Raw genomic sequence first — 144,179 nt, 5'->3', positions numbered from 1 at the left:
CCGCCATGGACACACATAGGAGTCGGTGCTCCCGTGTGTCTGACCCCAGGGATATGCCCCCCTAGTCCAGGTCCCGCTGAGACGACACCTCAGTGTCGTGCCTAGGCTTCGGGGAAGGGGCCTATGGAGGCGTCTCGCTCGCTAGGGCATCTGAGCTCAGCGAATCCTCCGATGAGGATCATCCGGCGTGGGACCTCGCCGGGCTATACAAAATATGGCGACAGTTAAAACTACTATACCCAAACAACCCCGGACGCATATGCGTCTTTGGATTTCGTATACTTACGACTTTTCCAGGGGCTGGACCCTGGTATCCCACTCCGGGATGCTATCAGCAGCCGTGGTGGATGCCTCCGGGAGGGAACCTTTCCCCCTCTTCGGCGATTCGGCCTCTGGGGATGAGGAAGCCATCCTTTTCTTCCCACCCCCTGCGGGAGGGTTGTCTTCCTCCGCCTCCTCCTATTCGTCTTCGGAAGAAGGATGGTTGCTGGAGTCTTCGGATTTTGCGTTTGAAGCATTTCGGTGACGGAGGCCACTCCGGGTCTTTTCGACCTTTTTGGAGGCATCTTTCTTTGGCACCTCGTAAGGCGCTGGGACCAGCATCTTCGTCAGAAGAGGTCCGGCCGGTTCCTCTAGCAGAGGGGCAGGATTATTTATCCACTCCACCTTTTTATCCGTCCCTGGGGTTATGGTAAAGCATGATAAAAGTGTCCCCCTCAGGACATGCCAACTGAAGCATGGATGGACAAGAGCATAGCAGTAACTTACCAAACTTGCAGAATGGGATAATTGATACCCACGGTCCTCGGCGGAGCCCGGCCATGATTTTCTGGACTTAAATAGCACCTTCCAGATATCCTTGTGGGAGGAATCATAGAGCTCCCGAAGGGTCTGATGCTCGGTTGGGTCGTATCCCCACAAATTGCAGGCTCGAGGCTGGCAAGGGAGAACCAGGCGAACTAACATCACCTGGAGTATGTTGACGAGTTTGCCGTCCTTGTCGACCACACTCTGGACGTGTGTCTGGAGTAGTGACAGCTCATCGTACGAGGACCAGTTCAGGCCCTTCTTGGGCCAGGACGTGATCCGCAGTGGGGCTCCGGATCTGAACTCAGGAGGCGCAGACCACTCTTTGCCGCGCGGTTCGGTGATATAGAACCATTGCTGCTGCCACTCCTTGACGGAGTCATGGAAGGCGCCCATCGGCCATATAATCTTGGGCATCCTGCTCACCATGGCGCCGCCGCACTCGGCGTGCTCGCCACTCAACACCTTGGGCTTCGCATTGAAAATCTTCAGCCTTAGGCCGAAGTGAGGCGAAATTTGGAGAAAGGCCTCACACACGACGATAAACGTCGAGATATTAAGGAAAGAGTTGGGGGACAGATCATGAAAGTCAATCCCATAATAATACATGATACCGCGAACGAATTGGTGAAGGGGAAACCCGAGCCCGCGGACAAAATGAGGAAGAAACACGACCCTCTCATGGGGCTCCCGGAGTAGGGACGACCTCTCCCACTGGCGGAAGACGGTGGCCGATCTTTTTGGCAGATACCCGGCCTCTCGGAGCCTCTTGATATCCTTCTCCTGGATGTTTGAGGCCATCCATTTGCCACCTGCTCCAGATCCGGACATCTTCGGAGAACCTATCTTCGATGGAGAAGAAGAGTGCTTGGATGCTAGGTCTCGAGCAGAGGGAATGGACTAGCAGAGGGGAAAAGGCGTGGCTATAGAGTTAGAGATCTTATCTCTTTATAGGGGCAATAAAAGCTTTTGCACCTCCCCACTTGCCTGGTGGAACCCGCTCGTTCTCAAATCCCCGCAATTAGCAGTGCGTTTGGGTTACCCGTACCCGTATTGATGAGAATCCCGCAGTAAGGGGACACGATCTCTGCTTTGGCAAGACGTGCAGAGGAAATCGCCTCACGATATGCGCTAAGGCTGGTTTTGGGAAAACGGTTCGAATAATGACTCTACCATAGTATCATGTCGCTTTGTCTAAAGTTGTCAGCAGATAGTGCTCGTGAAATATTATTTTCTCTACGATGGTGTATGAGGATCATCTTGCAGATCCGGACACGGTCTAAGTGTTCGATAAATACTTTGGAGTATTCGGAGATGGAACCTGCCGACTCATCGTCATAGAAGCCTAGTTCAAGGGCTATTGATGGACTCCTGGATTAGGGGGTATCCGGACAGCCGGACTATATACTTTGTCCGGACTATTGGAGCGTGAAGATACAAGACTCAAGACTTCGTCCCGTGTCTGGATGGTACTCTCCTTTGCGTGGAAGACAAGCTTGGCAATCCGGATATTATATTTCCTTCTTTGTAACCGACTCCATGTAAACCCTAGCCCTCTCCGGTGTCTATATAAACCGGAGAGTTTGGTGGGACGATCACAATCATAATCATCATAGGCTAGCTTCTAGGGTTTAGCCTCTACGATCTCGTGGTAGATCAACTCTTGTACTACTCATATCATCAATATCAATCAAGCAGGAAGTAGGGTTTTACCTCCATCAAGAGGGCCCAAATCTGGGTAAACATTGTGTCCCTTGCCTCCCGTTACCATTAGCCTAAGACACACAGATCGGACCCCTACCTGAGATCCGCCTGTTTTGACACCGACATCCACACCCGACACGACCCTGATCTGCCTGGTGCGCCTATATTTGAGAATGCAAACAAATCGGTATGTATTTACCATGCCCGTGTTTTCCTTGCAATAATTAGTCATTCAAAATGAGATACTCCCTCCGTTCACTTTTGTAAGTCGTTTCAGACAACTTAAAATGAAATGTTTTGCACATTATTTGAAATGTCTTCAAGGTCTTATAAAAGTGAACAGAGAGAGTACTATAAATTAATTAATGAGGAGTTATTTGAAAAAAAATCAAAACAGTATACACGGTATCCACGCTAACGTGGATTAGAGTGTGTGTCACATAATTAGTTATTTGAATTAGAGTGTGTGTCACGTAGCGATCTCCACTTCTAATGTGGATTTCGCATTTCACTTTATCCATGCTACTTTTTTAATACAAATTCATATGTTTATGATGAACACCATGGTAGTGAGAAAACTTTTGGACGGATTCAAACATATGACCTAAAAAAGCACAAGAAATTGAGTCAATGTCAACTTTTCGAAACTTAGTATGGCACGAATTCAAAATAATTACACGTATGCATGGTCCTCAGTTCAAATCTTATGATGTACACCGAATTGAAACATCGATATTAAGTCTCATACTATGTACATTCAAATGTTGTTTTTAGCCCCCCCCCCCGCCGCACACACGCTATATACTTCCTGTATCGGTCAATCTTCTTCTCCTAACCACCTTAGGAAGCTATCGGTTTCGAACACACGCTCTTCTTTCTCTCCATGTTTCGATCTATAAGTTTGTTAACTACACAACCCCTGTACCTCACACACCCGCCATTGCACCCCATGCCGATCTCTCTCTCTCTCTCTCCCTCTCCCTCTCACCCTCTCGTGCCAAATACATGCATTGCCTATCTAGCCCCCCAACCTCTCGTGCGCACGCACGCACGTTGTCTATCTAGGTCACTCCTTTGAGACTATCTCACTCTTTCTTCCGCACGATGGGCCATACTCACTCAATCTCGCTCTCTTTATCTGAGTCTCGTTTAACCTCGTTTTCTTTCACACACAAATGATATATCTCCCTGTTCGGGCCTCGATCGACACAATCTATACTCTCTCACGCAGATTGTCTATCTAGGTTAGTCCATCCAAGCCGCCCCCACTCTTTCGACCTCATGGCGGGCCACACTCACTCAATCTATCTCTATCTCTCTCTCTCTCTCTCTCTCTCTCTCTCTCTCTCTTTGTATGTCTCGATTGACCTCGCTCTTTCTCGGACAAAAACGATATATCACCATGTTTGAGCCCAATTCGACCTATTCACATTGTATACTCTCTCACACACATTGTCTATCTAGGTCACTCTCTCCAACCCGTCTCACTCTTTCGATTGCACGGCAACCCTATGTGATCGATTGACCTTGCTTCCTCCCACACACAAAATATATCTACATGTCTGTGACTGGATCATCTCTCAAGCTCTTGCCAAAAGTTCAATCAGACAATATCTCTCCAGAGCATATATATTTGTTTAATGAATGTCGGACCACACTCACTTTGTCTCTCTATCTATATGTCTCTCGATTGACCTCGCTTTCTCACACCATATCTTCCACGCATTGAAGGTACCGCTCCATCCCTCACAAATCCGGAGCTATTTACATTGCAAGGGGCATTCCAACCTTGGATTAATTTGTGTAGGCATTTATTCAGTCGGTTTAGATTATATTTTCGAAGCATTCGGCCCACAACTACTCCAAACAACATTTCAACCCCCGCAACTCCCCTAGTTGATTTCCCTTTGGCTCGGTCATCGCTATCTCGCACGTCCTTTCTTGCCTTCAACGTTGCACCATGGTATTATTGCAAAAAACTCTGTTATTCTCTTTAATTATTATAAATAAGCTACAAAACAACACACCGATAGTCCACTTGGAATGGAACAAATTTCGACCCACAAATTAAAGTGCTACAAACTACACACCGAGGGGCCCACATGTCATGAAACAAATTTGGACCCATATACAAATTAAAAAATAAAGGACGAGGATCGAACATGCGACCGGGCCTTCAAGCCGCACGTCAATAGGCAACATACGTAGAACAACAATGTTTTTATATTATGACAACCTATTTAATGGATAACATGTAATATTATTTTTAGTACTATTCACCTTCACTTACTGGTCGGTTCCATGTGTGCTCTCTCTCTCTCCTCCCCTTTTGGGTTTATACGCACGGGCAAACACGATGAACTCGCGGGTGATGTTGCCGTTGACCATATCTGGACGCGTTCACAAGTTACGACACCAGTTTCACGTACTAGCAGCACTAGTCAGTGTGTACGTGCAATGCACGTTAATTCGGAAGTATATTAAGTGCATGCGGATATTAAGTAGGATATTATTTGCGTGTTATTATGTGATTCGCACTATTTTTGGTATGAAATTAACTGCAAGCTAAACGTGTTGAGCCCTCGACATTGAAGAAGTCTAGGTCGTTGGATGACAAGGAATACATGTGGCTTGATGACGTTTTATAATTAATTTGATACGGCTCTAGCAGAACATTCAATCGATCAAACCATAGATTTCGTTCAGTTTGACTCCGACTTTAAATTATACGATGATCGATATAAAATAAATGGAAATGATAAACGTTCGGATTTTAAGCATGGCAATCCGAACGTTTTTCATGGCAAATTTAGATTAGGCGGCGGTAGCGGGGGCGTCTTGCGGTGGGAAGTGGCTCCTCTGCCATGCTCTGTGTGTCGTCGGGCCATTGACCGACAGCGACGGCGGCGTCTTGCGCCATTGTTGGCGTACTCTTGGACGTTGGCCTAGCTTCAAGGAAGGCCAAAATGTTCTCGACTTCGGAGTGAGTCAACTAGCGGGAGAAGGCGACTGCTGTTGGTGCAAGGAAGTGGTCGATGGAGGCCATCCATGCCGTTGAGGGGGGCACTGGCACCCACACGGGGATAGGTGCTGTCAATGGTGCGACGGAGATATTCGTGTGCACGGGCACCGGCACGGGTGCGCACGTCAGTGCATGCACAGGCGCATGCGCTGGCAGGTGCACGGGCGCTGGCACGGGCGTGCGCGTCAGTGCACGCACAGGCGCAAGCGCTGGCAGGTGCACGGGCGCATGAAAGTCGGCGGGGACATCGTGGAACCCTGTGGGGTCACGCTCGGCGACAATGTGCGGCTCCCAACCCATCAATGCCACGGGGATGGGCGCTGGCGCAGTCGGGGCGACGGGAGCAGGGACAGGCGCGGCGTCTTCCCGCAAGGCCAGTTCAAGCTCGTCCCAATGCGCCTTATGTTCTTGAGACTCCGGCTGGGTGTCTTCCTCAGGAAACTGGAAGACTAGGGGCAGAACATCGTGATGCCGCATGGCGTACATTTAGGTCAGGCTAGTTGGAGTTAGACGACAGTTGAATCAGAGAGGAAGAGAGAAGATTGCAGCGATACCGGGTACTACGAGGTTGATTTTAAACTGCGGTGCCGGTGACATTAAATGCGGGAGCAGTTGGGACGAAGGTGGGCGGCGGAGCCTGGTCAAAGGGCTCGGCTCCCAGTGAGCCTGCACAACGGTCTGCTCGCACGCCTCCCTGTGAGTCGGCACAGCCATCTGCTCGCACGCCTCCCGTCGACTCACACGCTTGCTCGTACGGCACCTGCCGATGAGAAGCGGGGTCTCGTGGCGGCACGTAAACACCCACAGTTTCAATAGTGAAAGTGTTCGCCTTAACATCACAGGTCTTTGTTCCAAAATACCTTGGCTCTTCATTTGTGCAACTTGTCATAAGCAGCTTGTCTCAAATTGAAGAAAAAACTTACGAAGTAATATTTGTGCCATATCACGTGACCATGCTCAGTTTCAAGAATTAATGCTCACTTTTGGATTTTCTAAAATATAAGATCCAGGATTCGAAACAATATCATAACCTGCATCATGCAATAAATTTTCAGGCCGTACATCTGTCACATATTAACTCAAGTACTGGGCACTAACAAACGGGCTCAATTCTGTGCTTATCCTGGTGTAGTAGTAGTAGTACTAGGCAATGCAGTTGACAGGTGACCTTGACGAGCGGCAACCGAGGGAATTGAACCGTGCTCGGCATGGTAGGTAACGTTGTCTAGTTACTAAAGAGTCCCTCTGTTGTTCATCGGTAGTCATTATGGACCGGGGACATGAGGGGAATTTCCTAGGGCTGGAATTCTATTCGCCAGATATTTTGACTTCAAACGCTGAGGCTCGACTGGCTGCGGTTGCCTAATGTGCGTACGACGCACACCACCAAAGGACACGAGCCCGGTTTTTTTATTTTTTTATTTTTTTAGGATCAACACGAGCCAAGGTCTGGCTGGTACGCTGTTGGGTCCTACCATTCGAGAATACGAAAGGAACCTTTTAAATTGCCGAACGAATCTATGTGTATTACAATGCCTGTATTTTCCTTGAAAATACTACTCTCAATGTGGTAATTGATTTATGACGAGTTGCTGAATTAGAGTGAGTTTCTGATATAGTGATCACAACGTGGATTTCACATTTCGTGGTATCCCTAGTAAGTTTTCCAATGAAATTCAAATTTAAAAGATGAACAATATGGAGGTGAGAAAACTTTGTATGTATCAAGCATATGACCACACACAGAGAGAGAGACACACACGCACGAACACAACAACAATCCAATAAGTATAGTGCATCTATTTTTCCAAACCATGCATGTATGACACGAATTCAAAAATACTCCTTCTACTCCTAAATATTAGTCTTTTAGAGAGTTCAACAAGTGACTACATACGGACCAAAATCAGTGAATCTAAACTCTAAAATATGTCTATATACATCCGTATGTGCCAGTCCATTTGAAATCTCCCAACAGACTAATATTTAGGAATGAAGGGAGTAAAATGTAAGACATGAATGGTCCTCAGTTCAATATTTAAAATGAACATGAAACTGAAACATGAATATTAAGTCTAGTACTACAGTACATGCAAATGTTGTGTTTAGGCGGAGCTATGATTGTCGGGGGTCAACCCCTCAACCTTAGATAAAATTATGGAGCTCTATTTAGGGTTGTTTTGAATATATTTGTCCCCACCCTCCCATCCACCGAGTGATTGTGCACCCCCCACCCCTCCTCCCCGGGAGAATATCATGTGCCCCAAACCTTAGATGCTATATGCCGATACGAGTTGCTTGGAGCTTGTAGATCTGAGATATAGCTGCTCACATGATGTGTCTTAATATTTTTACAGGAAACCTTGATGAGTTTGAGAATTGCACACAATTTCTACAAAACCTACTCAGATGCCCTTGGATCCCATATCCAACGACCACGAAGCTCGTATCACCGTAGCATCTAAGATGAAGGAGGACATCATATTCTCCTGTATGTAAGAATATCATGTGCTACCACACCTTAGATGCTTTGGTGATACAAGCTCTTCAGAGCCGTTGGATTTGTGACCCAGCACCTCCTCGGTGGTTCGAATGGTTTTTTGCAGAAAAGCCCCAAAAGAGTTCAGCCACTACTTACAAGCAAAAAGACTGCTCAGATGCCATTTGATCTCAGATCAGGTGACCTCGAAGCTCGTATCACTGTAGCATCCAAGCTGCGATAGCACCTTATGTTTTCTCGCACGGGAGAATATGAGATGCTCCCGCACCATAAATTCTATGGTGATACGAGTTCACTGAGATCTAACGGCCCAGAGTAGGAGGTTTGAATGTTTTTGCAATATACGTCTGAGAGAGTTTGGGAAATGCGCAATAAGTATAGGTACTACGCATGTGCCATATGATCACTGATCATACGACCTAGATGCTCGTATCACCGTAGCGGGTAATTAAGCTATGGGGAGCACCTAATATGAGCAACGGGGAGCCGTTGGATCGAAGATGCAGTGGCACACACGAGGCCTGAATGTTTTATTTGCAAAAAAACCTTTGGAGATTTTTGAAATTGCGCATAATTGCAAAGACTACTCCCAAGCCATTGGATCTCACTTCCAACGGTGTAAAAACTCGTATCACCATAGCATCTAAGCTGCGGGGTGGATGTGATATTCTATGCCACTGTCATTTGTGTTCGTAAACTTGCAAAATACATGTAAGTCGTGCCGTTACTTGTCTAACCGCGCAAAGTGTTTGTTCAAAAAAACCATCCTACACTAAAATATCGGAACAACACACGGGGGTCCCACTTGTCATTAATCAAATTTGGACCTAAAACTAACAAATCTGAAAGACGAGATTTGAACTGGCAACCTGGACTACATAGCGTAAGTCGATAGCCTGAAACAACAACGGTTGTTGTCTTTGTCCCATAACTTGATTTTATACAGTATTATGTTGAGTAGAGTAGAGGGAGTGCCGCGTCAACATGTGCATGACCGTTGACTCACTTACTGGTCGGTCCCAGGTCCGCGATCTCAATCTCTCTTCCCTCCATCGTCTAACCTTTGCACGGGCACACACGAAGAGCGGCGCGAGCTTGCTGTGGTGTTATTACAACTTTAAAAAAAGCTTGGAAAATAGAAGAATCGCCTAGAACAAGAGACATTGTGGCTGGTCGAGACGGAGCTAAGCACATCTATGCTCCGTGCCACGTTTGCATGATGTAGCTGTGTGGCTAGTGGGGTGTTTTCGACCGACTGGCTGTGTCCCGAGGCCGAACCATAGGTACTAAGTCTCATACAGTATATTTTTACATGCACATTTTTCCTCTGTGCTGAGATGTGGCACACCCTACCACGCGGTTTCGAGGTCCTCCCAGGTGGTGCACGCATATATTCTTCCTGACGTGGGACGCCCTACCGCGTGTTTTCTGGGTCCTCCTTTGTCATAGCGCCGAAGCAAGTAAATGAGTCATCAAATCATGAAAGACCACCTTTCCCGACGAGTACATCAGTGAAGCATGGTGGCTAGCTAGTTGGGCTAGTTCGACCGATTAGCTAGGCTGCCGCCACATTTGTTTTTTCACCCCTTTTTTATCTACTTGCCGGCAGGTAAATTTAAATATCCACCACGACGTTGCTCTGGTGTTTGGGTGTGACATGATTTTTAATTTTTTTGATTGACGGGAGCAGGCGCGGCAGCAATTAATCACGATGACTCCGCCTGTAAAACCCACTGCTCCGTGATGTGAGAAGTCGTCGACTGGTGTTTACCATGGTGAAAACCAAAAGATTCCCCGCTCCTCGGCTGGCTCCCTCCGCCTTCCCGTAGATTGCATTTCCTTTCAGCCATGTCGCCCCTTTGCTTCCTCTCCCCATTGCTTCTACCTGGTGCCATGGCGGCGCGGCAGATCACGGAGTCTGAGGTGAGGCGCCTGACACAGGAGCTCCATGCCAAGGATGCAGACTCAGGGCCAAGGACGTGGAGCTCTGTGAGCTCAAGGAGGAGAGGAGTACTGTAACACCCCGGATGTAACTTTCCATCTTGTATCTCCAACTCTTGCCATTTTCGGCTATGTGATATGATATTCCCTCCATGGTTGGGTTTTGTCTTTTGTTTTGCATTTTATTCTTGTCATGCATCTCATATCATGTCATCATGTGCATCTCATTTGCATACGAGTTCGTCTCATGCATCCGAGCATTTTCCCCGTTGTCCGTTTCGCAATCCGACACTCCCACATGCACCGGCGCACCGCTCTTGTCTCTTTTCGTGTGCGGGTATTGAACGTTCTTGGAATGGACCGAGCCTTGCCAAGTCTCCCTGGTATAGCACCGGTACACCGCCTGTCATGTTTCGGGTCATTTGGAGCTCGTTTGGTACTCCAACGGTTATCCGCATAACCGCAAAGGCCTCTTTTGAGTTGCAGCCCAACACCCCTCCAAAACAGCCCAATAACCCATCTAAGTCATTTCCATGCTCTCCGTCGTCGGATCACGATCGTGTGGGCGAAAACTACACCTCATTTGGATACTCCTAGCTCCTTCTACCTATAAAAATACCTCTCCCTCCGAAATTCCGGATCAATTCACCCCTAACACAGCCCCGCTCCTCTCCCCGCCGCCCGCTTCGACCGCTCGCCCCACCGCCGAATCACGCCGCCGCTGCCTCCCGCGCGCCGCTCGGCTCCCACGGAGCCGCGCGCCTCCCGCCGCCGGCGAGTCGCCGCGTCCAGCCTCCGGCATCCGCCCCGTGCGCCGCTGCGCGCACCGGCCGCCGCCCATCGCCTCTCTGCCGCCGGCCGCCGCGCCCCCGGCCGGTTCAAGGCGCCACCCGGCCCAGCTCGCCCGGCTCTTCTCTGGCCATCCTCCTCCCCTCCGGCCACTTCTCCGGCGACGCCTCGATCCGCGCCGAGCCGGATCGGATCTGAGAAGGTTGACTTTCTTCTCCCCCAAAAATTCATCCAAGTCTTTTCTGTCAGTAAATTTTGTTGCATGTTCATCGCACCACAACTTTTCACCCGTGGCTCCGTTTTGGGCGTGTAGCATACCGAATTGTTTGCCCCGACGAGTAAATCATTTCATCTCATTGCATCATTTTCATTTGAGCTCATATTATTGCCCGAAATGCTGTTGGAAGAGTGCTTCATAATGTTAGTTTCAGATTCTTATCAGAACATGCACTTTTGTCATTTTTGCCATGATTGATGTGTGCATCCTATGTACTTGGTCCCTACATGTGTTTTGAACTATGCCATGCCATCTTTATAGAGGTGCTTACCATGTATTTTTGTGATCAATATGGTGACAAGCACAAGCATGCAAACTAGGCTTCGTGATATTGCTGATTCTAGTCCCTGTTCTGCTTATATTTTGATGCCATGTAAACATGATGCTACAGAGAGATCTATGCACAATTTGAGATACTTAAGTAAGGGTGTTTTGAACATATGGTTATGCTACATCCATCCATGCCCCTGGTTGCAATTACGGAGTAGCCTAGCATGTCATTTGCGTGCTCTACTTTTGCTTCAAAATGTTTCCTGGCAGATTGTTTACATGTTATTCAATCTTGCCAAGGTTGTTGTAGTTGATCCGTGTATGCTATGATGTTGTTATTGCCATGTATAGATTCTATGTCATGCCATCTTGATGGATGTATGCTTAGTTTATCATGACATGCTCTGTAGTGAGTGCATAGAGCTCACGAAGGTGCCTTCATAATTCTGTCGATGCCATGCTTTGTTTGCTGAATCTGTTAACGAAACTTGCTATGTTTACATGGGTGCCATCATATCTTCTGTTCCTTTTTGGCTTATGGTCAGTAAGGGACTTTTGATCTATGCTTTGAGTAGAATCATGCCATGTCTTGTTTTTCTATTATAAGTTCCTGTAGCATGTTGATAACTTGCTCTGAACATTGCTTCGTGATGTTGTTTATGCCATGTCCAACCTGATATTTTTTGCACTTTCTCCATGCTTGTTCGAACCTGTTATGTTGTGATTTAGCCATAGCTAAGTGTTCCTCTTTTGTTAAGCATCTCCTGTAGATAACTTCCATATGCTTTGTTTTTATGTTTGGGTGTTGTAGCACAGTTTCTTGTTGCATGCTAAGTAGCATCATGCTGTTAATCGCAGCTTTGTGCCATTCTTGTCTTGCTTGCCATTTGCAAACCGTGCATCCGTTTCCGGTGATCCTTATATCGATTTCAACCGAAATCATCTCATCTTTCCTGCGGCATACTTGGTTTGCCAAGTTGATGCCTTGTTCATCCTTTTTCCTCCCGAAGCACGCATATGCATTGCATATCACATCTCGCATATCATGACATGTATTGCATCATGTTGCTTGTGCATCGCACCGTGATTTATTGTGGTTCCTTTGCTTGTGTTCTTGCTTTGGGTAGAGCCGGGAGACGAGTACGTGCACGAGGAACCTGTTGAGTACGCAAACGGGGATCAAGCCTTCGACAACTCTGAGAACCTTGCAGGCAAGATGACCATACCTTCGATATCACTTCTATCTTTGCTTGCTAGTACTCGCTCTATCGCTATGCTAGCTCTACCTGCCACTGTTTATCATGCCTCACTATTGCCATGTCAAACCTCTAACCCCCCTGTCCTAGCAAACCTTTGTTTGGCTATGTCACTACTTTTGCTCAGCCCCTCTTATAGCGTTGCTAGTTGCAGGTGAAGATGAAGTTTGTTCCTGGTCGGAACATGGATATTTTGGCATATCACAATATCTCCTGCTTAATTAATGCACCTTATATACTTGGTAAAGGGTGGAAGGCTCGGCCTTATGCCTGGTGACTTGTTCCACTCTTGCCGCCCTAGTTTCCGTCATACCGGTGTTATGTTCCTTGATTTTGCGTTCCTTACACGGTTGGGTGATTTATGGGACCCCCTTGACAGTTCGCTTTGAATAAAACTCCTCCAACAAGGCCCAACCTTGGTTTTACCATTTGCCACCTAAGCCTTTTCCCTTGGGTTTTCGCGAGCCCGAGGGTCATCTTTATTTTAACCCCCCCCGGGCTAGTGCTCCTTCGAGTGCTGGTCCGAACTGAGTAGACTGCGGGGCCACCTCGGGGAAACTTGAGGGCTGGTTTTACTCATAGGATGTCTCATCCGGTGTGCCCTAAGAATGAGATATGTGCAACTCCTATCGGGATTTGTCGGTGCATCGGGCGGCTTTGCTGGTCTTGTTTTACCATTGTCGAAATGTTTTGCGAACCGGGATTCCGAGGCTGATCGGGTCTTCCTGGGAGAAGGTATATCCTTCATCGACCGTGAGAGCTTGTGATGGGCTAAGTTGGGACACCCCTGCAGTGTATATTATCTTTCGAAAGCCATGCCCGCGGTTCTGAGGCAGATGGGAATTTGTTAATGTCCGGTTGTAGATAACTTGACACTTGACTACATTAAAATGCATCAACCGTGTGCGTAACTGTGATGGTCTCTTCTCGACGGAGTCTGGGAAGTGAACACGGTTTGAGTTATGCTTGACGTAATGTAGTTTCAGGATCACTTCTTGATCGCTTCTAGCTTCTCGACCGATGCGTTGCTTCTCTTCTCGCTCTCACTTGCGTATGTTAGCCACCATATATGCTTAGTTCTTGCCGCAGCTCCACCATATTACCCCTTTTCCTTCCTATGAGCTTAAATAGTCTTGATCTCGCGGGTGTGAGATTGCTGAGTCCCCGTGGCTCATAGATTCTACCAAAACAGATGCAGGTGCTGAGGATACCAACGCAGATGGCGCAATTGAGCTGAAGTGGGAGTTTGATGAGGCCCTTGGTCGTTACTATGTATCGTTTCCAGATGATCAGTAGAGGAGCCCAGTCGGGACGATCGGGGATCTAGCATTTGGGGTTGTCTTCTTTTCATTTGGATTTGACCGTAGCCGGTCTATGAGTGTATTTGAATAATGTATGATCTTAATTATGTATTGTGTTAAGTGGCGATTGTAAGCCAACTCTCTTTATGCCATTCTTGTTCATTACATGGGATTGTGTGAAGATGACCCTTATTGCGACAAAACCACCATGCGGTTATGCCTCTAAGTCGTGCTTCAACACGTGGGAGATATAGCCGCAACGTGGGTGTTACAAGTACCATGCTCCTCCGTTATGTGCGGGAGTTCACGGAGCTTCGAAAGCGGCAGCTGTCCACCACAAATATGCTCGAGGCATCGGAGGCGTTGCTGCAGAAAGCGGGAGATACGATAGGCCATCAAGGGAGCCGGCTGGAGCACGAGCGGGCCGATCGTGACGATGTCCAGGATCGCCTCAGCCACTTGGTTAACCAAGTTGCCACACACGTGTTGCGGCTGCACGATGCCTACCGTCGTGCCAGCGCGATGATGCCGGCAGTCGGGCTAAACCCGTTCGACCACCCGGTCGACTTCAACGAGCTTGCGCCTTCCTTACCTGGTCTCCCTCTTCACCTATATCTCCAAGGAGCTGAGCCGTCTCCGCGCGATGGTGGGGGCTGAGATGGACAAGGAGGGGTTGCGGGCTGCCGTCGTCGTTGCCTTGCCGGGTGAATCCTTTCAGGACTGCGTCATCGGAATCCATTTGTGCCATTGGACGTCGTCTTTGACGAGCTGGCTCTCGTCGACCGGGAGCGGGCTCTGCGGGCGGTTGCACCCTGCATCACCGATGTCGTGCGCCTCAAGAAGTAGAGGGACTTCAGTGGTACTTAGGCACCCTCTGCATGGGCATGTCCATGTCTCGGTGCAACATGACCGTTGATTCAAACTCAGACGGTGCAGATCAGTCAATGTAGCAAAAAGTGTGTCGGTGTGTTTCATTGCATTCTCATCTCAATATAGTTGTTTTCTCTACGTGTATTTTTGTTAACCTACTAGTGTGGACTCATCCACCCTTCATGCACTCTGCCAAACACCAAAAAGTGGGACGAGAAGGGAACTTTTGCTCCCTTCCCGTGCACCCTTCATACACCCTGCCTAACACTATTTGTGCTTCATATGGTTCATGTTTCATGGAGTACTGTAGCACCGTACTTTCCGTGCGCTATAGACCTACTTCTGTTCACATTGATCTCACTGTTCATTCTCGACCGGACAGTCAAAAAATCGGTAATATGTTACATATAGTTGACATGCGCACAACATCATTTGTTATCGTCACATCTTACTACACTAGCAACAATATTATCTAGTACTGACGTATGAACAACTGCACATGCTTAGTAGTAGGAGCACTGTGTATGTTCAAATGGCTGCCGTGTTTCGCACTCTTCCGTCGTAAGAGTGGAAACGCTTGCTGTAATCATTTTTTTCTTCGGAAAAATAGTGCACACGCTCTACCGTGCGGATCCTCCTCCAGCCATGCACTAAATTACTCACTTTTGCCAACGTGTGGGACAGCCAACACCTGGGTCCACCAGCCATGCACTAAATTACTCCATAGTAGAGTGATGGTAGACTACCCCGATCGAAGCGTCACAGTAATGCCCAATGAGCCGTCAAATCACAAAACCCCCTCCTTTCCAGCTGTAAGTTGGACAGACGAAGCAACCGTCATTTCACTCTTCTCTCTCAGCTTCCTCTCTTGAAGAAAACCCCCACTCGCTTCGCTTCTCCCTCATCTCGTTCCTCCTTTCACTCTTCTCTCTCGGCTTCCTCTCTTGGATGGATGCTGGAGCACCGGCCGACGTGATGTCTATGGCTCTGGCCAAAACCGTCGAGGTTCGTGGTACGAAGAAGCGCAAGCACCCCGCCGAGACTACTACAGACAAGCTCAAAGCCATTGCCTTATCCAAGCCCCCCTCTTCGGGATCCCTCATTAAGCAAGTCCAGGTATGTCTCTTGTTGACGATCTTTTTCTCGATCTTGATCATCTTTTTTAATCTAACACGCAGTAGTAGTACTGGTAGTACAACTTTCTGGGTGATCTTTCATGTGATTTTAGTGTGCCAAATGACGGTTCTAAATTCGTCTTTTGACCAAAACATGCGAGAGGTTGACAGTGATTTCTTATATATTACTCTCAACTACTCCCCCTATCCCAATTTTCTTGTCATAGATTTGTCTAGATACGGATGTATCTGTCTTAGATTTGTCTAGATACGGATGTATCACGATGACGTGATACATCCGTATCTAGACAAATCTAAGACAAGAATTTTGGGACGGAGGGAGTACTTTATGAACATCAATGCTACCTTTGAAGTGGGTATATTTGCCTCAGTAACTTGTGTTGTGGATATTGCAAGTAATCCCTCTTCTCTCATGCCTTTGAAGACATGTTCTAGTGTCTTTGTTCACTCATTTCTGTGCACGTATGTAGTCATATATGGAGTATAATATCGAAAATCATCTTATATTTCTGAACAGAGGTAGTAATAAAATATGGTGTCTGTTTGAATTAGAACCAGATCCGCGGTGGAGAGGAAGTTCTCAAAGTCATGTCATGTGAACTGGAAGACCTGAGGATGAGTTCTACTGCTAAACTATCCAACTTCTGTGTCCTTGTCACCACGTGTCCTGAACTAGTGTTTTCCTGTAGCATTGTTGTCAGGCGTGTTCTCGAGGCTGTACTTGACCAAAACAATTTCCTGGTTGTGCCTTCGATTACGAAGGGTGTGGTTCTTGTAAAGATTCCCAACAAATCGGATGTGATATGTCTTCATCATCATGTTTATGAGTGGACAGACCGATCTGTTAGGTTCTTCAAGGTTGGCGAGATGGTGATGGTGCATGTAGATATCTCTCATGAAGTCCATGGCCTAGTCAATTATGCGGGGTTCATCTCGTAGGTCGGTGGAAAGAAATAGTCTGCAGAGTTCAATTAGTGCAACTTTGCTTGTCTGTAGTAAGTACTATTGTTCAGTACTTGATTTGTGTTTGTGAACCCTGTATTGTTTATTAGTACTGCACCTTTTGGTGTGTGGTCAGTCCTAAGAACGGTCTATGTCAATGTCTGTCCACTCAATTCAGTTTGTATATTTTGAAGTATCCGGATCATCTTTTTTGCAAGGACGCTTTATCAATTATGGTTACACTCCAATATCTGAATGCATTGCAGGGTATATCACACCCACCAGGATTTCCAGTCCCATGGATGTTCGGTCCATATGATTTGTCATGACCTTTGGACGGTCCTGCTTGTGGGAGTAGGCGGGGCCCTTACATGCCACCCGTAGTTGGATGATCAATCTTCTGTTTAGTACTTCAACATAGTGATTTCCTGGTAAGGATTCACTCGTGTCACATCAAGTAAATCTTACTGATTTATTGTCTAAATACTATTGATTTAATGTCATGTTTTCTTGCTTTTCCTGCAATTTTACGATGCAGGTTTTGCCATGTGACATTCATCACAGAATAAACCGTTTGGTTTGCTCTATGATGGCTATTTTTGCAGGTTTCACTTCTTATGTTGTGTCAGTAATGAAGGCACTGTCCATCACTTATATTACTGGAAAAAATTGGATCAGTCTATTGTCTGAGTACAAGCTGAATCCCTATGATGAACTGCAGTTTGGTTCAACAAAAATGCCACAATTAGTCCTTCTCGCGTTTAAAATAAATGAAGAAAAAAACTGGATCAAAGTCACGGATCCTAGTCATGTCAGAAAGGTGATCATAGCAGACCAGACATGATCGGCACTGTCTCGCACATCGGTACCACCTTTAGCAATGAATCGAGCACCGGCAGCTGCTCTAGCACTGAAGGCGGCAGCAGCTTAGTCTGATCCAGCTGAGGATTGGGCACCGACCGCGTCAGCGGATCAGTCTGATCTACCGGAGGATCGCTCATCGACACCGGCACCTGCGCCGACACCGGCACCATCTCTACAAGGGGCACCATCTCCGGCAGGAACAGCGGTTTTGGCACCTGCACCAACACTTGCACTTGCATCTACTCCGGCCCGTGCAGCGGCAACCGAACGAGCAGTTGCACCGGCAACAGACTGGGTTGCAGATCACAGTTCATATACCAAAGTCCTTAAAAAAACCGACATGTCCACCATATTGGTAAGCATTGGCCGCCCAAGTGCTTCATTCTTTTTTCTTTCCATGTTGTTTCACATGATTCACTGTGTTGATCTAACTATTTGGGTATGTCTTCTTGTTTGCAAACAGGGAATTCCTAGAGCAACGAGGGAGTCGTTCAACAATCTGGGCGACCGCGGCCAGTTTCTCTTACCATGCGCAACCTTGGTGGGAATGAGCCTGCTCAATATACCATAAGTACAAAGGATGGTCGCATGATGATTGATGCTAAAGGATGGTCAAGGTTCAAATCTAAATCATATCTTGCGGTAGGGGATGTTGTCAAAATCAAACTTTCTCTACAAGGAGAGCTGGTCCAAATCAACTTTGAAATTCTTCAGTAGTAGCACGCAACTGCTGAACTAATCTATCCTCCGAGAGATTTTGATGTAATAATATGGCCTGGTGAAAGAAGTGTCCTGTGTGTCTAAGTAGTACGACAGTATTATTTATCACATGGTATATCGTTAATACAATTGCAACTTTGATTGTTGGTTAGGAACTGTCGTTCGATTTCGTTTCAACAGATGTCGTGCTTTATTCAATTTTGTGTATTCACCTTGCAACATTATCTAAAACCAGTGCCATACTGATCGGTTGCAATATGAAAAGCGCTGAGGTAGAACACATGGGCCCCCAAACATGCAGGGTGGGCCTGCAGCCCAAAGTCCATAACCGTGAGCCTGTTTGACTATTATATTCTCAGCTGAACCCCCATAAAAAAATCTGAACCCCCATAATGCCCGTGTGTTGCACATAACATCAAGATGCATTTGTATGAGTATTGTATCTTGTGAGAGAAAAGGATGAATGAGGGAAGGCCTTATTTGCAAATGTGGAGAGGTGTGTGGGTACCTTTTTGCAAAATTGCCATAGTTTCCTTCCTATCCATCATCTATAAATCGGATGGCCTATATTGCAGGATGGGAGGTACACCATCATCACCAACTCGTCTATACTGTGTTGAAAACAACTCTATTTTTTATAATTACATATGTTATATATATTCCCCTTGATTTTTCTTATGTATAAAGTTGTGATATAAAAGATTTGTATACTTCTTACAAAGGGGGGTATCTCTCTATCAAAAAAATATTTATGTGTAACTAGTTACTCCTGTCTTTCTATTTCCTTTAGCTGATATGTGGGGTAACCGACAACGGGGTCCATGTGCCATATGCACAAATTAGAGTGCACAACTGCATGGTAGACACACCCAGGTCGTAGCGCCACAGTAATGCCCAATGTGCCGTCAAATCACAACCCCCCCTTCCAGCTTTAGCAGTAAGCTGGACGGACAAAGCGGCAATATTTCACTAGGCCCGAATCCCCTTCTCCCTCGTCTGCTTGTTCAGAGAAAACCCCCGCTCGGCGATTTCATAGGGTTTTCTCATGGAGAACCAGGTAAGAATTCTTCATCCATCCCCGATAAATCCAAGTCCCTTGGTCGCAGGTAATCCTAGGATGGTAGCCGCCGCCGTTGATGGATATATCTTCCTACTGAATCTAGTGTGTTTCATTTGTAGTACCCAAAGTGCGAGGACCCTACAGGTTTCTGCGCCCTCGGCGAGACGCCACACTTGTTCCTTCTCATCCTAACACAGGATTTTAAAAGACGCACAGTATGTTCCTAGAATCCTCTTTCCTATCCGGGAGGGTCGGTTTTTTTTGAACATGCTGTCGACTAATTTGGAATTTGGATTGCTATATATTTGGATAAAAGGTACTACTAGTACGATGGTCAACACTAACGTGAAGGAGGAAGTTATTTCTAGATTTGGATAGGGAATACATTGTGTTCTCATATTATTTTTCCTACAGTGCATTATTTGCTCTCCTAGAACACATGTACTGAAGATGCTCGGCCTTGCCATAACTGAATACACTACATTAATGGTCACAGTGAAGACAAGCCATGGATATAAGTTTCGAGTTGGGTTCATGAACCAAGAAGATCACTGTTTTTTTTATGGCCGAACTTGGATAAACTTTCTCAAGTGTTACAGACTGAAAGTTGGCGCACGAATGTTGATGGAAATAGCAGAACCTGGTCTCATCTTCACTGCGATCTACCACCCCGACGTTGTTCCAATTGTTCATCCATGTTAGTTTTGTATCTGGTTCTTGCTTGTTGCCTCGATTACTTCTTAATCCACCTATTCTATCTAGCAAATCATAATTTAACTTTAGAAGTAGCAACGAATCTCTCACGAAGATGCTACTTCTAACTAATATTTTCTTATAATTGGTGGCACGTATAGGTTTTTTCAGAGTTAAGCAGGCTACTCGTTTGTTATTCGGTAATAACTCGGCTGTTACTGATGGCACTGAAGTTGACTGGGATGACATCCACAAGTTCCTACACTTTATTGATCATCTTGAGGTCCTTGTGGGGCGTTTCAATGGTGGAAGGCCACGTGTGATATGTGTGCCACTGCTGCACTCATTGAACAGGTCCAACTGTGTTGAGAAACTTATGGTACGTGATGTTTTCTGTTATATATGTTGTTCATAAACTATTGCTTATAAACAGTTTTACAGTTGTGATCTTCTTGAAACAGAAACTACCCAGTTCTATTGTTCCTATACAGATGCCTGACCATGGTCGGGTCAGACTTGCGCTTGGTCACAACATGATGTTTATGTCGACCTACTCCATTCCCCTTGGAGATGAAAAGATACTTATTCATGGGTGGTCTCAATTAATGAAGGCCCGTCCATCTTGGAGAATAGGACAGAAGATTATGTTCATGCTTTTCCAAGGCTCTAAAGCGAATGTCCTGTTTATTGACCACATTGCGAGATGAAGCCGCTTTGAGAAGGTTGTGGATGCGCGGGGTGGCGCCTGGGCCTTGTCCTAGGGCTTGGCGGCCTCACCCTTGGTTAACTATAGGAAAAGTAGCACTGTTCGAGGCATGCTTTGTATGGTTGAACATGTATAAGTACTCAAACTTCTTTCAGCTTTGGTTGTTAAGTGCCCCTGCTGCTTTCAGTTAAGGTTGTTAAGTAGTCCTGCTGGTTTTACAGTCTGTCGTGTTTCTTCAGTCCTGTCTTCCTCCAGCCGCCAAACCAAACCAGCGCCGGCGGAGCCGCCTGCTTCCGCCTCCCACGGCTGGCTGCGCCTCAGCGCATGCATCGCCGCCCCACCGTCTTCTAAATCGTTAACGCCGATGTCCTCCATGTGCTTTGGTGCGCTCGCTGCGGCGCCGCCCTCTCACGTTGTCAACATAGTCAACAAACAATAGGAATTGACAGAAGTACGTGGAGAGGATGACAGTAGGGGCCCACCATGTCAGCGTATGGAAAAATGAAATGCTAGCTCCTAGTGTTTTCCTGAAATCTGCGACCCACGACATTGTGAGTGTATATAGTTAATAGACAAGAGAACATCACAAGATCGGCTGACACCTGGGACGTAGCTGCTCGAGCAGTATTTTTTTGTTACTGTTGAGACATAGCAGGGTTTGAACTGGGCTATGGCCCGTCTAGCCCAGGTTTATATTTTATGTTCACCATGTGACCAGCCCAGCTATTTTTTCTTTTTGAAAATGACCCCAGTTTATTTTTTCTGAAGAATACCCAATGCAGGCCTTCTTATTTTTCTACGCCCTGATGGGCTGCAACTCTTTCAAGAAGCCTGCAAATCTTGAAAGTAATATCAAATGGGTTGTAAATATAAAAACACATGACAAATTGGCAATTACATTATAATTTCTGAATTTTTTCACATTTTCAGATTCCTATTTCACTGGGCATTAACCTAATTTAAATATATCTTCAAAGTACTTTAAATCTGGCTCAAAATTTTGGTATTAAAAATAGTTTGGAACCCACAGAAATATGCGAAATTGGCCCTGGCCAACCAAAAAATGACTTGAATAAATTGCATAAGAAGTTGCAATGAGCTATATATAAATTATTAAAAAAAGAGGGAGTGGTATGACTTGTGGGACTGTTAAGTGAACGCGTATGCAAGATTTTTTTAGTTATTATACGTCAACAAACGATTCTAGCAGATGTAACACCTGACAGTAGGGACCCATCGGACGGGCCACCAATATTTCGCGAAAAAACGTTTCCCCTGACTGCTGGGACCCACCGGACGGGCCACCGTATTTCACAAAGAAAATGTTCCCCCACTATCAGCTCGGACCCACCGGAAGTGCCTCCTTATTACGCACAAAAAAATGAATACCCCCTGCTAGCTGGGACCCACCTTGGTGGGAGGCTGACTGTGGGCCTACTAAGTTGACTTGGACGGAGGCCTTTGTCAACATTAGTCAATATGAACGACTCTAGCTCCAGTTACAGTATGATGTCCATCTAACGACCGTAGTGCTTCTTCAACTTCTGGTCTTCTTGCTCCAACCGCCCAAAGCAGCGCCGGTCGTGCCGCATGCTCCTGCCTCCCGTGGCCGGCTGTGATGCCACGGAGGCCTCACCTCCCCTACAACTCCCACCGCTGGCCAAGCCATCCCTCTACTCACCTACACCCCCTGTTATTCTGCGGCAATGGCAGCCTCACACCGCAGCAGAACCAGTGAACCCTCATACTCCTCTACGCGTGGGCATCCACTGCCACGTCTTCCCTGGCTCCACGTCATCCACTTCCTAGGCCTCGTCGTCGTCCATCGCCCTGGTGCTCTTGGCGCGGTGTGGTCACCATGGTCAAGGAACGACTTCCATCGGATGTGGACTGTACGTGGAGAGGCTGACAGCTGGGTCCACGGCCATAGCATGGAAGTGCCTCCTTATTGGGATAATTGATTTTATGCCCCTAGTTAGGTCACAATCGGCAGGTTTACCCCTAGTTTCTGAAAACACTTGTTCCTTCCCAAACCACTTTGCTCCTCTTATGCTTTTGCCCTTTGACCGTTTGACCATCACTTTGAAAACTTCACAAAAAATTCATACTAACTCAGAAAAATTCAAAGAAGATATCAAAATGTTCAGAGAAGCGTCACCTATATGTGTATGTCATTTGCATTCATGAAAAAAGTGTTGGCCAGTCTCCATCTCAGTTTTAGCTCATATGATGTTAGCATGAACAGTAAAATCTAAAAAATTCTAAAAAAATTGGTGGCAAAGTTTGACCAATGTTTTCAGTGCTTGCCAAGTTTCATAAGGGAACGACATTCATGGAAGTCGTGGCAAAAAAACAAAAATCAATGCTCCAAAATTTCATTTTTTTGCCATGACTACCACGAAAGTCATTCCCTTATGAAACTTGGCAAGAACTCAAAACATTGGTCAAAGTTTTCCACCAAATTTTTATACAATTTTTAGAATTTTTTTTAGATTGTACTATTCATGCTAAGATCATATGAGCTAAAACTGAGATGGGGACTGGACAACACTTTTTTTATGAATGCAAATCACATGCACATATAGGTGATGCTTTTCTGAACATTTTGATATCTTATTTGAATTTTTCTGAGATAGTATTAATTTTTTATGAAGTTTTCAAAGTGATCGTCAAACGGTCAAAGGGCAAAAGCATAAGAGGTGCAAAGTGGCTTGGGTAGTAACAAGTGTTGTCGGAAACTAGGGGTAAACCTGCCGAGTGGGACACAACTAAGGGCACCAAATTAATCATCCCCTCCTTATTACGCGGAAAATAATGATTCCTCCACCTGACAGCAGGGACCCACCTAACGGGCCATCATATTTCGAGAAAAAACGATTCCCCCATGACTGCTAGGACCCACCAGCTACATCTTCGCACGCAAGGAAGTGCCTCCGGGCAAAAAAACGATTCGCCCCCCTGACTGCTAGGACCCACCAGCTACATCTTCGCACGCAAGGAAGTGCCTGACAGTCGGGACCCACATGGTCGAAGCGTACGTAGCATTGTCATTCTGGTCGCGAACGTGTACGTACATACTGGTGGATGTAGAGGGGCACACATAGCATGTACACGTACGTACAGTGGCCAGTGTGCAAGAAAGAAAATACGGCCACATATGTACATACGGGCAGGGTCTCGAACGCCTACTCGCGCATACGTATGGCCAGGGCTCATGTACATGGCTGGGTCGGAATGGAGAAACAACATTGTCGTCGTGTTCATGGGGATCCAACTGGCTGGGTCGGAACGGAATGCATCGCCGTGTTCATCGGGAGGGCTTGGATGGAACAGGCGATGGAAACGAGGCCTGGCGTACCGCAAAACGGAGGAAACGGCCTTGTGTTCGACCGGCCACGTCCGAAACGGGATCATGTTCATCGGGAGGGGTCTGGCGTACCACAAAACGGTGGAAACCGACTTGTGTTGGACCTCCTACGGTCGCAACGGGGTCCTGTTGATCGGCAGGGGTGTGGCGTACTGCAAAACAGACGAAACGGACTTGTGTTGGAACGCTACGGTCGAAATGGGGGTCCTATTCATCGGGAGGGGTGTGGTATACCGCAAAATGGGACTCCACGGGATACTGTTCATCTCCACCATCGACCTCCTCCAGCCTCCACGGGCTACTGTTCATCCACCATCGACCTCCTCCAGACTCCACGGGCTCCTGTTCATCCAGCCTCCATCGTGCACTACTCCACTGGCTACTGTTCAACCACCCCTCCATTGGGTACTATTCATCCACCCCTACACCATCTACTGTTCATCTAGCCCTCCACGGGGTCGTCCTGTTCATCCAGCCCCAACTGGCTCGATCGATCGGGGTCCTGTTCATCCCGAGGCAACGCCACGGGGTCCTTTTCATCCACCCCCACCGCTCACTGTTCATCCAAACCCCCCCGCAACGCTCACTGTTCATCCAGAGCCAACATCAATCGGCTTCAGTTAGCAGCAGTAGAGAAGGAATCGCTCGATCGGGTTCAGTTAATAGCCATTGATCGATCGCTCGGGTTCTGTAGCCTGCAGGGCAATCGCTCGGGTTCGGTTAGAGCCCAACGCCTCGCTCGGGTTCAGTTAGAGCCAACGCCTCGCACACATGCGCGTACGTGTACGAGAGAAACACGCATCGCTCGGGCCCAACCTCCCACCGTAACCAGGAACTCGCCGAAATTTTCGTCTCCCTCGCTTCTACAACGGTTTTTTCTGTCATGGACGGCCCAAAGAATGTCATGTAGCTGCGTCTCCAGCCCACCCAGGATGAAAATCCCATTTTCTGTCATGATTTTTTGTCATAGAAGTAGGAGCCCACCACATCTATCATGATACCGGTGTCGGATACCGGGTTCTGGCTAAACCCTTAAGGTTCAAACTCTGGGGTGCGCGCGAAGATCTTCCCCCTACTGATCCACGTCCCAACGCCTCGCTGTGAATCTAAGCTACACGATGAACACAAGGGACACAAGGTTTATACTAGTTCGGGCCACCGTTATGTTGTAATACTCTACTCTAGTTTGTGGTGTGGTGGATTGCCTCAGGGGCTGATGGTGAATAGTACAGAGGAAGAACAGCGTCGCGAGAGGTGTTCTTGGGCTGGTGCGATGTTCTACTTAGGTGGGTTCGATCGTCTCTGGACCAGATGAGAACTCGATCCCCCTCTAATGTGGTGGCTATCTCTACTTATATAGGCCCTGGTCCTCTTCCCAAATATTGAGCGGGAAGGGAGCCAACAACGGCCATTTTGAAGGGGAACATCTAGTACAAGTTATCCTGACTAAAGTTGGTCTTTGACTACCAAAGGCACTGGCAATGACGCTGTCTTGGGCACCAGGGTGACCTCTGTCCTGCCGCTCTGCTGGTCTTGGTCTTGTTGCACCAAAATGGTAACCTTTGCTTGATGCCTCGGTACTCCGCGCCTGTGCTTGCCCCCTTTGCACCAAAGAGGAAACGAGGACACTGCACAGGCTGGTTCCCTCCTGGCGCCCGCCTGGTCTCGATCGTTATGGCTTGCGTCATGGGCACCTCGCGAGGTACTCCTGCCTTGATCTCTCTGCCTCCTCGTGAGCCTGCCTGGTCTCGATCGTTATGGCTTGCGTCATCCGCCCCGCGAGGCTTGGCCACTCGCAAGGGTCTTGAGCTTGAGTTGATAAAGATGGGCTGTAGTGGGCCACCCCTTGAGCCACGCCGTGGGCCGCAGGCAGGCAGGTCTGGGGACCCCCGTTCCCAGAATGCCGATAGTAGCCCCCGGGCCCAAGGCACGCTCGGACTTGGCTTAGCAGCGAAGCGAAAGGGCAAATGCGGAGCGCCGCGGGCCCCAATAGCCTGCGGCCTTGGTCGCCGCGCAGCAGTTGATTGGACGTGGGTGTCTCCGCTTCCCCACACTCCTTCAATATCCGCCTGGCTAGGCGGCCATAAAACTGTACACAGTTATTCTCTCCGTACTACCCGCGTGCTCCCTGTTCCTCTTCCTTTCTTGAGCCTCTGTTTCTGCCTCCAATCCGACTTGAGCTCTGCCCCGTCCCGTTGCCAGGTGCCAACAAAAAAGGAGAAAGAGAAGAAGCCCACGCCTTCGGCCAGCTCGCCTCCGGCAGCTATGCCTGCCGTCGACCAGTCGCTCATACTCAATCCGGAAGCCTTGGACAAGGTCCGCTCCGCCCTCGCCTCCAGCTTCAACAAGTGCGGAAGGATGACGGCTTGGCCCGTGTCCCATGCCTCCTTTGACAGGATCATCATGGAGGTTCAATTCTTCGTCGACACCCTGTGGGCGGGCCTGGTTCCCCCTTTCTCCACCTTCTCCAATGCGGTGCTTTCCCACTACCAGATCCATATGATGCATCTCAGTCCGCAATCCATTGCTCTTCTTGCTATCGTCGCCTTCGTCTGCGAATCCATGGTGGGAATTGCCCCTTCCGTCGCTCTCCTGCGCCACTTCTTCTCCCTACGCCTGACCGACCCATCGCAGTGCTCGGGGTGCGGGAGCTTCCAGGCTGTGCCAGAGACGGCCGCCTCGGGGATTGATTTTGGCCTTCCCCCTTCAATGAGCGGGTTCTGGGAGCGGTGGTCGTACGAGGACGCCGGGGTGCCCATCCCCCTTCTCACGCATCCGACATTGCCTGCTATCCCCAATCCAGGTTGGGTTCACAAGAAGCTCATGAGCCCCTAGCTCGCTTTTATCTGGAGCCGATTCGAGAGGTTGAGGAGACTTGGCGTGACGGCGCCCCAGGTGGTCAAGGAATACCTCCAGTGCCGTATCGCTCCTCTCCAGTGTGGGGACCGATTCTCCGAGTATTATTTCCCAGAAAATGGCCCTTGTGCTCATCAGCCCCAGGATAACTGTTAGCTGATGAGGCACCAACCTGATACAAAAATTCCAAGCAAAACATAAAATATGCAGTACAAGACCATTCTGGTCTGTGAGTACAACAAATGGTTTCTATCGGTTGATGGCGGAAGCGGGTTATGAAACATCAGTGTCCATAGAACTCCATTTCCCATGGGAACAGCTGACCAGGTTAACTCCTATCTTCGCGAGGCTGCTATCACCGTTGCATAGGTTCTGGGCTGTCATCACGGGCGCTCCTCTCCGTGCATGAAATCTGGCCAAGACAATAGCCAGGGACAAGCCAGTGAGTACTTTGAATGTACTCGCAAACATTATGAACACAGGGATAATATTGCAATGATGTGTTGAAAATATTTTATACTCATGACGTCAGTCACAAAAATATAAATATAACTCTGATGCGTGTAAGCATGTTATATATGAATATGCAATATCATAGAAGTATTAAAAATATAGTGAAATAAATAACAAGCATGCCACAGTCGGGCGTCTGAGCGACACCACATAAAGGGCTTTAAAAGAAATGCCACAGTCGGGCGTCTGAGCGACACCACATAAAGGGCTTTAAAAGAAATGCCACAGTCGGGCGTCTGAGCGACACCACATAAAGGGCTTTAAAAGAAATGCCACAGTCGGGTGTTTGAGCGACACCACATAAAGGGCTTTAAAAGAAATGCCATAGTCGGGCGTATGAGCGACACCACATAAAGGTCTTTAAAAGAAATGCCACCGTCGGACGTCTGAGCGACATCACAGACAGGGCTTTAAAAGAAATGCCACCGTCGGGCGTCTGAGCGACACCACATACATGGCTTTAAAAGAAATACCACAGTCGGGCGTCTGAGCGACACCACATACAGGGCTTTAAAAGAAATAATCATAGAGAATATACCGGAGGTAAAACCATCCCAGGGATATTCGATACCAAAATATTACGGGTTAGTCCACAACAAAATAATAATCATCATTATCACATGTCACAAGTTGTGATACCAGTTCTGATTTAATAGTTTCACCTCCGAAGACCGACACTAAGACCGACACTTGACCCATCCCAGACTATAATCCTTAACCATGGACACGGCTATTCGAATAGGTTTAATCTCTGCAGAGGGTGTACTCTTTACCCACGAGTAACGGATTCCTTTAGTCCATCTGGACTAATTCTGTCTACGGTCTTTTTGTTGAAAACACACCTAACTTGCACACACCAGCTTAACTCCCACGTGTCTGGAATCACCCACGACACCTGTCAAGCAAACTCTAAATGGGGAGGCTACAACCTCGCGTAGCATGAGATCAAATTTATATTGCACGCTCTAAGGGGTGGCCTCCCCTCTCGGTCTCAACCGGAAACACCCATGCCCCCGGACCAGGTGGCCTGCCTACCAACTACAACCGGTATCTTCCACCCTGGCCTCTCTGTACGGTGTGTGCTAGGAAGAGGTTGACAACTTACTGAACCATACTCTACTTGTTGTATAGACAAGTGGTAGTACGAAACAAGTATGGGGATTACTGGAACAAGACTCGATCTACGGTCGACTCAGGAGGTTTAAGTATTCCCTGCATGATTAGCATAACGAATATATTTCAACCAACAGAGTCACCGCTCATATTACCTTACCATGCCATACCAGACATAACCGTACCGACGGAGACCGGCGACAAACTCATGCCTACCCAAGGCAGAGGTTTTCCCGGGTTCCTGCCGGTATGCATGCAAGGCACATGAGGATGATTATCATCACAAGTGTGATCATTTCCAACAGCATGGAAATCACAAATATGCATCCATGCACATGATCATCTCATATGAAATAACAATTTCTCCAAAAAAAAGAGGTAGTGTGATAAATGTGTCAACGAACACTCAAAAATATCATGCCAGGGTTCAGAATGCTTGCCTTCAGGTCAAGGGAAGGCAGGGTGCATTTCAAACTCTTGAAATATTTCTCCTTCCTTCAAATCCTATTTTAAACATATAAAAGAATTAACACACAAAAATAAAAACAGCACAAAAAGTTGTTTGGAATTTTTTTTAATTAAATCTTAAAATAAACTAGATCAAATTTGAGAGAGGTAATAAAAAGAATTAATTCATTTGGAGTTATATTTAAAAAGGTAAAACCAGTCAAAGATTTGGTCAAAATCTGTTTTTAATAATAAATAGAAAAGAAAACGCTTCGGGCAGAATACGCCTTCAAAACGGGGAGACGTACTCGGGGTCTTTATGCTTCCACTTAAACGCGTTGAGACGGGGCTGGGTCTCTGACAGTGGGTCCAGGGGGCCCACTGGTCAGGTTTGACCAGTCCCCACTCCCTCCTCTTCTCTGCCCGAGCAGAGGCGGGGCGTCCGGCGATCGTCGCCAGCGAACGGCGTCTTTTTGCGGGCATCTAAGAGCAGGAAAGGATCTGCCACTCCTAGGCGGTCCTTCCGGTGGTCGCAGGGTCGCCGGAGGTGGAGGGAGTCGCCGGCGGCGAGCTCCGCGGCGGAGGGGGCTTCGGGGACAAAGTGATGTTTGGGCTGCGGTGGTCTCCGGCCAAAATTGAGCGAGGGGTTGTGTTCGCGAGAGGAAGGAAGAGTTCTTGGTGGAGAGATTGGAGAGGAAGAGGCCCTGGTGGCGACGGAATCGACCGGGGCTAGGCGGCGACCGAACTGGCCGGACTAAGGGAAGAAGGCCTTCCCCTCCTCGAATGCTGGCCAGGGTAGCTCTAGGAGGATCACTGGAGGTTGATCGAGGACTTGATTGAGCTCCGGGGCCCTTATATAGGCGGTGGAGGTCGGTTCGAGGCGGCCGACGATAAGGATGATGGCGAACCGCCTCCCTGTAGCGTCAGGGCGTCGTGGCAACGACGGTAGCTAGCCGACAGGCGAGGGGATAAGCTTGCGTTGTTCACAGGGGTAGGTGGCGAGCCGGGGTGGCTTGGGCGGCGCTGGCCTGAGCAGGGCCGTCGGGCGGCCGTGGAGGCTAGTCCTTGGCTTGCCGGGGACGCGGTGAGGCTCTGCTTGGCGCGTTGCTGTGAGGGGGAGCATGTAGCGCGCAAGGGGACACGGCGTGCGGGCTGCGGTCGGTCACGGGCTGGGGTGAGTGCGGGGCGTGACGCGGTAGCTCGGGCGCCGCTCGTGCAATACGCGCGCTCTCGGCGCGTCCAGTGCACGCATGGAAGGTGTTCGACACAATGTCGTGGCATGCTACAGGTCACAGGTGAGGTTGGCAAGCAACATAACTAGGTTAGAGATAGAGGGAAACTCCAGGGACAAGGTGGTTTGGTCAGGTGGCCAAGTTCATAATGTATACTTGAGATCATGCCAAATCAGTCCATGCAGTCCAGGTGTTTGACAAAATGCCACAGGCACTTAGCTATTCTTCGAGGGGCCAAATCTTCCAGATCCGTGTCTCCTTGGATGCACAAGAGGGTGGTGAGGTTAGTTGGTGGAAAGCACAAACTTGCTAGTGCAAGTTTTTGCAGAATTTCAAATCTGGACAAGATGTGAATGGCATTATTTCATGCACCAAAAATATGCCAATGGTGTCATGCTCCTGGTCTTAGGGGTTTAGCATGGAGGACTCCAAGTAGGGAAAAGAATCTAGGGCCAAAGAGCAAGCAAGAGTATGGTTGCTGTACAAACTATCATGATGGACCAGAATGAAGATGAGGTTGGTTCACTCAAAAATTTCAAAGATCATCCCTCGATTTTTGCATATAATGGAATCATATGCTCCTGCTGACATCCCATAATTTTGGTGGAAGCTAGAAACAAATATTTTAAAGGGTTGTAGTGCAAAATTATCCATTGGACCAGAGAAGAAAAACATGTGTAATACTGAAAATATGCAATGAAATAAATATATTAATGCACAAAAGTGATTTAGAGGCATCACAGGACATCTCCAAATTTTGGTGAAATTTTTAGTTAAATTTATCAAATGGTTGTAGTTCAAAAAGGGCTCCAAAACTTATAACAAGTCATTTTAATGAATATAGCTCAGGGTGAAATAATTTAATAAATAATCCTACTGATTAGGAAATTGTTTTAATGGGATGGCATAGAAGTTCAATATGTTTGGAAGGATCCACTTGGGAAAAATAAATCCTTAATATTAAAAGAAAGGTTTTGAAATCAACAGAAATATTCTTGCAGGCAAAAATATTAACTCTTGGCAAAATTTTAATAACTAAAACCTGGTTAATTTTTTTTGGGTGTTACAATTACTACCCCCCTTAAGAAAAATCTTGTCCTCGAGATTTGCTACGAGCTGTTGTGAAAAACAAATGCTCCATATGTGTCCGAGCGGTTGTGAGTCTGCTGCCGTGGTGCTTCATGAATAGAAATAATCCACGTAGTGGGGGGATAAACGTTGCAGCAACTCAGGGAAAAGAAATCTCATTCTAGGATTTCTTCACGGTTACACAAGTTAATCACGAAGAAAACTACTCATACTAGTAGAAACTAAATACACGACTCGTCGCACAAATTCGAGGTACCATGCACAAGTTACAACATAACAATAAATGCTTGCAATAACAAACACAACAGTGACGTCTAAAATGAAAACGGTAACTGGACGGGGTCCTGATAAAATGTCTCTGGTAAAGGGGTACACTCTTCTTCTATCGGAGGAAGTGGATTGACCAGTCGATGTATGCATCTCTCCGGGTTGGGTCTCAATGGTCTGCCGATGGCAATCTGAGGGTTCAGATCAGTGAGATTATGGAGATAATTCCATCACTCGCTGGTTCAAATGCTCTTGAGCAATGATGTACTAGATAAGGTTGGCCAGTACTGGGTCTCTCTCAATCCGTCCACCGGGAAAAGTCGTTACTCCCCCGGGTGCTGCACGGCTCGGAAAGTAGTAATATCCTCGTTCGCGGGCATAGGGTACTGCGGATCGAAGACGAGCAATCGCTTCGTTCGCAGCAGCTTCTATGGCCAAGTGTGGGGTCGGCATAGATTTCCCCACGAAGGAAACTTCCGTTGGATCTTGGTTGGGGTCTATGGGAGGGATGTGTACTGCTGCCCAATATTCCGAGGTGGAAGGGGTGATTCTCGATTTGAACATCTCATACTGGGGTGGCTGGGTAGAACCCATGGTACTGCAGGTAAAGTCCCACAATATTTTGACAAAGCTACCCGGGGTTGCATCTGGGGTTCTCAGATGAATACTGGGGCTTGGCATGACAGGAAAAAGGTTGTGAGGGTGGTGCACATGGTATGGGGTGCTTGGTAAGGTCACGAGGTGGCCTTTATATAGCAATGGAGCTGGGTCATTTTTACCGTGGTGAAAGGTAATAAATTTGCCAGCTTAGCTCCAAAGGTCGGGTCAGTGTCAGAGATACACATATCCCATAAAGAGACGTGTTACTGTGGTTGTCGTCGGGCTTGGTTTTGGTAGCTGTGCCCGGAAAATATGCAACTACGCGCTGACAAAATACGCAAGGCTACTATTAAAACAGAGGCACAACGATGGGCTGCATTTACATACAAGGTCGCACGATTACAAAGCGAGGGCACACTAAAACTCGGTACTACTCGTACGGCTTAGTCTACCTCGTTTACATCTAAACGGGCGTGCCTGGTGGATGACGAGGCTTCTCCACGTGTCTCACTGCCGGGATTAGTTGGAGATGATGGAGGAACTGTAGGGTCGGGGTAGCTATGATGACCATCGCGGGGATTGTTAGCCACAATCCCATTGGAGTGTGTTCCCAAAAGGCGACGAAGCACTTCTGGGGTCATCAAAGCATCTCGGTTAACAGCTGGAGCTGACCTCAGAATCTCGATCGGTTGTCCGAACAGCACGACTGGGTTGTCGGCGTCGGGCTCGTCTTCCCTTCTTGCTGGGGCTCGACGAACCAGCTCTCCTCGAGCTGCGATCAGATCAATAGTGATTTGATCAAACAATGCCTCTAGTGCACTTACATAGCACACTAGGTGCAACAATGCGGGGTCTGTCTCGTGATCTCCGTTGGCAACTTGGGGTGGTCTACCATACCCTTCACGCCTGGGGTAGTAGTAGAACGAGCGACAGTTAACTCAGGGTGACAACTGCCGGAGTCGAACTATAGCCTCTCGTGCAGCTAGCTGGATGGCTTGTGGCTCGAAGGAAGTTGTTCTTCCGGTGAACCTGTAGGGGCGTTCTGGAGATAGACCCCTACCGTAGATGTGCAAAGTGGCCCAAAATTGACGGCTCTCACCGCTCATGGTCCCTTGGTACACCACATATTCAGGGGGTTCTTCTAACACATAGGCATGACGGGTGAGGTTTGCGAGTATGGTCACAAAACCTCCAAGGTTGGTTGTTGTGGTCTCTTTGTGCACTACGGGGCCTGGCATTATGGCTTGGCTTGGGTTAGAGGCTGTGCTGGGTTGGGGCTAGCGTGCCCTTTTTATAGAAAAAGGGGACGGAGTCTTCTTTCGCACGCTTGTGAAGGAGACATCTTGAGTGCTGGTCACTGGCGCGTGATCGACAGGCTAGGTCGATAGGTTGGGCACCGACTGCCAAAAGTGTCGGGGTCACTGTGTGGCTATCTTGCATGAGAAGCTCGGCTGGGGTTTGGTTAAGGTCTGGTGGGTTGGTTTTCCTAAGTTTTTCTGACCTGGCTAAGATAGGATTAGCAAATGGTCAGCCTGGCTCTGATACCAAGTCTGTGGGGACTGGTTCTCCGAGTATTATTTCCCAGAAAATGGCCCTTGTGCTCATCAGCCCCAGGATAACTGTTAGCTGACGAGGCACCAACCTGATACCGAAATTCCAAGCAAAACATAAAATATGCAGTACAAGACCATTCTAGTCTGTGAGTACAACAAATGGTTTCTATCGGTTGATGGCGGAAGCGGGTTATGAAACATCAGTGTCCATAGAACTCCATTTCCCACGGGAACAGCTGACCAGGTTAACTCCTATCTTCGCGAGGCTGCTATCACCGTTGCATAGGTTCTGGGCTGTCATCACGGTAGCTCCTCTCCGCGCAAGAAATCTGGCCAAGACAATAGCCAGGGACAAGCCAGTGAGTACTTTGAATGTACTCGCAAACATTATGAACACAGGGATAATATTGCAATGATGTGCTGAAAATATTTTATACTCATGACGTCAGTCACAAAAATATAAATATAACTCTGATGCGTGTAAGCATGTTATATATGAATATGCAACATCATAGAAGTATTAAAAATATAGTGAAATAAATAACAAGCATGCCACAGTCGGGCGTCTGAGCGACACCACATAAAGGGCTTTAAAAGAAATGCCACAGTCGGGTGTCTGAGCGACACCACATAAAGGGCTTTAAAAGAAATGCCACAGTCGGGCGTCTGAGCGACACCACATAAAGGGCTTTAAAAGAAATGCCACAGTCGGGCGTCTGAGCGACACCACATAAAGGGGTTTAAAAGAAATGCCACAATTGGACGTCTGAGCGACATCACAGACAGGGCTTTAAAAGAAATGCCCCCGTCGGGCGTCTAAGCGACACCACATACAGGGCTTTAGAAGAAATACCACAATCGGGCGTCTGAGCGACACCACATACAGGGCTTTAAAAGAAATAATCATAGAGAATATACCGGAGGTAAAACCATCCCAGGGATATTCGATAATACCAAAATATTACGGGTTAGTCCACAACAAAATAATCATCATCAGTATCACATGTCACAAGTCGTGATACCAGTTTTGATTTAACAGTTTAACCTCCGAAGACCGACACTAAGACCGACACTTGACCCATCCCAGACTGTAATCCTTAACCATGGACACGGCTATTCGAATAGGTTTAATCTCTACAGAGGGTGTACTCTTTACCCACGAGTAACGGATTCCTTTAGTCCATCTGGACTAATTCCGCCTACGGTCATTTTGTTGAAAACACACCTAACTTGCACACACCAGCTTAACTCCCACGTGTCTGGAATCACCCACGACACCTGTCAAGCAAACTCTAAGTGGGGAGGCTACAACCTCGCGTAGCATGGGATCAAATTTATATTGCACGCTCTAAGGGGTAGCCTCCCCTCTCGGTCTCAACCGGAAACATCCATGCCCCCGGACCAGGTGGCCTGCCTACCAGCTACAACCGGTATCTTCCACCCTGGCCTCTCTATACGGTGTGTGCTAGGAAGAGGTTGACAACTTACTGAACCGTACTCTACTTGTTGTATAGACGAGTGGTAGTACGAAACAAGTATGGGGATTACTGGAACAAGACTCGATCTACGGTCGACTCAGGAGGTTTAAGTATTCCCTGCATGATTAGCATAACGAATATATTTCAACCAACAGAGTCACCGCTCATATTACCTTACCATGCCATACCAGACATAACCGTCCCGACGGATACCGGCGACAAACTCATGCCTACCCAAGGTAGAGGTTTTCCCGAGTTCCTACCGGTATGCATGCAAGGCACATGAGGATGATTATCATCCCAAGTGTGATCATTTCCAACAGCATGGAAATCACAAATATGCATCCATGCACATGATCATCTCACATGAAATAACAATTTCTCCAAAAAAAATAGGTAGTGTGATAAATGTGTCAACAAACACTCAAAAATATCATGCCAGGGTTCAGAATGCTTGCCTTCAGGTCAAGGGAAGGCAGGGTGCATTTCAAACTCTTGAAATATTTCTCCTTCCTTCAAATCCTATTTTAAACATATAAAAGAATTAACACAAAAAAATAAAAACAGCACAAAAAGTTGTTTGGAAATTTTTTCAATTCAATCTTAAAATAAACTAGATCAAATTTGAGAGAGGTAGGAAAAAGAATTAATTCATTTGGAGTTATATTTAAAAAGATAAAGCCAGTCAAAGATTTGGTCAAAATCTGTTTTTAATAATAAACAGAAAAGAAAACGCTTCGGGCAGAATACGCCTTCAAAACGGGGAGACGTACTTAGGGTCTTTATGCTTCCACTTAAACGCGTGGAGACGGGGCTGGGTCTCTGACAGTGGGTCTAGGGGGCCCACTGGTCAGGTTTGACCACTTCCCACTCCCTCCTCTTCTCTGCCCGAGCCGAGGCGGGGCGTCCGGCGATCGTCGCCGGCGAACGGCGTCTTTTCGCGGGCATCTAAGAGCAGGAAAGGATCTGCCACTCCTAGGCGGTCCTTCCGGTGGTCGCAGGGTCGCCGGAGGTGGAGGGAGTCGCCGGCGGCGAGCTCCGCGACGGAGGGGGCTTCGGGGACAAAGTGATGTTTGGGCTGCGGTGGTCTCCGGCCAAAATTGAGCGAGGGTTTTTGTTCGCGAGAGGAAGGGAGAGTTCTTGGTGGAGAGATTGGAGAGGGAGAGGCCCTCGTGGCGACGGAATCGACCGGGGCTTGGCAGCGACCGAACTAGCCGGACTCGGGGAAGAAGGCCTTCCCCTCCTCGAATGCTAGACAGGGTAGCTCTAGGAGGATCACTGGAGGTTGATCGAATACTTGATTGAGCTCCGGGTCCCTTATATAGGCGGTGGAGGTTGGTTCGAGGTGGCCGACAATAAGGACGACGGCGAACCGCCTCCCTGTAGCGTCAGGGCGTCGTGGCGACGACGGTAGCTAGCCGACGGGCGAGGGGATAAGCTTGCGTTGTTCACAGGGGCACGTGGCGAGCCGGGGTGGCTTGGGCGGCGCTGGCCTGAGCAGGGCTGTCGGGCGGCCGTGGCGGCTAGTCCTTGGCTTGCCGGGGACGCGGCGAGGCTCTACTTGGCGCGTTGCAGTGAGGGGGAGCATGTAGCGCGCAAGGGGACATGGCGTGCCGGCTGCGGTCGGTCACGGGCTGGGGTGAGTGCGGGGCGTGACGCGGCTGCTCGGGCGCCGCTCGTGCAATACGCGCGCTCTGGGCGCGTCCAGTGCACGCACGGAAGGTGTTCGACACAATGTCGTGGCATGCTACAGGTCACAGGTGAGGTTGGCAAGCAACAGAACTAGGTTAGAGATAGAGGGAAACTCCAGGGACAAGGTGGTTTGGTCAAGTGGCCAAGTTCATAATGTATACTTGAGATCATGCCAAATCAGTCCATGCACTCCAGGTGTTTGACAAAATGCCACAGGCACGTAGGCTATTCTTGGAGGGGCCAAATCTTCCAGATCCGTGTCTCCTTGGATGCACAAGAGGGTGGTGAGGTTAGTTGGTGGAAAGCACAAACTTGCTAGTGCAAGTTTTTGCAGAATTTCAAATCTGGACAAGATGTGAATGGCATTATTTCATGCACCAAAAATATGCCAATGGTGGCATGCTCCTGGGCTTAGGGGTTTAGCATGGAGGACTACAAGTAGGGAAAAGAATCTAGGGCCAAAGAGCAAGCAATAGTATGGTTGTTGTACAAACTATCATGATGGACCAGAATGAAGATGAGGTTGGTTCACTCAAAAATTTCAAAGATCATCCCTGGATTTTTGCATATAATGGAATCATATGCTCCTACTGACATCCCATAATTTTGGTGGAAGCTAGAAAAAACTATTTTAAAGGGTTGTAGTGCAAAATTGTCCACTGGACCAGAGAAGAAAAATATGTGTAATACTCAAAATATGCAATGAAATAAATATATTAATGCACAAAAGTGATTTAGAGGCATCACAGGACATCTCCAAATTTTGGTGAAATTTTTAGTTAAATTTATCAAATGGTTGTAGTTCAAAAAGAGCTCCAAAACTTAAAACAAGTCATTTTGATGAATATAGCTCAGGGTGAAATAATTTAATAAATAATCCTACTGATTTGGAAATTGTTTTAATGAGATGGCATAGAAGTTCAATATGTTTGGAAAGATCCACTTGGGAAAAATAAATCCTTAATATTAAAAGAAAGGTTTTGAAATCAACAGAAATATTCTTGCAGGCAAAAATTTTAACTCTTGGCAAAATTTTAATAACTAAAACCTGGTTAATTTTTTTGGGTGTTACATCCAGCGCCACTCCCGTCCAATGTGGACCCTGACTAGTCATCAAGACCGCATGAGGCTCCAGGAGGGGTATCTTGCGCCTGAAGTGCTGAGGACGGTGCTAAAAGTCTTGACTGGCGACCCCTCTCTGGGCAGCATCCGGCATGGGGGGCCTCTTGTATCTTTGCTCGAGAAGGGACGAGTTCGCGAGGCAGATGCCCCGCTTCAACGAATGGGGGTTGCACCCTGCTGACCTCGTGGGGCCCCATGAAAAATCCCGTAGCCGTGGCTCCTTCCCTTGTCGCCCACGTCAATCTTGCCTCAGGAGGTGGTGCAGGGAGGCAAGCATTGTTGGAGGCTGGGGGATCTGGTATCGGGAGACCGATATCGCGCGGGGATCCGGAGGCATCATTCTCTGGAGCTTGCGAAGCCCGTCCTAGGGGCAGTCATTGATGAAGGGGTGCCACCTGCGGCTCCAGAGGCCCAAACCCCCGAGGCCTTGGCAGGCCCCCAAGAGGTGGCACCTGACCGCTCCTCCCAGCTTGGCGCCCCTGAGGCAGGCCGCCCTGGTGCTCCTTCGCCCACGCCTCGCGCCGGCCCTCACGTCGAGAGCTTGGGTCGGTTCCGGATAGACTTCGACGCCCTCCGCAAGAGGAAGGAGGCTTCGGGTGGTAGTGATCGCCCCTGCCGCCCGCTGAAGCACAGGAAGTACTTCGCCATGGACGAGTAAGTTTCTCCTTATTGTAACTCCTCATTTGATGTTCCCTTCGCTGATTGTGGCCCTTGAGGATCACCTCTGCCGAGCCTGCGGAGCCAATTAAGAGGCCACCTCCTCAGGCTTCACCTCCTCCGCTGGCCTTGAGCGTCCCAAGCCTAAGCGCTACCCCTGACGTGAGTTCGGCTGGAGAGGTGAGCCGACCAGCGGAGTGCCTTGAGCCGGTGCACTCGCCATCCTTCCTCCACGAGCTCGCCCCGGGTGCAACCAGCATGCCTCGGGCTCCTCCCCTGATCGTGGACGGCGAGTGGTTGAAGTCGATCCTCGGCTCTTCTTCTGGGGATGGATCAGCGCCGGGTTGGGTCCGTCAGGGGCCCATTCGGCGATTGTGGGGGCCCCAGCCCCCAGCCCCCTGTCGTGAGGGGGAAAACCACTTCAGGGCCCTCCGCCGATGCTGACAGTGGAGGGCGATGTTGATGACGTGCTCAAGCGAGCGCGGGGCGCAACACCATCCGCCAAGAGTTTCTCCGGAAGGCGACAGATGTGATGAGCTAGCTTGGTGTAGAGCTCGCGGGCGAGGAAACGCGTCTTGAAGCCGAAGGCCTATGGCTAGCCGAGGAACGACGCAAGCTGAAGGTGGCCGTCAACCTTGCGCGTCACCAGCGTGACCTTGACAACACAAAGGCCGAGGCATCTCTTGTGGCCTCGCGGAAAGCCTACTCCCGGGCCATTGAGGAGGCTCAGGAGGCAAACCGACGATGCGAGATCGCGGAGGAGCGAGCGTGCGAGCTCCAGGCCTAGTGAAATTCCCTGGAGCTGCAAGTGGAGCTGCGCCAAGCTGCCCTTGCATAACTGAAGGGGTCGCTCGTCGAAGAGGAGGAGCTCTGGAGGCGCGTGGAAGCACCGGTGCTGGAGGCCGCCGAGCGCAACCTCGATCTTGAATGGTTGGAGACGAGGGAGCACCAGGTTGCCCAGCCGGAGGACGACGTTGGTGCGCGGGAGGTCCGAATCCAGGAAGAGATCGACCATCGCATGGCGGAAGTTCACGTCGGCCTTGAGCGCGCGTACGACGAGAGGTTGGAGCTGATCAAGGCCGAGTCTGCGGGTAGGACTGCCGCCCTTAGGTCCAGGCTAACTGAGGTGACGTAGCGTGCCGAGGCCAACACAGCCGCCCTGGTCGCGGTGCAGGCTGAAACAGCCTCCTCCCGTGCCGAGCTGCTTCTCCTCCAACAGAGGGTTGACGATGCCAAGTCCGTCGAGCGGCGGAACGAAGATGAGATTCGCCAGCGGCAGACGCTGGAGCACAAGCATGGCCCCATGCTCCGGACGCTCAGGGAAAGGGCCAACACGGCCCTAGGCAATATATGCGACGCAACTGCTGAGCAACCTCATGCAACCAACTAAGCTGGTAATCTCCAGTTCTTCATAGACGTGGTGACGCATCTAGAGAATCGCTCTGAAAGGGCTTGCCAGCTTGTCGAAGAGAGGGCCCGCAGCCTTCTTGCGCGTGTGTTCTCCCGCGTCTTCAGCCATCTTCAGAACATCGACCCCCAATTTGACGTTGACGCTGCTATCTCCCCGGTGCCCGAGGCCATCCGAGGCGACCTGGCACGGTGGTGGAGGACAATGTGGACGCACTCATCCAGGCCTTCACCTATGATGACGACGGGGTGGTAGTTGCTGTGGATGAAAGTGACATGGTGAACGGTGGCGAAGGCGGTGCCAACGACGGTGATGGCAAAGCCAGCGACAGCGACAGTGGCGCCAGCGACGCTTCCGGAGGCGACCAAGAGGATGTGGTGAGAGACATGTCTGATTGATCCGGCGCCCTCCTACTAATTACCCTGTGTGGACAAAGCTCGGGCATGGCCCTGAAGGTCGTAAGAGCATTTTGGGAGGAGAGGCCCCTCATGTAAAAAGGGTTATTGTCCACGCGTTGTTAAGGACGGTGCCGAATGGGTGCCCGCTCGATGATACAGGCCCTGCGATGAGTTGGTTTTTGTGATTTTACCTATATTCTGGGCAAGCCTCGAGCAGGCTTGTGGCTACTCTCCGAGGGCCCCTCGGGAGACATGTTGACTATTTGGCGAGAGCCTTGCGAGGGCGAGCGCCGGCCGCGGGAAGGCATACACACGTGTGCTGGGCCCAGCCCCTCCCATGAGGGGCTCGCGATGGGGAGACAGCTAGTGTGAATTCCAACTTGAGCAAAAAACCAGAGCACGAGAAACATGCGAACAAGACCAAGCACCCCTCCCCGCACACGCAAACACAAATTCAACTTCAACTTAGATCCGAAAAGAAAAAGCTTGACCACACAAAAGGAAGCAGGAGCAAAAGGCCACATCCGGCACCTAGTCTAGTCTTCGATGTCCTCTCACCAGCGCGGAGCTAAGTGCTGCCACTGGGCGTGGGAGGGAGCCCCCGAGGCTCGAGGGAGGCTCTCTGGAGCCTCCGGGGCGTGTACAGCCCCAACTCATTATTACGTGAGAGTGTCACGGGCGGCGAGCTTCATAGGCACTAGGCCTTCTTCACAGGTACCGGCCTTGCTTCATATCGCTAGATGAGGGGCCCGCCTTGCACCATCCTTGACCACCATTGATGGCGACCAGAAACCAAGGACAATGCCAATGGGGAAAAGGGGACGCCAGCGGTTCCCCCGACGACCACGGGTCCTCTGCCGGGGGTAGGCCTCGCGGCACCTCCTCAGCAGAGGGCCTACCTCCGAGGAACACCTTGCTCCGCGCGCCGTGGGTTGGGGCCTGGCTCCCGACCCCTCTCCTATAGCCCCCAGTGCCATCTTCCTGATGGGAGGGAGGCTGCCGCACTTGGGCAGCCTTCCGCTGCCGCTAATTCCTCAGGAGCAAGCTTATGCTAGAACAGTTGGACGTCCAGCGCTGATGGTCGAGTTGGTGTTGATGAAGCCTTGGAGTATGCCTGAGGGCGCACGGGCGCGGATGGGCCCGCTGTGTGATCCACCCGGGGCATATGGTGGAAGCTGGATGTAGAAAGGGGGCGCCCCTGAAGCAGCGGCATCCAGGAGCTCGGCGACGCGCTCTAGCAGCACGTCATGGCCGCTTTCTTGCAGCCTGCACCGTAGCAGTTCTCGAGCCACCGTGAGCCCGGCCTTCATGGTCGCCAGCTCCCGTCAGGTGTGGGGCGTTGTGGCCGCGGCGTGGTTTGAGGCCCTTGCTGCTGATCGCGCCTGCCACGGGGTGAGGGCAGGTGGCACTTGACCATGTCGCCCACGCCCCGCAGCATTCTACGGGGTGCGGGCTGCCTGAGGCACAGGGTTGGGGTCACCGTGGGCAGGCGGCGCGGCGTGGGCAGGCCATGCCACCCAGCGGTCGGCGTTGGCCGTCGGGTCGTTGGACATGGATACGACGGAGCCGTGGAACGCAGGTTGGCAGAAAGAGGATTTCGGTGCACCCCTACCTGGCGCGCCAAAAGTCGGATATCGGGTTCCGGCTAAACCCTTAAGGTTCGAACTCTGGGGTGCACGCGAAGATCTTCCCCCTACCGATCCACGTCCCAATGCCTCGCCGTGAATCTAAGCTACACGATGAACACAAGGGACACAAGGTTTATACTAGTTCGGGCCACCGTTGTGGTGTAATACCCTAATCTAGTTTATAGTGTGGTGGATTGCCTCAGGGGCTGATGGTGAACAGTATAGAGGAAAATCAGCCTCGCGAGAGGTGTTCTTGGGATGGTGCGGTGTTCTACTTAGGTGGGTTCGATTGTCTCTGGTTCAGATGAGAACTCGATCCCCCTCTACTATGGTGGCTATCTCTTTTTATAGAGGCCCTTGTCCGCTTCCCAAATATTGAGTGGGAAGGGAGCCAACAACGGCCATTTTGAAGGGGAACATCTAGTACAAGTTATCCTGACTAAAGTTGGTCTTCGACTGCCAAAAGCACTGGCGAGGACGCTGTCTTGGGCTCCATGGTAACGTCCGTCCTGCCGCTCTGCTGGTCTTGGTCTCGTTGCATCGAAATGGTAACCTTTGCTTGATGCCTCGGTACTCTGCACCTGCGCTTGCCCCCTTTGCACCAAAGACTAAACGAGGACACTGCGCAGGCTGGCACCCGCCTGGCGCCCGCCTAGTCCCGATCGTTATGGCTTGCGTCATGGGCACCTCGCGAGGTACTCCTGCCTTGATCTCTCAGCCTCCTCGCGAGCCTTCCTGGTGAGGCCGTTCCGGAGGAAGCCTTGCACCGTCCGCCCCGCGATGCTTGGCCCCTCGCGAGGGTCTTGAGCTTGAGTTGATGAAGATGGGCCGTAGTGGGCCACCCCTTGAGCCACGCCGCGGGCCGCAGGCAGGCAGGTCTGGGGACCCCCGTTCCCAGAATGCCGACAACCGGGTTTTGTCACAACTATCGTCATAGAAGTGTCATAAGTATGACATAATTTTTTTTCGTTCGGCCCAAAATGTCATGGATGTGTCTTTTTTTGTAGTGCTAACTCTATAGGCTGATAGGGCACATTAAATGCACCGTCTAATGTCACATCTCAGCGTGCCCGGCAGCCCTTGCCGGCCTATTTTGCCAGCCTCGCGCCTGCCTGCTTGACATGTCCCAGGACGGGTGTCATATGGAGGTGTTTCTGTAGAAAGTGACTGCCATGTGGCGAAAAGCAGCTACTTAATCATCTTGGGGCTTGACACTGCAAAGAACTATGACTTGCGTTGCTCAAGAGGTGGAGCGGTGGCATAGCTGCCTCCGCAAGTCCCGACAGGGCCTGCCGGGACGATCTGGAAGTATGCTTCTGGTGCAAAGCCAGGCTCACCTGCCCGGCAAGGCTGGTGCTCTCCTTGGCGTTATCTTTCTTCTCTAGCTCATCTTGGCCTTCTTGATCTCTACTTGAGTCTACCAAAGGAGTTGATCTTCCTTGCATAGTCTGACCTTGGTGTTGTAATCTTGCCTTTGAGCCTCTGCACAGTCTGGGCAACAGACCCAGGGTTAGTTGCACCGACAGAGGAGTGCAGGGATGCACCCCCATCAATGCACATTGCGTCAGTAGCCCTCTGAAACTCCTGCTCACTGGTCTCATCATCCTCTTTTTCAGTGTCATCTTCATCTTCCTTTTTCTCATGGCTTCTAGCGACCTTTTCCTTTTGCTGATCGATTTTGCTACGTTGACCATTGTGGCCACCACAGCCTTTCCTGCCAGCACCGTTCTAGTCTCTCTCCTTATCTCGCCTTTCATATTCAGCCTTCTGCTTCTCAACCAACTGCTTGATTTGCTTGCAGTGTTGGAGATCATGACTATTGGTCATATAGATCTTGCAGTATGGCCCGTCGGATTCGCTGGTTTTCTCAGCAGGTGCTGCCGCATGGAAGTTAGCGCAAGTAGCAGCTTCCTTGACGGGCATCTCAGTCTTTGCTTTCTTGTCGGCGCTGAGATCACTGGAGCTCTCAACGTCCATAACTGCTTTCTTCTTACACTTCTTGTTGCACTTACTGTTCCTCTTCTTGTGGGTGGTAGCGTCGTCGTTGTCTTCTCAATTGACTTCAACTCCAACCTCCTCCCCTGGAAGTCTTCTCCCATCTTCAGCATGGGCGCACTTGTCTAACTGCATGTATAGTTCATTGACAGTCTTGGGAACCAGAATGTTCATCTTGGCCCGCATCCTACAATTGCGCACATTCATAGTTGGCAAATGTATCTTTGCGATGTTGCGATGCACCCGGCTGAACCTTTGCAAGTACTTGTGCAAACGCTCCCCTTCCGTTTGTAGAAAGGCTTGCAAGTCACTAGGTTACCCCAGTTGTTGATGTCCACCTGTAAATGTGCCGACGAACTCATTGCACATGTCTGCCCAAGAGGAAATGGAGTCCTCGGGCAAGTGCATCAGCCAAGGCTTGAAATCCAATGGGAAGTAATTGGCAAGCATGTTCTCATCACTTCCCCCGGCAGCTTGAACGACAATCATATAGATGCCCAAAAACTCTACCAGGTTCAGTTTTCCATCACTTTTCTCTGGCAGGTCGGGCTTGAATGTGCGAGACGATAGCCAACGAGCTTGTCGCAGCTCGTGAGTGAAGGATGGGGATCCTACCTTGTAATGTAGGTACCTGCCAACACTGGGCACAGGTTCAACAACATTGGGTCCATTATGCCTGTCTGATTAACGCGTCCATCGCGGTATCGCTCAATGGTGATGCAGGTGTCCTCTTTCCTCCTGTCCTCCAACATTTGGCGTTGATCTCGCTAGAGTCGTGGGTCAGATGAGGCAATCGACACCTCATACGGATCATTGACGTTTTGGGGTTGCTGAGCTTGTCGTGGTTGCCCTTGGGTGTGTTTTCGTGGAGGAGCCTGCATCATGGGCGCAGTCCTCTCAACTTGGCCCCTAGCGAGGGCTGCCAGCGCCGGTGCTGCGAAGGCTTCGCGTGCGGTGGTTTGTTGGCTTCAGCAAACCCAATGGGACTTTGTATGATAGCTCTCCATTCATCCATCTTGTCTACTGCTGGGGAAGTTCAGCAACAGCTAAGCCCTAGCCATCGCTTCTGCCACCGTCCCTAGCATGGCGTGGGAGGTAGAGCGCGACACAGCAAGACTCCTTAATGAGCTAGAATGAGTGTTGTTGTGCTCCTACCATCTTGGACCAATCACCAGGTTAGTCTGGCCTGGCCTAAGTTGTTCTTGAAGGCCAGGCTCTTGATCAGCTGGGCCTTGCTACCTCTTGAGCTTGTGTTGGTTTTTCCCTTGAAGAGGAAAGGGTGATGCAACAAAGTAGAGTAAGTATTTCCCTCAATTTCAGAACCAAGGCATCAATGCCGTAGGAGACAACGCACAAGTCACCGAATACCTGCACAAACAATCAACAACTTGCACCCAACGCGATAAAGGGGTCGTCAATCCCTTCATGGTTATTTGCAAAAGTGAGATCTGATAGAGATAGATAAACGGTAAAGTAAATATTTTTGGTATTTTTGGTTTATAGATTGGAAAGTAAAGATTGCAAATTAAAGGAATAGTGACAAAAATTGGCAAGTTGATGGGAAACTAATAAAATGTAAAAGAGATTCAATATAATGGAAAAGAGACCTAGGGGCCATAGGTTTCACTAGTGGCTTCTCTCAAGATAGCAAATATTACGGTAGGTGAACAAATTACTTCTGAGCAATTGATAGAAGAGCGCAAAGTTATGATGATATCTAAGGCAATGATCATGAACATAGGCATCACATCCATGTCAAGTAGACCGAAACAATTCTGCATCTACTACTATTACTCCACACATTGACCGCTATCCAGCATGCATCTAGAGTATTAAGTTCATAAAGAACTGAGTAATGCATTAAGTAAGATGACGTGATGTAGAGGAATTAACTCAAGCAATATGATGAAAACCCCATCTTTTTATCCTCGATGGCAACAATACAATATGTGCCTTGCTGCCCCTACTGTCACTGGGAATAGACACCGCAAGATTGAACCCAAAGGTAAGCACTTCTCCCACTGCAAGAAAGATCAATCTAGTAGGACAAACTAAACCTATAATTCTAAGAGACTTGCGAAGATATCAAATCATGCATATAAAAATTCATAGAAGAATCAAAATAATATTCATAGATAATCATATCATAAATCCACAATTCATTGGGTCGCAGCAAAAAAACCACAAAAGAATATTACATCAAATAGATCTCCAGCAACATCGAGGAAAACATGCTATTGAGAATCAAAGAGAGAGAGAAGAAGCCATCTACCTACTAGCTAAGGACCCGTAGTTCTGTGGTAAACTTCTCAAGCTTCATCGGAGAGGCAATGGTGCTGATGTAGAAGCCCTCCATGATCGAATCCCCCTCCGGCAGGACTCCGAAAAATGTCCCTAGATGGGATCTCACGGGTACAGAAGGTTACATAGGTGGAAAGTGGTTTCTTGTCTCTCCTGGATGTTTTCAAGGTATAAGAGAATATATAGGCGAAGGAGCAAGGTCAGGAGACCCATGAGGGGCCCACGAGGTAGGGGGCACGCCCTACCCCCTGGGCACGCCATCCACCCTCGTGGCCACCTCGTTGCATCTCCGACTTCATCTCCAAGTCTTCTGGTTTGCTTCTGGTCTAAGAAAGATCATCGCGAAAGTTTCATTCCGTTTGGACTCCGTTCGGTATTCCTTTTCTGAGAAACTCTAAAATAGGTAAAAACAACAACTAGCACTAGGCTCTCAGTTAGTAGGTTAGTCCCAAAAATAATGTAAAATTGCTTATTAATGCATATAAAACATCCAAAACAGATAATATAATAGCATGGAACAATCAAAAATTACAGATACATTGGAGACGTATGAAGCATCCCGAAGCTTAATTCCTTCTCGTCCTCGAGTAGGTAAATGATAAAAACAGATTTTTTTATGTAGAATGCTACCTAACATATTTATCATTGTCGCATGAATATTTAGATCCAAAAGATTCAAATAGAAGTTTAATATTGACATAAAAAACAATAATACTTCAAGCATACTAACAAAACCATCATGTCTTCTCAAAATAACATGGCCAAAGAAAGCTATCCCTACAAAATCATATAGTCTGGATATGCTCTATCTTCATCACACAAAATTTTTAAATCATGCACAACCCCCATGACAAGCCAAGAAATTCTTTCATACTTTTGTTGTTCTCAAACTTTTTCAATTTTCACGCAATACATGAGCTTGAGCCATGGATATAGCAGTTTGGTGGAATAGAATATGCTGGTTGTGGAGAAGACAAAAGTAGAAGATAGTATCACAACAACTAGGCATATTAACGGGCTACGGAGATGCCCATCAATAAATATCGATGCGAGTGAGTAGGGATTGCCATGCAATGGATGCACTAGAGCTATAAGTGTATGAAAGCTCAAAAAGAAACTAAGTGGGTGAGCATCAAACTCGCTTGCTCATGAAGACCTAGGGCAATTTGAGGAAGCCCGTCATAGGAATATACAAGCGAAGTTCTATAATGAAAATTCCCACTAGTATATGAAAGTGATAAAATAGGAGACTCTCTATCATTAAGATCAAGGTGCTACTTTGAAGCACAAGTGTGGAAAAAGAATAGTAACATTGCCCCTTCTCTCTTTTTCTCTCATTTTTTCTATTCTTTTTTTTATTTGGGCCTTCTATTTTTTATGGCCTCTTTTTTATTTTATTTTTTGTTCGGAGTCTCATCCTGACTTGTGGGGGAATCATAGTCTCCATCATCCTTTACTCACATGGGACAATGCTCTAATAATGAAGATCATCACACTTTTATTTACTTACAACTCAAGAATTAGAAAAAAATATGACTCTATGTGAATGCTTCCGGCGGTGTACCTGGATGTGCAATGATTCAAGAGTGACATGTATGAAAGAATTATGAGGGGTGGCTTTGCCACAAATACGCTATCAACTAAATGATCATGAAAAGCAATATGATAATGTTGGAGCGTGTCATAATAAATGGAACGGTGGAAAGTTGCATGGCAATATATCTCAGAATGGCTACGGAAATGCCATAATAGGTAGGTATGGTGGCTGTTTTGAGGAAGGTATATGGTGGGTGTATGGTATCGGCAAAAGTTGCATGTTACTAGAGAAGCTAGCAATGGTGGAAGGGTGAGAGTGTGTATAATCCATGGACTCAACATTAGTCATAAAGAACTCACATACTTATTGCAAAAATCTATTAGTTATAAAAACAAGTACTACACACAGGCTCCTAGGGGGATAGATTGGTAGAAAACAACGATCTCTCATCCCCGTCCGCCACTCATAAGGAAGACAATCAATAAATAAATCATGCTCCGACTCCATCACATAACGGTTCTCTATAGGTGCATGCTACGAGAATCACAAACTTTAACAGAAGTATCTCCCAAATTCACAACAACTCCACTAGCATGACTCTAATATCACCATCTCCATATCTCAAAACAATCATAAAAAATCAAACTTCCATTAGTATTCAATGCACTTCATATGAAAGTTCTTATTATATCCATCTTGGATGCCCATCATATTACGACTAAATTTATAAGCAAATTACCATGTTGTTCTAAAAGACTCTCAAGAAAATATAAGTGAAGCATGAGAGTTCAACAATTTCTATAAAATAAAGCCAATGTTGTGCTCTAAAAAGATATAAGTGAAGTACTAGAGTAATATTGCCTAGCTCAAAAGATATAAGTGAAGCACATAGAGTATTCTAATAAATCACGATTCATGCGTGTCTCTCCCAAAAGGTGTGTACAGCAAGGATGATTGTGGTAAACTAAAAAGCAAAGACTCAAATCATATAAGACGCTTCAAGCAAAACATCATGTGGTGAATAAAAATATAGCCTCAAGTAAAGTTACCGATAGACGAAGACGAAAGAGGGGATGTCCTCTGGGGCATCCCCAAGCTTAGGCTTTTGGTTGTACTTGAAGATTACATTGGGGTACCTTAGTCATCCCCAAGATTAGGCACTTTCCACTCCTTAGTCCATAGTCCATCAAATCCTTACCCAAAACTTGATAACTTCACAACACAGAACTCAACAGAACATCTTATGAGCTCCGTTAGTATAAGAAAATAAATCACCACTTTAAGGTATTGTTGCAAACTCATTCTTTATTTATATTGGTGTAATATATAATGTATTCCAACTTTTCCATCGTTCATACCCCTCGATACTACCCATAGATTCATCAAAATAAGCAAACAACACGCGAAAAACAGAATCTATCAATAACAAAACAGTCTGTAGTAATCTGTAACTCTCGAATACTTCTGTAACTCCAAAAAATCTGAGCAATTTGTGTACCAATCCCGAGCAATAATAATAAGATCAAAAGAAAATTTCTGTGAGTTATCAAAACTAATATACTGAATGCAAAAGTTTCTGATTTTCAGCAGGATCAACACAACTATCACAATAAGCAATCCTAATGGTTCAACTTGGCACAAACACTAACTAAAACATTAAACCACATCTAACCAGAGGCTGGATGAATTATTTATTACTAAATAGGAACAAAAAGCAAAGAACTAAAATAAAATTGGGTTGCCTCCTAACAAGCGCTATTGTTTAACGCCCTTAGCTAGGCATAAAAACACAAATGGATCTAAGGATTGCCATCTTTGGTATCCAATCCATAAGTGGCTCTCATGATAGATTCATGTGGAAACTTAATTTTCTTCCTAGGAAAGTGTTCCATGCCTTTCCTTAACGGAAATTGGAATCTAACGTTTCCTTCTTTCATATAAATAATTGCACCAATCGTTCTAAGGAAAGATTTACGGAGAATAATAGGATAGCAATCTATATCAAGGACAATGAAATCTATGGGAACATAATTCCTATTTGCAACAATAAGAACATCATTAATCCTTCCCATAAGATTCTTAATGGTGGAATCCGCAAGATGCAATTTTAAAGAACAATCATCAAATTCACGACCACCTAACACATCAAACAAAGTTTTTTGAATCGTGGAAACACTAGCACCCAAATCACACAAAGCATAGCATTCATAATATTTAATCTTAATCTTAATAGTAGGTTCCCACTCATCATAAAGTTTTCTAGGGATAGAAACTTGTGATTCAAGCTTTTCTTCAAAAGATTGCATCATAGAATCAATAATATGTTTAGTAAAAGCTTTGTTTTGATTATAAGCATGAGGAGAATTTAACACAGATTGCAACAAGGAAATACAATCTACTAAAGAACAATTATCGTAATTAAATTCCTTTAAATCCACAAGAGTGGGTTCATTGCTACTTAAAGTCTTGACATCTCCAATCCCACTTTTATAATTTTTTGCATCTACATCTAAAAACTCCGGATCATTGGGACGCCTTTTAACTAAAGTTGACTCATATCCAGTCCCATCTTTATCAGGATTCATATTGGAAAACAAAGATTTAATTGGAGTCACATCATTCACTTTTAGATGTTTATCATTATTATCATGAAAACTAGAAGAACACGCTTTTGCAAACCAATCTTTTCTAGGACGTATCTTAGCGGTTCTTTCTTTACACTCATCAATGGAAATTCTCATGGCTTTGAGAGACTCATTGATATCATGCTTAGGTGTGATAGATCTAAGTTTTAAAGAATAAACATCAAGAGAAATTCTATCCACATTCCTAGCCAAATCATTAATCTTTAGAAATTTTTCTTCAACCAAAGCATTAGAATTCTTTTGCAAACTCATAAATTCTTTAACACTATTCTCAAAATCAAAGGAATCTTATTAAGATTTACATAGGAATTGTTGTAGGAATTACCATAGTTATTAGAGAATTACTAACAAACGGCCTAGGATAAAAATTACCTCTATACGTGTTGTTACCAAAATTGTTCCTACCAACAAATTCACATCCATAGATTTATTATTACTCTCAATCAAAGTGGACAAAGGCATATCATTAGGATTAGAAGTTTCACGTCCCTAGTTCTGGTATGCTCAAGGCTAGCTAGTAATGTGTGCATCATGTTTCAATTCCATTTAAATTTGAAATGAGGATTTGTGAAACCCTCAGAAATCATTTTTGGAAATGACCCCGATAAAAATTGCTCCAAAAAGGTCCAAGAAAATGTTCATGTTACTCTCTGAAAATATTGGTTAGAGGTAAAATTCAAACCAATATTTTTAGGAGCTCATAGATATTTATTTTGGGCATTTGGAATTAATGCAGTAATTATTTGCGTTGGATATATATTTATATATATATATATAATATTGTCCAATAATTATGTTAGTTGTTGAGGAGCTCTACAATAATACCACTAGCTCCTACAAAAATTGGCATAAGAAAATAACTTAGTATAGTATTATTTAAAAAGCAGAAGCAAATGCCAGAAATAGAAAAGAAAAATAAAAGAGAGAGAGAGAAGGACTAACCTGGCGCCCACCAACCAGCCCAGCTCCTGTGCTGGCACGACATTGTGCGGCCTAGTTGGGCCAGCCCACCAGCACCGTCATCCTCCTGGCACCAGTCGGCCAGGCGTGTGGCCGGCGCACGCGCACGATCGTGCCGCCACGCCACCTGCCTGCCTGTCTCCCCAAGCCACGTCGACGCCGCTTCGACCTCCCCCGCTGCAGTCTAGATCGGGCCGATGTGCTCACTCCCCCTGCTTCTCTCCCTCGCCCCTCTCTCGACCTGCCCGAGCACTATCGTCGCTGCCACTCGTTGTTGCCGCGCCCACCGACACGGCCTCGCCCTCTTCTCGTGCCCAGAAGCTCCGCCGCGTCTCCGTCTACCTCTCCGTCGAGCCACGCGAAGCGGGAAGCCCTGGAGAGCCGCTATTACCGTCGTCTTCATGGCCGGCCACTGGAGATCCCCTTCGCTGCCCTGCCGCCTCTAGTGCATCCCCAATCTCGCTGACGACACCATCGAGATTGTTGTGAGCTTCTGCTCCGTCCCCCTCTCTCTGTTTAGTTGTTCACGCGTCGTAAGCCCGTCTACCACCATGGCCGTAGCTCCTCGCTGCCGTCCATGTCGCCACCATCGGCCTGGCCACCGCAGCTCGTGCCCGCACACGCCAACGCGCTCTGCAGCTCCCCAGCAGGCCAACACTGCCAACCGTAGCCCCTGCCGTGCACCGCAGCGATGCGCGCACACTTGGCCATGCTCCGGCCGCCACTTCGAGCTCGTTTCTAGTGAGCTCCGGCACCCCTACGCCTTCCCGCTTGCTCCAACCGATGCGGATGAGGCTAAGCTCCTCGCCCATGGTATCCGCCGCCCGAATGGTCGATGGAGGGCGATTCCCGTGCCCTCCGCCGCGTTTGGCCTCGCCGGCGGCTATACGCCGGCGGATTTGACCGCTTTGACCTCGCCGGCCCATCAAGTGGGCCCCGTCGGTCAGGTGATTAGCTTAGGGCTAATCACCGTTTAACTAAACCCCCTCCTGACACTGACATGTGGGCCCTGCCCTAGGTAATCTTACTTAGAATTAGAGTTAGTTAACTGAGACACAGACGTGTGGACCCCACACGTCAGGTTGACCTGGTCAGCTCCGTCGACTTGCTGACACAAGCATGACATAGTGCTAACGCAGTTATTCATTTTCTGGTTTTAAAATAAATCAAGAAATTCTAGAAATTGTTATAAACTTCCAAAAATCATAGAAATTCAACCCTAGCTCAGACTAAAATAATTTATATATGAAAAATTATCAGAAAAATCCAATCTATCCATCTGTACTAGTTTCATGCATGAAAAACCAACTTATGCCTACTTTATAAGTGCAAGCATATAAATGGCATTTATAAGAGCTTATTTTGTAGTTGCATTTGAATCTTTGGTTCAAATAGACTTCAACCAAATGAATGCTAGTTGCATTAGCTCAAACAACTTCACATCTACATGCCATGATCATGCATCATATTTTTGCATATGCTTGTGTATTGATTGTCGACACCGTTCCTTCTCGATAGGTCCTGCTCCGGAGAGTGCTCAAGAGTACCTGTCTGAGGGGCAGTGCCCCTGTTGATCTACCAAGCAAGCAAACCCCCTTGTTCATTTCGATACAATCCTACTCTCTCACTCCTTCTCTCTCTCTCTCTTATTGCATTAGGACAACAACGATTCAACTGCTACTATATGCTACGGTAGTTGACCCCATTCCTCTGCATGGCCTATCATTGCCACAGTAAATAGTTGAAACCCACTAGCATGTGTAGGAGTTGATTGAAGCCATTGTTGTGTTCCTACCATGCCATGCCTGCTATTGCCTAGAGTGTGTCAGTTCTGATTCATTGGGAATGAATTGGAGTGTAGTGCTATGTTCTGATGCTGAGAGTTAAGTGTGTGAACAAGATTTGGTAAAGGTAGCGGTGAGAGGCCATGTAGGAGTACGTGGTGGGTTGTCTCACTGGGACCGTTCTTAAGCACTGAGTTCTATGTATGTCATCCAATGACTAGTTACTACCATGCATTGGAACGCTTAAGTGCCCCTCTTGACTTATTAACCGACTTGATCTCTGTCCAGTAGTCGCAACTAGTTTCTGGTGTTTGTAGGCAGTGTTATTCTTCTACCAAGTGGCACCCGACAGGGTGGGCTTGGGACAGACTAGGCACACGTGGCACGGTGTACTAAGGGGCACCTGGTTGGTGGGCTTGGGAACCCTGCTCACATCATTTGGGGTCGTGATGGAAACCTCGGCCGTACTCCCTTGCGGATAGAACCCAAATAGGTGATAAACCTGGACTAGAGTCTTGTGTGGTTAGTCAGGTCGTGGCCGACACCCTCGCCAGGCTTCCGCTTGAAGGTTGCCGAGATACATGATGTGCACATGGCGGTAAGTGGCGAGAGCGTCTGTCAAGAAGTACACCCCTGCAGGGTTATCATGATCTCTTCGAATAGTAGGGTCCGTGATTATGGACTTCTTGGGTGCTTACGTGGTACATAGACAACTTGAAGTCAGGTGTGAGTGCTATGGATGGCCTTCTCGTAGGGAGATGGGGATGAATCCATAGTAGTGTAATGTGTGGTGATTAGTGGACTCATGTGCGCTGCCTCACCTCAAAGAGGTTACTCATAGTCATAGAACAGGATAGCCACGGAGTCAAAGCTGGCTTGCTACAACTAAACCCCATATTGCCTTATTGATAGAAATACATGTATGATAGGATCTGATGTAAGTCTTGCTGAGTACCTTTGTACTCACGATGCTTTATTTATGTTTTTGCAGCGGAGACATCAGTCTTACTAGTTTCCATGGACTTCGACAAGTAGCTTGTACCACAGCTACGATCTTGATTGGATGTTGTAGATAGTCAGGCTATTCAGCCTTTTTCATTTGTAGATGTCTGTACTCAGACATGTAATGCTTCTGCTTGTTGCTTGTATGCTCTGAATATTGGGTCATGTGACCCCTGTTTGTAATAAATGATATGATGGATCTTCCGAGCCTTTATCTATATGACTTGTTGAGTTATGTTGTGATGCCATGTTGTACAGCACATACTTGCATGTTATGCATATGCGTAATGTGTATTGCTACGTGTGGGATCCGACAACCTAGTTGTTTTTCTTGGTAGCCTCTCTTACGGGAAAATGTCTCTTGGTGCATCCACTAAGCCATGGTAGCTTGCTACTGTTCCGCAACACTTAGGCTGGCCGGCATGTGTCCTTCCCTTCGAGGAAATGTCACGCGTTGTTCCATTAAGTCCCTGTAGCTCGCTACGACTTGGGTTCATATGTTGTTGATTGACATGTTCGTTGCTGGTTCAAGTATGCATGTTCCTGTAAGTTTGAGCCACCTTGGGTTTACAACTAGTCATGTTGGCCAAGGTTCTCTGTCATATGGATGCTAGCGACACGTTCATATACATGAGCCAAAACGCGCAAACGGTCCTGGGCCAGGTAAGGTGGCACCCGTGGGAATACCGTGCATGGGACCGCAAAGTGATATGATGTGTTACATGATAGATCGGTGTGACTTAGGATCGGGGTCCCGACAGCTTTGGTATCATAGCCTGACTGCCTGTAGGCTTACCAAGCCAAACTGGTCAAAGTTGAGTCTAGAAATTCTTTAGTTATATATGGGAATTGATTGTGGGAAGGAACGTAAGGCTCTTTTTACTCCTTATACCTCATGGCCTTCTGATCTGAGTCATCCTATCTTTCCTACGGGGTTAAGGAACTAGGCTTTTTCTTTCGTCTATCAGGATCACGTGTTACTACTCCGTAGTCCCATAGGACTGGTTGATCAGAGTCATACCCCAGTTTTCGAGTACTTCGGGTGTAGTCTGTTTAGTACTATCTCATAACCTTGAGTGGTGATGTTGAGTTGATGTAGTACCCCATTGCTGGCATGATGGCTCATTCTGAGCATTTTACTATCGTTATACTGCCGGAATTGCCCTAGGAGTTCAAGAGATACTAATTTCCCTATCTTACATCCTACATCCTATAGTTGATGTTGATTCTGTCCATGGTGTAATTTCTCAGGATGTCATAAGTTAAGCGAAGTTCTGTTGCTCGTAGATAGAACCACGGAGATTGTAGGGATGAGGATTCTCCCGACCAGTCTTTGTTGGCAGAGTTAATGTTAGAGATGGAGAGGAACAAGCGTGAGTCTAACCGCTTGTTGGCACGTATCGAGGAGAACACTGCACAATTCTGCTTCCATCCATGACTTCATTGGTTTGAACCCACCTACCTTTCGTCATTCCATTGAGCCACTCGATGCAGATGACTGGCTCCGTAGCATCACCCATAAGCTGTGTTCCGCGAACGTAGCTGAAGATGACAAGGTCACCTATGCCACATACCACCTGGAAGGTCCTTCTAGTCTTTGCTGGCAGAACTATGAGGCTATGCTTCCAACTAGCCAGATTCCTACCTGGAGGGATTTCATTGAGGCTTTCCGCGAGCATCATATTCCTCAGGACCTCATCGATCGCAAGAGAGAAGAGTTATGAAGTTTCACCCAGCGTAAGATGGATGTTGATGCTTATAGTAGAGAGTTTGAGAATCTCACCCGCTATGCTACAGAAGAGCTGTCCACGGACGCTAAGAAGCAGGCTAGGTTCCGGAAGGGTCTCAACCTCAAGTTGTGCCATGATCTCCACCTGCATCATTGTGATACATTCCAGGCTCTTGTGAACAAGGCCATTAATGCAGAGACAACTCAGCTCACTTACGAGGACTCTCGTAAGCACACCCGTAATTTGGGATCCTCCTCCGATTCCAGTTCTCAGAAGCGCCAGATTTTGGTTCCAAACTCCGCTCTTCCTTCCGGTTATTCTCTGAGACCGTCCATGTGGTGCCTCACCCAGCTCAGTCATATGCTCCACCCAGGCCTACTGGTAGACCTCTTGTCAGTGCTGGTCCACGTCCAACTTCAGGGACTTGCTTCACATGTGGAAAGATAGGACACTATGCACGAGACTCCTCTCAGTCCAGTTATGTTCCACCCCAGCACGAGAAGTCTGTTACCTGTGTTAAGCCATTAAGGAATATGATCAGTGCCAAGCCATCTCGCACTAAACCTGGATGTGTGCATCACGTCGCAGCTAAAAACGCTCATGATGGTCCGGATGTAGTTCTTGGTACGCTCCTTGTTAATTGTCATCCAGCGTCGGCGTTGTTCGATACTGGAGCATCTCATTCCTTAATTTCTGAAAGTTATGCTAACTCGCACAACATGTCATTTTGTGATATGCCCTCTCCGCTAGTCATTCAAACTCCTGGATCCAAATGGAAAACTTCTAGTGTAAGCCATGGTAATGAAATCCTTGTTGACAGACTCGTATTCCTTGCATCACTTATAGCCCTCAAGTCTATAGATATTACCATCATCTTGGGTATGGACTGGATGAAAGCTCATTATGCCAAGATTGATTGTTACACTAGGTCGGTTCAGCTCACACACCCATCTGGCAAGATAGTCACTGTCTCCACTAGAGTTGCAAAGCGTCAGCTCTATTCTCTTAATGCTAGCCCTCTTCCAGACCTTGAAGATATCCCGGTAGTCCGTGACTTTCCGGATGTCTTTCCAGATGAACTATCAGGTGTTCCACCTGACAGAGATGTAGAGTTCGTCATAGATCTTATCCCAGGAACTGCTCCAATCTCTAGGAGACCTTACAAAATGGCACCCTTAGAACTAGATGAGCTTAAGAAACAACATGATGAGTCCTTGCAAAAGGGTTTCATGCGTCCTAGTTCTTCTCCTTGGGCTTGCCCATCCTCTTCGTCAAGAAGAAGGATGGTACTGACTGGATGGTTGTAGATTATCATCCTGTTAATTTGGTCACGATAAAGAACAAATATCCGCTTCCCAGGATCAACGATCTGTATGATCAGCTCGCTGGATCCTCAGTCTTCTCCAGGATGGAATTGAGGTTAGGCTATCACCAAATCAAGATCAGAAATGGGGACATTCCCAAGCTGGCTTTTGTCACTCGTTATGCTCAGTACGAGTACACCGTCATGTCCTTCGGTCTAACCAACGCTCCAGCTACTTTCTCCCGCTTGATGAACTCAATCTTCATGGAGTACTTAGATAAATTTGTCATGGTTTACCTCGATGATATCCTTATTTACTCGAAGAATGAGGACGAGCATGCCGAACATCTTAGACTTGTGTTAGAAAAACTCAGAGATCACCGCCTTTATGCCAAGTTCTCCAAGTGTGAATTTTGGTTGCCAGAAGTGACCTATCTAGGTCATGTGATCTCTGGTAAGGGCATTGCTGTCAATCCCGAGAGAGTTAAGGCCGTTCTTGATTGGACTCCACCTGAAACCGTTAAACAAGTTAGAAGTTTCCTTGGTCTAGCCAGTTATTGTCGCCGCTTTGTTGAAAACTTCTCCAAAGTATCCAAACCTCTAACGGAGATTCTCAAGAACTGAAAAGTTTGAGTGGTCCCCACAGTGTGAGTACAGTTTTCAGGAGCTGAAAATACGCCTTACTTATGCTCCCATACTTGTGCCATCGGATTTCACAAAACCGGTGGTTCTCGGGTAGGGGGTCCCGATCTGTGTGTTTGAGGCTAATGGTAATAGGAGGCAGGGGACATGATGTTTTACCCAGGTTTGGGCCCTCTTGGTGGAGGTAAAACCCTACTTCCTGCTTGATTAATCTTGATGATATGAGTATTACAAGAGTTGATCTACCACGAGATCGTAGAGGCTAAACCCTAGAAGCTAGCCTATGATGATTGTGATTGTCCCTCTAAGGACTAAACCCTCCGGTTTATATAGACACTGGAGGAGGCTAGGGTTACACATAGTCGGTTACAAAGAAGGAGAGCTAATATCCGAATCGCCAAGCTTGTCTTCCACGCAAAGGAGAGTCCCATCCAGACACGGGACGAAGTCTTGAGTCTTGTATCTTCACGGTCCAACAGTCCGGCCAAAGTATATAGTTCGGCTGTCCGGACACCCCCTAATCTAGGACTCCCTCAGTAGCCCCTGAACCAGGCTTCAACGACGATGAGTCTGGCGTGCAGTTTGTCTTCAACATTGCAAGGAGGGTTCCATCTCTGAATACTCCAAAGTAAATCTCGAACACTTAATCGTGTTTGGATCTGCAAGACGATTTTCACATGCCATCATAGAGAGAACGTTATTCCACAAATATAATCTGCTGACACCTTTAGATGATGTGATATCACGCGATGGTCGAGTCATTATTGAACCGTCTTCCCGCAGCGAGCCACCGCACATATTGCGAGGCGGTTTCCCAGGCACGTCTTGTCGAAGCAGAGATCGCATTCCCCTTATCGCATGGCTTTCATCAATACAGGCACTGGTAGCCCAATCGCACCGCCAATCGCGCGAGTGGGGAACGAGAAGGTTCCACCAGGCAAGTAGGGAGGCGCAAAAGTTTTGATTGCCTCTATAAAGACATAAGGCCTCTTCTTCTTTACCCACGCCTTTCCCTTCTGCTGGTCCATTCCCCTTCGCTCGAGCCCTAGCGCCCAAGCACTCATCTCCTCCACCGAAAAGAGGTTCTCCGAAGATGTCCAGATCCGGAGTAGGAGGAAAATGGATGGCCTCTACCGTCCGGGAGATGGATATCAAAAAGCATCGAGAGGCCGGGTACCTGGCTAAGAAAATCGGCCACCATCTTCCGACGATAGGACAGATCATTCTCAATTCGGAGCCCCACGAGAGGGTCGAGTTTCTTACTTATTTTGTCCGTGGGCTCAGGTTTCCCCTTCAACCATTTGTTTGCGGCATCATGTATTATTACGGGATTGAGTTTCATGATCTGTCCCCTAATTCTTTCCTTAACATCTCAACGTTTATCGTCGTGTGTGAGGCCTTTCTCCGTATTTCGCCCCACTTCGGTTTATGGCTGAAGATCTTCAATGTGAAGCCCAAGGTGGTGAACGGCGAGCACCCTGAGTGTGGTGGCGCCATGGTGAGCAAGATTCCCAAGGTCAAATGGCCGACAGGCACCTTCAATGATTCCGTCAAGGAGTGGGAGCAGCAGTGGTTCTATATTACCGAGCCGCGCGGTAAAAAGTGGGCCGCTGCTCCTGAATTCAGATCCAGAGCCCCCCTGCGACTCATGTCCTCGCCCAAGAAGGGCCCGAACTGGTCCTCATCCGATGAGCTATTGGTGGTCCAAACACGCGTCCAGAGCATGGTAGACAAGGATGTCAAACTCATCAATGTAGTCCAGGTGATGTTAGTTTGCCTAATTCTCCCTTGCCAGCACCGAGCCTGCAATTTGTGGGAATACGACCCGGCTGAGTACCAGACCCTTCGGGAGCTCTACGGCTCCTCACACAAGGACATATGGAAGGTGCTCTTCAAGTCTGGCAAACCGTGGCCGGGATCCACCGAGGACCGCGAGTATCAACTGTCCCGCTCTGCAAGTCCGGTAAGTTATCGCTATGTTCTGTCTATCCATGTTTAGCTGGCATATCCCGAGGGAGATGCTTTATCATGCTTTATGCAATTATCCCAGGAATGGATAGAGAAGGTGGGGTGGATACTCTGTCCGACCCCGCCGCCGGAGGAACCGGCAGGACCTCTTCTAACGAAGATGCTGGTCCCAGCGCCTTACAAGGTGCCGAAGAAAGAGGCCTCCAAGAAGGCCAAGGAGACCTGGAGCTGCCTCCATCGCCGTGGTGCTTCAGACACAAAATCCGAAGACTCTAGCACCCATCCTTCCTCTGAAGACGAAGAGGAGGAGGAAGAAGACGAGTCCTGCACGGGGGGTGGGAAGAAAAGGACGGCTTCCTCATCAATGGAGGCCGAATCACCAAAATCGTGAGTACACGAAATCCGAACACACCTACGCACCTAGGATTACTAGGGTGCAATAGTTTAACTGTCGCCATACTTTGTGCAGCCCGGTGAGGTCTCACGCCGAACAGTCCTTATCAAAGGATTTGTTGATCTCAGGTGCCCTGGAGAGCGAGACGCCTCCTGAGGCCCCTTCCCCGAAGCCTGGACGTGACACCGAGGTGTCGTCCCAGCAGGACCCAGACCAAGGAGGGCACACGTCTGGGGCCGGATACACGGGAGCAATGGTTCCCATAAACGTCGACGGTGGGGGCGATCTTAGATTTGGCCCGTAGACGCACACGGTCCTGGAGGCCTTTAAAGTTCCAGGATCGGGTGAGCAGCCCCCCTTGACAGAGGGAGGCGAGCTCGCTCCGCAAGCAACCTCTGTACAAGCAGAGGTGCAGGGCGGCCTATCGACGGTGCTAAAGAATGCGTCCATCATCAATGAACATCGCGCCCTCATGGGTGCGGTGATTGAAAAGATTCAGTCCGCTGAGAGCGGACTGAATGAATCCTGCCTTAGCCTTATAAAAGGCTTTGAGATATGTTTTTTGAAACCCTTGAAGATTGTCAAAGTATGAACGGTAGCCCCTGATGCACTGTCCGGTGAAAGAGAGAGAACCGGACAGGGGATCAAATTTCTGCTTCGCAGGAGACCCGGTTGATGACATGTATCTCTTTGTTTGAAAACAGGCGTCTGTAGCAACTGAGGGAGTCCTGGATTAGGGGGTATCTGGATAGCCGGACTGTATACATCGTCCCGACTATTGAAGCATGAAGATACATGACTCAAGACTCCGTTCCGTGTCTGGATGGGACTCTCCTTTGCATGGAAGACAAGCTTGGTGATCCGGATAATGTGTTTCCTTCCTTGTAACCGACTCCATGTAAACCATAGCCCTCTCCGGTGTCTATATAAACCGGAGAGGTTGGTCCTTAGAAGGCCGATCACAATTACAATCATAATCATCATAGGCTAGCTTCTAGGGTTTAGCCTCTACGATCTCGTGGTAGATCTACTCTTGTACTACCCATATCATCAATATTAATCAAGCAGGAAGTAGGGTTTTACCTCCATCGAGAGGGCCCAAACCTGGGTAAACATTGTGTCCCTTGCTTCCTTTTACCATCAGCCTAAGACGCATAGATCGGGACCCCCTACCCGAGATCCGCCGGTTTTAACACCGACATTGGTGCTTTCATTGAGAGTTCCTGTGTGTCGTCGCTGCAAGGCTCGATGGCTCCTTCAGTCCTCTTCAACAACACGCACTAGGGTGGGACTTTTCTCCCAAGACAGATCTTCATATTCGGCGGCTTCGCACCGCGGGCCAATTTGCTTGGTCATCTGGAGCAGATCGACAGCTACGCCCCTGGCCACCAGATCAGGTTCGGAAACCTGAACTACATGGCGGATATTCATGGAGACTTGATCCTTGACGGATTCAGGCATATGCCAAGAGCGTCGGACAGTCACGACAAGTACGACTTAGACCTGCTGTCGGAGAATGCTAGGGACATCACCCCTGCAGCAGCCCCGGACCTAAATCTGGAGCAGGCTACATTGCCTAAGGACGGAGGGATGGACCCCGCCCCGCAAGCCGCACACTCATTGGTGGTGGACCCGAACACAGGTCTCACCTCTACGGAAGCCTGTGACTCCGAACCCCCGGACTCATATTCGGTTGTTGGTTCTAATCTGCGCACTCTCGAGCCCGCTGAGCCAGGTTGGGCTCCGGTGATGGAGTTTACCGCTGCGGATATCTTCCAGCACTCGCCCTTTGGCGACATGCTGAACTCATTAAAGTCTCTCTTTCTCAGGAGACTCTGGGCCAAACTATGTCGGCTCGAGTGGGAAGCAGGCGACGAAGGAATTTGCTGCCCACCCACCACCCACTTCCTTGCCACGGTCGATGATTTAACCGACGTGCTTGACTTCGACTCCGAAGACATCGATGGTATGGATGACAACACAGGAGAAGCACAGGAACCACCGCTCACAGGGCGGTGGACAGCCACCTCCTCATACGATATATATATGGTGGACACTCTCAAGGAAACCAACGGTGATTAGGTAATGGAGGATAACCCCTCAGGGAGAAAAACAAAGCATGGGCGTCGTCAACACCACTCCAAGCTCCGCCACAGCAATACCGGCATAGGAGACAAAAACAATCCGGAGGGTGCCAAAGATGGATACAACCCCGATCAGCCTGCCTCTAAGCAGGCCGGACTGGCCATGGTGGGATACTTGGAAAGGGACAACTATACGCCCCCCTCCGAGGACGGGATAAGCCTCGGCAATGACGACTTCGGCGTGCCTGAAGACCTAGTGGAGCAAGTTCGCTTTAAGCGACGGCTCATGGCCACGGCAAGGAGCCTGCAGAGGAAGCAACAACAGCTTAAAGCAGACCAAGATTTTCTCGTGGACAGGTGGACCAAGGTACTGGCCAACGAAAAATACGGACTCGACCGCCCCGACAAAGGGCACACTCGACACAACTGGCTACCTCAACCTAGCCAGGAGAACCCAAGGCGCATACCCCGACGTCAACACATTACTACGGTCCAAGACAATACGAAGGAAACACGTAGAGGAATCCTCAAGCCTCGGCGCAATGGCCATAAACGCCAAGTCAGAGAAGCTGGTGCCAAGTCTAGCAACTCCTAGTCCGGTAAGTGGACAAAAAACAGCTCAAGCCTATCCGGCCCGATCCACGCACTTGATCAACCATGTGAAATTCATGGTACTCCTAGAAGGACGGCAAAGCATACCAATAGAGAATGTCGGATCTTCAAAACAAAGCGGCTAGTCATGTGCCGGAAACAATCAGGGGAGGCGTCTAATCAAGAGACCACCCCCAGAGCATGAAAGTACGGTCGATCGCCCCTGATCACATCAACCACTACAACTCAATTGCAGTACCTCTAGACCTAGTAGTCCGGGGGCTCCATAACACATACAGCCCCCGTGGGTATGAAACCACAAATAACATCTTTTAAAATATGCCAGGTGCATAGGGCAAGTTTTATTGGCCCACCACTCTAATGGTGATCTTTGGATCACCAAAAAACTGTAACACCAAAGAATAATTCTTCGGCACCTTCCCCTCATACGGTAATTTACCATATGCTAACGGGATGAACCACATTGACCAGACTCCACGTGGTAAACCATTAGGCCAACACCATGTGATATAACCACACCTGTGGGCAAGGCCGAACCCCGCCCTTAGAGCGGAAATCATACAGCTGCCGGACTAGCAAGTCGCGCATGCCTATCAAAGTTCTGATATGACAGCCAACTATCCGGACACCAACCGAGGAGTCTGCGCTACTTCGCGGCATATCGGCTAGGCTAACCAGGGTCCGATCAGGAACCCTCGGACCAGCCAAAAGGGGACGTTCAGCTGCCTACAAGTAGTTGCCTTTATAGACTAACCTTGACGCAGAACAGGATTGGCGACGTGGAATCGGCCCGAACACACAAGTGCAGGAACATGCATGTGACGCCCCCTAAAGAAGGTAGTCCGGATTCACTTCAGATCCACTCACAGCCCCCTCCAGTCCGGTCATCACAGGTTCCGCCGAAAACACCTCATTTTATAATCATAAATCGTACTCATATGCATAGAAATATCATATTACTACAATGCACAGAGTTAAATAACACTTACCGGCCGTCGTTTTTCATCAACACCTCGTGTTACGCCCGATTATGCTAGGGGCTTCACAATACGGCAATAAAGTCCGACCACCTTCTCGGCTGCTCGGCACCCCGAACTTATAGCACTATATGCATCAACTCCGAATCATGTCTTGGGTCATTGGTTGGGTTTGCCCGGCTCCCTTGTTTTGGTACCTTACGTTCCGTTATATCAGCTAAGGTAGCGCAGGGAGAATTACTGCGATTGTGTCCCGGTTCTTCCAGACAAGCACCTTAGTAGAGAAAGCCAAAAACCGACTGTCATGATACCGCGAGAGCTAGTCAGCTGTTCGAGAGGTTGTAAAATCCTTTAAGATTTATTCCGCATAACGCCATTATAAATGCAGAGTGCGACGGATCGGACTTTCGATCAGGCGCCAATAGAGCCCCTAGTTTAGCCTTCCGAACACTAGGGGTTGCGCCGACCATACTCGAATTCCTATGGCTAAGTGAGAGTGGTAATGCCCTATAGTCCGATTGCCTGGTTCGTGGTGAGGAACACCTCCTTAAAAGGACCCAGCCATGGGATAAAGAGTGTTCAGGTATGACCCGAACACCCCCGAATTTCTTTCGTGGGGGCAGAAGCCGACGACTGGCCAACTCTCAGTACTTACATACACTAAACAGCCGCACCGGAAGAACAAGTGTTCAAATGAAACATGCAATAAATAATAAAAGTGCTAGTATCCCATATTACAAAGAACGACACGAATGCCCTCAGGGAAATATAATGTCTTTCGTACACTTATCCGCCGCAAGGCGGGCTCCCTTCAGTACACGATCATAGTACAGTTTGGGCTTGCGGTGCTCCTTCCCCTCCGGCGGCCCCTCAGTCATCAGCTTCTCCGTGTCAAGCTTCCCCCAATGCACTTTTGCGCGGGCGAACGCCATGCGCACGCCTTCTATACAGACTGATCGCTTGATAGCATCAAGCCGAGGACAAGCGCCCACAATCCACTTCAGAGTCTGAAATTACTGCTTGGAATTGGTTCCACGGGCCGCAGCCGGACAACCAAGTCCTTCATGGCTAGTTCGGCCGCCTGGTGCAGTTCGACCAGTTGTTTCAGCTGATCGATAAAAGGCACCGGATAGTTCGATGCCAAATACTGCGACCAGAAGTTCCTCTCTGTAGACTTCTTCTCCTCGGTCTGGTAGAATTGGGCGGCATCTGATATGCTGCAAGGCAGATCCGCAAAAGCCCCTCTGAAAATAAGAATTCAGCTTGTCGCTTAGAGTTCTACCCTTTATCATGTAAAAATGGCCATAAATACAACATGCCTTGCAAGCCGCAACTTTCCGGGCCTCCTGAATGTCCCGTACAGCACTTTGGGCTTCTTCCCGAGCATCTTCCGCGGCTTGGAGAGCTTGGGCGAGTTCGGACTCCTTCCCTACTAGACTCTGCTCCAAGCCCTCGCTTTTCTTCACAGCCACCTGGAGCTCCCGTTCAGCGGTGATGACCCTAGCCTCGTGTTTTTCACGAAGCGCCTGTTCGGCGGCAGCCTTCTCGTTGGTATCAGCCACAACCTTCTTTAGTGCCTCATACTTGGCACTCGCTCCTAGGGCATACAACACAAATTATTTTCAGTAGGCACAATTACTCATTCGTGCCTAATGCAAGACAATGTTTCAACATACCTTGCTTGTCCTCCAATTGCTTCTTCACATCGCCAAGTTCCTCCTCGGCCCGTTCCAGGCTCTGCTTCAGTTCGGACACTTCCGCATTATGAGCGGCCATCTTCTCCACATACGCCTGTATTCACACAGAGGGGTATACGTAATTAACAAAGGTTCCCACGAAAACAGAAGATTTGATCCCCTGCCCGGCTCTCTCTTTCGCCGGACAGTGTATCAGGGGCTACTACTCATATTATGATGATTCCTCAAAGGTTTCTTAGAAAACATACCTTAAAAGCCTTTATAAGGCCAAGGCAGGACTCATTCAGCCCGCTTTCGGCAGACTGAATCTTTTCAACCACCGCACCCATGAGGGTCCGATGTTCATCAATGATAGACGCGTTTTTTAACACTGTCGATAGACCGCCTGGCAGCTTTGCTTGGACAGAAGTTGTTGGCGGAGTAGGCAATCCTCCCACCATCGAAGGTGGCTGCTCGCCCGATGCTGGAGCCTTAAAAGTCTCCAGGACTGTGTCCGGCCGTAGTCCGAACCCGAGATAACCCCCACCATCGACACGCTTGGGCGACATTGCTCTCGTGTGTCTGACTCCGGAGATATGACCCCCCCGGTCCGGGTCCTATTGAGGCGACACCTCCGTGTCGCGCCTTGACTTTGGGGAATGGGCCTTTGGAGGCGTCTCGCTCGCCAAGGCGTCTGAGCTCAGCGAATCCTCTGACGAGGACTGTCCGGCGCGAGACCTCGACGGGTTGTACGAGATACGGCGACAGTTAAAACTACTATGCCCAAATAACCCCGGACGCATGTGCGTGTTCGGATTTCATATACTTACGACTTTTCCAGGGGCTGGGCCCTAAGATCCCACTCCGGGCTGCTATCGGCAGCCGTGGTGGATGCCTCTGGGAGGGAACCTTACCCCCTCTTGGGCGATTCAGCCTCTAGGGATGAAGAGTCCGTCCTTTTCTTCCCACCTCCAGAGTGAGGCTCGTCCTCCTCTGCTTCCTCCTCTTCGTCTTCGGAAGGAGTGTCGCTAGAGTATTCGGATTTTGCGTCCGAAGCCTCGCAACGACGGAGGCCACTCTGGGTCTTTTTGACCCTCTTGGAGGCCTCTTTCTTTGGTGCCTCGTAAGGCGCTGGGACCAGCATCTTCATCAGAAGAGGTCCGGCCGGTTCCTCCGGTAGCGGGGCCGGACAATTATCTGCTCCATATTTTTTATCCATCCCTGGGGTCATAATAGAGCATGATAAAAATGTCTCCCTCAGGACATGCCAACTGAAGCCTGGATGGACAGAGCATGGCCATAACTTACCGGGCTTGCAAAACGGGATAATTGGTACCCACGGTCCTCGGCGGAGCCCGGCCATGATTTGCCGGACTTATAGAGCTTCCGGAGGGTTTGGTGCACGGTTGGGTCGTACTCCCACAAATTGCAGGCTCGGCGCTGGCAAGGGAGGATCAGGCGAACTAACATCACCTGGACTACGTCGACGAGCTTGACGTCCTTGTCGACCATACTCCGAACGCGCGTCTGGAGCAGTGACAGCTCATCGGACGAGAACCAGTTCGGGCCCTTCTTGGGCCAGGACGTGAGCCGCAGTGGGGCTCCGGATCTGAACTTGGGAGATGTGACCCACTTTTTGCTACGTGGTTCGGTGATATAGAAGCACTGTTGCTGCCACTCCTTGACGGAGTCGTTGAAGGCACCTGTCGGCCAAATGACCTTGGGCATCTTTCTCACCATGGCGCCACCGCACTCGGCGTGCTTGCCACTCACCACCTTGGGCTTCACATTGAAGATCTTCAGCCACAGGCCGAAGTGGGGCGAAACCCGGAGAAAAGCGTCGCACACGACGATGAACGTCGAGATATTGAGGAAAGAATAGGGGGAATGATCATGAAAATCAATCCCATAGTAATACATGACTCCGCGAACAAATTGGTGAAGGGGAAACCCGAGCCCACGGACAAAATGAGGAAGAAACACGACTCTCTCGTGGGGCTCCGGAGTAGGGACGATCTGTCCCGCCGGTGGAAGACGATGGCCGATCTTCTTGCCCAGGTACCCGGCCTCTCGGAGCCTCTTGATGTCCTTCTCTTGCACGGAAGAAGCCATCCATTCGCCTCCTGCTTCGGATCCGGACAACTTCGAAAAACCATCTCTTCAATGGAGAGGAGGAATGCTTGGGCGCTAGAGCTCGAACAGAGGGGAATGGACTAGCGAAAGGAGGAGGCCTGGGTAAAGAGGAAGAGACCTTATGTATTTATAGAGACGGTGAAAGCTTTTTTGCACCTCCCCTACTTACCTGGTGGAACCCTCTCGTTCCCCATTCGCCGCGATTAGTGGTACGGTTAGATTACCCATGCCCGTATTGATGAGAATCCCATAATAAGGGGGCACGATCTATGCTATGGCAAAACATGCAGAAGAAACTGCCTCGCAATTGGCGCTATGACTGGTTGTGGGAAAACGGTTCGAATAATGACCCGACCTTAACAATGTGTCACGTGGTCAGCAAATTGCATTTGTGAAATATCATTCTCTCTACGGAGGTATGTGAAGATCATTTTGCAGAACCAGACACGGTCTACGTGTTCTATAATTACCTTCTAGTATTCGGAGAAGAACCCGCCTTGCAATGCCGAAGACAAGACTACGCGCCGGACTCATTGTCATTGAAGCCTGGTTCAGGGGCTAGTGAGGGAGTCCTGGATTAGGGGGTATCCGAACAGCCGGACTGTATACATCATCCGGACTATTGAAGCGTGAAGATGCAAGACTCAAGACTGCGTTCCGTGTCCGGATGGGACTCTCCTTTGCGTCGAAGACAAACTTGGCGATCCGTATATTGTGTTTCCTTCCTTGTAACTGACTCCATGTAAACCCTAGCCCTCTCCGGTGTCTATATAAACCGGAGAGGTTGGTCCTTAGAAGGCCGATCACAATTACAATCATAATCATCATGGGCTAGCTTCTACGGTTTAGCCTCTACGATCTCGTGGTAGATCTACTCTTGTACTGCCCATATCATCAATATTAATCAAGAAGGAAGTAGGGTTTTACCTCCATCGAGAGGGACCGAACCTCGGTAAACATTGTGTCCCTTGCTTCCTGTTACCATCAGCCTAAGACACACAGATCGGAACCCCCTACGCGAGATCCGCCGGTTTTGACACCGACAGCGACGACTGCCTCTCATACCGCAGAGGTGTCCGGACTAAAGTAGAGTCTGGAACGGGGCCGAAGAAGAACTTGGCCGAGTGAAGAAGCAGTTGGAGGACAAGCAAGGTATGTCGACACCTTTTGACAAGTTAAGCACAAATGAGTAGTTGTGCCTGATGAAAATATTTGTATTGTTTGCCCTAGGAGCAAATGCCGAAATTGAGGGACTGAAGAAGGTTGTGGCCGAAGCCGACAAGAAGACCGCCATGGGGCAGGCTCTTCGCGAGAAGCACGAGGCCAGGGTCATTGAAGCTGAACGAGACCTTCAGGAGGCCGTGAAGAAAAGCGAGACCTTGGAGCAGAGTCTAGCAGGGAAAAAAATCCAAACTCGCCCAAGCTCTCCAAGCCGCAAATGATGCTCGGGAGGAAGCCCGAGGTGTTCTGAAGGACATTCAGGAGGTAAGGAGGATTGTGGCTGGTAAGGCTTTTTTACTAAAAGCGATTTTTATATAGTAATAGGAGAAACTCTAAGCGGCAAACTGAATTCTTGTTTCTCCAGTAGCGTTTGCGGACCTGCCGCGCAGCATATCTGATGCTGCCTAATTCTACCGGGATGAAGAGAAGAAGTCTACGGAGAAGCATTTCTGGTCGCAGTATTTGGCGCAAAATTATCCGGTGTCCTTTGTCGATCATCTGAAGTAGCTGATCGAACTGCACTACGCCGCTGAACTAGCCATGAAGGACTTAGTTGTCCGACTATGGCCCGCTGAGCCAATTCCAAGAAGTTACTTCGGACTCGTGAAGCGGATTGTTGGTGCTTGCCCTCGGCTCGAAGTCATTAAGCGGTCGGTCTATATAGAAGGTGCATGCATGGCATTTGCCCGTGCGAAGGTGCACTGGGGGAAGCTTGATGCTGAAAAGCTGATGACTGAGGGACCACTAGAGGGTAAGGAGCATCCCAAGCCCAAATTATATTATGAGGGTGTCCTGAAAGGAGCCTGCCTTGTGGCGGAACAGTGTACCAAAGACACTATATTTCCCTGAAGGCAGTCATGCTGTCCTTTGTAATGCGGGGTACTGGCACTGTTATTATATATTGCCTGTTATATGAAATTTTTTTCTTCATGTGCAGCCGTTTAGTATATATAAATCCTGAGAGTTAACCAGTCGTCGGTTTCTGCCCCCGCGTGGAAAGTACGGGGGTGTTCGGGACATCCCTGAACACTCTTTATCCCATTTTTGGGTCCTTGAAGTAGGTGTTCATCACCGTGAACCAGGCAATCAGACTATAGGGCTTTATCACTCTCACTTAGCCATAGGAATTCGAGTATGGTAGGCGCAGCCCCTGGTGTTCAGAAGACCGTACGAGGGGCTCTAACAGTGCCTAATCAAAAGACCGATCCGTCGCACTCTGCATTTGCTATGGCATTATGCGGAATAAATCTTTAAAGATTTTACAACCTCTCGAACAGCTGACTAGCTCTCACGATATCATGATAGTCAGTTTTCGGCTTTCTCTACTGAGGTGCTCGTCCGAAAGAACCGGGACACAATCGCAGTAGTTCTCCTAGCACTACCTTAGCCGATGGAGTGGAACGAAAGGTACCAAAACATGGGAGCCGGCCAAACCCAACTAATGACCGAAGACATAATTCGGAACCGATGCATATAGTGCTATAAGTTCGGGGTGTCGAGCGACCGAGAAGTTGGCAGGACTTTGTTGCCATATTATGAGTACAATGAGGCCCCTGGAATAATGGGGCATGACACTATGTGTGGGTGCTATTATGACGAAAAAAGCGTCAATGAGGAACGACGGCCGGTAAGTGTTATTTAATTCTACATGTAGTAGTGGAGTGACACGTCTATGCGTATGAGTATGGTTTATGCTATGAAAAGAGGTATGCTGGCGGAACCTGTCGTGGCTGGACGGGGGGAGGCTATGTGCGGATTTGAAGTGTATCCGGACTGTCTCCTTGGGGGATACTTTTGTGTTCCCGCCTTGTGCGTCCGAGCTGATTCCATGTCGCCAGTCCTGTTCTGCGCAAAAGTGGGCCTGTAAAGAAAAATGCTTAGAGGCAGTTGCATGTCATAGGGTGGTTGAACCGCGGGTGCCTGATCGGAGCCTGGTCGAGCCGGGCTATCATGCCGTAAAGTAGCTCGGACTCCTCTGTTGGTGTCCGGGGGGTTGGCGGTCGAATCATAGTTCAATAGACGGGCACAGCTCGCTATCTCAATGGTGGTATAATTTCCACTCTCGGGGTGGAGTTCGGCCTTGCCCTTAATTGTAAACATATCACGTGGGTTTGGCATGATATGGTACCATGTTGAGTCGAGCCAACGCGGTTCGTCCTGGTAGTATATAGTAGTTACTGTATAAGGGGACAATGCCGAAGACTTACTCTTCGGCATGGTGTTTGTTTGGTGATCCGAAGACAACCTTCAGGGTGGTGGGCCCGTAAGACTTGGCCTTTACACCTGGAATGACATCTTTGATAAGATGTTTTTAGTTGGTTTGATCCTCAAGCGGTCAATACCTATCTGGTGAACTGTTTCTTGGCGCAGCAAGTTTGAGCTGCTGTTTATGCCCACAGGGGCTTTTGTGAGGTGGAACCCACCAATTGTTGGGTCGATGGTAAGTTCAATTGAATTTCCATGGTTGAGATTGGCTGGACGGTCTGTGTGATTGGAGATAATCAACCGTATTTTGGTACCTTGGGGTGACTTGTATTGTTGAGTCGGCATCCCGAGGAGTACACATTCGTTCCCTTGTTGGTTTGCAGAGGATTTTCCTTTTACCTCGCAATGTTTGGTAGTCTGGGCTTCTCGTTGTTTGAGACCTCTTTTCATTGTTTTCGATGCACGACCGGCCGTTTTGTTTTGAAGATCCGGCATTATCTATTAGTATGATTGGCCGCCCTTCTAGGGGTACCATGAATTTGACATGGTTGGTCGAGTATGATGCCCAGGCCGGATGGGCCTGAGTTGTTCCCTTTCTGCTGACCGGACTGGGGGCCGCGGAATCCGGCACCAACTGCCTTGTCTTGGGCATCATCATTATTTTTGTGACACTTATGTCTGTTGCGTCGAGGTTTATGGATGCCGCCTCGCGTTTCCTGCGTATTAATCCGGATCGTGATGTATCGGCATCGGGGTGTGGGCTTTAGGACCTTCTTCTCAAGTTGAGGTAGCAAATTGTGCTTTGGGTATACTTTGGTGGGGTGGTCGAGTCTGTATTCCTCGGCTGCTAGGACCTTAGTCCATCTGTCTGTGAGCAGATCTTGGTCAGCTTGGAGCTGCTGCTGCTTCTTCTTCAGGCTTCTTGCAGTGTCCATAAGCCGTCGCTAGAAGCGAACTTGCTCTACGGGATCCTCAGGTATGCCGAATTCATTGTCGCCGAGGCTCACCTTGTCTTCGGAGGCGAGCATGTAGTTGTCCTCCTCCGGGTATCCGTCCGTCGCATGTTCGTCTGGGCTGACCTGCCCGTCTTCCTGTTTGGCCTGCTCGAAGGCAGGCTGATCGGGGTTGTATTCATCTTCAGCACCATTCGAATTGTTTTCGTCTCCTGTGCCGGTATTGATGTGGCGGGGCTTGGAGCGGCGCCGATGACGTCCATGCTTTTATTTCTTCCTTGAGGGGTTATTCTCCATTGCCTCATCGCCATTAGTTTGATTTGGAGTGTCCACCATATATATATAATAGCAGTAGGTGGCTGTCCAGCGCCCTGTGGGCGGTGGTTCCTGTTCTTCTCCTACATCATCGTCTACACCGTCGATGTCTTCAGAGTCGAAGTCAAGCACATCGGTCAAATCATCGACAGTGGGAATGAAGTTGGTGGTGGGTTGGAAACGAGTTTCCTCGTCGCCTGCTTCCCACTCGATCCGGACATAGTTCAGCCAAGAGGCTCCTGACAAAGAGAGACATTTTAATGAATTTGGCATGTCGCCAAAGGGCATGTGCTGGAAGATATCTGCTGTGATGAACTCCATTACCGCAGCCCAACCAGATTCGGCGGGCTCGGGGGCGCGCGTTCTGGAATCTACAGCCGGACACGAGTCCGGGGGTCCGGCAACACAGGCTTCCTAGGGGGTTGAGTTTGTGTTTGGCTCTACCACCGATGAGTGTGCGGCCTTCGGGGCGGGGTCCATCCACCCGTCCTCGGACGACGCGATCTGTCCCAGATTTAGGTCTGGAGCTCCTACAGGTGCAATATCCCGAGTATTGTCCGATGGCAGGTCTGAGCCGTGCTCGTCGTGACTGTTCGGTGCTCCTGGCGTAGGCCCGAATCCGTCGAAGATCAAGTCTCCGCGGATATCAGCCGTGTAGTTCAAGTTTCTGAACCTGACCTGATGGACAGGGGCGTAGTTGTCAATCTGCTCTAGATGGCCCAGCGAATTGGCCTGTAGTACGAAGGCGCCTAACACGAAGATATGTCTGGGGAGAAAAGTCTCACCCTGGACCGCATTGTTTTTGATGATTGAAGGAGCCATCGAGCCTTGTAGCGACGACACAGAGGAACTCGCAATGAAAGCACCAATGTCGGTGTCAAAACCGGTGGATCTTGGCTAGGGGGTCCCGATCAGTGTGTCTAAGTCTAATGGTAACAGGAGGCAGGGGACATGATGTTTTACCAGGATCGGGCACTCTCGATGGAGGTAAAACCCTACTTCCTGCGTGATTGATCTTAATGATATGAGTATTACAAGAGTTGATCTACCACGAAATCGTAGAGGCTAAACCCTAGAAGCTAGCCTATGATGATTATGATTGTCCCTCTCAGGACTAAACCCTCCGGTTTATATAGACACCGGAGGAGGCTAGGGTTACACAGAGTCGGTTGCAAAGAAGGAGATCTCATATTTGAATCGCCAAGCTTGTCTTCCACGCAAAGGAGAGTCCCATCCGGACACGGGGCGAAGTCTTGAGTCTTGTATCTTCACGGTCCAACAGTCCGACCAAAGTATATAGTCCGGCTGTCCGGACACCCCCTAATCCAGGACTCCCTCAGATTGCCTGACTTTTGCTCCCATACTTGTACTATCGGATTTCACAAAGGACTTTGTTATCTACTGCGATGCCTCACGACAAGAACTAGGTTGCATTCTTATGCAGGATCGTCATGTGATTGCCTATGCATCTCGACAGTTGCATCCACATGAGGAGAATTATCCTTCACATGATCTAGAGCTTGCAACCGTAGTCTATGCACTCAAGACCTGGGGACATTACCTTCTTGGTAAACGTTGCGAGATCTACATCGATCACCAGAGTCTCACGTATATCTTCACCCAACCAGATCTGAACCTTAGTGTCTGTGGGAAACGACACCTATGGGATCACAAGAATCCCTACTACTGTTGCGGGGCACGGGGTTGTGAGAAGAGCAGGATTAGTAATTGACACGAGGATCGTTTACCCAGGTTCGGGCCGCGAGGATGTGTAAAACCCTATTCTTGCTTGGTGGATGTATTGAGTGTTCTTGAGCTCTCGAACTAGCTCCGGATGCTGCGTGGTTCGAAAGAGCCGAATCCTCTTCCTGTATGCATTGGGCCTCCTTTTATAGGCGAAAGGGCCTACCACAGTGGCACACAGGAGGTGGAAAGAGCCTACAGTATTGCGAGCTTATCGCCCGTATTACAGGACAAGATGCATTTAATGCATGGCTTAGGTGTCCCTTCACTTTATCGGGGATGGGAGCGAGGCCCGTCCTGTCCGTCGCCGCTCCTCCATGCTTCGACACGCGCCCTGGCGAGCGATGCGTGCGGTGCCATGTAGGCAGGCAAGCAGCTGAGGTGGCGCGGTGGTGGAGCCTCCATGAAGATCTACATGCCGACACGCAGGTGTGTGCTGAGTTTTCCTAGAAGCTGCATGCTTCCACGCAGGTGCCTGCCCAGCTGGTTGGGCTGGCAGCTGCATGTGAACGACGGGGGGGACATGGTTGGTGCGGTCCTGGCAGTGGCCCTGCTGTCGCCTCTGGTAAGAGCCTCGTCGGGTGGCCTGGCAAGGGTCTTGCCAGGTGGCCCGGCAAGGGTCTTGCCATGGCGGGCTGGGGTCCCCGTCAAGGATCTTGCCGGGGGTCTTGTGGGTTTCTTTGGGGAGGATCTTGGTGAGGATGGTTGCCTCACAACCCCCATCTGATCTTGAGCATTCTATGTCTTCACAAAGAATTGCATGCCACCACGGGGGTGCCTCCCGAGCCCTGGCCCAACATGGTCATTGATATTGGAAAGCGTGGGTTCGAGGGTGGCTCGATCCGCTGGTATGGGCGAGTTGCCCCGGCAAGGGGCTTACCGGGGCTCCAGAGGCTGCCCCGGGAAGGGCCTTGCCGGGGAAACCTGCTTTGCCCGTCTACACTTTCTGGCCTTGGTCCTTGATGTTGCCTTGTTTGTCTTGAGCCTTCGTCTTCTCTACGGCTTCCCTCCTTTGCCCTGCCATGTGCGGCCATGTCGCGTGGCTCCGAATTCCCGTGCACAAGTAAAGGAGTCAAAAGGAGAGCCCCTACTTTTGTACACCGACAGGAGCTCCCAGGTGTAACACCCCGGATGCAACTTTCCATAATTGTAACTCCAACTCCTGCCATTTCCGGTTATGCGATATGTTATTTCCTTCGTGGTTGGGTTTTTGTCTTTTGTTTTGCATTTTGTTCATGTCATGCATTTCATCTCATAGCATCATGTGCATGGCATCGGCATTGTTTTCATAAAACTTGCATCCGTTCGTAGTTGCCGCGTCCCCCCTTGCTTTCGTTGACCCTTCCGAGACCAACCAGGTTTTTCGAGTCCCTCTTGTATGGATGCATAACCTCTCGTGCCAGCTCGCAGCCCCCTCGCACGCGTGTCCGAAACTTCCCCAAATCCGAACCGGGCTTTCATTACCGATATGTTCAGATCATCCCCAAACATCCGTAAAATATCTTTGTTTTATCTATCAGACTCCCTAGCCTATTTTTCCCGACCGTCCGATTTTAATCGGATGATCCAAACTCCCCTCCTTTGTCATATATATAGTCCACCCCTAGTCTATGTTGGACAACCCTTAATTTTAGGAGCCTTGTCCCATCCTTCCATTCCCTCCGCCGCCACCGGACCAACTCCTTTCGCTCTCGGGATCCTCCCAGATCAGATCCACCAACCACCAACCTGCGCCTCCCTCCTTCCTCGTTTTCCCTAGCTGGCTAATCCCCACCGAGATCCAGCCACCACCAAATCCTCCTCCTGTCGCCTCTGTCGGCCACCCAAGGAGCAGCGTAGCGCCCGAGCAGCCCCGAGCTCCTCCTCTTGCGCCACTTCACTGATCCCCTTCGCCTTGTGCCATTTCACCGCCGGCAAGCTTCGCAGGAGATGAGCGCCGACGCCCCCTTCTTCATCTTCCCGTGCTCCTCCCGTTTCTCTCTCTCTCACCTCCCTTCCTATCTCTTTCTATTAGCAGGGAGCCCGCCATTAACGCCAGGAGCCGTCCTCGCCCTCGTCCTCGCAGCAAGTCCCGAGCTCGACCCCGAGCCTACCTCGCCTTGTTCAACCCCACCGTCCTCGTTTGTCGTGCCGCCGGCGATCAAGTCACCGGAGCGTTGCCGCCCTTCCCCCGCCCCGCCAAGTCCATGGAGCCGCCATGGACGTCGTCGCGCAGCCTTGCCTCTGTTCCCACAGCCCCGCACCGGTCAGCAGCAGCAGGTCGCCGACCCTTCCTCTCTGTCCTCCGGTCCTCCTCTGTTTTCCTCTCTCTCAAACGCTCTCTCTCTCAGGGACGTACAAGGACGCCGGTGCCCCATGGAACCTTCACCTGCATCCGCGCCCCAAATCCGGCCCCCTCCGTCCAGATCCGCCGTCTCTGCCTCCCTGCCATCGTCTCCGGCTCGCAGCCGTGCCGCCGCGGCTTTGCTTCCTATGGTGTAGAGGCTTTGCTCGTCTCGCTCGATCCCCCGCATTGACCCCGCACCTCGCCTCTGCTTAGAACCAGGGGGCCCGATGCCTCCAGTGCCCCACGTTGACCGCTCCAGCGACCGCGCGCTCGCCTAGCGCCTCGACTGGGCCGCCCCCACGGCCCAGCCTGCTTCCCCTTCAGATCCAGCCTGCCCCAGCCCAGCACCGACGACCTGTAGGCCCAGGGTGAGCCTCCAAAGTTCCTGTAGCTCCAGATTCGGCCCGATGTATTTTTTCCCTGCCTGCGAATTTTGACATTATCCAGTGATTTACAGTTTTACAGAGAAACCCTTGAACTTCATGCATATAATAACTCATGAACCGTGCATCATATTAAAATGTTTTATATATGAAAAATGCTTAGAATTTCTTCCAATCTCACATTATGCCATTTTCATCCATGTTTAAAATGTTTAAATTGTTGTTTGCATTAATTTGCATAAATGCCATGTTAAAATGATTTATTTCATAAGTAAATAACCGTAGCTCCATTTTAAATAAATTTTATATGTAAATGGGGTGGGAAAATGCCTTGTTTAACTTGGTGCTCTCATCTTGCATGTTTAGCAACTCTAAAATATGGTTTAGGGGATAACAGTACCAAACTCAAAATATGCACATGGGGATATTCCGGAATTGTTGTTCGTTGTTCCGGCCTCATTTAAATTTGCCTAGATAGGTAGTTCAATTATGCTTCACCTCTTGCCATGTTAATCGACATTTATTATTGTTGGGTACCTAAACGAGAGCGTACTAAATAACTTGCATATTGAGCTCCACTTAATTTGTAGTATTGTTTGTTGCACTTTGCCATGCCATGCCTCTTTAAACCGGTCATGCATCATATTTGTTTGTGCATCATGCCATGATTATGCTTGTGTGTTTACCATGTTGTTTGCTTCTTTCCAGGTTGCCTTCGGTTTCGTTCCGGAGTTGTGAAGACTCGTTCAACCACGTCCTCTTGTCTTCTTCATGGACCCATTCTTCTTCCTTGCGGGATTTCAGGCAAGATGACCGCTACCCTGGATCTCACTACTATCATTGCTATGCTAGTTGCTTCATTCTATTGCTATGCTGCGCTACCTATCACTTGTTCCTCAAGCCTCCTAATTGCCATGTCAGCCTCTAATCTTTTCACCCTTCCTAGCAAACCATTGCTTGGCTATGTTACCGTTTTTCTCAGCCCCTCTTATAGCATTGTTAGTTGTAGGTGAAGTTGAAGATTTCCCCATGACGGACAGGATTATGTTGGGATATCACAATATATATTATTTAATTAATGCATCTATATACTTGGCAAAGGGTGGAAGACTCGGCCTTATGCCTGGTGTTTTGTTCCACTCTTGCCGCCCTAGTTTCCGTCATACCGGTGTTATGTTCCTGGATTTTGCGTTCCTTACGCGGTTGGGTTATTTATGGGACCCCCTTGACAGTTCGCTTTGAATAAAACTCCTCCAGCAAGGCCCAACCTTGGTTTTACCATTTGCCTCACCTAGCCCTTTTTCCCTTGGGTTTCCGGAGCCCGAGGGTCATCTTTATTTTATCCCCCCCGGGCCAGTGCTCCTTCGAGTGTTGGTCCGAACCGAGTAGACTCCGGGGCCCCCTCGGGGAAACTGGAGGTCTGGTTTTACTCGTAGGATGTATCATCCGGTGTTGCCCTGAGAACGAGATATGTGCAGCTCCTATCGGGATTTTTTGGCACATCGGGTGGCTTTGCTGGTCTTGTTTTACCATTGTCGAAATGTCTTGTAAACCAGAATTCTGAGTCTGTTCGGGTCTTCCAGGGAGAAGGTATGTCCTTCGTTGATCGCGAGAGCTTATCATGGGCTAAGTTGGGACACCCCTGCAGGGTATAAACTTTCGAAAGTCGTGCCCGCGGTTATGGGCAGATGGGAATTTGTTAATGTCCGGTTGTAGATAACTTGACACCAGATCCGTATTAAAATGCATCAACCGCGTGTGTAGCCGTGATGGTCTCTTTTCGGTGGAGTCCGGGAAGTGAACACGGTTTTTGGGTTATGTTTGACGTAAGTAGGAGTTCAGGATCACTTCTTGATCATTGCTAGCTTCACAACCGTTCCTTTTGCTCTCTTCTCGCTCTTATTTGCGTATGTTAGCCACCATATATGCTTAGTCGCTGCTGCAACCTCACCACTTTTCCCCTTCCGTTCCCTTTAAGCTTTGCTAGTCTTGATACCCATGGTAATGGGATTGCTGAGTCCTCGTGGCTCACAGATTACTACAACAACAGCTGCAAGTACATGCTATGCGATGATCATGACGCGAGAGCGATGTTGCTTGTTTTGGAGTTCTTCTTCTTCGGCTTCTTCTTCGATCAGGGGATAGGTTCCAGGTCGGCAGCCTGGGCTAGCAGGGTGGATGTCGTTTGAGTTTCTGTTTTTGTTTCATCCGTAGTTGGATGGTGCTCTTATGTAAGATGATGTTGTATTCGTGTGGCTTTGTATGCCTCTTGCATGTATCCCCATCTATTATGTAATGTTGATGTAATGATATCCACCTTGCAAAAGCGTTTCAATATGCGGTTCTATCCTTGGTGGGACCTTCGAGTCTCTTTAGGATAGTATCGCATATTGGGCGTGACACCGGGCCTGGGCCATACATAAGCGCGACACCTTGTTGGGCCAGGTCCAGAATGGTGCGCGCGCTGGCGGGGTGGATTTTACCGTGGTAACTGCTCCGTCTGCTGCGCTTCCCCACGACCTGTGTTGAACGCGCGACGTGGAGGTCGTGCGCGGATGACGTGGGTGTCATGCGTGGGATGGTTCCCGCACGCATGCGTCATATCATAGTTAATGGGAAACGAGGCGGCCCGCACCATCCCCATAAAAAGGAATAACCGCGGGCGCGCTGCCCACTTTAACCCCCTCCTTGCACCTTCTCCAATCTTAGAACCCCTGCCCCCCTTTCTTCCTTCTTCTCAGGCCCCTCTGCCTCCGTCCATCGCCGATGCGCTTCCGCCATCCTCTCCTTTCTTGCTTCTCGCATTCGCCATGGCGCCTAAATCCACCAAAAGCAAAGGAGTGGCAAAAGACGTCGGGGCGGTGGAGCAGCCGGAGAGCGAGCTGGTGGCGCGACGGGCGCAGTTTGCCTACTTCCCCTCGACGGTCGACATGTCCGAGCTCCAGGAGATGTTCAAGGATCTATGGGGGGTGAAGACGGGAGGAGAGAAGATGGGGCATCCAGCCACGCACATCATCCCTCCCAGTGCCGGGGCGTCCCCAAATTGGCACCCCTTCTTCGTCGACTACTTATCCTGCGGGCTTTGTCCCCCCTTTTCCGATTTCTTCAAGGATATCATGCACACCTATGGCTTTAGCCTTTTGGATTTCACTCCAAATGCCATGGTGTGTATGGATCTCTTTGCACACTTCTGCGAGGGCTTCGCCGGGGTGCACCCCAACACAACGTTCTTCCGCCATTATTTCTCCCCTAGGATCCAAAAAGGGGGCGCCATCTCTGGCTGCGTCGCTCGGATCACGAGGCCCAAGGGTGCATACCCGGATGGCGCCACGAAGGAGAGGTCGGAAGAATAGCGGGGCCGGTGGTGCTGGATTGAGGAGAAGGACCCGCCAGCATTCTGCGAGGTTTGCCAGGAGCCGCCGGTCCATGGGAGCGATTGGGGCAAAGTCGATGCCGATGACGCGAAGCTTACGGTCGCCACCACCAGGATCCTTCGGCTCACCCAGGTCGGGCTCACCCTCGAAATGATCGGGGCGGACTTCATTCGGCGCCGAATTGCCCCTTTGCATGACAAGGGGAGGCCGGCATGGCTCTTCGTGAATGCCGCTGACATCATGAGGCTCCACCCCGGCTTCGACCACAACCTGACGATGCTGAGGCACGCCCATCTCTGCCAATGGATCTTTCAGCTCGAGGTTAGTGACGAGGGCGAGGTCGAGCGGTGCGTCAAGGTTACCAGGGCTACCACGAAGGCCGGCAAGGTTGTCAAGCAGCCTGTTTTCAAGTTGCCAGCAGGGGTGGTCCCACTGTGCTACAATTCTCGCTGGTCCGAGATTATCGCCATGATGCCGCTCTTCAACGTGTATGGCCTTGACCCGAACTGGGTCGAGCCGGACCAGCTCAAGGTGCAGGAGTTCTTTGACACCTTGCATGAGGTGTACGTCACCGCCAAGCCGCTGCTTATCCAGGACACCTCTCCGACGGAGCTGGACTACATCGCTGCCAGGCTGGAGGAGGCGAGGCTTGCCGCGGAGGAGGCAAAGCTCGTCGAGGAGGCTGGCAATGCCAGCGGCATGGCGGACAAGGCCGCGGTGGAGGCGGAGGAAGAAGAGCTCGCCCGGTGGGCAGCAGCCGCTGGGGATGCCAGCGGCCCCGGCATCGGGGCTCCCCTCGTCGAAGACGCAGCCGACAGGTCGTCGTCGGAGGAGGGCGAGGGGGAGAAGACTGCGACTGTCGACCATCCGATCGCTGGAAAAGGGCGGGTCCTACAGCGGGCCACGTCCGGTGAGCCGGTCCACCCTGACCGGGCCGCGCAGATGCGGCAGGCCAAGGAGGCGCCTGTGCGCCAGATGAGGGCGATGGCGATGAAGAAAGCAGTGAAGGCCGTGGCATCGAAGAAGAAGGCATCTGCTTCTTCGTCGTCCAAGCACGCCCAGACGCCATCGCCTCCCCCTTCGCCGACAAACATTGGTGTCGGTGGGAAACGACACCTATGGGATCACTGGAATCCCTTCAACGGTTGCGGGGCGCTGGGATCGTGAGAAGAGCGGGACAAACATGTGACGCAAGGGCAATTACCCAGGTTCGGGCCACAAAGATGCGTAAAACCCTATGATCCTGCTTTGGTGGATGTATTAGTGTTTTTGAGCTCACTAACTAGCTCGGGGTGCTCGGGGGTACAAAAAGCCAAATCCCTTCTCTTTGTGCCGTGGGCATCCTTTTATAGGCAAAATGGGCTGCCACAGTGGCACACAGGAGGTGGAAAGTGATACAGTAGCACGAGCTTATTGCCCGTATTACAGGTCAAGGGGCATTAAATGCAAAGCTTATGTGTCCCTCCACTTTATCGGGGACAGAGGCAGGGCCCGTCCCGTCCGTCGCCGCCTCCCCTCGCTTCGACATAAGCCCTGGCAAGCGATGCACATTGTGCTACGCAGGCAGGCAGGCAGCTGAGGTGGCGCGGTGGTGGAGACTCCACAAAGGATCGCATGCTGCCACGCAGGTGCCTACCCAGTTGGTTGAGTTGGCAGCAGCATGCGAATGGTAGTGAAGACTTGGTTGGCGCGGGCCTTCCGGTGCGCTTGGCGAGGGCCTCGTTGGGTGGCCCGGCAAGGGTCTTGCCGGGTAGCCCGACGAGGGTCTTGTCGTGGCGTGCTGGTTCCCCCGGCAAGGGACCTTGCCGGGGGTCTCGTGGGTTTCGTCAGTGAGAATGGTTGCCTTCTTATCCCCATTTGGTCTTGTCTCTTCCTCGTTTTCACAAAGATCTGCATGCCAGCACAGAGGTGCCTCCCGAGCCTTGCCCCAACGTGTCTGTCGAATGTTGGTGGGCTCAAGGGTGGCTCACTTTGGTTGGTGCGGGCGAGCTGCCCTGGCAAGGGTCTTGCTGGGGTTGCTGAGGCCGCCCCAGCAAGGGTCCTTGCCGGGGGGACCTGCTACGCCCATCTGATCTTTGTGGTCTTGGTCCTTGTTGTTGCTTCGTTTGCCTTGTGGCCTCGGCTTTCCTCCGGCTTCCCCTTCCTGCCGTGTCTGTGCGTGGCCCTGGTGGGAGGCTCTGACTGCCCGTGCACAAGTAAAGGGGTCAAAAGGAGAGCCCCTACTTTTGTACACCGGCAGGAGCCCCCGGGCTGGGCCATACATAAGCGCAACACGTTGTTGGGCCAGGCCCAGAACGGTGTGCGGGCAGTTGGGGCGGATTTTTACCGCGGCCACTGTCCCGTCCGCTACGCTTCCCACGACCCTCATTGAACGCACGATGTGCGGATTTATTACCCTCGCTCGGGAACCATCGTTCCACGCATCCCATTGCGCCCGCCCCTTGCGTCACGTTCGCTGCATGCAGAGCGAATGACAGGGGTAGGGGTCGTGGGTAATCGCGCGCATGTGGGTCGATTCCCACGCGCCTTCAATGGAGTGGGGAGGACGGTCGACGGTCCCGCTTGCTGTCACTTCAAGAGGTCGGATTGGCCGAGAGGGGGAGGCCTCGCCTCGCCTCTGCCCCTTTATAAGGAGGGGAGCTGGAGGGACGGCGCCTCTCAACCTTTCGCCATATGCCTCTCACCATCCCTTCTTCCTTTCTTATTCTGTCATGGCGAGGGGGCGCGGCGATGCTACATCGGTGGCGGCGAGGGTCTCGGCCTGACAGTGTGTCACTCCTCCCCAAGGGCTCTTAGTGGAGGAGCCGACCGCTAGAGGAAGGGGGAGGGGACGAGGTCGAGGTCGCCGTGGTGCCCGAGGGAGAGGAGGAGGGGGCGGCACATCTGCCTTGCCCCCTCCAGCAGTCCTTCCTCCGATGGAGGGCCATGCTGGGGACAACCCCTGCGAATTCTTCGGCAGGCTGTGCCATCTGCGGCGCTGTCGCCTTCGCCTTTTGACCCCGTTTGCGCGGGAGATGGAGTTGGATCCGGCGCAGGCGCTGCGGCTGCACATGAGGGGTTGTGGGAACAGTGGCACGTGGGTCGACATCGAGTTCCCCGCCCCTCATGTCATGTACCTTCATCGAGGGTGGAAGACATTCGCTCGCCTCCATAGATTGACGGATGGGCTCGCTCTCCATTTCCAATTAATGGAGGGCGGCCTCCTCTCCGTCAAGATCTTCGGGCACATTGGGACCCGTGTGAGGTGCTGTGTAGAGAGCTACCCCGATGATGAAGATTCCTCCTCAAGCGAGAGTGGCGAGGAAGACAACGGCAGCGACGACGAGGGCAGCGGGCGGCAGGATGACGGGTCCGACTAGGTGTCGGGCGCCGCTCCGAGCGGGACCAACGACCCCATCATCCGCGTCGCCGTCTCCTTGAACTTCTCGGGGTCGTCTCCTTGGGCGGCTGGCGTAGGGAGCCTGCAGAAGAGGAAGAGGACGAGCGGCAAGGCTGTCATGTCGGAGTACGCGAGCACAGACGCCTTCGTCGCGTGTTGGCGTCCTGCCGTCTCGTCTTCCAGCTCTGCCTCCGTCGACGCCATCACCATCCAGCCCTTGGACGGACACCGGGATGTTCTCTTGGTGCCTTCTGCCACTCGTAGCTCGCCTAGGCGCCCCTTTTGCCCTTCTGCTTTCTTGTTCCATTTCCTGGGGAGAGGGACAAGAAAGGGATTACGGGCATCTTATATCTTTTTAGTCTTGTAAGCCTTTGGGCCTTTGTTAGCTTTAGAACTTGTAATCCCCTTGTTCATGTTTTTCATTTCATATGAACTGTACCTGTACATGTCACATCCTAGTTAGCCATGCATTAGAGTGTTGCATCATGTTTACTCTTTCATCAGAAACCTGAAATGGGGATGACAGAACCCCCAGTCCCCTCTGAAACCAATTAGGGTTTACTAAAAACTTTTTCAATGAACCTGAAATGCCCTTCTAAAATGCCCATCATTTTTGTCTTGGTTCAGAACCTCTGCCAAAAGTGATGCACATTTTCCTAGGCCATCTTAGGGTTTTTGAATTAAATCATAAATATTTGAATTTGGGCATTTAAAATTATATAAAATATTTAAATGCTCAAATATCTCCAAACTAAAATGTTTCATGTTGGAAATAATCCAACTATGGACCAGGAGTAGTTTGGTGATTTTAGGAGTTGCCTAAGTATTTTATTTAATTCAACAAAGTTGCAGAAGTATTAAAAAACAGAAAACAGAAAAAAAATGGAAAAACATACCTGGCGCCCAGCACCCGACCCACCTGCCGGCCCAGCCCAGCACCGCTCCCGCGAGCTACTTGCAGGCCAGGCAGGCAGGCAGGTGCCCGACGGCGACCGCAGCGTGCGCCACGCACCTGCTCGCCGCCTCGCCGCTCCCCTCGCCCGGTGACGTCGTGGACCGGCCTCCCTCGCTCCCCCGAACCCCCCAAACACCCCCTCCTCTCTCCAGCTCCTCCCCCTCGCGCTCCCCCACCATGACCGACGCCACCATCATCGTGCCGTCGTCGTAGCCGTGGTCCCCGCCGCCCGTGCGTCCTCTCATCGTGTCCAGGAGCTCCGCCGCTGTCCACTCCATCGAGCAAGCCGAGCCCCGAGCGCTCGCAATGCCCGAGTCCACCGCAACGACCTCGCCCGAACCGCCGTCGCCGGAGATCCCCTTCAACGCCGTCGTCGCTCCGGTCCATCCCCGGCCACACCAAGGGCCTCGTCGCACTCACTGTGAGCTTGGCCATCTTCCCCCCCTTTCTTTTCTTGCTCCCGAGCCGTGTAGCGACCTCCCAGAGCTCAACCGCACCCACGACCGTGGAGCTCGTCGCTGACGTGCTCCCGGTCACCCTCCGGCCACTCCACGGTGTCCATCATACTCACCGTGTCACGTAGCACCTAGCTAGCTACTCCCCGCGCCTTACCGACCCCTCTAGCGTCAAGTTCGTCTTCGGCCGAACCCCGGTGGCCGCCAAAGTCGTCGCCGGCGCCAACTCCGGCCACCCCGACCCCAACGGACTCCACCAAGAGCTGCGGGTCGTCCTCAGCTCCACTCCGGTGGTCTCCGCGACCCATTTGGTGGCCGAAACAGCCAAAACCACTTCCGCCGCCGCGTCGGGCTCGCCGGCGGCTAAACGCCAGTGCAGCCGACCTGGGTTTGACCACGGGTGGGCCCTGGTTGACTCCCCTGAGTCAATGACAGGAAATTCCAGAATATAGTTTAAACTTTAAAAATTTATAACTTTTATTCTGTAACTCCAAATCAGACAAATTATATATGAAAAATGATCAGAAAAATCCAATCTATCCATCTGTACTATTTTCATGCATGATTAAACAAGTTAACTTGATGTTTAATGCAGAACAAGGAAAAACACTTTAAAGAGCCATGTTTGAGTTTGAAATTTGAATCTTTGATTCAAATTGGTTCAAACCCTTCTGGTCTTAGTTGCATTAGCCCAACACACTCATATTGCTATGTTTCATGCATGCATCATATTGTTGCACATTGTTTGGTGATGGTTGTGTATTGGTGTTCTTTGCGGCAGGTTCTGCCACCGAGGAGTATCGTGATTACCCTAACGAAGAACCGTATCAGTGCATCGAACCATCAGGTAAGCAACCAGCCATTTGATCATATCGATACAATCCCATGTTCTCGCTCCTGCTCTCTTTTACTGCATTAAGACAACGCGTTTCAAACTGCTGTGTGCTACGGTAGTTGAACCCACTTCCTCTTAATGACCTGTCATTGCCACAGTAACTAGATGAAACCCACTAGCATGTGTAGGAGTTGATTGAGCCATATGTATGTGATGTTCCTACCTTGCTATGCCTGCTATGCTTAGAGTCGTGTCAGGTCTGGTTCATCTGGGTGATGGGCTAGAGTGAAATGATTATGTCGGTAATGGGAGTGGTGTGGTGAACACGATTTGGTAAAGGTATCGATGAGAGGCCATGTAGGAGTACATGGTGGGTTGTTTCATTGAAGCCGACCTTAAGCACTGAGATCTGTATGTGTGATTTAAGAACCAGCTACTACCATGCATTGGGCCCGAAACCAATGGACCCTCTCGGCTTCTTATTTCACCCTAGTTCTCCGTCCAGGAGTTGCAAGTAGTTTCTGGTGTTTGTAGTCTACTGGAGGCCGTGGACAGCGCTGACCGTAGGGGTGGGCTGTGATGCGGTAGGTACGTGGCCGGGTGTACCGAATACCCGTTAGGTATTTCGGAAACCCTGTTCACATCGTTCGGGGCCGTATGGGAAACCTCGGCCGGACTCCCTGCGGATGGAACCTGGATAGGCGATAAACCTGGACTGGAGGCTTAGGTGATTAGGTAGGTCGTGGCCGACACCCACGTTGGGCTTCCGCTTGAAGGTTGCCGAGTACATGTCGTGTAAACGACGGTAAGTGGTGAGAGCGTGTATGAAGAAGTACACCCCTGCAGGGTTATCATGATCTATTCGAATAGCCGCGTCCGCAGTAAAGGACTACTTGGTTGCCTATACAGTTCATAGACAAGTAAATGGAAACTACTAAAAGCCTCAAGATAAGTGTGAGTGCCGAGGATGGCTCTTCCGTAGGAAGACGGAGGTGGATCCTCGGTAGTTTATTGAAGTGGTGAATAGTGGACTCGTGTACGCAAAACCATTTCAAGTTGGAGTCTCGTAGGATAGTCTAGCCAAGAGTCAAAGCTGGCTTGCTGCAATAACTCCACCAACCCTTCTTGATAATGTGCATGTATGTAGGATCTGATGTAAGTCTTGCTGAGTACCTTTGTACTCATGTTGCTATAATTTACATTTTTACAGAAGACGCTGCAACCCCTTCTGATGGGTTCTACATAGACGTTGACATCAATGAGTAGGCTAAGGCCCAGGTGGTGATCCTGAGCTTGTGAAGGACCTCGTAGTATAGCTAGGCTTTCCAAGCCTCTTTTATTTTGCTAGTTGTCTGTACCCGGACAAGCTACTTCCGCTGCTGGTTTGTATGACTGTAAGACTTGATTGCTGGGTCGTGTGACCCGTACCTTTGTGTATGTTATGTATGGCTCTCTGAGCCTTAAATAAAGTACTTGTGTCATAGAGTCATGTTGTGATGCCTTGTTGTAATTGCACATATCGGGCATATTGTGTGTATGTTTGAAATGCTTGGTATGCTGTGTATGCTGAGCCATGGTAGCTTGCTACTGCTCGGGAACACTTAGGCTGGCCGGCATGTGTCCTTCTTCGTTCCTGTGTCTGTCCCTTCCGGGAAATGTCACGCATTGAGTACCGGAGTCCTGTTAGCCCGCTACAGCCCGGTTTACTGGAGTCCTGCTAGCCCAGTGCTACAGCCCGTACCCACTTGCTGATGACCGACACGTTCGTTGCTGGGTCATGGATGCTTGTCCCTGTAAGTCTGTGCCACTTTGGGTTTACGACTAGTCATGTCAGCCCGGGCTCTTTATCATATGGATGCTAGCGACACTATCATATACGTGAGCCAAAAGGCGCAAACGGTCCCGGGCAAAGGTAAGGCGGCACCCGTGGGGATACCGTGCGTGAGGCCGCAAAGTGATATGAGGTGTTACAAGCTAGATCAATGTGACATCGAGTCGGGGTCCTGACAGCGTTGGCATCAGAGCCGGACTGCCTGTAGGCTCTCCAAGCCAAACTGGTCGATGTTGAGTCTAGAAATTCTTTAGTTATATGTAGGGGAATTGTTTGTGGGTGGAACGTAAGGCTCTTTTACTTCTTTATCTTATGACATTCTGATCTGAGTCAGTCTATTCTTCCACCGGGGGTTAAGGAATTAGGATCTATTCTCTCTATCAGGATCACGTGTTACTAATCAGTAGTACCTTATAGGTTTGATGGATACAAGCCTAGTTCAGTTCTACTACCACATTATGTTGCTAGGATGGACTCAGAACTTGATATGATGATGTTGAGTGTGTATGAAATCCTTTGTCAAATGTCTCAAAATCCTTCTTGAGCATTTACAGCTGTTATGCTGCCGAAATTTTGCTAGAAATTCTAATGCCTTTGCATTATGGTTGTGCTTTCAGATGGCCACTCGCGACCTCAATCAAGTGGTTCGCCTGACTCGATGCCTAGATGTACCCGGCCATACTGCCATGTTGGTCAGGGTAATGACTGAGGCTGGATACCGTTGGTATCCTGAGTACACGGTCGAAGAGCAATTCCGAGACTTTAATCAAAGCCAGTATCTCTGCACTGTCAGGATATTTCCGTCTTATCCTGGGTCCACCGAGCCCCTTCACTGCTCCTATGGACTCGGGGTTACTATTGAGATGGCTGTGCAGGACGCCGCCTACTCTATGATGACCATCATGCGAGTCAGGTCTGGTCTATTTCGGGACTCTGATTTCCGGTATATGCCAGGATCACTTCCGGGAGCACAAGGGTATCTCCAGGCTATCTATGCTGACCCCACCCAGGAGGATTCACGGACTCGCACCACTGCTGAGATGCTCGAGGATAAGGACCGTGAAAATCGGGCCTTGAGGTTAGAGCTCTTCAATACCCGTGCTGACCACTGGGCCACATTGACTCGGTTTGCACCGGCGGTGCAAGCTGGATATTCGGATATGCGCGATCTCTATCCTGTGAGATCTGCTCTGCCAGACGTGATGGGTTGGCGTGATGTAGGAGGCATCACCCCACCTCGCGGTCCCCGCAGGCCACCGTCTGTTGGTCCAAGACCTCATCCTAGCCCCTATGGTCCACAAGCTCCGCGAGATCGTCTGTTTCCGGATGATCATGTTGAGCTTCCAGGCTATGGAGGTGATTTCTACGAGACTACTACGGATCGGTCTGAGTTAGTGGTAGTATCACTAGTTCGCACTAGCTGTGTCGTCTATCGTCCCGCGTGACTCGTGGGATATGACCTAGTTTGTACTCTTTCCGGAGGTGTAGAAAAATAATGTATAGGAGCTTGGGATGCCTCCGATGAGATGTAATCCTCTTTTCACCGTAATAGTACTTTGTTTGGTCTTGTACTAAACCCTGTATGGTGTGTATGACGATGGAATAAAGAAGCAGTTTCTGTATCTACCATGTCATACGGATGATCATCTTGCATTTCGAGTTATTCCTTACATTTGTATCCTATGTCGGAATTTTATCATTCTGACTAAATCATTGTCTTGTTTACCTAGGATGGTCAACACGCGCACTAACCCTGCTCCTCAAGAGCAGGCCGAAGGCAGTGAAGTCAGGAATGCAAATCTGCCTCATCCTCCTTCCCTAGCCGAGGTTATGATGGAAGCCGAAAGAAACAAGCGGGAGACCAACCGTTTGTTGGAGCGTATTGAACAGAACACAGCACACCATCAGAGGACTAACGTGGTGTCACTCAGTGATTTTATCAAGTTACATCCACCCACGTTCCACCACTCCGTCGAGCCTCTCGACGCTGATGACTGGCTTCGCAGTATCTCCACAAGCTGCGTTCCGCGCTAGTAGCTGAGGCTGACAAGGTCACCTTTGCTGCATATCATCTTGAAGGCCCCGCCAGTCTATGGTGGGAGAATTATGGAGCTATGCGCCCAGCGGGCCATGTCACTACTTGGGCTGAATTCAGCGAGGCTTTCCGTGAACATCACATTCCGGAGGGTCTCATGGACCGTAAACGTGAGGAATTTTGCAATTTCACCCAAGGCCGACTCTCTGTGGATGCTTACAGCAGGGAGTTTGGTAACCTCGCACGATATGCAACTGAGGAAGTTTCTACTGATGCCAAGAAGCAAGCAAGGTTCCGTAAGGGACTTAGTCCTGAGCTTCGCCGCGACCTCCGTCTGCATGAGTGCACATCTTTTCAGAAACTTGTTAACAAGGCCATCAGTGCTGAAACTGGTCAGACTGATTATGACGCAACACGCAAGCATGGCCGTGACATGGGTTCCTCATCCGGTGCTGGTCCTCAGAAGCGCCGCGTGTGGGTGCCCAACACCGCCCTGCCACCCAGGTTCACACCGAGGCCATCTTTCCAGGCGCCTCGCCCTGTTCAACAGTCTGCACCAGCCAAGCCCTATGGGGGTCCAACCAACAATGCTCCTCCACGTACCAGTTCCGTGACTTGTTTCAAGTGTGGGGAATCTGGCCACTATATGCGTGAGTGTCCCCAGACCAACCCCAACCAATCTGCTAAAGCTGTTGGCCGTGGCAAGCCGACAGGGAAAGTGTTCCACGCCAAGCCGGCCACCGCTACACGTGGCCATGTCAACTGTATCTCTGCCGAAGAAGCTCAAGAGGATCCCAACGTCGTTCTCGGTACGCTCCTTGTTAATTGCCACCCGGCATCTGTTCTTTTCGATACAGGAGCCTCTCATTCATTTATATCCGAGAACTATGCTCGTTTGCATAACACCGCATTCTGTGACATGCCATCCACTATGGAAATTTCTACTCCTGGTTCTAGATGGCAGACCTCCAGGGTAAGTTATGGAAATGAAATCCAAGTCGACAGACTTGTTTTCCTTGCATCTTTGATAGCTCTCAAATTTTCAGATATTAATATCATTTTGGGTATGGACTGGATGTCAGCTCATCATGCCAAAATTGATTGCTTCTCTAGGACTGTTCAACTCACTCATCCTTCGGGGAAGATAGTCAATGTCTTGACCCGATTAGCCAAGCGACAATTATATTCTCTTAACGCCAGCCCTTTGCCAGACCTTGAGGACGTTCCGGTAGTCCGTGACTTCCCGGATGTCTTCCCAGAGGAATTGCCAGGTGTTCCACCTGACAGGGATGTTGAGTTCGTAATAGACCTCATTCCAGGAACCGTTCCGATTGCTAGAAGACCCTATAAGATGGCACCACTAGAACTAGCCGAGCTTAAGAAACAACTCGATGAGTCCTTGAAAAAGGGTTTCATCCGACCTAGTTCATCTCCGTGGGCTTGCCCCGTCCTATTCGTCAAGAAGAAGGATGGTACGGACCGGATGGTTGTAGATTATCGACCTGTCAATTTGGTCACAATCAAGAACAAATATCCGCTCCCCAGGATCAACGACCTGTATGATCAGCTCGCTGGATCCTCAGTCTTCTCCAAGATGGATTTGAGGTTGGGCTACCATCAAATCAAAATCAGAAACGGGGACATTCCTAAAACGGCCTTTGTTACTCGTTATGGCCAATACGAGTACACCGTCATGTCCTTCGGTTTAACCAACGCTCCAGCCACCTTTTCTCGGTTAATGAACTCAATCTTCATGGAGTATTTGGATAAATTCGTCGTAGTTTATCTCGATGATATACTCATCTACTCCAAGAACGAGGAAGAACATGCCGAACATCTAAGGCTAGTGTTGAAGAAACTTCGAGAGCATCGCCTTTATGCCAAATTTTCTAAATGTGAATTCTGGTTGTCGGAAGTGACCTATCTGGGTCATGTAATATCTGGTAAAGGTATTGCTGTTAACCCTGAGCGAGTTCAAGCCGTCCTTAATTGGACTCCACCTGAATCGGTCAAGCAAGTTCGGAGTTTTCTGGGCTTAGCGAGCTATTGTCGTCGCTTTGTCGAAAACTTCTCCAAAGTTGCTAAACCTCTAACCGAACTCCTCAAGAAAGATAAGAAGTTCGAATGGACTCCACAATGTGAGCACAGCTTTCAGGAACTGAAAAGACGCCTGACTTCTGCTCCCGTACTGGTACCGCCAGACTTCTCCAAGGACTTTGTTATCTACTGCGACGCCTCGCGACAAGGACTAGGTTGCATTCTCATGCAAGATCGACACGTAATTGCTTACGCTTCACGGCAATTGCACCCACATGAGGAGAATTATCCTACTCATGATCTAGAGCTTGCAGCCGTAGTCTATGCACTTAAGACCTGGCGACATTACCTCCTCGGTAACCGTTGCGAAATATTCACTGATCACCAAAGTCTGAAGTACATTTTCACCCAACCGGATTTGAATCTCAGGCAAAGACGTTGGGTTGAGTTGATCACAGATTTCGACTTAGGAATAACTTACACCCCAGGGAAAGCCAACGTCATGGCTGATGCGCTAAGTCGTAAATCTTATTGTAACAACCTAATGTTACAACAAAGTCAACCGCTTCTCCATGAGGAATTTCGGAAGCTTAACCTTCACATTGTTCCTCAAGGTTTTCTTTCCACCTTGGTGGCGAAACCTACCCTTACGGACCAGATCATCAAAGCACAGAAGGTAGATCCGGGAATCTCCCGCATCAAGAGAAACATCAAGAAAGGAATTGCGAATTGTTTCTCCATTAATGATCAAGGGGTCGTATACTTCGGGAATCGACTAGTGGTTCCCAAAGTGCGAAACCTGAGGCGATTGATCCTTAAGGAGGCTCATGAATCTCCTCTCACCATTCATCCCGGTAGTACTAAGATGTATCAGGACCTACGCCAGAGGTTCTGGTGGACTAGGATGAAGAGAGAAATTGCTCAGTATATTGCTAATTGCGACGTCTGTCGTCGTGTAAAAGCAGAGCATCAACGGCCTGCTGGCACCCTTCAACCCTTAGCTATTCCTGAATGGAAATGGGATAAAATTGGTATGGATTTCATTACCGGTTTTCCCAGGACCAAGAGAGGGAATAATGCTATCTTCGTCGTTGTCGATCGTCTTTCCAAAGTAGCCCATTTCCTACCTGTTCGTGAGAGTATAACCGCTAGTCAATTGGCAGACTTATACATCTCCCGGATAGTGTCTCTCCATGGTGTTCCTTTGGAAATTAACTCGGATCGAGGAAGTCTTTTCACCTCTCGATTTTGGGAAAGTTTCCAAAATGCTATGGGAACCCGTCTCTCCTTTAGCACCGCTTTCCACCCTCAGTCGAGTGGTCAAGTGGAACGCGTCAACCAGATTCTAGAAGACATGCTTCGAGCCTCTGTTATCTCATTCGGAATGGATTGGGAGAAGTGCCTTCCATTTGCCGAATTCGCTTACAACAACAGCTATCAATCTAGCTTGGGTAAAGCCCCTTTTGAAGTTCTCTATGGACGACGGTGTCGAACACCCCTTAACTGGTCAGAGACCGGGGAAAGACAATTCTTTGGCCCGGATATGATTCAGGAAGCAGAAGAACAAGTTCGCATCGTTCGTGAAAAGTTGAAAACAGCCCAATCTCGTCAAAAGAGTCAATATGACCGAAAACATAAGGCTATGACTTTCGAGGTTGACGAGAAGGCTTACCTTCGGGTTACCCCTCTGAAGGGAACCCATCGTTTCGGTATCAAAGGCAAATTGGCTCCTCGTTACATTGGACCTTTTCGCATTCTCGCCAAACGAGGAGAAGTTGCCTACCAGTTGGAACTACCTCCGCACCTCTCCAGAGTCCACGATGTCTTCCACGTTTCTCAACTCAGGCGTTGCTTCTCGGATCCTATCCGTGGAGTGGACTACGAAACGCTTGATCTCCAAGATAATCTTACATATCGAGAGTACCCCATTCGTATCCTCGATCAGGCCGAGCGTACCACTCGACGTCATAATATCAAGTTTCTCAAAGTACAATGGTCGCACCATTCTGAGGATGAAGCAACTTGGGAAAGGGAGGATCGTCTTCGACTTGAGTATCCCGCCTTCTTTCCGGAGGAACCCAAATCTCGGGACGAGATTCTTTTGAGTGGGGGTGAGTTGTCACATCCTAGTTAGCCATGCATTAGAGTGTTGCATCATGTTTACTCTTTCATCAGAAACCTGAAATGGGGATGACAGAACCCCCAGTCCCCTCTGAAACCAATTAGGGTTTACTAAAAACTTTTTCAATGAACCTGAAATGCCCTTCTAAAATGCCCATCATTTTTGTCTTGGTTCAGAACCTCTGCCAAAAGTGATGCACATTTTCCTAGGCCATCTTAGGGTTTTTGAATTAAATCATAAATATTTGAATTTGGGCATTTAAAATTATATAAAATATTTAAATGCTCAAATATCTCCAAACTAAAATGTTTCATGTTGGAAATAATCCAACTATGGACCAGGAGTAGTTTGGTGATTTTAGGAGTTGCCTAAGTATTTTATTTAATTCAACAAAGTTGCAGAAGTATTAAAAAAACAGAAAACAGAAAAAAATGGAAAAACTTACCTGGCGCCCAGCACCCGGCCCACCTGCCGGCCCAGCCCAGCGCCGCTCCAGCGAGCTGCTTGCCGGCCAGGCAGGCAGGCAGGTGCCCGACGGCGACCGCAGCGGCGCCACGCACCTGCTCGCCGCCTCGCCGCTCCCCTCGCCCGGTGACGTCGTGGATCGGCCTCCCTCGCTCCCCCGAACCCCCAGACACCCCCTCTCCTCTCCAGCTCCTCCCCCTCGCGCTCCCCCGCCATGGCCGACGCCACCATCGCCGTGCCTTCGTCGTAGCCGTGCTCCCCGCCGCCCGTGCGTCCTCTCATCGTGTCCAGGAGCTCCGCCGCTGTCCACTCCATCGAGCAAGCCGAGCCCCGAGCGCTCGCAACGCCCGAGTCCACCGCAACGACCTCGCCCGAACCGCCGTCGCCGGAGATCCCCTTCAACGCCGTCGTCGCTCCGGTCCATCCCGGCCGCACCAAGGGCTTCGTCGCACTCACTGTGAGCTTAGCCATCTTCCCCCCCTTCTTTCTTGCTCCCGAGCCGTGTAGCGACCTCCCGGAGCTCAACCGCACCCACCGCCGTGGAGCTCGTCGCCGACGTGCTCCCGGTCACCCTCCGGCCACTCCACGGTGTCCATCATGCTCACCGTGTCACGTAGCACCTAGCTAGCTACTCCCCGCCTCACCGACCCCTCTAGCGTCAAGTTCGTCTTCGGCCGAACCCGGTGGCCGCCAAAGTCGTCGCCGGCGCCAACTCCGGCCACCCCGACCCCAACGGACTCCACCAAGAGCTGCGGCTCGTCCTCAGCTCCACTCCGGTGGTCTCCGCGACCCATTTGGTGGCCGAAACAGCCAAAACCACTTCCGCCGCCGCGTCGGGCTCGCCGGCGGCTAAACGCCGGTGCAGCCGACCCGGGTTTGACCACGGGTGGGCCCTGGTTGACTCCCCTGAGTCAATGACAGGTGGGGCCCAGCCCTGTTAATTAAACAGGTTAGTTTTAATTAAACTTTAATTAAATTAATCACCCTGACATGCGGGACCCACTGTCAGGTTTGACCTGGACATGTTCCGTTGACCTGCTGACGTCACACTGACGTCAGGCTGACGCAATAATTGATTTTCTGGAATTAATCTAATATAGGAAATTCCAGAATATAGTTTAAACTTTAAAAATTCATAACTTTTATTCTGTAACTCCAAATCAGACAAATTATATATGAAAAATGATCAGAAAAATCCAATCTATCCATCTGTACTATTTTCATGCATGATTAAACAAGTTAACTTGATGTTTAATGCAGAACAAGGAAAAGCACTTTAAAAGGCCATGTTTGAGTTTGAAATTTGAATCTTTGATTCAAATTGGTTCAAACCCTTCTGGTTTTAGTTGCATTAGCCCAACACACTCATATTGCCATGTTTCATGCATGCATCATATTGTTGCACATTGTTTGGTGATGGTTGTGTATCGGTGTTCTTTGCGACAGGTTCTGCCTCCGAGGAGTACCGTGATTACCCTAACGAAGAACCGTATCAGTGCATCGAACCATCAGGCAAGCAACCAACCATTTGATCATATCGATACAATCCCATGTTCTCGCTCCTGCTCTCTTTTACTGCATTAAGACAACGCGTTTCAAACTGCTGTGTGCTACGGTAGTTGAACCCATTTCCTCTGCATGACCTGTCATTGCCACAGTAACTAGATGAAACCCACTAGCATGTGTAGGAGTTGATTGAGCCATATGTATGTGTTGTTCCTACCTTGCTATGCCTGCTATGCTTAGAGTCGTGTCAGGTCTGGTTCATCTGGGTGATGGGCTAGAGTGAAATGATTATGTCGGTAATGAGAGTGGTGTGGTGAACACGATTTGGTAAAGGTATCGATGAGAGGCCATGTAGGAGTACATGGTGGGTTGTTTCATTGAAGCCGACCTTAAGCACTGAGATCTGTATGTGTGATTTAAGAATCAGCTACTACCATGCATTGGGCCCGAAACCAATGGACCCTCTCGACTTCTTATTCACCCTAGTTCTCCGTCCAGGAGTTGCAAGTAGTTTCTGGTGTTTGTAGCCTACTGGAGGCCGTGGACAGCGCTGACCGTAGGGGTGGGCTGTGATGCGGTAGGTACGTGGCCGGGTGTACCGAATACCCGTTAGGTATCTCGGGAACCCTGTTCACATCGTTCGGGGCCGTATGGGAAACCTCGGCCGGACTCCCTGCGGATGGAACCTGGATAGGCGATAAACCTGGACTGGAGGCTTAGGTGATTAGGTAGGTCGTGGCCGACACCCACGTTGGGCTTCCGCTTGAAGGTTGCCGAGTACATGTCGTGTAAACGACGGTAAGTGGTGAGAGCGTGTATGAAGAAGTACACCCCTGCAGGGTTAACATGATCTATTCGAATAGCCGCGTCCGCGGTAAAGGACTACTTGGTTGCCTATACAGTTCATAGACAAGTAAATGGAAACTACTAAAAGCCTCAAGATAAGTGTGAGTGCCGAGGATGGCTCTTCCGTAGGAAGACGGAGGTGGATCCTCGGTAGTGTATTGAAGTGGTGAGTAGTGGACTCGTGTGCGCAAAACCATTTCAAGTTGGAGTATCGTAGGATAGCCTAGCCAAGAGTCAAAGCTGGCTTGCTGCAATAACTCCACCAACCCTTCTTGATAATATGCATGTATGTAGGATCTGATGTAAGTCTTGCTGAGTACCTTTGTACTCATGTTGCTATAATCTACATTTTTACAGAAGACGCTGCAACCCCTTCTGATGGGTTCTATGTAGACGTTGACATCAACGAGTAGGCTAAAGGCCCAGGTGGTGACCCTGAGCTTGTGAAGGACCACGTAGTATAGCTAGGCTTTCCAAGCCTCTTTTATTTTACTAGTTGTCTGTACTCAGACAAGTTACTTCCGCTGCTGGTTTGTATGACTGTATGACTTGTATGTTGGGTCGTGAGACCCGTACCTTTGTGTATGTTATGTATGGCTCCCTGAGCCTTAAATAAAGTACTTGTGTCGTAGAGTCATGTTGTGATGCTTCGTTGTATTTGCACATATCGAGCATATTGTGTGTATGATTGAAATGCTTGGTATGTGTGGGATCTGACTATCTAGTTGTTTATCTTTAGTAGCCTCTCTTACCGGGAAATGTCTCCTAGTGTTACCGCTGAGCCATGGTAGCTTGCTACTGCTCTGGAACACTTAGGCTGGCCGGCATGTGTCCTTCTTCGTTCCTGTGTCTGTCCCTTCGGGGAAATGTCACGCTTTGAGTACCGGAGTCCTGTTAGCCCGCTACAGCCCGGTTTACCGGAGTCCTGCTAGCCCAGTGCTACAGCCCGGACCCACTTGCTGATGACCGACACGTTCGAAGCTGGGTCATGGATGCCTGTCCCTGTAAGTCTGTGCCACTTTGGGTTTACGACTAGTCATGTCAGCCCGGGCTCCTTATCATATGGATGCTAGCGACACTATCATATACGTGAGCCAAAAGGCGCAAACGGTCCCGGGAAAAGGTAAGGCGACACCCGTGGGGATACCGTGCGTGAGGCCGCAAAGTGATATGAGGTGTTACCGGCTAGATCGATGTGACATCGAGTCGGGGTCCTGACAGCGTTGGCATCAGAGCCGGACTGCCTGTAGGTTCTCCAAGCCAAACTGGTCGATGTTGAGTCTAGAAATTCTTTAGTTATATGTAGGGGAATTGTTTGTGGGTTGGAACGTAAGGCTCTTTTTACTCCTTTATCTTATGACATTCTGATCTGAGTCAGTCCATTCTTCCACCGGGGGTTAAGGAATTAGGATCTGTTCTCTCTATCAGGATCACGTGTTACTAATCAGTAGTACCTTATAAGTTTGATGGATACAAGCCTAGTTCAGTTCTACTACCACATTATGTTGCTAGAATGGATTCAGAACTTTGATATGATGATGTTGAGTGTGTACGAAATCCTTTGTCAAATGTCTCAAAATCCTTCTTGAGCATTTACAGCTGTTATGCTGCCGAAATTTTGCTAGAAATTCTAATGCCTTTGCATTATGATTGTGCTTTCAGATGGCCACTCGCGACCTCAATCAAGTGGTTCGCCTGACTCGATGCCTAGATGTACCCGGCCATACTGCCAAGTTGGTCAGGGTAATGACTGAGGCTGGATACCGCTGGTATCCTGAGTACACGGTCGAAGAGCAATTCCGAGACTTTAATCAAAGCCAGTATCTCTGCACTGTCAGGATATTTCCATCTTATCCTGGATCCACCGAGCCTCTTCACTGCTCCTATGGACTCGGGGTTACTATTGAGATGGCTGTGCAGGACGCCGCCTACTCTATGATGACCATTATGCGAGTCAGATCTGGTCTATTTCGGGACTCTGATTTCCGGTATATGCCAGGATCACTTCCGGGAGCACAAGGGTATCTCCAGGCTATCTATGCTGACCCCACTCAGGAGGATTCACGGACTCGCACCACTGCTGAGATGCTCGAGGATAAGGACCGTGAAAATCGGGCCTTAAGGTTAGAGCTCTTCAATACCCGTGCTGACCACTGGGCCACTTTGACTCGGTTCGCACCGGCGGTGCAAGCTGGATATTCAGATATGCGCGATCTCTATCCTGTGAGATCTGCTCTGCCAGACGTGATGGTTGGCGTGATGTAGGAGGCATCACCCCACCTCGCGGTCCCCGCAGGCCACCGTCTGTTGGTCCAAGACCTCATCCTAGCCCCTATGGTCCACAAGCTCCGCGAGATCGTCTGTTTCCGGATGATCATGTTGAGCTTCCAGGCTATGGAGGTGACTTCTACGAGGACTACTACGGATCGGTCTGAGTTAGTGGTAGTATCACTAGTTCGCACTAGCTGTGTCGTCTATCGTCCCGCGTGACTCGTGGGATATGACCTAGTTTGTACTCTTCCGGAGGTGTAGAAAAATAATGTATAGGAGCTTGGGATGCCTCCGATGAGATGTAATCCTCTTTTCACCGTAATAGTACTTTGTTTGGTCTTGTACTAAACCCTGTATGGTGTGTATGACGATGGAATAAAGAAGCAGTTTCTGTATCTACCATGTCATACGGATGATCATCTTGCATTCCGAGTTATTCCTTACATTATGTATCCTATGTCGGAATTTTATCATCCTGACTAAATCATTGTCTTGTTTACCTAGGATGGTCAACACGCGCACTAACCCTGCTCCTCAAGAGCAGGCCGAAGGCAGTGAAGTCAGGAATGCAAATCTGCCTCATCCTCCTTCACTAGCCGAGGTTATGATGGAAGCTGAGAGAAACAAGCGGGAGACCAACCGTTTGTTGGAGCGTATTGAACAGAACACAGCACACCATCAGAGGCTAACGTGGTGTCACTCAGTGATTTTATCAAATTGCATCCACCCACGTTCCACCACTCCGTCGAGCCTCTCGACGCTGATGACTGGCTTCGCAGTATCTCTCACAAACTGCGTTCCGCGCTGGTAGCGGAGGCTGACAAGGTCACCTTTGCTGCATATCATCTTGAAGGCCCCGCCAGTCTATGGTGGGAGAATTATGGAGCTATGCGCCCAGCGGGCCATGTCACTACTTGGGCTGAATTCAGCGAGGCTTTCCGTGAACATCACATTCCGGAGGGTCTCATGGACCGTAAACGTGAAGAATTTTGCAGTTTCACCCAAGGCCGACTTTCTGTGGATGCTTACAGCAGGGAGTTTGGTAATCTCGCACGATATGCAACTGAGGAAGTTTCTACTGACGCCAAGAAGCAAGCAAGGTTCCGTAAGGGCCTTAGTCCTGAGCTTCGCCGCGACCTCCGTCTGCATGAGTGCACATCTTTTCAGAAACTTGTCAACAAAGCCATCAGTGCTGAAACTGGTCAGACTGACTATGACGCAACACGCAAGCATGGCCGTGACATGGGTTCCTCATCCGGTGCTGGTCCTCAGAAGCGCCGCGTGTGGGTACCCAACACCGCCCTGCCACCCAGGTTCACACCGAGGCCATCTTTCCAGGCGCCTCGCCCCGTTCAACAGTCTGCACCAGCCAAGCCCTATGGGGGTCCAACCAATAATGCTCCTCCACGTACCAGTTCCGTGACTTGTTTCAAGTGTGGGGAATCTGGTCACTATATGCGTGAGTGTCCCCAGACCAACCCCAATCAATCTGCTAAAGCTGTTGGCCGTGGCAAGCCGACAGGGAAAAGTGTTCCACGCCAAGCCGGTCACCGCTTCACGTGGCCATGTCAACTGTATCTCTGCCGAAGAAGCTCAAGAGGATCCCAACGTCGTTCTCGGTACGCTTCTTGTTAATTGCCACCCGGCATCTGTTCTTTTCGATACAGGAGCCTCTCATTCTTTTATATCTGAAAACTATGCTCGTTTGCATAACGTGCATTCTGTGACATGCCATCCACTATGGAAATTCTACTCCGGGTCTAGATGGCAGACCTCTAGGGTAAGTCATGGAAATGAAATCCAAGTCGACAGACTTGTTTTCCTCGCATCTTTGATAGCCCTTAAATCTTCAGATATTAATATCATTTTGGGTATGGACTGGATGTCAGCTCATCATGCCAAAATTGATTGCTTCTCTAGGACTGTTCAACTCACCCATCCTTCGGGGAAGATAGTCAATGTCTTGACCCGAATAGCCAAGCGACAATTATATTCTCTTAACGCCAGCCCTTTGCCAGACCTTGAGGACGTTCCGGTAGTCCGTGACTTCCCGGATGTCTTTCCAGAGGAATTGCCAGGTGTTCCACCTGACAGGGATGTTGAGTTCGTAATAGACCTCATTCCAGGAACCGTTCCGATTGCTAGAAGACCCTATAAGATGGCACCCCTAGAACTAGCCGAGCTTAAGAAACAACTCGATGAGTCCTTGAAAAAGGGTTTCATCCGACCTAGTTCATCTCCGTGGGCTTGCCCCGTCCTATTCGTCAAGAAGAAGGATGGTACGGACCGGATGGTTGTAGATTACCGACCTGTCAATTTGGTCACAATCAAGAACAAATATCCGCTTCCCAGGATCAACGACCTGTATGATCAGCTCGCTGGATCCTCAGTCTTCTCCAAGATGGATTTGAGGTTGGGCTACCATCAAATCAAAATCAGAAACGGGGACATTCCTAAAACGGCCTTTGTTACTCGTTATGGCCAATACGAGTACACCGTCATGTCCTTCGGTTTAACCAACGCTCCAGCCACCTTTTCTCGGTTAATGAACTCAATCTTCATGGAGTATTTGGATAAATTCGTCGTAGTTTATCTCGATGATATACTCATCTACTCCAAGAACGAGGAAGAACATGCCGAACATCTAAGGCTAGTGTTGAAGAAACTTCGAGAGCATCGCCTTTATGCCAAATTTTCTAAATGTGAATTCTGGTTGTCAGAAGTGACCTATCTGGGTCATGTAATATCTGGTAAAGGTATTGCTGTTAACCCTGAGCGAGTTCAAGCCGTCCTTAATTGGACTCCACCTGAATCGGTCAAGCAAGTTCGGAGTTTTCTAGGCTTAGCGAGCTATTGTCGTCGCTTTGTCGAGAACTTCTCCAAAGTTGCTAAACCTCTAACCGAACTCCTCAAGAAAGATAAGAAGTTCGAATGGACTCCACAATGTGAGCACAGCTTTCAGGAACTGAAAAGACGCCTGACCTCTGCTCCCGTACTGGTACCGCCAGACTTCTCCAAGGACTTTGTTATCTACTGCGACGCCTCGCGACAAGGACTAGGTTGCATTCTCATGCAAGATCGACACGTAATTGCTTACGCTTCACGGCAATTGCACCCACATGAGGAGAATTATCCTACTCATGATCTAGAGCTTGCAGCCGTAGTCTATGCACTTAAGACCTGGCGACATTACCTCCTCGGTAATCGTTGCGAAATATTCACTGATCACCAAAGTCTGAAGTACATTTTCACCCAACCGGATTTGAATCTCAGGCAAAGACGTTGGGTTGAATTGATCACAGACTTCGACTTAGGAATAACCTACACCCCAGGGAAAGCCAACGTCATGGCTGATGCGCTAAGTCGTAAATCTTATTGTAACAACCTGATGTTACAACAAAGTCAACCGCTTCTCCATGAGGAATTTCGGAAGCTTAACCTTCACATTGTACCTCAAGGTTTTCTTTCCACCTTGGTGGCAAAACCTACCCTTACGGATCAAATTATCAAAGCACAGAAGGTAGATCCGGGAATCTCCCGCATCAAGAGAACATTCAGAAAGGAATTGCGAATTGTTTCTCCATTAATGATCAAGGAGTCGTATACTTCGGGAATCGACTAGTGGTTCCCAAAGTGCGCAACCTAAGGCGATTAATCCTTAAGGAAGCTCATGAATCTCCTCTCACCATTCATCCCGGTAGTACTAAGATGTATCAGGACCTACGCCAGAGGTTCTGGTGGACTAGGATGAAGAGAGAAATTGCTCAGTATATTGCTAATTGCGACGTCTGTCGTCGTGTAAAAGCAGAGCATCAACGGCCTGCTGGCACCCTTCAACCCTTAGCTATTCCTGAATGGAAATGGGATAAAATTGGTATGGATTTCATTACCGGTTTTCCCAGGACCAAGAGAGGGAATAATGCTATTTTCGTCGTGGTCGATCGTCTTTCCAAAGTAGCCCATTTCTTACCTGTTCGTGAGAGTATAACCGCTAGTCAGCTGGCAGACTTATACATCTCCCGAATAGTGTCTCTCCATGGTGTTCCTTTGGAAATTAACTCGGATCGAGGAAGTCTTTTCACCTCTCGATTTTGGGAAAGTTTCCAAAATGCTATGGGAACCCGTCTCTCCTTTAGCACCGCTTTCCACCCTCAGTCGAGTGGTCAAGTGGAACGCGTCAACCAGATTCTAGAAGACATGCTTCGAGCCTCTGTTATCTCATTCGGAATGGACTGGGAGAAGTGCCTTCCATTTGCCGAATTCGCTTACAACAACAGCTATCAATCTAGCTTGGGTAAAGCCCCTTTTGAAGTTCTCTATGGACGACGATGTCGAACACCCCTTAACTGGTCAGAGACCGGGGAAAGACAATTCTTTGGCCCGGATATGATTCAGGAAGCAGAAGAACAAGTTCGTATCGTTCGTGAAAAGTTGAAAACAGCCCAATCTCGTCAAAAGAGTCAATATGACCGAAAACATAAGGCTATGACTTTCGAGGTTGACGAGAAGGCTTATCTTCGGGTCACCCCTCTGAAGGGAACCCATCGTTTCGGTATCAAAGGCAAATTGGCTCCTCGTTACATTGGACCTTTTCGCATTCTCGCCAAACGAGGAGAAGTTGCCTACCAGTTGGAACTACCTCCGCACCTCTCCAGAGTCCACGATGTCTTCCACGTTTCTCAACTCAGGCGTTGCTTCTCGGATCCTATCCGTGAAGTGGACCACGAAACGCTTGATCTCCAAGATAATCTTACATATCGAGAGTACCCCATTCGTATCCTCGATCAGGCCGAACGTACCACGCGACGTCATAATATCAAGTTTCTCAAGGTTCAATGGTCGCACCATTCTGAGGATGAAGCAACTTGGGAAAGGGAGGATCGTCTTCGACTCGAGTATCCCGCCTTCTTCCGGAGGAACCCAAATCTCGGGACGAGATTCTTTTGAGTGGGGGTGAGTTGTCACACCCTAGCTAGTCATGCATTAGAGTGTTGCATCATGTTTACTCTTTCATCAGAAACTTGAAATGGGGATGACAGAACCCCCAGTCCCCTCTGAAACCAACTAGGGTTACTAAAATAATTTTTCAATGAACCTGAAATGCCCTTCTAAAATGCCCATCATTTTTGTCTTGGTTCAGAACCTCTGCCAAAAGTGGTGCACATTTTCCTAGGCCATCTTAGGGTTTTTGAATTAAATCATAAATATTTGAATTTGGGCATTTAAAATTATATAAAATATTTAAATGCTCAAATATCTCCAAACTAAAATGTTTCATGTTGGAAATAATCCAACTATGGACCAGGAGTAGTTTGGTGATTTTAGGAGTTGCCTAAGTATTTTATTTAATTCAACAAAGTTGCAGAAGTATTAAAAAAACAGAAAACAGAAAAAATGGAAAAACTTACCTGGCGCCAGCACCCGGCCCACCTGCCGGCCCAGCCCAGCGCCGCTCCAGCGAGCTGCTTGCCGGCCAGGCAGGCAGGCAGGTGCCCGACGGCGACCGCAGCGTGCGCCACGCACCTGCTCGCCGCCTCGCCGCTCCCCTCGCCCGGTGACGTCGTGGATCGGCCTCCCTCGCTCCCCCGAACCCCCAGACACCCCCTCTCTCTCCAGCTCCTCCCCCTCGCGCTCCCCGCCATGACCGACGCCACCATCGCCGTGCCTTCGTCGTAGCCGTGCTCCCGCCGCCCGTGCGTCCTCTCATCGTGTCCAGGAGCTCCGCCGCTGTCCACTCCATCGAGCAAGCCGAGCCCCGAGCGCTCGCAACGCCCGAGTCCACCGCAACGACCTCGCCCGAACCGCCGTCGCCGGAGATCCCCTTCAACGCCGTCGTCGCTCCGGTCCATCCCGGCCGCACCAAGGGCTTCGTCGCACTCACTGTGAGCTTAGCCATCTTCCCCCCCTCTTTTCTTGCTCCCGAGCCGTGTAGCGACCTCCCGGAGCTCAACCGCACCCACCGCCGTGGAGCTCGTCGCCGACGTGCTCCCGGTCACCCTCCGGCCACTCCACGGTGTCCATCATGCTCACCGTGTCACGTAGCACCTAGCTAGCACTCCCCGCCTCACCGACCCCTCTAGCGTCAAGTTCGTCTTCGGCCGAACCCCGGTGGCCGCCAAAGTCGTCGCCGGCGCCAACTCCGGCCACCCCGACCCCAACGGACTCCACCAAGAGCTGCGGCTCGTCCTCAGCTCCACTCCGGTGGTCTCCGCGACCCATTTGGTGGCCGAAACAGCCAAAACCACTTCCGCCGCCGCGTCGGGCTCGCCGGCGGCTAAACGCCGGTGCAGCCGACCCGGGTTTGACCACGGGTGGGCCCTGGTTGACTCCCCTGAGTCAATGACAGGTGGGGCCCAGCCCTGTTAATTAAACAGGTTTAGTTTTAATTAAACTTTAATTAATTAATCACCCTGACACGCGGGACCCACTGTCAGGTTTGACCCGGACGTGTTCCGTTGACCTGCTGACGTCACACTGACGTCAGGCTGACGCAATAATTGATTTTCTGGAATTAATCTAATATAGGAAATTCCAGAATATAGTTTAAACTTAAAAATTCATAACTTTTATTCTGTAACTCCAAATCAGACAAATTATATATGAAAAATGATCAGAAAAATCCAATCTATCCATCTGTACTATTTTCATGCATGATTAAACAAGTTAATTGATGTTTTAAGCAGAACAAGGAAAAGCACTTTAAAAGGCCATGTTTGAGTTTGAAATTTGAATCTTTGATTCAAATTTGTTCAAACCCTTCTGGTTTTAGTTGCATTAGCCCAACACACTCATATTGCCATGTTTCATGCATGCATCATATTGTTGCACATTGTTTGGTGATGCTTGTGTATCGATGTCCTTTGCGACAGGTTCTGCCTCCGAGGAGTACCGTGATTACCCTAACGAAGAACCGTATCCGTGCATCGAACCATCAGGCAAGCAACCAACCATTTGATCATATCGATACAATCCCATGTTCTCGCTCCTGCTCTCTTTTACTGCATTAAGACAACGCGATTCAAACTGCTGTGTGCTACGGTAGTTGAACCCATTTCCTCTGCATGACCTGTCATTGCCACAGTAACTAGATGAAACCCACTAGCATGTGTAGGAGTTGATTGAGCCATATGTATGTGTTGTTCCTACCTTGCTATGCCTGCTATGCTTAGAGTCGTGTCAGGTCTGGTTCATCTGGGTGATGGGCTAGAGTGAAATGATTATGTCGGTAATGAGAGTGGTGTGGTGAACACGATTTGGTAAAGGTATCGATGAGAGGCCATGTAGGAGTACATGGTGGGTTGTTTCATTGAAGCCGACCTTAAGCACTGAGATCTGTATGTGTGATTTAAGAATCAGCTACTACCATGCATTGGGCCCGAAACCAATGGACCCTCTCGGCTTCTTATTCACCCTAGTTCTCCGTCCAGGAGTTGCAAGTAGTTTCTGGTGTTTGTAGCCTACTGGAGGCCGTGGACAGCGCTGACCGTAGGGGTGGGCTGTGATGCGGTAGGTACGTGGCACGGTGTACCGAATACCCGTTAGGTATCTCGGGAACCCTGTTCACATCGTTCGGGGCCGTATGGGAAACCTCGGCCGGACTCCCTGCGGATGGAACCTGAATAGGCGATAAACCTGGACTGGAGGCTTAGGTGATTAGGTAGGTCGTGGCCGACACCCACGGGCTTCGCTTGAAGGTTGCCGAGTACATGTCGTGTAAACGACGTAAGTGGTGAGATGTATGAAGAAGTACACCCCTGCAGGGTTATCATGATCTATTCGAATAGCCGCGTCCGCGGTAAAGGACTACTTGGTTGCCTATACAGTTCATAGACAAGTAAATGGAAACTACTAAAAGCCTCAAGATAAGTGTGAGTGCCGAGGATGGCTCTTCCGTAGGAAGACGGAGGTGGATCCTCGGTAGTGTATTGAAGTGGTGAGTAGTGGACTCGTGTACGCAAAACCATTTCAAGTTGGAGTCTCGTAGGTTAGCCTAGCCAAGAGTCAAAGCTGGCTTGCTGCAATAACTCCACCAACCCTTCTTGATAATATGCATGTATGTAGGATCTGATGTAAGTCTTGCTGAGTACCTTTGTACTCATGTTGCTATAATTTACATTTTTACAGAAGACGCTGCACCCCTTCTAATGGGTTCTACATAGACGTTGACATCAATGAGTACCGCTGTCAGGACCCCGACTCGATGTCACATCGATCTAGCTGGTAACACCTCATATCACTTTGCGGCCTCACGCACGGTATCCCCACGGGTGTCGTCTTACCTTTTCCCGGGACCGTTTGCGCCTTTTGGCTCACGTATATGATAGTGTCGCTAGCATCCATATGATAAAGAGCCCGGGCTGACATGACTAGTCGTAAACCCAAAGTGGCACAGACTTACAGGGACAGGCATCCATGACCCAGCTTCGAACGTGTCGGTCATCAGCAAGTGGGTCCGGGCTGTAGCACTGGGCTAGCAGGACTCCGGTAAACCGGGCTGTAGCGGGCTAACAGGACTCCGGTACTCAAAGCGTGACATTTCCCCGAAGGGACAGACACAGGAACGAAGAAGGACACATGCCGGCCAGCCTAAGTGTTCCAGAGCAGTAGCAAGCTACCATGGCTCAGCGGTAACACTAGGAGACATTTCCCGGTAAGAGAGGCTACTAAAGATAAACAACTAGATAGTCAGATCCCACACATACCAAGCATTTCAATCATACACACAATATGCTCGATATGTGCAAATACAACGAAGCATCACAACATGACTCTACGACACAAGTACTTTATTTAAGGCTCAGGGAGCCATACATAACATACACAAAGGTACGGGTCTCACGACCCAACATACAAGTCATACAGTCATACAAACCAGCAGCGGAAGTAACTTGTCTGAGTACAGACAACTAGTAAAATAAAAGAGGCTTGGAAAGCCTAGCTATACTACGTGGTCCTTCACAAGCTCAGGGTCACCACCTGGGTCTTTAGCCTACTCGTTGATGTCAACGTCTACATAGAACCCATCAGAAGGGGTTGCAGCGTCTTCTGTAAAAATGTAGATTATAGCAACATGAGTACAAAGGTACTCAGCAAGACTTACATCAGATCCTACATACATGCATAGTATCAAGAAGGGTTGGTGGAGTTATTGCAGCAAGCCAGCTTTGACTCTTGGCTAGACTATCCTACGATACTCCAACTTGAAATGGTTTTGCGCACACGAGTCCACTACTCACCACTTCAATACACTACCGAGGATCCACCTCCGTCTTCCTACGGAAGAGCCATCCTCGGCACTCACACTTATCTTGAGGCTTTTAGTAGTTTCCATTTACTTGTCTATGAACTGTATAGGCAACCAAGTAGTCCTTTACCGCGGACGCGGCTATTCGAATAGATCATGTTAACCCTGCAGGGGTGTACTTCTTCATACACGCTCTCACCACTTACCGTCGCTTACACGACATGTACTCGGCAACCTTCAAGCGGAAGCCCAACGTGGGTGTCGGCCACGACCTACCTAATCACCTAAGCCTCCAGTCCAGGTTTATCGCCTATTCAGGTTCCATCCGCAGGGAGTCCGGCCGAGGTTTCCCATACGGCCCCGAACGATGTGAACAGGGTTCCCGAGATACCTAACGGGTATTCGGTACACCGTGCCACGTACCTACCGCATCACAGCCCACCCCTACGGTCAGCGCTGTCCACGGCCTCCAGTAGGCTACAAACACCAGAAACTACTTGCAACTCCTGGACGGAGAACTAGGGTGAATAAGAAGTCGAGAGGGGTCCATTGGTTTCGGGCCCAATGCATGGTAGTAGCTGATTCTTAAATCACACATACAGATCTCAGTGCTTAAGGTCGGCTTCAATGAAACAACCCACCATGTACTCCTACATGGCCTCTCATCGATACCTTTACCAAATCGTGTTCACCACACCACTCTCATTACCGACATAATCATTTCACTCTAGCCCATCACCCAGATGAACCAGACCTGACACGACTCTAAGCATAGCAGGCATAGCAAGGTAGGAACAACACATACATATGGCTCAATCAACTCCTACACATGCTAGTGGGTTTCATCTAGTTACTGTGGCAATGACAGGTCATGCAGAGGAAATGGGTTCAACTACCGTAGCACACAGCAGTTTGAATCGCGTTGTCTTAATGCAGTAAAAGAGAGCAGGAGCGAGAACATGGGATTGTATCGATATGATCAAATGGTTGGTTGCTTGCCTGATGGTTCGATGCACGGATACGGTTCTTCGTTAGGGTAATCACGGTACTCCTCGGGGACAGATCCTGTCGCAAAGGACATCGATACACAAGCATCACCAAACAATGTGCAACAATATGATGCATGCATGAAACATGGCAATATGAGTGTGTTGGGCTAATGCAACTAAACCAGAAGGGTTTGAACAAATTTGAATCAAAGATTCAAATTTCAAATTCAAATATGGCCTTTTAAAGTGCTTTTCCTTGTTCTGCTTAAAACATCAATTTAACTTGTTTGATCATGCATGAAAATAGTACAGATGGATAGATTGGATTTTTCTGATCATTTTTCATATATAATTTGTCCAATTTGGAGTTACAGAATAAAAGTTATGAATTTTTGAAGTTTAAATAATATTCTGGAATTTCCTGATTTAATTTAAATCCAGAAATTCAATTACTGCGTCAGCATGACGTCAGCATGACGTCAGTGGTCAACTGTGGCTGGCTGAGGTCAAACCTGACGTGTGGGGGCCACACGTCAGTGACAGGGGGGGTTAAACAGGATTAAATTAATCCTAATTAGGGATTAGTGGCGCTGGGGCCCACTGTCAGTGTCAGGGGGGTTAACTAACAGTAGTTAGCGCTAACCTAACCACCTGGCCGACAGGGCCCACGCGTCAGTGACCCTGGGGGGTCAAACCCCAGGTCGGGCAAGTCAAACCCCACCGGCGACATGACGCCGGCGAGGTCCGAGACGGCGGCGAAAGTGCTTTTTGCCATTCCGGCAACCAAATGGACGGCGGAAGGCATCTACGTGTTGCTGAGGTTGAGCCGCGTCTATTGGTGGTGGTGGTTGGGCTCGGGGTGGCCGGAGTTGACGGAGGCGAGCTCGGCTGCGGCGGCCGGAGGTCGGGTGCGGTCGGGATCAGTGTTGCAGGGGGTTTGGGGAAGCGTTGGTGCGTGCTGCGTGCTCCTGGTGAGGCGGGGAGCATGATGGTGTGCTCGGTTGGGTGCTACGACGACCGTGGCCACGACGGCGACATCGCCGGCGGCGTGGAGGTCTCGGCCGAGGTGGGGCTAGGGCCTAGAGGTCGCAAGAGACCAGGGGAGAAGGGGGAAATGATCCGGGGGCTCACCGCGGAGCTGCAGGGATGGTTAGCGGGCTCGGGGACACGCTGGTGTGGCGTCGTCCGGGGACACCGAGCGAGGAGGGGAGGGCAGGCAAGCAGGCGAGCAGGTGGCGTGGCGCGGTGGCCGTGCGCGCGCGCCGGCCACACGCCTGGCCGACTGGCGCCAGGAGACGACGGCGGTGGTGGCTGGGCTGGCTAGCTGGGCCGGCCAGCTGGCTGGGCCACACAGGTAAGTTTTCCCCCTTTTTTCTATTTCTATTTTTATTTAATATATCTGCAACTTTGTTGAATTAAATAAAATACCTAGGCAACTCCAAAAATCACCAACTACTCCTGGTCCATAGTTGGATTATTTCCAACATGAAACATTTTAGTTTGGAGATATTTGAGCATTTAAATATTTTATATTATTTTAAATGCCCAAATTCAAATATTTATGATTTAATTCAAAAACCCTAGGATGGCCTAGGAAAATGTGCACCACTTTTGGCAGAGGTTCTGAACCAAGACAAAAATGATGGGCATTTTAGAAGGGCATTTCAGGTTCATTGAAAAATTATTTTAGTAACCCTAGTTGGTTTCAGAGGGGACTGGGGGTTCTGTCATCCCCATTTCAAGTTTCTGATGAAAGAGTAAACATGATGCAACACTCTAATGCATGACTAGCTAGGGTGTGACAACTCACCCCCACTCAAAAGAATCTCGTCCCGAGATTTGGGTTCCTCCGGAAGAAGGCGGGATATTCAAGTCGAAGACGATCCTCCCTTTCCCAAGTTGCTTCATCCTCAGAATGGTGCGACCATTGAACCTTGAGAAACTTGATATTATGACGTCGCGTGGTACGTTCGGCTTGATCGAGGATACGAATGGGGTACTCTCGATATGTAAGATTATCTTGGAGATCAAGCGTTTCGTGGTCCACTTCACGGATAGGATCCGAGAAGCAACGCCTGAGTTGAGAAACGTGGAAGACATCGTGAACTCTGGAGAGGTGCGGAGGTAGTTCCAACTGGTAGGCAACTTCTCCTCGTTTGGCAAGAATGCGAAAAGGTCCAATGTAACGAGGAGCCAATTTGCCTTTGATACCGAAACGATGGGTTCCCTTCAGAGGGGTGACCCGAAGATAAGCCTTCTCGTCAACCTCGAAAGTCATAGCCTTATGTTTTCGGTCATATTGACTCTTTTGACGGGATTGGGCTGTTTTCAACTTTTCACGAACGATACGAACTTGTTCTTCTGCTTCCTGAATCATATCCGGGCCAAAGAATTGTCTTTCCCCGGTCTCTGACCAGTTAAGGGGTGTTCGACATCGTCGTCCATAGAGAACTTCAAAAGGGGCTTTACCCAAGCTAGATTGATAGCTGTTGTTGTAAGCGAATTCGGCAAATGGAAGGCACTTCTCCCAGTCCATTCCGAAGAGATAACAGAGGCTCGAAGCATGTCTTCTAGAATCTGGTTGACGCGTTCCACTTGACCACTTGACTGAGGGTGGAAAGCGGTGCTAAAGGAGAGACGGGTTCCCATAGCATTTTGGAAACTTTCCCAAAATCGAGAGGTGAAAAGACTTCCTCGATCCGAATTGATTTCCAAAGGAACACCATGGAGGGACACTATTCGGGAGATGTATAAGTCTGCCAGCTGACTAGCGGTTATACTCTCACGAACAGGTAAGAAATGAGCTACTTTGGAAAGACGATCGACCACGACGAAAATAGCATTATTCCCTCTCTTGGTCCTGGGAAAACCGGTAATGAAATCCATACCAATTTTATCCCATTTCCATTCAGGAATAGCTAAGGGTTGAAGGGTGCCAGCAGGCCGTTGATGCTCTGCTTTTACACGACGACAGACGTCGCAATTTGCAATATACTGAGCAATTTCTCTCTTCATCCTAGTCCACCAGAACCTCTGGCGTAGGTCCTGATACATCTTAGTACTACCGGGATGAATGGTGAGAGGAGATTCATGAGCTTCCTTAAGGATTAATCGCCTTAGGTTGCGCACTTTGGGAACCACTAGTCGATCCCCGAAGTATACGACTCCTTGATCATTAATGGAGAAACAATTCGCAATTCCTTTCTGAATGTTCCTCTTGATGCGGGAGATTCCCGGATCTACCTTCTGTGCTTTGATAATTTGATCCGTAAGGGTAGGTTTTGCCACCAAGGTGGAGAGAAAACCTTGAGGAACAATGTGAAGGTTAAGCTTTCCGAAATTCCTCATGGAGAAGCGGTTGACTTTGTTGTAACATCAGGTTGTTACAATAAGATTTACGACTTAGCGCATCAGCCATGACGTTGGCTTTCCCTGGGGTATAGGTTATTCCTAAGTCGAAGTCTGTGATCAATTCAACCCAACGTCTCTGCCTGAGATTCAAATCCGGTTGGGTGAAAATGTACTTCAGACTTTGGTGATCAGTGAATATTTCGCAACGATTACCGAGGAGGTAATGTCGCCAGGTCTTAAGTGCATAGACTACGGCTGCAAGCTCTAGATCATGAGTAGGATAATTCTCCTCATGTGGGTGCAATTGCCGTGAAGCGTAAGCAATTACGTGTCGATCTTGCATGAGAATGCAACCTAGTCCTTGTCGCGAGGCGTCGCAGTAGATAACAAAGTCCTTGGAGAAGTCTGGCGGTACCAGTACGGGAGCAGAGGTCAGGCGTCTTTTCAGTTCCTGAAAGCTGTGCTCACATTGTGGAGTCCATTCGAACTTCTTATCTTTCTTGAGGAGTTCGGTTAGAGGTTTAGCAACTTTGGAGAAGTTCTCGACAAAGCGACGACAATAGCTCGCTAAGCCTAGAAAACTCCGAACTTGCTTGACCGATTCGGGTGGAGTCCAATTAAGGACGGCTTGAACTCGCTCAGGGTTAACAGCAATACCTTTACCAGATATTACATGACCCAGATAGGTCACTTCTGACAACCAGAATTCACATTTAGAAAATTTGGCATAAAGGCGATGCTCTCGAAGTTTCTTCAACACTAGCCTTAGATGTTCGGCATGTTCTTCCTCGTTCTTGGAGTAGATGAGTATATCATCGAGATAAACTACGACGAATTTATCCAAATACTCCATGAAGATTGAGTTCATTAACCGAGAAAAGGTGGCTGGAGCGTTGGTTAAACCGAAGGACATGACGGTGTACTCGTATTGGCCATAACGAGTAACAAAGGCCGTTTTAGGAATGTCCCCGTTTCTGATTTTGATTTGATGGTAGCCCAACCTCAAATCCATCTTGGAGAAGACTGAGGATCCAGCGAGCTGATCATACAGATCGTTGATCCTGGGAAGTGGATATTTGTTCTTGATTGTGACCAAATTGACAGGTCGGTAATCTACAACCATCCGGTCCGTACCATCCTTCTTCTTGACGAATAGGACGGGGCAAGCCCACGGAGATGAACTAGGGCGGATGAAACCCTTTTTCAAGGATTCATCGAGTTGTTTCTTAAGCTCGGCTAGTTCTAGGGGTGCCATCTTATAAGGTCTTCTAGCAATCGGAACGGTTCCTGGAATGAGGTCTATTACGAACTCAACATCCCTGTCAGGTGGAACACCTGGCAATTCCTCTGGAAAGACATCCGGGAAGTCACGGACTACCGGAACGTCCTCAAGGTCTGGCAAAGGGCTGGCGTTAAGAGAATATAATTGTCGCTTGGCTATTCGGGTCAAGACATTGACTATCTTCCCCGAAGGATGGGTGAGTTGAACAGTCCTAGAGAAGCAATCAATTTTGGCATGATGAGCTGACATCCAGTCCATACCCAAAATGATATTAATATCTGAAGATTTAAGGGCTATCAAAGATGCGAGGAAAACAAGTCTGTCGACTTGGATTTCATTTCCATGGCTTACTCTAGAAGTTTGCCATTTGGATCCCGGAGTTTGAATTACCATAGAGGATGGCAAGTCACAGAATGCAACGTTATGCAAACGAGCATAATTTTCAGATATAAAAGAATGAGAGGCTCCTGTATCGAAAAGAACAGATGCCGGGTGGCAATTAACAAGAAGCGTACCGAGAACGACGTTGGGATCCTCTTGAGCTTCTTCGGCAGAGATACAGTTGACATGGCCACGTGAAGCGGTGACCGGTTTAGCATGAAACACTTTTCCTGTCGGCTTGCCACGGCCAACAGCTTTAGCAGATTGATTGGGGTTGGTCTGGGGACACTCACGCATATAGTGACCAGATTCCCCACACTTGAAACAAGTCACGGAACTGGTACGTGGAGGAGCATTATTGGTTGGACCCCCATAGGGCTTGGCTGGAGCAGACTGTTGAACGGGGCGAGGCGCCTGGAAAGATGGCCTCGGTGTGAACCTGGGTGGCAGGGCGGTGTTGGGTACCCACACGCGGCGCTTCTGAGGACCAGCACCGGATGAGGAACCCATGTCACGTCCATGCTTGCGTGTTGCGTCATAGTCAGTCTGACCAGTTTCAGCACTGATGGCTTTGTTGACAAGTTTCGAAAAAGATGTGCACTCATGCAGACGGAGGTCGCGGCGAAGCTCAGGACTAAGGCCCTTACGGAACCTTGCTTGCTTCTTGGCGTCAGTAGAAACTTCCTCAGTTGCATATCGGGCGAGATTACCAAACTCCCTGCTATAGGCATCCACAGAAAGTCGGCCTTGGGTGAAACTGCAAAATTCTTCACGTTTACGGTCCATGAGACCCTCCGGAATGTGATGTTCACGGAAAGCCTCGCTGAATTCAGCCCAAGTTGTGACATGGCCCGCTGGGCGCATAGCTCCATAATTCTCCCACCATAGACTGGCGGGGCCTTCAAGATGATATGCAGCAAAGGTGACCTTGTCAGCCTCCGCTACCAGCGCGGAACGCAGTTTGTGAGAGATACTGCGAAGCCAGTCATCAGCGTCGAGAGGCTCGACGGAGTGGTGGAACGTGGGTGGATGCAATTTGATAAAATCACTGAGTGACACCACGTTAGCCCTCTGATGGTGTGCTGTATTCTGTTCAATACGCTCCAACAAACGGTTTGTCTCCCGCTTGTTTCTCTCAGCTTCCATCATAACCTCGGCTAGTGAAGGAGGATGAGGCAGATTTCATTCCTGGCTTCACTGCCTTCGGCCTGCTCTTGGGAAGCAGGGTTAGCGCGCGTGTTGACCATCCTAGGTGAACAAGACAATGATTTAGTCAGGATGGTAAAATTCCGTCATAGGATACATAATGTAAGGAATAACTCGGAATGCAAGATGATCATCCGTATGACATGGTAGATACAGAAACTGCTTCTTTTATTCCATCGTCATACACACCATACAGGGTTTAGTACAAGACCAAACAAAGTACTATTACGGTGAAAAGAGGATTACATCTCATCGGAGGCATTCCAAGCTCCTATACATTATTTTTCTACATCTCCGGAAGGAGTACAAACTAGGTCATATCCCACGAGTCACGCAGGACGATAGACGACACAGCTAGTGCGAACTAGTGATACTACCACTAACTCAGACCGATCCGTAGTAGTCCTCGTAGAAGTCACCTCCATAGCCTGGAAGTTCAACATGATCATCCGGAAACAGACGATCTCGCGGAGCTTGTGGACCATAGGGGCTAGGATGAGGCCTTGGACCAACAAACGGTGGCCTGCGGGGACCGCGAGGTGGGGTGATGCCTCCTACATCACGCCAAACCATCACGTCTGGCAGAGCAGATCTCACAGGATAGAGATCGCGCATATCTGAATATCCAGCTTGCACCGCCGGTGCGAACCGAGTCAAAGTGGCCCAGTGGTCAGCACGGGTATTGAAGAGCTCTAACCTTAAGGCCCGATTTTCACGGTCCTTATCCTCGAGCATCTCAGCAGTGGTGCGAGTCCGTGAATCCTCCTGAGTGGAGTCAGCATAGATAGCCTGGAGATACCCTTGTGCTCCCGGAAGTGATCCTGGCATATACCGGAAATCAGAGTCCCGAAATAAACCAGATCTGACTCGCATAATGGTCATCATAGAGTAGGCGGCGTCCTGCACAGCCATCTCAATAGTAACCCCGAGTCCATAGGAGCAGTGAAGAGGCTCGGTGGATCCAGGATAAGATGGAAATATCCTGACAGTGCAGAGATACTGGCTTTGATTAAAGTCTCGGAATTGCTCTTCGACCGTGTACTCAGGATACCAGCGGTATCCAGCCTCAGTCATTACCCTGACCAACTTAGCAGTATGGCCGGGTACATCTAGGCATCGAGTCAGGCGAACCACTTGATTGAGGTCGCGAGTGGCCATCTGAAAGCACAATCATAATGCAAAGGCATTAGAATTTCTAGCAAAATTTCGGCAGCATAACAGCTGTAAATGCTCAAAAAGGATTTTGAGACATTTGACAAAGGATTTCGTACACACTCAACATCATCATATCAAAGTTCTGAACCATTCTAACAACATAATGTGGTAGTAGAACTGAACTAGGCTTGTAACCATCAAACTTATAAGGTACTACTGATTAGTAACTCGTGATCCTGATAGAGAGAACAGATCCTAATTCCTTAACCCCCGGTGGAAGAATGGACTGACTCAGATCAGAAAGTCATAAGGTATAAGGAGTAAAAAGAGCCTTACGTTCCAACCCACAAACAATTCCCCTACATATAACTAAAGAATTTCTAGACTCAACATCGACCAGTTTGGCTTGGAGAACCTACAGGCAGTCCGGCTCTGATGCCAACGCTGTCAGGACCCCGACTCGATGTCACATCGATCTAGCTGGTAACACCTCATATCACTTTGCGGCCTCACGCACGGTATCCCCACGGGTGTCGTCTTACCTTTTCCCGGGACCGTTTGCGCCTTTTGGCTCACGTATATGATAGTGTCGCTAGCATCCATATGATAAAGAGCCCGGGCTGACATGACTAGTCGTAAACCCAAAGTGGCACAGACTTACAGGGACAGGCATCCATGACCCAGCTTCGAACGTGTCGGTCATCAGCAAGTGGGTCCGGGCTGTAGCACTGGGCTAGCAGGACTCCGGTAAACCGGGCTGTAGCGGGCTAACAGGACTCCGGTACTCAAAGCGTGACATTTCCCCGAAGGGACAGACACAGGAACGAAGAAGGACACATGCCGGCCAGCCTAAGTGTTCCAGAGCAGTAGCAAGCTACCATGGCTCAGCGGTAACACTAGGAGACATTTCCCGGTAAGAGAGGCTACTAAAGATAAACAACTAGATAGTCAGATCCCACACATACCAAGCATTTCAATCATACACACAATATGCTCGATATGTGCAAATACAACGAAGCATCACAACATGACTCTATGACACAAGTACTTTATTTAAGGCTCAGGGAGCCATACATAACATACACAAAGGTACGGGTCTCACGACCCAACATACAAGTCATACAGTCATACAAACCAGCAGCGGAAGTAACTTGTCTGAGTACAGACAACTAGTAAAATAAAAGAGGCTTGGAAAGCCTAGCTATACTACGTGGTCCTTCACAAGCTCAGGGTCACCACCTGGGTCTTTAGCCTACTCGTTGATGTCAACGTCTACATAGAACCCATCAGAAGGGGTTGCAGCGTCTTCTGTAAAAATGTAGATTATAGCAACATGAGTACAAAGGTACTCAGCAAGACTTACATCAGATCCTACATACATGCATAGTATCAAGAAGGGTTGGTGGAGTTATTGCAGCAAGCCAGCTTTGACTCTTGGCTAGACTATCCTACGATACTCCAACTTGAAATGGTTTTGCGCACACGAGTCCACTACTCACCACTTCAATACACTACCGAGGATCCACCTCCGTCTTCCTACGGAAGAGCCATCCTCGGCACTCACACTTATCTTGAGGCTTTTAGTAGTTTCCATTTACTTGTCTATGAACTGTATAGGCAACCAAGTAGTCCTTTACCGCGGACGCGGCTATTCGAATAGATCATGTTAACCCTGCAGGGGTGTACTTCTTCATACACGCTCTCACCACTTATCGTCGTTACACGACATGTACTCGGCAACCTTCAAGCGGAAGCCCAACGTGGGTGTCGGCCACGACCTACCTAATCACCTAAGCCTCCAGTCCAGGTTTATCGCCTATTCAGGTTCCATCCGCAGGGAGTCCGGCCGAGGTTTCCCATACGGCCCCGAACGATGTGAACAGGGTTCCCGAGATACCTAACGGGTATTCGGTACACCGTGCCACGTACCTACCGCATCACAGCCCACCCCTACGGTCAGCGCTGTCCACGGCCTCCAGTAGGCTACAAACACCAGAAACTACTTGCAACTCCTGGACGGAGAACTAGGGTGAATAAGAAGTCGAGAGGGTCCATTGGTTTCGGGCCCAATGCATGGTAGTAGCTGATTCTTAAATCACACATACAGATCTCAGTGCTTAAGGTCGGCTTCAATGAAACAACCCACCATGTACTCCTACATGGCCTCTCATCGATACCTTTACCAAATCGTGTTCACCACACCACTCTCATTACCGACATAATCATTTCACTCTAGCCCATCACCCAGATGAACCAGACCTGACACGACTCTAAGCATAGCAGGCATAGCAAGGTAGGAACAACACATACATATGGCTCAATCAACTCCTACACATGCTAGTGGGTTTCATCTAGTTACTGTGGCAATGACAGGTCATGCAGAGGAAATGGGTTCAACTACCGTAGCACACAGCAGTTTGAATCGCGTTGTCTTAATGCAGTAAAAGAGAGCAGGAGCGAGAACATGGGATTGTATCGATATGATCAAATGGTTGGTTGCTTGCCTGATGGTTCGATGCACGGATACGGTTCTTCGTTAGGGTAATCACGGTACTCCTCGGGGACAGATCCTGTCGCAAAGGACATCGATACACAAGCATCACCAAACAATGTGCAACAATATGATGCATGCATGAAACATGGCAATATGAGTGTGTTGGGCTAATGCAACTAAAACCAGAAGGGTTTGAACAAATTTGAATCAAAGATTCAAATTTCAAATTCAAATATGGCCTTTTAAAGTGCTTTTCCTTGTTCTGCTTAAAACATCAATTTAACTTGTTTGATCATGCATGAAAATAGTACAGATGGATAGATTGGATTTTTCTGATCATTTTTCATATATAATTTGTCCAATTTGGAGTTACAGAATAAAAGTTATGAATTTTTGAAGTTTAATTAATATTCTGGAATTTCCTGATTTAATTTAAATCCAGAAATTCAATTACTGCGTCAGCATGACGTCAGCATGACGTCAGTGGTCAACTGTGGCTGGCTGAGGTCAAACCTGACGTGTGGGGGCCACACGTCAGTGACAGGGGGGGTTAAACAGGATTAAATTAATCCTAATTAGGGTTAGTGGCGCTGGGGCCCACTGTCAGTGTCAGGGGGGTTAACTAACAGTAGTTAGCGCTAACCTAACCACCTGGCCGACAGGGCCCACGCGTCAGTGACCCTGGGGGGTCAAACCCCAGGTCGGGCAAGTCAAACCCCACCGGCGACATGACGCCGGCGAGGTCCGAGACGGCGGCGAAAGTGCTTTTTGCCATTCCGGCAACCAAATGGACGGCGGAAGGCATCTACGTGTTGCTGAGGTTGAGCCGCGTCTATTGGTGGTGGTGGTTGGGCTCGGGGTGGCCGGAGTTGACGGCGGCGAGCTCGGCTGCGGCGGCCGGAGTTCGGGTGCGGTCGGGATCAGTGTTGCAGGGGGTTTGGGGAAGCGTTGGTGCGTGCTGCGTGCTCCTGGTGAGGCGGGGAGCACGATGGTGTGCTCGGTTGGGTGCTACGGCGACCGTGGCCACGACGGCGACATCGCCGGCGGCGTGGAGGTCTCGGCCAAGGTGGGGCTAGGGCCTAGAGGTCGCAAGAGACCAGGGGAGAAGGGGGAAATGATCCGGGGGCTCACCGCGGAGCTGCAGGGATGGTTAGCGGGCTCGGGGACGCGCTGGTGACGGTGAATTCGACAGCGGCGACGGTCGGAGCCCGAAGAGGGGAACGGCGATGTGGCGGCGATGCAGGGCTTCCGGGGACCCGTGGAGCGGTGGGGAGGAAGAGGGAGTCGAAAAGGAGCTCCTGAGCTAATCGGGGGAGCGAGGGGTGGCCGGAGATGGTGGCTATGGCGAACGGCGGCGACGGTGGTGTTCGGCCGAGCGAGAGAGAGAGCGAGGGGAGAGCCGGGGGAGAGTGAGAGAGAGCAGGGGGGAGGCGTGGCGTCGTCCGGGGACACCGAGCGAGGAGGGGAGGGCAGGCAAGCAGGCGAGCAGGTGGCGTGGCGCGGTGGCCGTGCGCGCGCGCCGGCCACACGCCTGGCCGACTGGCGCTAGGAGGACGACGACGGTGGTGGGCTGGGCTGGCTAGCTGGGCCGGCCAGCTGGCTGGGCCACACAGGTAAGTTTTCCCCCTTTTTTCTATTTCTGTTTTTTATTTAATATATCTGCAACTTTGTTGAATTAAATAAAATACCTAGGCAACTCCAAAAATCACCAACTACTCCTGGTCCATAGTTGGATTATTTCCAACATGAAACATTTCAGTTTGGAGATATTTGAGCATTTAAATATTTTATATTATTTTAAGTGCCCAGATTCAAATATTTATGATTTAAATCAAAAACCTTAGGATGGCCTAGGAAAATGTGCACCACTTTTGGCAGAGGTTCTGAACCAAGGCAAAAATGATGGGCATTTTAGAAGGGCATTTCAGGTTCATTGAAAAATTATTTTAGTAACCCTAGTTGGTTTCAGAGGGGACTGGGGGTTCTGTCATCCCCATTTCAAGTTTCTGATGAAAGAGTAAACATGATGCAACACTCTAATGCATGACTAGCTAGGGTGTGACAAGGCTAAGGCCCAGGTGGTGATCCTGAGCTTGTGAAGGACCTCGTAGTATAGCTAGGCTTTCCAAGCCTCTTTTATTTTGCTAGTTGTCTGTACCCAGACAAGCTACTTCCGCTGCTGGTTTGTATGATTGTATGACTTGAATGCTGGGTCGTGTGACCCGTACCTTTGCGTATGTTATGTATGGCTCTCTGAGCCTTAAATAAAGTACTTGTGTCATAGAGTCATGTTGTGATGCCTTGTTGTAATTGCACATATCGGGCATATTGTGTGTATGTTTGAAATGCTTGGTATGTGTGGGATCTGACTATCTAGTTGTTTATCCTTAGTAGCCTCTCTTACCGGGAAATTTCTCCTAGTGTTACCGCTGAGCCATGGTAGCTTGCTACTGCTCGGGAACACTTAGGCTGGCCGGCATGTGTCCTTCTTCGTTCCTGTGTCTGTCCCTTCGGGGAAATGTCACGCATTGAGTATCGGAGTCCTGTTAGCCCGCTACAGCCCAGTTTACCGGAGTCCTGCTAGCCCAGTGCTACAGCCCGGACCCACTTGCTGATGACCGACACGTTCGTTGCTGGGTCATGGATGCCTGTCCCTGTAAGTCTGTGCCACTTTGGGTTTACGACTAGTCAGGTCAGCCCAGGCTCTTTATCATATGGATGCTAGCGACACTATCATATACGTGAGCCAAAAGGCGCAAATGCTCCCGGGCAAAGGTAAGGCGGCAACCGTGGGGATACCGTGCGTGAGGCTGCAAAGTGATATGAGGTGTTACAAGCTAGATCGATGTGACATCGAGTCGGGGTCCTGACAGTACAAGTTGTTTTTAATGAAAAAGGGATGTTTGCCGGGATTTTCGTTCGCGGGAGGAACCCACAGCAAGGGGTGAACCCTTGTTATCCTTAAGATAAACGTTTTTCTTTTGCTCGGCAACAGGCCTTGTCGTCTCCCCACCTCGATCAACCTTTCTCACTTTCTTGGCGGAGGCAGGGATGAGGTGGGCTTAGGCACCTCATTCCCCTTCTTTGCTACTGCGGCTATGACAAGATCCGGACCCAGGTGTCGGTGTCAAAACCGGTGGATCTCGGGTAGGGGGTCCCGAACTGTGCGTCTAGGCGGATGGTAACAGGAGACAAGGGACACAATGTTTTTACCCAGGTTCGGGCCCTCTCGATGGAGGTAAAACCCTACTCCTGCTTGATTAATATTGATGATATGGGTAGTACAAGAGTAGATCTACCACGAGATCGGAGTGGCTAAACCCTAGAAACTAGCCTATGGTATGATTGTTGTTCATCCTATGGACTAAAACTCTCTGGTTTATATAGACACCGGAGAGGGATAGGGTTACACAGAGTCGGTTACAACGGGACATGATCTTGATATCGTATCACCAAGCTTGCCTTCCATGCCAGGAAAGTCCCATCCGGACACGGGACGGAGTCTTCAATCTTGTATCTTCATAGTCCGGGAGTCCGGCAAAAGGTCTTAGTAGCCCCCTAATCCAGGACTCCCTCAGTAGCCCCTGAACCAGGCTTCAATGACGACGAGTCCGGCGCACAACTTGTCTTCGGCATTGCAAGGCAGGTTCCTCCTCCGAATATTCTATAGAAGATGTTGAACACCAGGGTAGTGTTCGGCTCTGCAAAATCAGTTCCACATTCCACCGTAGAGAGAATAATATTTGTGTTAATCGGATCTGCCGACGTATTCCGCGGCATGACATCATGCCAAGGCCAGGCTTTTATTCATTTTATTGTTCCACCTCAGCGCGTTTAGCGAGGCGGTTTCCTTGGCACGTTTTGTCAAAGCAGAGATCGTGTCCCCTTATTCCAGGATTCTCATCAATACGGGCGTGGGTAACCCAACCGCGCCACTAACCGCGGCGCTTGGGAGATAAGCGAGTTTTTATTAGGCCAGTGGGGGGCTCGTAGTTTTGGCCGCCCATATAAGGGGATAAGAATCCACCCTTTCCATTCACGCCTTCTTCCTCCTCTGCTTATCCATCCCTGCGCGCTCGAGCTCCAGCGCCCAAGCCCGCACTTCCCACCTCAACCTTCTCCAACCATGTCTGGAGCGGGAGGTAGATGGATGGCCTCCTCTGTCACGGAGGGGCAAATAAAAAACCTGAGGAAGGCCGGATACTTGTCTAACGACATCGCGCACCGGCTTCCAGATGTTGGGCAACTCATCCCCTCCCCCAGGCCCCATGAGAGGGTTGTTTTTCTTTCCCAGTTCCTCCGCAGACTGGGTTTTCCTCTTCACCCGTTCGTCCGGGGGCTCATATTCTACTACGGCCTGGACTTCCACGATCTGGCCCCGAACTTCATCCTCAATATCTCTGCATTTATCATCATGTGCGAGGCCTTCTTCCGCATCCAGCCCCACTTTGGCCTATGGCTGAAGATCTTTAGTGTCAAGCCGAAGGTCGTGCAAGGCCGACAGGCGGAATGCATAGGTGCCATGGTGGGAAAGATAGCCAACATCACCTGGCTCGAGGGTGCCTTCGTGGAAACCATCAAAGGGTGGCAATCAGGGTGGTTTTATATCACCGAGCCGCGTGACCCTAAATGGGCAGCGGCCCTCGAATTTCGATCCGGCATCCCCACCCGGCTAACATCTTGGAAAGAGATGGGCCTGTCGTGGGGCAATCCGGAAGAGGTGACCGGACTCCAAACCTGCATCCGAGACCTGGTGACCAAGAAGGTCAAGCTTGTCAACGTGGGCCAGGTCATGCTCTTCCACCAGAACCTCCCGTGTGTCATATCCCTAGCTTCAGGCATTGCTCTAGGTTAGCTTCATGTGTGCATCATGTCTATATTTTTGAAAACTTGAATTGAGGAATATTGGAAGCCTCAAAACCCTAAATAAAAGAGGGGCAAAAACCCTAGAAATCTTATTCATTGCTCCAAAAGGCTCTTCTTAAATGTTTGATAATTTTTGGTAAGGGTTCTGGTCCCAACCAAAATATTGAACATTTTTAAAGAATTATTTTTGGGACTTTGGATTTAATTCATTAGCTATTTGAATTTGAATTATATTCATATAATTAGAATATAATTTAAATACCCCTGAAATATTTTATAAGCTTTTGGAAAAGTCCATCTAGCAGTATAAAATATTCAGAGGAGTTTTGGCATTGTTTGAATTATTTTTAAATTCAAAACAGTGGCAAAACAGATTAAATAAAAGAAAACAGAACAAAAATAGAAAACAGTAAATAAAAAAAAGAGAGAAGGAACTACCCGTCGCTCACCTGTGCTGGCCCAGCCCCCCCTGTGCAGCCCACCTGCGTGGCCCAGCCCACCTCCTCCCCCCCTTGTCCTCTTCTTCCTCTGCCAGTAGGCAGAGGCGAGGCGTGGCGCGCGCCCGAAGAGCTCCGGCCACCTCCTGCTTACCTGCTCGCCGCTGGAGGCACCCAAGGGAGCCACGCACTCCCCCCCCTCGTTCCCCACGACCTCTCTCACTCTCCCGTAGCTCTCCCTCGCTCCCCCCCTCTCCTCTGCTCTCTCTCCCTCACGCGCCCGAGCGAAGCCCATCGCCGCCGACGCCGTTTACCGGGGCCACAGCCACCCCCTTGCTCCCACTATGCATCCCCGAGCTCCGCCTCGACCCCCTCCTTCCTCCCCACCGACCCACGGCCCTCCGGAAGCCCTGCAACGCCGCCACCATCGCCGTTCCGTCGCCGGCCACCGAAGCTCCCCTCCGTCGATTCGCCGGACCCCGTGCCTCCCCTGCCTCGCCAGCAGCACCAGAAGAACCGCGGTGAGCCGCTGCATCGTTTCCCCCATGCCTCGTTGCCTAATTCGCCCCCTAGCCGCTCCCTCCACCGGAGCCGAGACGCTCCGCCGCACGGGCTCGTCGCCGGTGAAGCCCCGGTGACCAAATGGCCCCGCGCGTGCGTCCGTTGCACTCGCAACGACCCGTGGAGCAACGCTAGCGTGGCAGCTAGCTTGTTTGCAAGCCGCAGCGCTAACCCCGCACCCACCCGAGCTCCGGCCGCCGCCTCGGGCTCCATTCCGGCGAACCCCGGCCACCCCACGCCCTCTCGAGGGTCCCCCTAGATGCGCGGGAGCACGGGCTCACCCCTGGTGCCCTCAGCGCGACCAGCCGCGGGCTGTAGCGCCGTCCCGAGCAACTCCGGCGAGGTCTCGCCGTCGCCGTGGCCGCCGGCGTCACTAGCTGACGTGGCGCTAATTTAGTTAGCACTAATGACCACGCTAAACACCCCCCACAGACACTGACAGCGGGCCCCGTAGCGGGTCAAAGCCCGAGTCAACGCGGGATTAGCCCCCGTGTCACTGACGTGTGGACCCCACACGTCAGGTTTGACCCTGACCGGCCCCTGTTGACTTGCTGACGTCATGCCGACGTCATGCTGACGCAGTAAAGTATTTCTGGAATTAAATAAATTAGGAAATGATTTATAATTCCAGAAAATTGTATAAACTTCAATAAATCATAGAAAATTAACCGTAACTCCAAATTAAATAAATTATATATGAAAAATTATCAGAAAAATTCAAGGAATCCATCTGTACCATTTTCATGCATGTTAGAACAACTTATAGCTGCTGTTTAGCACAAATCAAATAAAGGGCATTTAAATATCCACATATGGAGTTTGAATTTGAATCTTGGATTCAAACCAACTTCATTTAATTTGGTTTTAGTAGCATTAGCTCAAAACACATTCATTTTGCCATGTCATGATCATGCATCATATTGTGCATTGCATTGATTGTGTTTCCTTCTGTGTTGCCGGTATCTGTCCCCTCTCGATAGACGTGATACCGATGATGTGATCGTTGACACTGATGAAGACTCAATGTTATCTTCAGAAGTGCCAGGCAAGCAAAACCCCCTTGTTCATTCCGATACAATCCTACTCTCTCGCTCCTGCTCTCTTTTAATGCATTAGGACAACACCGATTTATCTGTTACTTGCTGCGGTAGCTGAACCCCTTTATCCTCTGCATGACCTGTCATTCCACAGTAATTAGATGAAACCCACTAGCATGAGTAGGAGTTGTTTGAGCCCTGTTGTGCCTACTCATTCATGTTTGTTTGTCATGCCTGCTACTGCTTAGAGTTGAGTCAGGTCTGATTCATCGGGGATGAATCAGAGGCGTGTGAACATGTCCTACTGTGTGTGAGCTAAGTGTGTGAACACGATTTGGTAAAGGTAGCGGTGAGAGGCCATGTAGGAGTACATGGTGGGTTGTCTCATTGAAGCCGTCCTCAGGAACTGAGTTCTGTGTTTGTGATCCATGATTCAGCTACTACCACGCATTGGGCCCGAAACCAATGGACCCTCTCGGCTTCTTAATCACCCTTGTCCTCTGTCCAGGAGTTGCAAGTAGTTTCTGGTGTTTGTAGTATGCTGGAGGCCGTGGGCAGCGCTGACCGTAGGGGTGGGCTGTGATGCGGTAGGCACGTGGCCGGGTATACCGGGCGCCCGTTTGGTGTCACGGAACCCTGTTCACATCGTTTGGGGCTGTGAGCGAAACTCCGGCCGGATCTCCTCATGGATGGAACCCGAATAGGCGATAAACCTGGACTAGAGACTTAGGTGTTTAGGTAGGCCGTGGCCGACACCCACGTTGGGCTTCCGCTTGAAGGTTGCCGAGTACATGTCGTGTAAACGGCGGTAAGTGGTGAGAGCGTGTGTGAAGAAGTACACCCCTGCAGGGTTAATATGATCTATTCGAATAGCCGTGTCCGCGGAAAAGGACTTCTGGGTTGCTTATATCAGTTCATAGACAATTGAAAGTGGATACTCTAAAATACGCAAGATAAGCGTGAGTGCTATAGATGGCGTTCTCGTAGGGAGACGGGAGCGGATCCATAGTGGTGTATTGATATGGTGAATATGTGGACTCGTGTGCGCCACCTCAAAAGAGTTACATTGCAGTCGTAGTTTAGGATAGCCACCGAGTCAAAGCTGGCTTGCTGCAGTTAAACCCCACCATCCCCTTTGTTGATAATGATGCATATGTAGTTAGTTCTGATGTAAGTCTTGCTGGGTACATTTGTACTCACGTTTGCCTATTTTATGTTTTGCAGAGAGACTTCAGTCTCACTAGTAATTCCGCGTGGTCTTCGACGTTTAGCTTGTTACCTTAGCTACGATCTTGTGCCCTCGGCAGGATCTGGTAGATAGTCAGGCTTCTCAGCCTTTTTCATTTATAGATGTCTGTACCCAGACATGATAGCTTCCGCTTGTGCTTTGATTTGTATGCTCTGATTGTTGGGTCATGAGACCCATGTTTGTAATATCTCGCTCCCGGAGCCTATTGAATAAATTACTTGAGTCGTAGAGTCATGTTGTGATGCCATGTTGTATTTGCACATATCGAGCATATTGTGTGTATGTTATTGAAATGCTTGGTATGTGTGGGATCTGACCATCTAGTTGTTTATCTTTAGTAGCCTCTCTTACGGGGAAATGTCTCCTAGTGTTTCCACCGAGCCATGGTAGCTTGCTACTGCTCCGGAACACTTAGGCTGGCCGGCATGTGTCCTTCTTCGTTCCTGTGTCTGTCCCTTCGGGGAAATGTCACGCGATGAATACCGGAGTCCTGTTAGCCCGCTACAGCCCGGTTCACCGGAGTCCTGCTAGCCCAGTGCTACAGCCTGGATTCACTCGCTGATGACCGACACGTTCGATGCTGGGTCATGAATGTCTGTCCCTGTAAGTCTGTGCCACTTTGGGTTTACGACTAGTCATGTCAGCCCGGGCTCCTTATCATATGGATGCTAGCGACACTGTCATATACGTGTGCCAAAAGGCGCAAACGGTCCCGGGCTAAGGTAAAGCGACACCCGTGGGAATACCGTGCGTGAGGCCGCAAAGTGATATGAGGTGTTACATGCTAGATCGATGTGGCATTGAGTCGGGGTCCTGACAGCGTTGGTATCAGAGCTTGACTGCCTGTAGGATTACCAAGCCAAACTGGTCGAAGTTGAGTCTAGAAATTCTTTAGTTATGTAAGGGAATTGATTGTGGGATGGAACGTAAGGCTCTTTTTACTCCTTATACCTCATGGCCTTCTGATCTGAGTCATCATCTTCTCTTCTACGGGGATTAAGAACTAGGCTATCTCTTCTTTCCATCAGGATCACGTGTTACTAATCCGTAGACTTATAGATTGTTGGACTTAAGCCTCGTTTCAGTTCCGATTACTTCCATATGCTGATTGTTGTTCTCGAAACCTTGATATTGTGCTTCTGAGTGGTTATGCCACCATTTTTGTGAATGTCTCAAATCTTTTCTGAGCATTTACAGCCGTTATGCTGTCCGAGTCATCCCAGGTTTCTAAAGAGTCTGATGCATTTGCAGAATCCTTTTCCTCTGGTTTCAATGTCTTTTAGGCCAGGTTAATCACACAAATTGTTGAGTTGAGGTACCCTACTGCCTCGACCTTTATGTTGGAGTTATTATTATGACCCTAGGTGTATTAGGGAGTCACCTAGTAATCTAGCAATGTTTTGTGATCCCAGTGTGATGATTCTGGCTTTTATTCTCGAAAGCATCCCGTGATGCCACTTAGTAGTAGGTATTCTACTCCTTGGGCTTTGAACCCGAGATACACTCTACTTACTTCATGTTGATAGTGTTGATAGTTCCTTTAGGATATTAGTAACCTTTGCGATAGTCCTTGAAGTCCGTGGTATTTCGTTCATCCAAATACCATGAACCATTATGGCAGAAGTTTGTTGGATCAAAAGATCACAACAGGCCCTCTATGAGTTCTCCATTATATGTTATGGCTCTGCCAGTTCTACCTTTCCGCATGGATTGCCCGGAAGAAATATGTTGAATTCGTTCGGCATGCCAAACCATGCATCCACAACTCAGAAAATCGTATGTTCCTTTGAGTTGTTCTCTTTAGTTGCATTCTGACCCTCGTCTATCAATTGATAGTCAAGAGTATGCGTGCGTTCGTTTATCGATGTCTATTACTCTTGTGGTCCGTCAAGCCATTCTATCGCAGAATGACTAGGAGAAACAAACTCCAGTACCTCATCCATATCTAGGATTGGGTCAAAGTAGTTGTATTCCGCAGATCAAATGCCAATCCAGCTTTTGGTTTTGTTCTACCTTGGAGTATTACCCCCTTTATGTCAGAATTGTCATGAGAACTGCACCAACTCTCATGAATTTTGACGTAGTGATACTTCTCACCATCATTAGTCATTCCTCGGCCCTCGTGTTGATGCAACCGGAATACCGACAAATGAATTGTGATGTGTGAAATCAATACTCCCAGCAACCTCGTTGCTTGGTAGTTAAAGGACAATAATTTCATTTTTAGCGTGTTGGTTTTGAATCATCATTCTAAGGTTGATCATGCTACCTAGTCCATTCTCCTGGTTCACTCCTCGATCGATGAGTTAGGATTATTTCAAGTCCTCACTCATTTGATCATATCGTCTTGCCCTGAAAAGCAAGATTGTTCTCGAGCTTAGTAACATACCGGTGGTTCGTGATTTTCTGAATATCTTCTCAGAAGTATTACCAGGTTGTCACCTGACCGCTATGTTGAGTTCGTGATCAAGTTGGTTTATTCCTGTGAACCACCTTCTCTCCAAGAATCGGTGTTAGATATCCCTGAGCTAGTTGGTTAAGCTAAACAACAACTTGGAGGGTTGGAAGATAAAAGCTTGCCTGACTTAGTTCGTTCCAAAGGGATATTCTTGTGTAGTGTGTGTTGAAGAAAGACGGTATCTTCATCGATTGGTCCCTGTGATCAGTTGCTGGACCTATTGTCCTATCAATCCTTTGATTTGAGTGTGGGCTATCGTCAAATCAAATCAGTACCAATGATGCTCGTAATGTTGTCTTATTCGTGGTTGATCCCTCGAGCATACGCCATTACATCTTTGGCCTGACCAATGCTATCACTTGTTCACTTAACTATGGAATTCCTTTTAAAAGGAAACCTAGATGAATTGTTGTTGAGCCCATTGACAACATCTTTATCTCCTCCATGGTTTTGTTGGACATTAAGCTAGTGTTGGAAACTTTTGAAAGCATTTTCTTCATGCTAGCTCATGAAGTATTTGTTGATGAAAGGAGTGACTTCCTTTTATACACGTGCATTTGGTGAAAGTTGCCGCCGTGAATTTGAGAAAGTTAGTTTTGCTTCCTCTGGAATCATCCCAAGTCAGTCATGCATACGTGCGAAGTATTCTGTGGTTCGGAGACTTGCAACCTCCATTCCATATGTATATCCTAGCACACCAAGCCACTGATTGATTGTTCACGGAAAAGGAGTTGATGTGCTAATCCTAGGTCATGCACAAGACTTCAATATCCTCGATTATGGTTCCCCTCCTGAACTCGGTAGTGTTTTATTATAAGACTACTTTGTGGTCATGCTTGTCTTGGACATCGTGTTCACTTGTTTGTAGCAGAACCAGCTCATGTTTTGGAGCTCGCTATCGTAGTCCATTTCCCGAGAATCCCGCAACGTCATCCCATCGATTTGTGTTGCAAACTTTCATTTTTCTTCCTAGACTCGATGAGTCTGGAAATATCCTGACACCAACCAGATCTGAATCTCAGGCAGATATGATGGTTGGAACATTTCCCCAAGAACTATAATATTGGTCCCTCGATAACTGGTAAAGTGGATGTCGTGGCCAGCACCACCCAGCCGAAAGACCTATTATTGTAGTATCTTGTTTGAGGAAGTTGGCCACCTCCCCATAAGGATTTCGTAGGATTTACCTCCGTAACTGTTCCTTATGGATTCTATTGCTCCCGAAGTCTGACCTTTACTTGATGTTCTAGTTATCAAACCATATCTATGAATGGGATACACTAGCACGTCAAGGAGAACATTAGAAGCGGAGTGCTAAATGTCTCTCGGTCGATCATCCAGATTTTGTTTCCTTGGCCTCGCTAAGGTGAAATCTGAGAAAGTGTTATCTTCCTTTGCATCTGCATCCTCCATCACCATTCATCATGGTAGTAAGTTGTGTTACCGGACCCTTGACACGGATGTTGGTAAAACCTTGATGAATGTGGAAAATGCTCAAGTTCTTGAGAGCACGCACAAGCGCTACGTCTTATCATCGGCACTAGCTGGGATTGCCCCAGATTTCCTCGGTTATGCTATAACCACTCCAACAGTGAATTCACTCTTTATTGTTGGGTTCTTCCCCAGTTACCAGAATCATTCCCATCATTTGCATTTTGTTCCCAGCTTGCACCGCCAATGTGCCATTCTACCATGGGTCTCTTCCATTTCCGGTGGTAAGCAAATTCATCCATTACGTTGTCTTCAACAAGGTAATCCACATCATCCAAGTTTGAGTATGCCATTCTACCGACCCCCTCCAAACGATCGCTCGAGAATTGTTTTAGGCTGGTTTAAAGAGTTTCAATGATCTCTGAATCAAAAGTAATTCTTTTTGCCACTTAAGGGGATATCTCTACGAGTCACCTTCCCTAAGGTGTATCGTTATGGTATCTTGGCAACTCAACTCCTCGCTACGTTGACAATCGTTTACCACCTTCTTAAGCGTGAAATTGTGGTCTACCTAGTGAACCTTCGTCATCTGCTTCACTCCATTCCTATGGATGTGTGCTTCGCCTCTCAGCTCGAGAGATGTTGCTATGTCTCATTCCGTGAGTTAATCCTGAGTTGTTCGACCTCCGAGAAGAACCATTCTTTTAGGATCTTTCTTTTCCTCTCGTTGTCATGTTAGTTGGAGTTCTCAGAGCAAGACTTCGAGACAAAGATGGTGATCGAAACAACGTTCATTCGAAGTGCAACCTGGATCGTGAAGATTATACTAGTTTGCGTTTCCCCTTCATCCTACCCTACGCTTGAATCTCGAGACGAGATTCTTGTTTAGTGGGGGTGAGTTGTCATATCCCTAGCTTCAGGCATTGCTCTAGGTTAGCTTCATGTGTGCATCATGTCTATATTTTTGAAAACTTGAATTGAGGAATATTGGAAGCCTCAAAACCCTAAATAAAAGAGGGGCAAAAACCCTAGAAATCTTATTCATTGCTCCAAAAGGCTCTTCTTAAATGTTTGATAATTTTTGGTAAGGGTTCTGGTCCCAACCAAAATATTGAACATTTTTAAAGAATTATTTTTGGGACTTTGGATTTAATTCATTAGCTATTTGAATTTGAATTATATTCATATAATTAGAATATAATTTAAATACCCCTGAAATATTTTATAAGCTTTTGGAAAAGTCCATCTAGCAGTATAAAATATTCAGAGGAGTTTTGGCATTGTTTGAATTATTTTTAAATTCAAAACAGTGGCAAAACAGATTAAATAAAAGAAAACAGAACAAAAATAGAAAACAGTAAATAAAAAAAAGAGAGAAGGAACTACCCGTCGCTCACCTGTGCTGGCCCAGCCCCCCCTGTGCAGCCCACCTGCGTGGCCCAGCCCACCTCCTCCCCCCCCCCTTGTCCTCTTCTTCCTCTGCCAGTAGGCAGAGGCGAGGCGTGGCGCGCGCCCGAAGAGCTCCGGCCACCTCCTGCTTACCTGCTCGCCGCTGGAGGCACCCAAGGGAGCCACGCACTCCCCCCCCCCTCGTTCCCCACGACCTCTCTCACTCTCCCGTAGCTCTCCCTCGCTCCCCCCCTCTCCTCTGCTCTCTCTCCCTCACGCGCCCGAGCGAAGCCCATCGCCGCCGACGCCGTTTACCGGGGCCACAGCCACCCCCTTGCTCCCACTATGCATCCCCGAGCTCCGCCTCGACCCCCTCCTTCCTCCCCACCGACCCACGGCCCTCCGGAAGCCCTGCAACGCCGCCACCATCGCCGGCCACCAAAGCTCCCCTCCGTCGATTCGCCGGACCCCGTGCCTCCCCTGCCTCGCCAGCAGCACCAGAAGAACCGCGGTGAGCCGCTGCATCGTTTCCCCCATGCCTCGTTGCCTAATTCGCCCCCTAGCCGCTCCCTCCACCGGAGCCGAGACGCTCCGCCGCACGGGCTCGTCGCCGGTGAAGCCCCGGTGACCAAATGGCCCCACGCGTGCGTCCGTTGCACTCGCAACGACCCGTGGAGCAACGCTAGCGTGGCAGCTAGCTTGTTTGCAAGCCGCGGCGCTAACCCCGCACCCACCCGATCTCCGGCCGCCGCCTCGGGCTCCATTCCGGCGAACCCCGGCCACCCCACGCCCTCTCGAGGGTCCCCCTAGATGCGCGGGAGCACGGGCTCACCCCTGGTGCCCTCAGCGCGACCAGCCGCGGGCTGTAGCGCCGTCCCGAGCAACTCCGGCGAGGTCTCGCCGTCGCCGTGGCCGCCGGCGTCACTAGCTGACGTGGCGCTAATTTAGTTAGCACTAATGACCACGCTAAACACCCCCCACAGACACTGACAGCGGGCCCCGTAGCGGGTCAAAGCCCGAGTCAACGCGGGATTAGCCCCCGTGTCACTGACGTGTGGACCCCACACGTCAGGTTTGACCCTGACCGGCCCCTGTTGACTTGCTGACGTCATGCCGACGTCATGCTGACGCAGTAAAGTATTTCTGGAATTAAATAAATTAGGAAATGATTTATAATTCCAGAAAATTGTATAAACTTCAATAAATCATAGAAAATTAACCGTAACTCCAAATTAAATAAATTATATATGAAAAATTATCAGAAAAATTCAAGGAATCCATCTGTACCATTTTCATGCATGTTAGAACAACTTATAGCTGCTGTTTAGCACAAATCAAATAAAGGGCATTTAAATATCCACATATGGAGTTTGAATTTGAATCTTGGATTCAAACCAACTTCATTTAATTTGGTTTTAGTAGCATTAGCTCAAAACACATTCATTTTGCCATGTCATGATCATGCATCATATTGTGCATTGCATTGATTGTGTTTCCTTCTGTGTTGCCGGTATCTGTCCCCTCTCGATAGACGTGATACCGATGATGTGATCGTTGACACTGATGAAGACTCAATGTTATCTTCAGAAGTGCCAGGCAAGCAAAACCCCCTTGTTCATTCCGATACAATCCTACTCTCTCGCTCCTGCTCTCTTTTAATGCATTAGGACAACACCGATTTATCTGTTACTTGCTGCGGTAGCTGAACCCCTTTATCCTCTGCATGACCTGTCATTCCACAGTAATTAGATGAAACCCACTAGCATGAGTAGGAGTTGTTTGAGCCCTGTTGTGCCTACTCATTCATGTTTGTTTGTCATGCCTGCTACTGCTTAGAGTTGAGTCAGGTCTGATTCATCGGGGATGAATCAGAGGCGTGTGAACATATCCTACTGTGTGTGAGCTAAGTGTGTGAACATGATTTGGTAAAGGTAGCGGTGAGAGGCCATGTAGGAGTACATGGTGGGTTGTCTCATTGAAGCCGTCCTCAGGAACTGAGTTCTGTGTTTGTGATCCATGATTCAGCTACTACCACGCATTGGGCCCGAAACCAATGGACCCTCTCGGCTTCTTAATCACCCTTGTCCTCTGTCCAGGAGTTGCAAGTAGTTTCTGGTGTTTGTAGTATGCTGGAGGCTGTGGGCAGCGCTGACCGTAGGGGTGGGCTGTGATGCGGTAGGCACGTGGCCGGGTATACCGGGCGCCCGTTTGGTGTCACGGAACCCTGTTCACATCGTTTGGGGCTGTGAGCGAAACTCCGGCCGGATCTCCTCATGGATGGAACCCGAATAGGTGATAAACCTGGACTAGAGACTTAGGTGTTTAGGTAGGCCGTGGCCGACACCCACGTTGGGCTTCCGCTTGAAGGTTGCCGAGTACATGTCGTGTAAACGGCGGTAAGTAGTGAGAGCGTGTGTGAAGAAGTACACCCCTGCAGGGTTAATATGATCTATTCGAATAGCCGTGTCCGCGGAAAAGGACTTCTGGGTTGCTTATATCAGTTCATAGACAATTGAAAGTGGATACTCTAAAATACGCAAGATAAGCGTGAGTGCTATAGATGGCGTTCTCGTAGGGAGACGGGAGCGGATCCATAGTGGTGTATTGATATGGTGAATATGTGGACTCGTGTGCGCCACCTCAAAAGAGTTACATTGCAGTCGTAGTTTAGGATAGCCACCGAGTCAAAGCTGGCTTGCTGCAGTTAAACCCCACCATCCCCTTTGTTGATAATGATGCATATGTAGTTAGTTCTGATGTAAGTCTTGCTGGGTACATTTGTACTCACGTTTGCCTATTTTATGTTTTGCAGAGAGACTTCAGTCTCACTAGTAATTCCGCGTGGTCTTCGACGTTTAGCTTGTTACCTTAGCTACGATCTTGTGCCCTCGGCAGGATCTGGTAGATAGTCAGGCTTCTCAGCCTTTTTCATTTATAGATGTCTGTACCCAGACATGATAGCTTCCGCTTGTGCTTTGATTTGTATGCTCTGATTGTTGGGTCATGAGACCCATGTTTGTAATATCTCGCTCCCGAAGCCTATTGAATAAATTACTTGAGTCGTAGAGTCATGTTGTGATGCCATGTTGTATTTGCACATATCGAGCATATTGTGTGTATGTTATTGAAATGCTTGGTATGTGTGGGATCTGACCATCTAGTTGTTTATCTTTAGTAGCCTCTCTTACGGGGAAATGTCTCCTAGTGTTTCCACCGAGCCATGGTAGCTTGCTACTGCCCCGGAACACTTAGGTTGGTCGGCATGTGTCCTTCTTCGTTCCTGTGTCTGTCCCTTCGGGGAAATGTCACGCGATGAATACCGGAGTGCTGTAAGCCCGCTACAGCCCGGTTCACCGGAGTCCTGCTAGCCCAGTGCTACAGCCTGGATTCACTCGCTGATGACCGACACGTTCGATGCTGGGTCATGAATGTCTGTCCCTATAAGTCTGTGCCACTTTGGGTTTACGACTAGTCATGTCAGCCCGGGCTCCTTATCATATGGATGCTAGCGACACTGTCATATACGTATGCCAAAAGGCGCAAACGGTCCCGGGCTAAGGTAAAGCGACACCCGTGGGAATACCGTGCGTGAGGCCGCAAAGTGATATGAGGTGTTACAGGCTAGATCGATGTGGCATTGAGTCGGGGTCCTGACACCGTGTCAACGACGGGACTTCAATTTGTGGGAGTTCGACCCGGCCCAGCACCAGACTCTATCCCGGCTCTTCGAAACGAAGCACGAGGACACCTGGAAGGTGCTTTTCAAGAGTTCTGAGGTCTCCACTCCCGTCACCGAGGATCGCGGATTCTGCGCCAAACGTCAAGCCTCCGAAGTAAGCTTACATTTAGTCCCTTATGGGATACCTGAATTTCATAGTGTGACTTTATGTGGGATCTAAACTCCCGTTCCTTTGACAGGACTGGAAGAGGACATCCGTACAGTTTGACTGTCAGGCCCCTTTGCCTGAAGGCCTAGTAGACGCACACTTAGTGAAGCTACTGGTTCCGGCACCTCATGTGGTGCCGGAGAAGAAGGCTAAGGAGAAGGCCACGGGGACCCGAAAGAGTTCCCAGCGCCCGGTGTCGTCGGATTTGCCCGACGGCCCCAACGCACCCTCCCCCTCCGAAGACGAGGAGGAGGAAGAAGAAGAAGATGCCTCTCCCCCTCCAACGGGGGGAGGAAAGAAGAGAATGGCCGCCCCAACTGGGGAAGCCGGAGGGTCCAAGAAAGGGAAGACCCTTCTGCCGGACTACGCCCCCGACGCCGAAGACGGCAGGGGGGACTGGCCATCCAGGGTCAAGCCCCTCGCAAAATCGTATGTGTCCGGCTACCCGAATGACTTATTGCACTCCTTTATTATTCGATAGCTTTTAACGCCGAAGCTAATCATGCAGTCCGTCCAGAGCTCAGCTTGGCGATTCATTGAGCGGATCTCTGCATTCGTCGGACGTGAATAGCGCTTCACTTCCGACGGCCTCCTCCCCTCTCCCTACAGACGATGCTGAGGTGGAGTCCCGTAGGGGACAAACCCAGGAGGAGGTGGTCCTGGAGGCTCCACAAGGCGACCTTCTGGACTCCAGGCCCAAAGGGCGTAAAGCCCCGGAGGGATCTAAGTCCGGCCCCGGGACGGAGACTGCTCCAGAACCATCAGCGGTTCCAGAGTCCGACAGGCGGCGCCTTCATAGGAAGGGAAAGCCTGCGACGCCGGCGACTTCCGTCCAACCGAAGGCGCTGGACAATTTGCTGGAGGCGCTTAACGCCTCCATCGATGAAGAACACCGCACTGTTATGAGTGCGGTGATTCAGAAGGTTTAGTCCGCCAAGAGCAGGCTCACGGAAGCCTGCACAAGCCTATTAACTGGCTTTGAGGTATGTGTTCAAAAACATATGTAAAAAATATTACCGCATAGACAGTAGCCCCTAATGCTCAGTTCGGTGTTCCGAAAGAAAAGCCGAGCTAAGGATCTAAAAAGATATACGCAGGAGTCTAATAGAAATATGTCAATATGGGAATGTAGGCTGTGCTGCTGACCTCTACCGTACTGAATGCGGAGGTCAATGTATTGAAGGAAAGCCTCGAGCGGTCCAAGAGTGAGCTCGGCCGTGCCAAGAAGCAGCTCGAGGATAAAGAGGGTACATAGTACCTCGTGTAAATGTATATAGAAATACTTGGTTGCAAAATAATAACAGGACCAACGTAAATGTTGCAGGGGCCACGACCGAGGTGGCGACCCTGAAGGAGGCGGTCTCCAAGGCCGAAAAGAGTGTGGCCTTGGAGCGCACCGAGCGAGAGAAGCAGGAGGCGCGGGTGGCGGAGGTGCGGCAAGAGCTCCAGGCTCTCATGGAAAAACATGAGAGTTTGGAGCGTGACTCGAAGACTCGAGAGTCCGAGCTTGCCTTGGCTCTTCAGAGTGCCAAGACCGCTAAGGTCGAAGCCCAGAAGGCCCTTCAGGAGATCGAGGAGATGAAGAACATAGCGGCGGGTAAGGCATTCTTTATGCAAAGCAAAAATATAAAAGTTAATTATCTGCTACTTACCCGAATCCGGAGCTCTCCAGGAGCGTTCGCCGATCTGCCCGGTAGTGTGTCTGATGCCGCCGCATACTACCGAGCCGAAGAGGGGAGCTCGACCGAAAAAGTATTCTGGTCTCAGTATGCTGAGGCCGAACTTCCAATGCCCTTGAGCGTCCAGCTGAAGCAGCTTGTCGAGCTCCACAAGGTGGCCGAACAGGCCATGAAGGGCCTCATAGCTCGGCTGTGGCCTGGAGAAGTCATGCCTGGGAGCTACTTTGATCTGGTGCGGCGGCTGGTGGACGCGTCTCCGTGGATCGAGGTCGTCAAGCGCTCCATTTGTATTGAAGGTGCCCGTCGGGCCCTTGCCCGTGCTAAGGTGCACTGGGGCAAGCTAGACGCGGAGAAGCTGTTGAAGGACGCGCCACCGCCGGGCAAGGAGTATCGTACGCCCGAGATGTATTATAATGGCGTTCTGAAGGGTGCCTACCGTATAGCATATGAGTGCTCCAAAGATGTAATTTTTGAGTAGACTCGCATTTGTTATCATGTACGCTGAAGCTTTGTTCATATGCGTTAAGCAACGCTTGTTAATTTAAAATATTACCTTCTGTGCGGCCGTTTATCAAATCTGAGAGATGCAAGTCGTCGGCTTCAACCCCCATGCCACGAGTGCTGGGGTGTTCAGGATAAACCTGAGCGCTCTTGTTCCCATTCTTGGGTCCATCTAGGGAGGCGTTCAGCACAACGAACCAGGCCGTCGGACTTATAATGCTTTATCGCTCTCACTTAGCCATAGAATTCTATAATTTTAAATTTTGGCGAAGACCCTAGTATTCGGAAGACCGAGTTCGGGGCGCTATCCACGCCTAGGCCGGATAAGTCCGGTTCCTCGCTCGAAGCGGCATAAGTCTTTAAGGACTCGAAGAAACCTCGCGAACAGCGACCGGTCTCTCGCACTATCATGACAGTCAGTTTTAGCTTTCTCTACTGAGGTGTTAACCCAGCTCAACTGGGGCACAATCGCAGTAGTTCTCCCAGCGCTACCTTAGCCAACAATGCAGAACGAAAGGTACCAAAACATGGGAGCCGGGCAAACCCAACTATTGAGCAAAGACATGATTCGGAGCCGATGCATATAGTGCTATAAGTTCGGGGTGCCGCACTCGTTAGAGTGTTCGGTCTTCTCACACCATGTTATGGGGTGTTGTAAGCCCTTGGTGTATTATCCGTACCAAAGTGTACGGTTGCAGAATGTCATGACTGAACATATTTGTATGTAAAAATAATAATAGGTAAGAGCTATATATTGTTTATTAAAAAAGGGCTGCTGCGAAAGCAGAACGATACAAGCAGTGCGGTAAGCAAGAGATGGGAGTATTGGACATATTCCCCTCCAGGGGCAAGCTGCGGGATTGTAAGTAAAACAGGTATTAAACTCGTTATAGAGATCACCTGGACTTTTGGCGTGGCTTGCTTCCTCCCTGGCTGTTGCATCGTGGGTTCGGCGAGTGTATTGCCGGACAGGCCTTCCGAATAGTTGGGTCCTGAAAGTGTGTGAAAAGGAAAACAACGAAATAGGGAGCCCCTTAGTGCGGTTGAACCGCATTCTGCGCATGTCGTTGTTGTGCCCCTCCCCTTATGCCCATGGTATCTCTAAGGCGTAATTATGTACGCGTGGTACTAGTATCGCCGTTTGGCGGGGGCTGGGGTTGGGGCCACACTGCTATGCTTGCTCGGAACGTGCCAGCCGGATTTGTTGTAGGTTACTTCGGGCTCGCTTGACGTTGTCCGGACGTTTGACGCCTGGATTGGAGAACTGCCTTGAGAGGCTACTCTGTACTTCCGCCGCCAGGGCCGCCGTGTGCTCCTCCATTCGGAGAGAGCGTTTGGTGTTTCCGTTTACCGTGATGACTCTGCGAGGTTCTGGCATCTTGAGCTTGAGATATGCGTAGGGCGGCACCGCATTGAATTTTGCGAATGCGGTTCGTCCGAGCAGGGCGTGATAGCCGCTGCGGAATGGGACTATGTCGAAGATTAACTCCTCACTCCGGAAGTTATCCGGGGATCCGAAGAACACCTGATTGTGACCGAGCCTGTACAGCTGGCTTCTACCCCTGGTATGACACCTTTGAAGGTTGTCTTTGTGGGTTTTATCCTTGAATGATCGATGCCCATTTTTCGCACTGTGTCCTGATAAAGCAGGGTTCAGGCTACTGCCACCGTCCATTAGGACTCTAGTAAGGTGAAATATGTCGATAATTGGGTCTACGACCAGTGCGGCGAATCCGCCGTGACGGATGCTGGTGGGATGGTCCCTTCGATCGAAGGTGATCGGGCAGGAGGACCACGGGTTGAACTTTGGGGCGACTGGCTCTAGTGCATAGACGTCCTTGAGAGCATGCTTCCGCTCCCTTTTGGGGATGTGGGTTGCATATATCATATTCACCGTCCGAACTTGCGGGGGAAATCCCTTCTATCCTTTGTTGTTCGGCGGCCGGGGCCCTTCCTCGTCATCGCTATGTAGCCCCTTGTCTCTGGTCTCGGCACTTAACTTGCCTGCCTGCTTGAACACCCAACAATCCCTGTTGGTGTGATTGGCTGGCTGTTTGGGGGTGCCGCGTATCTGGCACGAGCGATCGAGTATCCGGTCTAAGCTGGATGGGCCTTGATGATTTCTTTTGAATGGCTTCTTCCGCTGACCCGGTTTAGAGCCTCTGAATCCGGCATTGACTGCCGTATCTTCAGTATTGTCACCGTTAATGCGGCGCTTATGCTTGTTGCGACGTGACCTGCCGTTGTTATCCTTGGTATCTGAATTGCCGGGGCTCTTGGTTATGTTATTGCTACAAGGCAGCCAGCTGTCTTCTCCCGCACAGAAGCGGGTCATGAGTGTCGTGAGGGCTGCCATAGACTTCGGCTTTTCCTGTCGTAGGTGCCGGGCAAGCCATTTGTCTCGGATGTTGTGTCTGAAGGCTGCAAGGGCCTCGGCGTCCGGACAATCAACTATTTGGTTTTTCTTGGTTAGGAACCGTGTCCAGAATTGTTTGGCCGATTCCTCTGGCTGCTGGATTATGTGGCTTAGGTCATCGGCGTGTGGTGTTCGGACATACGTGCCCTGGAAGTTGTCAAGGAATGCGGATTCCAGGTCCTCCCAACAACTAAGTGACTCTGCTGGCAGGCTGTTAAGCCAATGTCGAGCTGGTCCTTTGAGCTTGAGCGGGAGGTATTTGATGGCGTGTGGATCATCACCGCGGGCCATGTGGATATGAAGGAGATAATCCTCGATCCATACCGCAGGATGTGGTGTGCCATCGTATGATTCGATGTTTACGGGTTTGAAGCCCTCGGGGATTTGATGATCCATTACTTCGTCTGTGAAGCATAGTGGGTGTGCGGCGCCCCTGTACTGGGCTATATCACGACACAGCTTGGACGAGCTTGGTCTGTTGTATTCGGCCGGGCCATACTTATTGTGTCCGGCGTGACGGCTAGCGTCACGTGAAGCGGGGCGCCCATGCGATCCATAGATCGATCTTGTTTGCCTTGCCTTATTCTCCAAGATGTCTCGCAGGTCTGTTGTGTTTCCCCGTACTCTGGTATGTTTTGAGTGGTGTCGGGGTGCGGCTTGGGTTGAGGGCCTGAAGGCCTCTCTATCGCGGCCACGGGGTGGCCGATCGGGCGCATCATACGCTGGTGATGTAGGTTTAGTTGCTTCCTCCTCAAGTTGGGGTAGCAGCCTGCGCTTTGGGTAGCTCTTGGATGGGTGTTCTAGTTTATACTCTTCGGCCCCCAGGACTTCGGTCCATCTGTCGGCTAGCAAGTCTTGGTCAGCTCTAAGCTGCTGCTGTTTCTACTTGAGGCTGCTTGCCGTGGCTACGAGCCTACGTTTGAAACGCTCTTGTTCGACGGGATCCTCTGGCACGACGAATTCGTCGTCGTCAAGGCTTGCCTCGTCTTCAGAGGGAGGCATGTAATTGTCGTCCTCATCCTCTTTGTCGGCCGCTCTCTCATGAGGGCTGGCTCCTTTGTCCTCCTGCACAGAATCTTGCTGGAGGGGGTTGTCTTCGGCACTGTCCGCCGTGATGTTATCTCCGGTGCCGGAATTGCCGTTTTTGTGTTGGCGGGACTTAGAGCGGCGCCGCTGACGTCGGCGCTTGGGTTGCTTCTTGGAGGGGTCATCCTCTGTTTTCTCCTCGCCATCCCCCGCTTTAGGGGTGTCCACAATGTATATGTCATATGACGAGGTGGCTTTCCAGTTCCCTATAGGTGCTGGTTCTTGATCATCCCCTTCATCGGCGTCCATGCCGTCGATGTCTTCGGAGTCAAAGTCGAGCATGCCGGTTAAATCGTTGACAGTGGCTACGAAGTAGGTGGTGGGTGGGCTACGAATTTCTTCGTCGTCCGCATCCCAACTGTGTTGGCCGTAGTTCGGCCAGGGCTCTCCTGACAAAGAGAGAGACTTTAACGAATTCAGGATATTGCCGAAAGGCGAGTGATGAAAGACATCCGCGGTGGTGAACTCCATGACCGGAGTCCAGTCGGGCTTAATCGAAAGAGGTGTGGGATTTACGAAGTCCGGATCGGAGTCCGGCACCTTGGAGTCACGGGCCTTCCGAGGGACTAGGCTGGTATCCGGCTCTATCACCGTAGAGGTTGCATCTTCCGGGGCGGCGTCCAACCGTCCGTCCCCGACTGTCGCAGCGGGCTCCGAGCTAATGGTCGGAGCGGACACCTGAGCGACACTCTGAGTGTTGTTCGATGACAGAGCTAAATCATGCCCATCGTGACAGTGCGGCGCGCCCGGTCGTGGCTCGAATCCGTCGAAGATCAAGTCCCCGCGGATGTCGGCCGTGTAGTTTAAGCTTCCAAACCTGACCTTGTGGCCAGGGGCGTAGCTTTCGATCTGCTCCAGATGGCCAAATGAGTCGGCCCGCAGTGCGAAACCGCCGAATATGAAGATCTGTCCGGGGAGAAAAGTCTCATCTCGGACCGCATCGCGATTGTGGAGCGAAGAAGCAATCGGGCCTAAAGGTGACGACACAGAGGAACTCTCAATGAAAGCACCAATGTCGGTGTCAAAACCGGTGGATCTCGGGTAGGGGGTCCCGAACTGTGCGTCTAGGCGGATGGTAACAGGAGACAAGGGACACGATGTTTTTACCCAGGTTCGGGCCCTCTCGATGGAGGTAAAACCCTACTCCTGCTTGATTAATATTGATGATATGGGTAGTACAAGAGTAGATCTACCACGAGATCGGAGTGGCTAAACCCTAGAAGCTAGCCTATGGTATGCTTGTTGTTCGTCCTACGGACTAAAACTCTCCGGTTTATATAGACACCGGAGAGGGCTAGGGTTACACAGAGTTGGTTACAATGGGAGGAGATCTTCATATCGTATCGCCAAGCTTGCCTTCCACACCAAGGAAAGTCCCATCCGGACACGGGACGGAGTCTTCAATCTTGTATCTTCATAGTCCGAGAGTCGGGCTAAAGGTCTTAGTCTGGCCACCCGGACACCCCCTAATCCAGGACTCCCTCACTAGGAGAAAATCCTTGGGTGCCGAAAAGAGGGAGAACGATAGCTTAGAGATAGAATGGGGTTTCACGTATCCTAGTCCATAACGAAATGCATGATCGAGGATAGAGGACTTATCTGGATCTGCAGCCCCCGGCGATTTTGGCTTGCCGCCAGAGGATCCTTGTTCTTGCAGCCCCCCGACAACTCTGGCTTGCCGGTGCCTGCATGCCGGCCCGTTCCTTTTCTTCCAAAACAGCTCAGCAAGAATACTTACATGCCCTGCGAACAAAGAAAGATGGAGAGGAACAGAGAGACGCGCAGTCGACCTCTAAGCTAGG

The sequence above is a fragment of the Triticum aestivum genome, chromosome 4B, assembly GCF_018294505.1.
Source record: "Triticum aestivum cultivar Chinese Spring chromosome 4B, IWGSC CS RefSeq v2.1, whole genome shotgun sequence".
Lineage (NCBI taxonomy): Eukaryota > Viridiplantae > Streptophyta > Magnoliopsida > Poales > Poaceae > Triticum > Triticum aestivum.
The sequence above is the reverse complement of the archived record's forward strand: the minus strand, read 5'-3'. Positions refer to the sequence as shown.